The 129,854-nt window shown below is 30.6% G+C and overlaps 12 protein-coding genes and 1 long non-coding RNA gene across 17 annotated transcripts; 6 read left to right on the top strand and 7 right to left on the bottom strand.

Moving 5' to 3' along the window:
• Positions 1 to 2,647: 2,647 nt before the first annotated feature.
• On the bottom strand, positions 2,648 to 6,558 carry LOC112747599 (WAT1-related protein At4g19185-like). Of its 3 annotated transcripts, none has more exons than XM_025795693.3 (8): positions 5,770 to 6,541; positions 5,307 to 5,346; positions 5,087 to 5,149; positions 4,870 to 4,986; positions 4,399 to 4,684; positions 3,641 to 3,796; positions 3,247 to 3,398; positions 2,648 to 3,071 (listed from the first exon to the last, which is right to left on the bottom strand). In XM_025795693.3, exons 4-8 carry the CDS (start codon positions 4,956 to 4,958, stop codon positions 2,870 to 2,872), a joined length of 885 nt encoding a protein of 294 aa, XP_025651478.1. In that variant the 5' UTR covers positions 4,959 to 4,986; positions 5,087 to 5,149; positions 5,307 to 5,346; positions 5,770 to 6,541; the 3' UTR covers positions 2,648 to 2,869. The 3 variants fall into 3 exon arrangements, with proteins under 3 accessions (XP_025651478.1, XP_025651476.1, XP_025651474.1); XM_025795691.3 differs by having other exon boundaries at positions 5,261 to 5,346; positions 5,770 to 6,500; XM_025795689.3 differs by lacking the exon at positions 5,307 to 5,346 and having other exon boundaries at positions 5,770 to 6,558.
• LOC112747600 (uncharacterized) lies at positions 6,514 to 10,889 on the top strand. The gene is made up of 4 exons (XR_003174933.3): positions 6,514 to 7,219; positions 9,010 to 9,114; positions 9,211 to 9,286; positions 9,793 to 10,889. It is a non-coding gene; the product is annotated as an uncharacterized lncRNA (long non-coding RNA).
• A 4,482-nt stretch (positions 10,890 to 15,371) lies between these two features.
• Positions 15,372 to 21,188, bottom strand: LOC112747596 (conserved oligomeric Golgi complex subunit 6-like). The gene is made up of 11 exons (XM_025795687.3): positions 20,861 to 21,188; positions 20,715 to 20,767; positions 19,937 to 20,084; positions 19,718 to 19,825; positions 19,053 to 19,120; positions 18,419 to 18,542; positions 18,003 to 18,149; positions 17,637 to 17,900; positions 17,266 to 17,550; positions 16,566 to 16,712; positions 15,372 to 16,028 (listed from the first exon to the last, which is right to left on the bottom strand). Exons 1-11 carry the CDS (start codon positions 21,173 to 21,175, stop codon positions 15,513 to 15,515), a joined length of 2,175 nt encoding a protein of 724 aa, XP_025651472.2. The 5' UTR covers positions 21,176 to 21,188; the 3' UTR covers positions 15,372 to 15,512.
• A 31,320-nt stretch (positions 21,189 to 52,508) lies between these two features.
• Positions 52,509 to 56,521, top strand: LOC112747595 (ABC transporter G family member 14-like). The gene is made up of 5 exons (XM_025795686.3): positions 52,509 to 53,735; positions 53,833 to 54,628; positions 54,721 to 54,903; positions 55,007 to 55,194; positions 55,671 to 56,521. Exons 1-5 carry the CDS (start codon positions 53,577 to 53,579, stop codon positions 56,313 to 56,315), a joined length of 1,971 nt encoding a protein of 656 aa, XP_025651471.1. The 5' UTR covers positions 52,509 to 53,576; the 3' UTR covers positions 56,316 to 56,521.
• A 7,145-nt stretch (positions 56,522 to 63,666) lies between these two features.
• Positions 63,667 to 67,506, top strand: LOC112747591 (uncharacterized). Its single transcript, XM_025795681.3, has 6 exons — positions 63,667 to 64,110; positions 64,216 to 64,358; positions 64,494 to 64,622; positions 64,962 to 65,163; positions 65,933 to 66,047; positions 66,154 to 67,506. Exons 1-6 carry the CDS (start codon positions 63,823 to 63,825, stop codon positions 67,191 to 67,193), a joined length of 1,917 nt encoding a protein of 638 aa, XP_025651466.1. The 5' UTR covers positions 63,667 to 63,822; the 3' UTR covers positions 67,194 to 67,506.
• A 514-nt stretch (positions 67,507 to 68,020) lies between these two features.
• LOC112747594 (upstream activation factor subunit UAF30-like) lies at positions 68,021 to 69,569 on the bottom strand. The gene is made up of 2 exons (XM_025795685.3): positions 68,957 to 69,569; positions 68,021 to 68,373 (listed from the first exon to the last, which is right to left on the bottom strand). The coding sequence occupies exons 1-2, from the start codon at positions 69,236 to 69,238 to the stop codon at positions 68,248 to 68,250; spliced, it is 408 nt and encodes a 135-aa protein (XP_025651470.1). The 5' UTR covers positions 69,239 to 69,569; the 3' UTR covers positions 68,021 to 68,247.
• Positions 69,570 to 71,362: 1,793 nt separating this feature from the next.
• On the bottom strand, positions 71,363 to 72,925 carry LOC112747593 (uncharacterized). The gene is made up of 2 exons (XM_025795684.2): positions 72,273 to 72,925; positions 71,363 to 71,788 (listed from the first exon to the last, which is right to left on the bottom strand). The coding sequence occupies exons 1-2, from the start codon at positions 72,513 to 72,515 to the stop codon at positions 71,573 to 71,575; spliced, it is 459 nt and encodes a 152-aa protein (XP_025651469.1). The 5' UTR covers positions 72,516 to 72,925; the 3' UTR covers positions 71,363 to 71,572.
• A 127-nt stretch (positions 72,926 to 73,052) lies between these two features.
• On the top strand, positions 73,053 to 75,901 carry LOC112747592 (F-box protein SKIP31-like). Of its 2 annotated transcripts, none has more exons than XM_025795682.2 (9): positions 73,053 to 73,258; positions 73,430 to 73,651; positions 73,787 to 73,860; positions 74,215 to 74,290; positions 74,468 to 74,578; positions 74,938 to 75,112; positions 75,225 to 75,343; positions 75,471 to 75,531; positions 75,642 to 75,901. In XM_025795682.2, exons 1-9 carry the CDS (start codon positions 73,181 to 73,183, stop codon positions 75,710 to 75,712), a joined length of 987 nt encoding a protein of 328 aa, XP_025651467.1. In that variant the 5' UTR covers positions 73,053 to 73,180; the 3' UTR covers positions 75,713 to 75,901. The 2 variants fall into 2 exon arrangements, with proteins under 2 accessions (XP_025651467.1, XP_025651468.1); XM_025795683.2 differs by having other exon boundaries at positions 75,225 to 75,347.
• A 1,573-nt stretch (positions 75,902 to 77,474) lies between these two features.
• Positions 77,475 to 79,695, top strand: LOC112747590 (uncharacterized). The gene is made up of 3 exons (XM_025795679.3): positions 77,475 to 77,785; positions 78,005 to 78,317; positions 79,186 to 79,695. Exons 2-3 carry the CDS (start codon positions 78,056 to 78,058, stop codon positions 79,440 to 79,442), a joined length of 519 nt encoding a protein of 172 aa, XP_025651464.1. The 5' UTR covers positions 77,475 to 77,785; positions 78,005 to 78,055; the 3' UTR covers positions 79,443 to 79,695.
• A 440-nt stretch (positions 79,696 to 80,135) lies between these two features.
• Positions 80,136 to 86,167, top strand: LOC112747589 (ABC transporter E family member 2). Its single transcript, XM_025795678.3, has 12 exons — positions 80,136 to 81,363; positions 81,780 to 81,865; positions 81,950 to 82,047; positions 82,131 to 82,248; positions 82,336 to 82,425; positions 83,280 to 83,584; positions 83,681 to 83,876; positions 84,243 to 84,428; positions 84,518 to 84,790; positions 85,129 to 85,374; positions 85,472 to 85,609; positions 85,689 to 86,167. The coding sequence occupies exons 1-11, from the start codon at positions 81,261 to 81,263 to the stop codon at positions 85,589 to 85,591; spliced, it is 1,821 nt and encodes a 606-aa protein (XP_025651463.1). The 5' UTR covers positions 80,136 to 81,260; the 3' UTR covers positions 85,592 to 85,609; positions 85,689 to 86,167.
• A 2,577-nt stretch (positions 86,168 to 88,744) lies between these two features.
• LOC112747587 (F-box/kelch-repeat protein At3g23880-like) lies at positions 88,745 to 91,638 on the bottom strand. The gene is made up of 2 exons (XM_072217498.1): positions 90,307 to 91,638; positions 88,745 to 89,051 (listed from the first exon to the last, which is right to left on the bottom strand). The coding sequence occupies exon 1, from the start codon at positions 91,115 to 91,117 to the stop codon at positions 90,443 to 90,445; it is 675 nt and encodes a 224-aa protein (XP_072073599.1). The 5' UTR covers positions 91,118 to 91,638; the 3' UTR covers positions 88,745 to 89,051; positions 90,307 to 90,442.
• A 783-nt stretch (positions 91,639 to 92,421) lies between these two features.
• Positions 92,422 to 95,592, bottom strand: LOC112747585 (pentatricopeptide repeat-containing protein At4g19220, mitochondrial-like). The gene has a single exon (XM_025795673.2). It carries the CDS (start codon positions 95,445 to 95,447, stop codon positions 92,580 to 92,582), a length of 2,868 nt encoding a protein of 955 aa, XP_025651458.1. The 5' UTR covers positions 95,448 to 95,592; the 3' UTR covers positions 92,422 to 92,579.
• A 159-nt stretch (positions 95,593 to 95,751) lies between these two features.
• LOC112747586 (arabinosyltransferase XEG113-like) lies at positions 95,752 to 101,214 on the bottom strand. Of its 2 annotated transcripts, none has more exons than XM_072217496.1 (13): positions 100,619 to 101,214; positions 99,893 to 100,198; positions 99,534 to 99,739; positions 99,119 to 99,224; positions 98,437 to 98,693; positions 98,138 to 98,273; positions 97,765 to 97,859; positions 97,618 to 97,671; positions 97,102 to 97,215; positions 96,843 to 96,941; positions 96,629 to 96,745; positions 96,312 to 96,398; positions 95,752 to 96,230 (listed from the first exon to the last, which is right to left on the bottom strand). In XM_072217496.1, exons 1-13 carry the CDS (start codon positions 100,815 to 100,817, stop codon positions 96,156 to 96,158), a joined length of 1,851 nt encoding a protein of 616 aa, XP_072073597.1. In that variant the 5' UTR covers positions 100,818 to 101,214; the 3' UTR covers positions 95,752 to 96,155. The 2 variants fall into 2 exon arrangements, with proteins under 2 accessions (XP_072073597.1, XP_025651459.1); XM_025795674.3 differs by having other exon boundaries at positions 95,752 to 96,198.
• Positions 101,215 to 129,854: the final 28,640 nt, after the last annotated feature.

Below are 129,854 nucleotides of genomic sequence, written 5' to 3'. Positions count from 1 at the left end.
TAAATATGAGATATATATTTTTAAAATTTTGATGGATTAAATTTGGATGTCATTTTTTTTTAACCATACTTAGAAGAATGTGAGATTTCTATTCGTAAAATTAGGTGACATTTATTAAGTAAATCTCTCTACAATTTTATTTTTACATTAATAATTACAAATTTTAAAAAGAAAATGGAAAAAGGATGAATTTTATCCCCATTTTTATACATCTTTACAATAATTATTTAAATATTTCTGTAAGAAATTAAACCAAATACACAAACTACTTGTCAGTACAAAAAATAGTTTGTGTTATTTTTATCAAACTAATAATATTTAAAAAAAATATTATTTACATCTTGAAATTACTTTTTGTGTGCCAAAATTTTATGTATGCAATTTTGGTAATTTGGTTCTTCTTCTAAATATATTATTTGAACAAAGCAATGAATTATTGAATTTTTTTTTTGTCTTGTGAATTATTGATACTTTGAAGTGCCCGTTTGTTAATCGAATTTTTTATTTTTAATATTGGAGTAGTAATAGTATTTTTTTAAAATATGAATTATTGTGGTGTTATTTTTAAATATAAAAGTGTTTAATTAGAAAAGTAAAAATTGGACCGTTCAATTTAGTAAAAGTACAGAAATTAAACCTTCTGATTTTTAAAGATATACAAATTGAATTGTCTGATTTGTAAAACGTACACAAATCGAACCGTCTAATTTGTGTTTAAAAAAATTAAAAAATTTAAAATATATAAATCGAACTTTTTAATTTATATATTTTTTATCATTTTAAAAATACTAAAAATTATGATGTTAAAATATATTACTACTTTGCTGACAAAACAAAATAACCTTGTTAATCCCACAAATCACAAATGTGGTGGAGAAAGGAATCTTATTGGTTTTAGACTTTCTACTTTCTAATTCCTAGGTCAGTTTCAAAAATAATTGATACTGATAAGTGATAAAGACCACAGACACATATTATAATATTTTATTTTCTGAAAATGCAGATTGACCCAGGTAGTTGGTGGTGTTTGTTGAATTTTGTGATGGTCGAAGTTCCACGTGTGTGATATAATAGATATTAGTCATGGGTGAATTCTATGATATTTTTTTATTGTGGTATTTAAATTTTTTAATTTATTTTTAAAAGTAAATAATAAAATATTTAAAATAAAAATAAAATATTTAAAATTTATTATATTATTTATTTGTCTTTTTTTAATAAATTAGGCATAATGTAACATTATAATATTTACTTTAGTTATGAGTCATAACTTAATAAAAATTAATAATTAAATTAATTTTTAAAAGATGATATATTTTTAATTTATTCCTACAAAAATTTTTCAATTAAATTAATCCATTAAAAATTAAAATTTATCTAATTTGTATTTTAAAGATACATATTAAGATGATAAATTAAAATATTTTTTTAAAATACAAAAAATTTAAATTTTCAATGCATTTGTTTTTCATTTATTAAATGAAAATATTTAAAATATTTTATTAATAGTAGTTTTATTAAGGATACATGTTAGCTAAACACTAAAAATTAATTATATTTGTCCTTTAATCACTCTATTCATAATTTTCATCAATAATTAATCTTTGTAAAACATTAATTGACAACATATATGATATGTGACATGTTTAATTAAATATTTACCAAATATATTTGTGAACATCTATTAATTTAGTCATTTTTTCAATTACATAAATTAGTCCAGCTACGTCACCAAAAAAAAAATTAGTCCAGTTACACATCTAAGTATTTTTGGCAACAAAGTCCAACCAAGTTGGTCTAAATTCAACAAAAATTACTTTCTTCATACGCGCGTTTCGATAACGTAAAACATGTCCTTCTTTGTCTTTGTATTCGCGTTCTTCTTTCTTATTCTTCACTTTTCTCCTTCTTCATCTTCGCATTCCTTCTTCTTATAACTTTTTTTTGCGCATATTTTACGATATTCTTGACAGACTAAGAATTAATTTGTCGCGGATCGAATTTCTATTTAAGAGTTAGCTACTGACCAATGAATTATTATTATATATATACATGTTCTGAAAACTGAATCGGACCAGCCAATTCAACCGGATTAATCGGGAATCGGGTCACCATGCCAGTCCGGTTGACACCCAAAACCGCCTTACAAAAAACCAATGAAAAGGTCAAACCGACAGTTAACCAGTGAACCAGTTGAACGGATTCGGTTTTTTTTAGACCCGGTTCACTCCCCTCCCCTCTTCAAAACGGTGCGTTTTGAATTTCGATTTTAAAAGAAAAAAGGAAAAAACAGGCAAAGGGGAAGGGGGTTGTTCACTGTGTTGCCCGTTTTTTCCTTTTTTTTTTTTAATCAAAATTCAAAACGCACCGTTTTGAAGAGGGGGAGGGAAGTGAACCGAGCCTCAAAAAAACCGGTTTGATTAACCGTCAGTTCGACCGGTTTTTTTATCTTTTTTTGCAAGGCAGTTTTGGGTGTCAACCAGGCTGGCGACCAGTTCCTGATTGAACCGGCCAATCCAGTTTTCAGAACATTGATACAAATTCACCCGGCATCAAATTTATGAGGAAATATTTTACTCAAGTGACACAAAAATACATTTCAAAGCCCTGGGGTATTTTGACTTAAGATACAAAATCACATTTCAAATTTGGTCTCCAAATTTAAGCACAAAATTCCATTGCAAAATGTTTAGGCCAATTTTGATATTTTGTCCTAAAACGAGATAAAATGTTCATTCCTACAATGATAGCAGACACCAATTTTCGGATGAAATTTTACATAGACAGGATCAAACATAGAATTCACAACTAAAAAAATGATAGCATAAACCAATTTTTACATGATATATATATTGCATAATTTATTTCCTTAATCCAATGATTTTGGATTAATGGAAATGCTGGATGACCCTGAAATAGCATGACCTTTCTGGTATGCAGTCTTTTCATGAATAAGTGGCTCAGACACCCAAGAAGCAATAGGAATAACTCCAGCATTTGCTTGTTTTTCTTTGTAAGATCCCCATGTAACAATGTATAAGCCAGCAATGATAAAAAGTCCCCCCAAGATACTGTTGAAGTTTTTGCCATGCACCCAAAAGAAAAGAAAAAGGATGAGCAAAGAATATGCAAATTTCAAAAGGCTAAATTGCCAGATGTCTGTGGAAATTGTTTAGAAACAATACCATTTTTGGATGATATAGGAGAAACAAATGCATGAGTAATTGGAAGCAATAGGAACAATACCTGCCCAAGTAAATTGGACTTCCAAGGAAGATTAGGGACAGAAGGGTAGAAAATGCTGGTTGGAGGGGATTGTAAAGGGAAACCAAAGCTGGCCCCAGAATCTTGTTGCTCCATGTAATGATTCCATAATTAAGGGCAGATGCAATAACTCCCTGAAGAAACAGGGAAAATATTTGTCAAAAACTATATATTAGAGTCTCCACCAAACAAGATAATATTTGTATGAAACATAGCTAGCCATCTGTTTGAATGAAACAGCAGAAACAATGAACAGGTGCCAAATTTAGAGAAGACAACTTCAAATGTTAGGAAGAGAATTGGACTGGATGCTCAATAATAAGTGATAACTAACAAGGGCTCATGAGATTGAAGATCGATTTAAAATTAGACTCACAGCATAAATAACAGCAACTACTTCTGACCGCGTCAAAGTCCAGTCAGCCGATGGATCAGTCATGAATATCGATGATATCACCATCAGTACAGCTCCAAAAAAGTACGAATATGCTGTGAGAGATATGTGTGCATGAAACTTATTCAATAATGGTGCCTGAAAACAAGCCATGGCAATAAATCAAACACACCAAGTTGCATATAACATAAGGTCAGAATCAATAGGTTCGCAAAAGTTGATGAGCAAGCACAACTAATCTGATCAATGTAGATATATGCGATGCCTAACATTAGGATTGGAGCTTCCAGAAAAAAATCACTTGGGAAGATCTCTTATCTTCCATCATGTTGTATTATTCTTCTGTTAGTATTAATGATATACTTCAATCCAAAGGGGAAAAAAGAAAGTTATAACTCTGAAAAGCATTCAGAAGCCATCCAAATCATATGCCAAAGAGGATATAATGTGTGTTTTATGAAATGTGGTTCAAGTGAATCCAACAAAGATATTGGTTTAACAAACAATAAAATTTACTAGCATTTTTGGACCAAATAATTTTATCAAGTCAGGTCATAAAACATTTTAGCAACATAGAGACCTATATATTCCAAAGTAAATTATCTCTAAGGAAGTGAAAGAACTGTTTGCAACAGAAGAAACTATAACTACCCAATCTCTATAGTCCACACCCTTTGTCACAAGACATGTGAAAAGGAATCAGAGCCATGAAAAAGAATAGTCAACAAAAAGGTACATACCTGAAGGGCCAAAAAAGCAGCCATGCACATGCAGTTTGCTATCAAACACAAAACCCCAATATGAAATCGATCTAGTCCAAAATCTTGCAAACCATCCATTAACCATCCAGCTGGCTCTGGCTGACCTCTGGCACTAATTTCAGTTAGTGCTACATGGTCTAGATCTGAATATCCTATCAGAGCCGGACCTCGATACAAAACCATCAATACAGCACCAAAAACACAGATGAGAGTTCCTCCAATCTTTGCAATCCCTTCATATCTTAGCAAGTTTACTCTTTCTGTACTGCACGAATAAGTTTAGGTAAGCATTTTACTGAATGTCCTAGGGCAGTGGGATATGCTTATTAACATAAACAATTCTGGTTGACAGTTTAGAATGTGCATTCGCTTCTATAAGCTCTATAGAAAAAGAAAATTTAATATTTGGTTAACACATGAAGTAAGAAATCGCTTAAGAGAGAAACTGACCCCATCATTACAGTAAACAGAAACGTAAAGACTGGAATTGCTGGCTGCGTGGCAGAAGCATATGTTGGATTAGTATAGCTTAAACCCATAAGAAACAAAAGCTGGTTGCCAAATATCCTGATCAAGATTCAAGAAGCAAACGCAGTATACGTGATAATAAGATTATTGTTCCTATATTGCCAAAACAGTAAACAAGTGACTACATCAAGAATCTTACCCAGTTAATCCAAGAAAGAAGAATGACAGCAATAGGCGCTTTGTGATTGGGGGCCGTGTACGCCTACAGGCAACATGGTAGATTAGAAAATCACAAATAATAAATGAAATGAAGACTTGAGAATACCGTCAGTGGAAACAATAAAATTCAGAGCTAAAACTGTTTCTAAATTACTTCGAATCTGTAGAACTGTTAAAGGTGCAAAGCAGGTATGTATAACCTATGCTGTTAGGTGCCAACAATCAAAATTAGCAGTCTTCCTGTATAAGATATAAACATGATTAGCAGCCTCGAACCAGTAGCAACAATCAAGCACAAACATAGTACATTTCTTGAACCAGGTTTTAGATTACTATTGTTCATTGCCTCAAATTAATGTCCAAAAGGAGTAAGCCATTCAATATCAGTGAAATACAGAGCATGCTCTAAATTTGCTGGAAGAAATTTCTAAATAATTAATATTTTCATACAAATAGCATGGCCCTAAACACAGACTCCACGGTGCCAGAATCACCCATCATATACAGTGGAAAGTGTATCAATAAGAAGAAAATGCAAAATAGTAATTATTCCAACAGGTTAAATTTTTCTACAACAAATTGGAAAGTAGTAATTATTTATGGCTAAAACAGAACACAATTAAAAATTTCTTAAAGGAGAAAAGGGAGATAAAAAGAGCATACTTTTCATGGAAATAAGCGACAGGAGCAAGGATAGAAAGGGCAACGAGATCCCTGAACACACAGAAGACTAATTCGTTGACACCAACATTGAGGGCCACTTTTGTGATGACATGGTATCCACCATATAAGAGCTGCACCATGGCCATGGCTAAATGAGCCTTCCATGTATCAGCACTCACTGACGCTGACCCTGACCCTGATCCTGAAGCTGATCCAGCCATCACAAACCCACCTTTTCTTCTCGCTCTCTGTGGAATTCTGACAAACACCTCGCAGACAAAGAAAAGAAGAAGAAGATGGGATGGTGGTTGTTGGCGGTTTTGATTTGGTTTGATTGTAACAGTGGTTAGAGATAGAATGAAACACACGCCAAATCAGATGCTTGGTTTGCAAGGCACATACAAACAAACACGCGGAGAGAATTTAAGGGGTTACTGAAAATGAAAGAAAGTTGAGAGCTTTTAGCTCAGTGGTGGTTGATCTTGGTGTTTTGATCGAGTTTGTGTTTGTGGGTGGAGGAACTCGTCTCCGATGGAAAAATAATAATATCTGCTGTATATGTGGACTGCCTTGTCAGCTCCATGGTTGTCGTAGAAACATTTTGTGATAAGAACAACTTGTTGAACATACGTGGAATATTTTGTTGGTTTTCTAATTTATTGCATGTGCCATCATCATCCCACTTGTTAACGTTGAAGTTTTGGGTCATGAATTGATCATCGAACTGCCACTTCCAATTCATGTTTCCTGTAATATATTTTATACTAGTCACAATTTTTAAACATAGTTGAAAATGAAATTCATATACTGTCATAAAAAGGTGCACACTATGGTACAGAGGCTGTTTTACAGAGATTCCTTTACTATTGAGGATCTAGCGACGCGTGTCCCTTGTGGGATAATCTCCTGGATGCAGGCTGCGGCTTCCGGACAGCGGCGCTTACACCTTCCATTGCAGCTCGGCTTGGCAATTTTTAGGGAAGTAACTCCGTTTATATTTATGGGCTGGCAAGATTTTTTTGAAGGATAGGTCGATTTGATTTTGGGCTGGATGGGTGTTGGGGCTGGGTAGAGTTAAGAAGACTTGGCAGGTCCAAAAAAAAAAAAGGACTTGGAACAACTGCAATTGAGCTACCAGCACCAGATCTCCAACCTACCTGTGAGAGTATGAGTAACGGTGAGAGGATTTTGCACCGCCACGACCAGTTCGACGGATAACCATAGGAGTGTACTCGATGACTGTGGACAGAGGGGGCTTCTCTGAGCGGAACAGATAGAGGTGGGCTGGATTGCGTTGAGACGCGGTGAGCAGAAGCTTCTTTGCCGTAACTGCGTCATCCCAAAGCAGAAGCGAAATCGTAATCGAGCTTTTGGCTTTGGAGGCCTGATCAGAACTCGCAGTCATCATCTCTTTCTGCTTCGATTTCTTATCGGCAGTCCACAATGACTGGTATTCTCCTTATTTCTTATTTGCGTTGCAAATTCACATAAGATAGTGCACTGTTAATTATGTTTTTAGGGTTTGCATTGTAAACTAACAATGCACCATTTTTGCTGAAATAGATTAGGTATTGGTATAGATTTCTTATACAGAAATTCATTAATATTCTTTGGTAGAACGGGCTTGATGTGAAAGGGAAATTATTAGTTATGTGTAGCTGAAGTTTTGTTGATTTTTTTTACTGAACATAGCTGGAACATTTAAAAATATGCTTCTTGATCTTCCGTTGAGTTTTTGAACTTTTGCACTTTCAGTTAGAATTTAAAAAACATGCCATTCGAGCTATACAAATTGATGGATTTCACCTGCCACTCTATATTAGAGCACATTTCAGATTAACTGGACTTTAGAAAGATGCATGTTGCCCCCCTTTGAACTATACGGTTAGAGACTAAAGTTAAATAAGTAGAAATCTAACCGAGTAAAATGTACTTGCTATATATTAAAGTGTTCCCATTTTCATTGCATTTGGCCGCTTTTCCACATTATTAAAAAATTCATATTCTCAAAAATCTTGAGTATCTTGTTGCCACTAATTACTAGCAAACATATAATTTTATAAAAAACAACATTGTTCCTATTACATTTTGCTTGTGTGCTAGTTAATAATTCTTCTTAGAAAAAAAAAACTTTTCCTAACAATATCAACCACCAATTTGATTTCATATTATGATAACATATTTTATGCCCATCTTCTGTTTGTGTTTTGGCTTCATTGAACAAGAAAAGCTCCACCAATTTAAATTTTTGTTATATGCTCACATGCTTTTATAATTCAAAACATACATGTGTTCTTCTTGTCCTTTAAAATCCCATGATTATTAGATGGCATCTCTTGGTAACCCAAGAACTTGGGGTCCTTGTATTTTCATCTCTTCTCCTTTCTTCTTATTGGTGATGTCACATTCATTATTTCTTGCTGTTAACCTCACTTTCTTCTTGTTTCCATAAAGCAAATGCAACCAGACATTCTTCAAAGAGAAGAATGAAGCTTCAGTTTCTATAGTATCCTCTAGTCAACCAGCTATAAAATATAAAAATAAAAAAAGGAGTGTTTTTTTGCCTTATATATGAGGTGGGGTTCTTCTTTTTCTGCTTATAGTTGTAGGAAGGAGAAGGAATACAGTTCTTATAGTTACTTTTTTGCTTGCCTGAAAATGGGTCTATTCTTTTCATGTCTATCATTATACCAAGTAATACAGTTCTTTATTTCTCTGTTTATGAGTGTTGTAGTTATGCTAAAGCTTTTTTGTTAAGTTGACTTGACAGGTTTTGTTATTACCAAATTTATTAAGTGTTTTCACAATTTTCTTGTATGTGTTTCATCATATTTGTTTATTATTCTTTCTCTGAGCCTTGTTTGTTTCCTTGTTTCCTGGTAATGTGCATGTACCTTTCAACTGTAATAGCGAAGCCAAATTGATTTCCACATTTAGAACTCGAGAAATTTAACTAACTTTCTGTGCTTTATTTATTCAAAGAAATCAGAATGGCCAAAAAACAAAAAACAAGCAACTATTTCCATAGATGTCCCAACGAGGCTTTAATTTATTATTATTATTATTTTCTTCTTTCCTTTTATATAAATTCATGCATCTTTACATGCTTATGTTGACAACTCAATAATTTGATGCTGGACTAACACAAAAGTACATGCATAGATTATTTTATTCTGCTTATTGTAAAAGTTTATAACAATAGTCTGTCTAAAACCTCTTCTCTTTCTTTTGTTCAAACAGATATAACTGATTTGGTTGGTTAGCCATGATGAACAACAACAGCACTATTCCTAGTTGCAACTTTGAGAGTGATGCCTGTGTCATCAATCAAAAGAGTCCAATAGGGTGTGTGTTATGTCATCTATGACTCTCTCTCTATATATATAGCTTCACTATGACTTATATCAAGTGTACTCATTTTAACTAAACACTATGAAATAGCAAACGTCATACTGAAAGCAGTTGAAAACTTTTGGAAGCAAAGGTGAAAACATTGCAAACTCGGAAGAAGAATTAGGTATATTCATGTATTTAATTTAGTGATATTCCATAAATTATTAGTGTTTTAATTTAAGCTGTTATGTTAAAAAGTTTAAATATATCTATAAATATATTGATATAATTGTATTCGTGTAAACTGAGAAAAAAAATTGTAAGTTACAATTTTAATCAGACTAAAATTTTATAAGGATGCCACATATGATAACCAACGGTAGATTAATTTTGAGAGATTCAGTTGTGTGAAATTAACTTCGATTGACATGGATATTGATGGCTATGACTCATATTATTAAATTGGTGTTCGTGAAAACCATTTCCGCGTATCGTAGGATTATATTTTTAATCTAGAATTCCTAATCATATGAGCAGAAGACTTTGAGTGGCGTTTGATATCCCATTCATTAGTCAAAATTTAATGTTTTCTCTATGTTTTCACTTTTTCTATGAATGCTAATTTTATTTGTAAGTACGTGATTGCTGCTTAGCTTTGTTTATTTCCTTTTATATATGTTGGTTTTGCAGTTAATACAGGCCAAATGGATTTCGACCTTTACTCAAGCGATAATGATGAAGAGTCATCAGAGATGTCGTTGGGTGTCTGTGGTTCTTCAGGGTCCTTTGATGATGACGACAGTACTAGCTTATTTGGCATAGGAACAAGTCACTCGGAATCGAACAAAGAATCTCATCGCTCACAAGGGGATGTTCACGGCAAGGTGCCTGTGTTACTTACCGCAAAGGACTTCTTGCATACAGTTTTCACTTCTGAGGAGGAGGCCTACAATGCTTACAAGGAGTTTGCCTGGACAAGGGGGTTTGGTGTTCGCAAGGGGGATGTGGGACGGGTTGACGGTGTTTTGGTGAGGTGTGTGTCCAACATTCAAAGTGTTGCTTTAGGGAATCTGGCACTGTCCGAATCCTCCCAAGAGCAAACAGCCAAGCACACCACACCTGCCAAGTAATCTCACAACCAATAAATAAATGAAAAGCAGACACAACAGACTTATAACATAAAATACACAAATTATTATACTGGTCAAGAACCCCTAATCTACACAGTCGATCCTTAGTAGCCGCCCTGTCAACCAACAGAAATCAAGCAAACAGCTCAACTCTTGGTCATTACGAATCCGCTCCAAATAGTACTAGTGAAGCTATAGCTAAGGATTGCCTCCGGGAGAACTTCCGCTTGTAACACCTGCACAAAGGAGTTAGTCGAAAAAACACCTGACCTATCAAATTTTCATACCACTCTATCCTCTCTCTCAGATGTTGGCCTTACTGAATGTAACCTCTCATGAAGTTGGTTTACTAGCTCCAACTCCCATTGGAATAGCTCTCTCCGCCATTGGAAAGTCCAAATTCACTATATCCCATCCCAAAATCCAGAATCCCCTATAACGGATCCTTTAAGGTTTGAGATCGAGAAAAGTCGTGGAAACTGATCCTTCAATGCTCCACTAGGTAACCATCTATCCTCTCAGAACCGGATTGTTCTGCCATCTTCCAGATCCATAGACAAGCTGCTAATCATCTTCTCTCTCACATGTGGCTCCCTCTTTTGTAAAAGACATATGCCCTTCGAATTATTTTTAAATGGAAGTCTTCATCCGGTCTAATGCATCGTCTTTCTCTGTAACGGCCTAATATTTTTAAATTGGATTTAAGCCTTTTTTTACGTTATATTGGTAGTTGATGTTCAAAATGTTACGAAGTATGAAATCTAAATGAGATAACGAAAAGATCTTTGAATGAAATAAGAAAAATAAACAGAATCATAAATCAAAAACAAGAATAAAAGAGGAACAATTATAATCACACTTTTCTTAGAATCTAATTTGCGTGTAGGTGAAGTATCAAATCTGAATCGTCAATTTTGAAGAGTTATACAGTTTTCTACTTTTGGAATTTGGAAAATAATTATTAGATACAAATTTACAGAGAATTTAGTTAGATTTAAAATGAATCATAAACAAAATCAATCTGATAACTACATCTTGTTATACTCTTGAAAAACTGTTAGTACATGAGGCTGATAAGAGCATGAGTTTCTGCTATGAATTTGTAACTGATTTATCTATCTAATTTAATTTGAATTTGATTTTGTAGTGAACTTAAAGAATAAAGTTAATTTTTCTTATCTATTCATGTAACCGAAAATCTTTCGAATCCTATAAATATGGAATTAGTTATCATTATATTTTGAAAGGTAATTTATTCTTGGTTAAGAAAACAACACAACTAGTGTTTTCATATGTTTAAATATTAAATTTGATAGGTTAATTTTTTTTAAATGTATTATTTTTTAATTCTTTATTTTGAATTTAAATTTTAAATCATTACAATTCCAATTAATTAATTTGTTATTAAATAATAAACCTAATTCAAAAAGTTAAAATGTTATATTTTCTGTCGTTAGTTTGATTCATAATTCCAAATTATTTTTTCTTTTTTATTTAGCTAATATGTGTTTTTTTTTCAACAATGAACTGAAGGTTTTGGAATAAATTTTATTCAACGAATGTGGAATATAAATTTTTATTTTTATTTTAAACTAAATAATATTAAAAAATAAATTAATAAACTTATTTAACGTTTATAAATAATTATTTTATGAATATTTTATATTCATTTTCTTATCTATAATAATAACACAATAATTTTTTTACTATCCTACATAGTTTTACGGCTATCAATTTTATAGTTAATAACTTTTAGAATTGGTATATTTATTTTTAAATATTTGTATTCTTAATTTTTTAAATTATTCTATTAAATTTATTATTTTATAAATAAAAACACAAAAGTTAATCTTTTAAAAATAATAAAAAAATGACATGTCTACTGTTAGTAGATAATTACTTTGTAAATATTCATTTTGATTTTTTTTACATTTTTTTTTTGATTTTATCACACATAATAACAATGTATCCATTTTTAAGTATATTGAATTTAATTTAAATTTATTTACTTTATATATTTTTTACATTAAATGACTAAATAATCTTTTATTTATTTTTACTTTTAAATAACTTACTTATTCATTATTAATTATGAACTCACATACTCACAAAAAAAAATTATGAACTCACATTACGATAAAAAAATTCCTACAAAAAGTCAAAAACTGGCTGAACAAACTTGCTACTGTGCCTTAATCTCTTAGGTAACAATTTTTTTTTGGCTGATCTTCTTTTTTTTCTTTTTGGATAGTGCCAGGCCCACAAAGAGTCAAACAACGCTAAAAGACAAAATTCTTCCCTTTTACCGTAACGGATCTTCACTGCATGTAACGGATCTTGGTGCATCAGCTGTGCGGCTCAAGAGCCGAGCCATCTTCTTTGCCATGTTTGATTCCGCTTGCAGCCAGGCCATCTTCTCCTTCTGCCGTATGATTTTACTACGTGTCAACATCTCTCCATCTCTTTAAACTAACATCTGTACCGTATAATTGACCATAAAATAAATGTGATTGAAATATTAAATAATTATGTGAAATATTTTATATAGTATATTAAAATTAAATTTATCTTTATATATCACGTTATATATACACACAAAAAAGTCTATGTATAGATAAAATATATATATAAATTTTTATATTTTTTATCTTTATTTATCAACGAATTTTATATAATATTTAAATAATGTTTTAAGTAATAAATTTAAAAATATGTTGTCAATACTCGATTAGGTTTTATTACCATGCTTTTTCGAGAAAAGGAATTTATTATCTCTAGTTTTGAGTTTTTGTTGAAGCATTCCATCTCTTTTATTGTTGTCAGTCTAAGTGACATTACTGTCATTACATATCAGATTGATTTTTGAAAAAAATATTTTTTTTAAAAAAATTAACAAATAAAAATTATTTTATATTTAAATAAATTTTTTAAAAAAATAAATATTAAAAAAATAAAGATATATTTAAATAAATTTTAAATTAAATAAAATACATTATTTTTTAAAAAAATATTTTTTCACTCAAAAAAGCTAATTTAAACTAGCAGGTAGTTATTCTCTATAACTTATCTCGTAATTATACACGTCGTATTCATTTTTCCTCTTGATGTTTGACTTTCACAATCAACGTGTGTAATTGAGGTGGGAGAGAATCAGTAAGTTCCAATAATTGAGGTGGTGGGAAAAAAAATTATTTACGACACATACGTATTTTATTCTATTTCCTTCTGTATATTTTGCTTGTATCTATATATACGCCTATATATAATGTTCGAGTCATCAACTCCTTTAATACAAGAAATCATATAATATTATAAATAAATATTAGTGATGAAACAAAATACAGAGAGAAAGAAATATTCAAAATATCAAACAACACAGAATAATAACTACAAAGTACAAACAGAATTATCAGGGACTCAAAAGGACACTATGTGATAAAGCCAAATAAGGATTGTGATCCAGAAACAAACATGACACTCCAATAATAAAAGCTGTATATAAATAGCACCATGCCAAAATATCCAAACGCTCGGGAGAACCAGCCAATAAGCTGCATTCTTAGTTTGAGGGTGGTGGGGATAAAGCTGTTGGGATGGTTGGCATAGGGGGTAGTGTCAGTTTAGGTGCAGCTGTTGCCAATGGTGGCAATGTGTTTGGCAACTGTGGTGGAATTTGGGTGCTTGGCAATGGTGGCAATGAGAGTTTTGGCTGAGTTGGTTGTGGCATGTTTGGCAATGGTGGCAGTGTTGTAGGTTTAGGGAAACTTGGTAGAGATGGCAAAGGTGGCAGTGTGGCTTTAGGGAGTGGTGGGAGGGAAGGAAGTTGTGGTGCTGATGGTTGTGTCTGCATGAGGTGGCGAGCTCCTAGGATCATTCTGGGGCTTGACAAGAACAACGCAAGTAGCATGCAAAGGATGAAAGAATGCTTTGTAGCCACCATTTTTGAAAGATTTGTGATATGGCTTATGAGTTCCTTTTCAGCTAATTAAAGTACTTGTTTTTATGTGCAAATATTGTGTTTGAGGTGAGTTGAATCAGAACAAGTTGTAATGGGTATATATATATGTGTGAATTTGAAGCCTTTCCGGGTGTTTGATAAAATGTTGTTGAAGAAGCATTAGTTAGTTTACCTTAACATAGAAGGGAGGCCATCAAATTTCACCTACACCTATTTGTGGTATGGTTGTATCCCCAACCAATCTACACCAATGAACCTCAAAGTCAAAGATGATTAAACTAAGATAGTTGAATATTACTATGGAGCAATTCCGTATATAATAACTCCATATGAACCCAAAATGTAGGTTTGAACCCTAACCGACATTTTTCGAACCATATGCGTGGAGTATTATGGTTATCGTATTGTCTCCGCAACTAAACGTAAGCTTGTAGCGTATTGATGCGGGTGAATGCTATAGCCTAGTCAAGGGGGAGAGGAGAGTTTAAGTACTATTATTTTTAAGCAATAAATATTATTTTCAAATCAAGGTGTTAATTATATTGGCACTCTTTAAACATTATTTTTATTTGTGAGTAAATGTTTTTTGGAAGAAGTGCCTTTTCTTTTACCATAACCAAAAGGACGAAAGGAAAACTGTAATAAAAAATGGAATTCAGTTAACTTATGCCTTAAGAAATAAAGACACACGTTAAGCTTATAAATTAAAAATATTTTCATTAAAAATACAAAAAAAAATTGAAGTTTTCAATATATTAAAAAATAACAAAAATGTTATTTGTACACAAAAATCTGCCACTAAAATTAGCCACCAATGTATTTATGTATAAATACATGTGTGATTTAATTATTTCCAATGTATATTTGTATTCTAACATGTATTTTACACTGGTGGCTGACTTTGGTGGCGAATTTTGGTGTACACGTAGTATAACCCTAAAAAAAATTTAAAACTTCTACTAATAGTAATCTTAAAGACACATACCAGCTAAACTCCAAAAAATAAACAAATAAAACCAAGTGATTGAAAGATTTTCGGCGAAAAAATTCTTCAGCCAAAAACACATCATTTCTTTTGATACAAAATTTCTAAAGCATTTCTCCTAGAATCTGATCATGAAAATATCTGTGTAATTCATTAATAAAATTAATTTCAATTTTAATATTTTGTATCGCAAAAGTTTAAGCACATGACGAAACTTATTTAATGTATAACAATACAATTACAAACGCAGGAGATATAGAGTATAAAAGGAAAGATATTTACGTAATCAACAAATAAAAACATGCATAGGTAAATAGCAAAACATATCAGTAAAGGCCTATATTCCTAAAATGGTTCTTATCTGATTAGGAGGATGCCTGGCCAACGCCCTGGGATCCGGATAGCCATTCTTGGGATCCATAATTGCTTTATAGATAAGCTCATAAGCTTGTGCCAGAGACCTGGCCACCCCTATAGAAGCTTCGGAACGCAACCTTGGAACTTGCATCTGCTCAAATTCAGGCAGAGAATTATCGCTTCCCAAAACAAGACCAAAAAGAGCCTTCAAACACTCGGAAAGGATTGCTGGACTTGTGCCTTCCATCTCCGCCAATGGCGTACCAACTTCATTGTCTCCCTCGTGAACTGAATTGTGGAAATGAGGCATCTTTTCAGATAAATTACACCTTCTTAAGATTGCATCAACTTCTTTTTCCACGAGAACACGCAAGTGATTATCAATCATTGCTCCAAGCCTTTTCACATATTCAGCAGCAACCTCATGCCGAGATAGAGGTTGTTGAATAGCACACAAGCAGTTAATGAGAAAGATCTTGGAGGGGGTCTCACTAGTCTGCCAAAAAAAGAAAAAAACAAAGATGAAGGCATTAGAAGGTGAGGGCAATTATGACTCAACCAAGTGCTAGTTTATTGGATATTAGTTCTGTATGGAACTAATAAAAAAGTCCAGAGGCTGACCACTTTAACTTGCTGCACGTTTAATTTCTTCATCTTTACTTGTCATGTCCAAAATACAAAGATGGTAATATAAAACTTTGCTACATTTGAACATTGGACAATGTAGTAAGGGATTTACTTCAGTCCACATGGTTTTACATTTATGACTTGACAGGGAATCAAATAAAAGCCAAATATTTTATGATTTTAAATTGGATAAAGTATATTTTTTATCCCTAATATTTGTGATTTTCTTTAAAAATACCCCTAACATTTAATCTCATTCGATAAAAAAAAAAAAAAGTGAAGATATTTGGGAATAATAATCAATTAGATTTAGAGCATCGTAACAAAGTTTGTATCATCTACTAACATCAAATATTAGTGAAACCCAAAGAAAAAAATGGATAAAAGATGGAGGAGCATAATAGACCTGTGAGGTTGAAGCAGGATTGCTACTTGACAAGATTGCATCAACTGACGATCTAGTAAGTTGTCCAGAGTCAGAACTCATCCTATTCCTTCTTGATGAGTGACCAACTCCCTTTGATTTGTGTGCCTCTGCTGCTTGTTCACACATCTGTAACAATTGCTCACCAACGAAATCCATGAGTCTATATAAGATTAGGTTTTTTCTCAAAATGAACAGCATGCATTTGGAACTGTCCTTAAATGGGATATTCTACACATCCTTGAGCTTGAAAAAACTAGTTCCAACTGGAATATACAAGTATGGTCTAATAAATCTTCAGGAAGAACCAAAATATGCACCATTCTGTTCGGAATAAGAAATGACAAAAACAAAGGAAGAAACCCATGTAAAGACTTGGTCCGATGCCAAATAATATACGGGTAGATTATGAAACAGACCGCTTTAGCTCATGAGAAGCAGGAAGGAGCTCCCCAAGTTTGAAACAATGCCAGACAATATCTTGGAACCGAAGCAAAGCAGTTTAAAAAAGATTTGGTGGTCAGATTATCACGTTCTCATACAGATAAGGCAAAGATGTTCAAAGATTCCTAAGTTACTATTATGTAAGAAGTGATACAATATTAGAAAGGAAGGTCAAACTTCAGAATATCATTTGGAATATAAAGGTCACAGCATAAAATACAGAAACCAGATAACAAACCTGAATAATTGGGTCCAGTATCGCAGATATAACTGGATCAAAAGCAGGTTTCTGGCCAGAAGCAGGAACCATCATGCTGTTGTAGGTGTCAATAATTTCAAGAAGTATGGATACTCCTTCTCTAACTGCTGGAGGCGGGGAAAGATCAGATGCTACAAGTGGGGGATATCGTAGAAGTTTTTCTCCTCGACCTTTCAGAATATCAAAAAATGTTTTCTGAGCAGCATCTTTCAGCACCCATAGTGTATTACATAGTGCAGTATCTCGTCCAAGTAAATCTGCAATCTACAAGGCCATTACAAGTCATGACGTCATTTGAAAAACATGGGATTATTGCTTTCATGAAAAATCGACTGAAGTGAAAAACTCACGGTGTAGCTGTAAAATTCAAGGGTATTACTCAGTTTGTAAGAGACTATCAAGCTCGGTTGAGATTGCAAAACTTGTTCAACTCTCAGCTTAAATGGCCTGCATACTCCTTCGAAAATTCTATCAAGAACAAACATCAAGTCACTTTCTGTCTTTGCAGAACCATTCACAGGGTTATTGGAGAATTGCTTTGCTGTTGGTCCAATATCCACACTTGCATCTGGATCTAATAAAACAAGTACAAGTTCACGTTCAGATGCCAGGGCCTGCATGCATATAGAAAATATATGAAAAATAAATAAACCATGATCGAGAAACAGCATCCAGAGTGGCTTCAAGGCATTCATCACAATGCTTTCACACAATACCTGATGCAACCAGCCTAGCATATCACCAACATATCTTAATGGGTCATGAGCATGCACTTCGATTGGTCGAGGCATTCCACCAGGTCCTCCACGTGTAAGAGCACTAATAAATCTTCTGAAAAGTGCATTGTGTCTCATATTGGCTACCTGCAGAATTTAGTGACTTAATAATTTATAATGTGCAAGTAGATGATGATAAAGAAAATCCAGGTTTAAATTTGATATTATGTAGATTCTTTAGATTGTATTGTTAACAAATGGTTCACTAGGAATTATATTAGCTGGTGCATTAACATGCTTCACAATACGAAACATATCAATTCTAATATGGAAGATGACTGGTTTCTAATCCAAACAACAATCACTAATAGACTGGCCAATTTTTCAATAGGTTGATTGATCAACATTGAACGTACCTCTTCTGCACAATACTTGAAAAGGATAGATCTTTCCTTGAGGTATCTCACAGCTGTTTTCAGAAGCTCACTAACTTCCGGATTGTCAGTATCACCCAATTTTCTACATTCTGCCTGAACCCACCTAAAAGTGAAGAATTTATATATATAATCAAACAAGCCAGTTTCAATGAGAAACAAGTTGTGAGAGTCTCTAAGAAATCTTACAAGACATGAGATATTCTCTGACATTATAATGTTAAGAGTAAATTAGACAACCACTTCATTGCTCCAGAGTCAAGTGAAGTAGTAGTGCAACCATTATAAGTTAGTGAAACTTGTTATAAATTTTATAATCATGACAGCTGTATTCAATGATTACATATAACATATGTATATATCCTGTTGTATCAGGTAAAAAAATTCAAAACGAATGGTACAGATTATTCGCACATGGTTTTCTTTCTCATGATTCTCTGACATCTCACAAGGATCTGATTCTCTTTCTATTTTGTGCTACTTATCTGATTTCGACATATATCAATGACACATGCAAGGCTCAAACTCAAGCATTAAGCATGTATAAACCGCACATATAAACAACAATTGTGCATCACACGCAAGCCAAATGACCCTGAATTATATGAATGCTCACCTGCATAGGCGTTCATAAGCTCCTTCTTGATACACAGCCATCATATCCATTAGCTCCAAACCAGCACGCTGCAGTGAAAGTATCTCATGTTATTCAATAATATACAATGAGAACTGACATTGCATAATGCACAAAGATAGCTCAACACATAAAGCACAAATTAATAATACAATAACAAGATCACTATTATGATAAACCTTGATCAAACTCCTACCCTCTATTTTATAATATACTTTTCCTCGTCTTGATGAGATTCTTCTTTTATAATAATAATAATAATAATAATAATAATAATAACAATAATAATAATAATAAACCATAATCCAAATTGTATAGGTTTATGATAAATATGAGACTATAGGACTAATGCTTGAAGCTAAGCCATGTAAGATGACATGGATGCATGTCATACTTAAAAGAAAATAGTAAACAAATAAATATTTCCATAATGGGACAAACAGCCGGCTAGCAGTACTCTTACCACATATGTCATGGACAAAGTATCCCCCTTTTTTTTAGCCCCGAGGACAAAGTATTTCTAACTTACTCATAATCTTATATGCATAATTATTCAGACTTTGGCTAACATCTGCAGACTGCAGAATTCCGCAGTAACTCACAAGAGTGAAAATAGGATAAGAAGGATATACATAGAACAAGATTACCTGATGATGTGTCCTAAGCAACACTTTGCAGTTGGCGTGAATCTCTTGGACATGAGAAAGTGCCTTGAAAAAGTTCTCATTCAGCTCTTCATCTCTAAGTGCATTTATCTGCCGATAATCAATAATTATTGATAAGCAAGAACACTGTATGATTATCTTGAAATTAATTCACGAAGCCACAGTCCAACAATAGGAGAGACATCAAGCAGTAACTTAAACCTCTTCAGGGGAGAGCTGATAATTGCGTAGGAAACATGCCACAATCTCTAGTCTTTGGCTAGTAGTTTCAAGCTCTTGTTTGAGCCTCTCTGTGGTGTTGATAATGTCACCAGTGCTATCACTACAACTGTTTAAAGCCTTTGCTATCCTGTAAATTATAAAACCTTAAGATTTTATCAGAAGATCTACACACTAGTAAAAAAAATTATTAAATTTAGAGAACAATATGACCATTTTTAAGATAAATTTGATATTCTCTAAGGTAAAACTCAAAATCTTAATTCATAAACCCTAATGAACAATTTCTGAACAAATCATCAATCTTAATTCATCACCCTAATGTTTCTGGAGCTGGGCCGCTAATGAAAAACTAGGGTTTAGTAGAGTTTCTCAATACGATTCTTGAAATGAAACATATCACACTCAAACAATGAATTGTCCTTGCCATTTCTAAAACCTATAACTTATTACATTGCAAACAACACAAGCATTGTTCTGCCACTTTTCGCACCTCATAATCGTTACATCATTACATTTTATATACACTTCTGATCAATTCAAGTGGTCCAGTATAAAAGGGATTAAGTAGTCATACATTCACACTCCTATCCCAATACACTATTCAGCTCCTACATAAGCATGCAGCTCAGCTAAGCACAAAACTTGAGACCAAAAGTTTCATTGCACAAGTTCAAAATGATAACACCTACTGCCTCTACGATAGGCATGAAATCAACGAAACTACAACTAAAGAATCATTTCAAATTGAAATCCACACCTGTCGCAGCATTCAGTAAGCGCATTGACCTCGTTCTCGACGCTATCCAAAGCCTAACAGACGCATTACAGAGATCGGATCGGATCAGAATCGCAGCAAGTAAAAGCAAGCAGAAGCTTTAAGAATGAGAAGGAGATTGGAATTACCAGCTGCGCGGGGCGGGAAGCTTCGATAAACTCGAGGTTGATTGAGAGAGCGCGCTTCTCGATGGTGGATCGGAGATTGCGGCGCGACTGTGGAGTGTTCTCTTCGTAGAAGGAAGAGAGTGTGTTAAGAGAGGACAACAGATCCGGCGTGTCAGTCCTCGATTCTAGAACCTTCTTCAGCTTCCGTGAAAGCCCCGGCGCAAGTCCCGCCACCGTCGTCCCCATTCTCTTCGTTCTTCTTCTTCTTCTCCGTTCTCTGTTCAGATCTTCTGATCCAACTGAGTTTCTTCTTCTTCGGTTCTTCTGGTTTTGCATCTTTATTTCCTTTAAACTTTGAACCCACACGTTCACCCGGTTCGGATGAACCGGGATTTCCTTTTTTTTTTGGTCTAACGTAGATAGCGGGCTGCATGAGAGAATAACTTAGGTCCTTTGTTTGTTAAATGGGCTTCTATTAGATACTGGACCTCGGCCCAAGCAATGTTTAAATAAGAAGAGGGTTATGTCTTTTTGTTTTAGTATAGAATTCATTTTAAAGATTAAAATTGGAGTCTCAGACCCAAGTCCAAAAAAAAAAAATTGGAGTCTCAGACCAAAACACAATTGAAGTCATGACTGAAAAAACAAAAATTGCCTTACCAAAAAAAATAAAAATAAAAAAAAAAACAAAAATTGAAACTAGGTAAACTGCACTTATCTTCCTCAAGGTTATGTAATATTATACTTGACAGTTCACCGAAAAAAATATTATACGTGACATTTGACAATCTAGTCATCTTGATTTCTTATACCTACACTAGGGTTTTGACTTTTTGAGTTTAAAAGTTTGAGAGGTCAATGTCTTGTTTGGAAAGATAGTTAATATTATATTTTACAAAATTTAAGGATATCAAATGTCACATTTCTTGAATTTCAAGAGAGGGTAGCATGCACACCTATAAATATAAATAGAGAGTATTATGTGTAATATTGCCTCCTATTTCAAAGAAGTGTGTATATTTACCCTTGAACTTATGAATCCCAACTATGTTTCTTTTTGCTCAACACTATTATTATTATTATTATTATTATACAATTAATTATCAAAAATATTATTTATGTACAAATAAATATAAGTACTTTAACACATTTTTAATGTTATTTTATATTTTAATATATATTTTATTCTGATAGTTGATTTTGATATACACTTAATCCTAATATGATTGATTAATTATAGCATGGACAAGTTTCCTTAAAAGTAGAACAGAATAGGTACTATGTATGACTTTATTAATTAGTACAATATTGTACTATTATTCATGATAGTACAAATTATTTATTTCTGGTATCCTATAAGGTATTTTAACATCCTTTAAATATATGAGACATCTTTTTTTGCTCAATCATCTAATGCATGAGGTGTTTCATGCAAGAAAGTAGGAAGAGAGTGGAGCTAACTTTGGCCTGTAAAAATGAATAGGTTATATTTAAATATAAGCTTAATAAAGTGTGGGTACATTTTCTAAGCACATGCATGCATGTTTTTTTTTTTTTGTTTACCCAAACAGTATCCCCCAACCCGACAGGTTAAGAACTAATCCGTCGCGGATCTGAGTTTCATTTAAGGGTCTGCCGCTGGCCAATGGGTTGCTGCATGCACAAGGTAGGATTCAAACTTCCGACACTTGCTTAAGCAGACAAGTGAGCTGACCACTCGACTAGGGCTGTCAAACGGGCTAGCCCGGCCCATTTAGGCCCAGCCCATTAAGCCCATGGGTTAAACGGGCTGGCCCATTTAAGCCCGCTTTATTCGCGGGCCAAAATTTTTTAGCCCGGCCCATTTATAGTCAGCCCGATGGGTTAAACGGGCTAGCCCGTTTATCATTTTATTTTATTTTTTGAAAAATATTTTGACAAAAAATACCACTTTTAGGTCAAAAACCATTTAAAAAAATTTTTTTTTTAGTTGATGGGTCGGATTGGAAAAAATATTAGCTGAAAGTGTTACTTTTTTTTTAAAAAAATGAAAAAAAAATTAAACGGGCCACCCGTTTAGTCCGCGGGCTAGCCCGTTTAACCCGTCATTTTTTTCGGGTTAATCGGGCTCAGCCCGTTTAGCCCGAAATTTAAACGGGCTTAATTTTAGGGGCAAAGCCCGCCCATTTAAACGGGTAAACGGGCTGGCCCGATGGGTTTAGCCCATTTTGACGGCCCTACACTCGACCAACCCAAGTTGGTTACATGCATGCATGTTTAACTCACTAATATATACCAATTTAGGGATTTTGGGCTGACCCAACACTCAAATTACACAAAATAACAACTTCGTTATGTATACATACATATGTCTTTTATGCTTGATAAGTTAGGCTACATATGATAACTTCAATCATGGATCAACAACGAGTAGAATATATTAAATTAAATGAAACTAATACAACCAACTTGGACTATAGTCTAAGAATTAGTTTACTAGTCTACTTAAATAAGTAACAAAAATTTAAATCTTATTTTGTACATATAATAATTCATTGGTGAATGACAAATTGATTCGATCCGGGACGAGTTTTGTCGAATTAAAAAATGTCGAATTAAAAAATGGGTTATGTTACATGTACACCAAAATCAGCCACCGCTATAAAATATATGTTGGAATATAAATACACATTAAAAATAAATTAAACTATATATGTATTTATACACAAATACATTGGTGGCTAATTTTAATGATTGATTTTGATATACAAATAATATTTAGCATGAAAAAAAAATACAACTGATACAGTAAAATGAACTCAATACCTTAATTTTGTTAAAATTATTATTAGATATAACTATTTGATGAACAATATTAGAGGATTTTTTTAAATTATTTTAGTTATTTTAAATTATAGACCCTAAATCATAAATTCTTAATTTTATATTCTAAATTATAAATACTAAATCTTAAAATTGATAAGTATTAGCTAACTAAAAATTGATTCTCTATTTTATGTAAATTATTCTATTTAATTAACTGTTTAAACTTTTATAATAGTTTGATAATAGTGTTAGAGATATAATTATAAATGTTGTTTTCTCTTATCAACTTAATTTTTTGGATAAGTATTTTTATTAGATAGTTTGTGTCCGAAAGATTAAGAATTCGATTTTTAGTGAATTTCAAAAATTAGAAAAAGAAAACATAAGACAAATAAAAAATGCCTGTACAAAAATTAAACATTTAAACTTTTTAGATAAATAATTTTATGATAGATAGATAGAAATAATAACTAGTAAATTATAAAAAAATGACACACAAAATAAATTTTTAAATATTTATAAAATACTAAATAAATATGATTCTAACCAATAAAAGAATAATTATAAATTATTATTCGTTATTAACTTAAATTATTATCTTAGATAATATACTTTTATTAGTTAAAAATATAATGACATGAGTGACATTCTAAAAACACCTAAATAAAGCATATGTTAATAATCACAAAAAGATAATGTGAATAGTATAAGGTATAGAAAATTTTTCAAATGTACTTAAAATGCTGGTCATTTTAACAGTTAATTTTAATTAATATATTATATATATTTTTTATAATTAAAATTAACAATTAAAATTATTAAAATGTTAATATACCTGCTACACTTAAAATTATTTCGTAAGCAATATATAAAGAAAGCAACTGAGACAGATCGTACGGTCATGAATAATAATAATAATAATAATAATAATAATAATAATAATAATAATAATAATAATAATAATAATAATTTGTTATTATTATTATTGGGTGGCCTACCAGGCAAGGGAGCAAGAATTAGTGGTTCTCTAGCTAGTTTGCACAAAATATGGCATCACGTCCTAAACTTCAGGTTTTTTTATTTTATTTTATTTTTTCTTCTTCTATATATCATTCAATCATAAACAATTATATCTTTCTGAGACTTTAGTACGCCAGAAAATGATTGTTTAACCTAGCACTTAGCTTCTCCGTCTTAATTATTATTATTATTTTAATGAGTAAAAGATACAATAAGAATATTCAGTAGATCATATATATGATGATGAATTCAATAAAATAAAAGTCTAGTAGATATGATTATTATTCTGAATACCAAGGAGAGATAAATAATTAAATAATATAGCATTTAGAGAAACGGCGAGAATATAATGTAGGTTAGCATATTGACCAGGTTAAAGGTAATTCCAAACGATATATACGTTTCTCTCTTTAATTATTATATATAGTTTTTTTTATTTATTTAAATAGTGTTGACGCTCATATGATAAGATAAAAAAGGAACCATGAGTATTCCTAAAGTATACACTACTAGTTATTAATGGCAAGTGGGAATTCATTATTTGTGCTTCGAATAGAACTAGTGCTAATTAAGATTAATATCTGATGACATTCCATTGCGCTGTTTAACTAATTTTACTGTATAAAAATCTTCATTACAAAACTATTATTTTTTTATCGGGTGAATCAATAATATTATTTTAAAATCCCAATTGCAATTATGAATATACTGTGAGGAAATGCGTTTGTGATGTTGATTTTTAATTCTTAATTAGTAAAATATTTAAGGGAGTTATTCAGATAAAGAGGTTTAGAACGTTTTTTTTAAATATTTTTAATAATTAAAATTTAATATATATATATATATATAATTAATTAAATTGTATTATTTTTGTTAAAATTAGGTCAGATAAATTAATTTGGTCGAAGAAATGGTAAATCAAATCTTGAACTGATTTAAATTAATATTATTTTTTTATAAAAAAATAACTGCAATACTCTTATTATAAAAAATAACTAAAATTTGATTCACCATCTTTTCGATCAAATTAATTTGTTTGACTTAATGTTGACAAAAATAACACGATTTAATCGATTATATATACTGAATTTTAATTAATAGAAAACATCTTTAAAAAAATACGTTTTAAACGTTTTTATCTGAGTGACTCCTAATATTTAAACCCGCATATTTAATTTAAGTTTATATATCAAGTATATAAGATGTTTTAAATTTATATTTGTATATATTGTTACTTACATGTGTGGTTAATTTGAAGAATTCATAATTGTGTTAAAATTTTTGGATCGAATTTTCTTTAATTTTAGGAGGCCTATCATGTTAAATTATAAAAAAAAATTATAGAATAGAAAAACAATTAGATACGTAAACATCATTGGAGAGATGTATATAAAAGAGATTATATGCAATTTTTTCAGTCGATTTAACAACGATTTAAAACTGCTGCAAAATTAAAAAAAAAAGCCGCTAAATTAAGAATTATTTGTAGTGGTTTTCTTAATTTTGATGTGTTATTTTTTAATTTATCCTAACTTATGGTTCATTAATCTATCTTTCTCAATCAATGTGTTAAATTCTTATTATAGGACTAATAAATAGCAACTATTCTAATGGGTAAAGGTTAGTTGCGCAACTTTGGGATATATTAAATTATTAAGCATCAAAACTTTGAAGGATTATATGTATAGTTGTTTTTATTCTCATTAAAGCCTTAAATATGTAAGTAATTTTAACTCATTTTTTTATTTATAAAATAGTGGTGATGAGAACAAATAATATTTACTTATATACGTGTATATAGCTACAAAATAAATAATGAAAATAATTTTTTCAACAAATTATATATGAATTAAAAATTAAATTTATATTTAAATGTTCTTAGTTCCGTAATATAATATATTATCTAAGTTAAAAAAAAAAGATATATTCTCACTCAATATTATAATGTATTATTCAATTGCTAGAAAAGCTGAACTCTCATTAAGTCATAATAATTGTCTAATTAATTAATATATAGTATACTATTTTCAATAAGAATGACTAAATATAAATAATTGAATGATGATAAAAAAAATTTAAAAAAAATTATGATTTGCCTTTCCATATTATATTTAATATAATAAGCAGATTTATATAATTGATAATAATGCACCAACTGTAAAGTAGTGTTAACTATTAGCTTTGGCCACCATCAGTTGTAATATATATAAGTTTAAAATTTGAATTTTTTTATAATATATATAAAATAAAACATAAAAAATAAAAAAAGGTTTATTAGTGTCATATATAGCAAATTAAAGTAAAGCAAAGCACACAACAAGTTGAAGAAGGTTGTTGAGACTTGTGACTAATGTGATCCCTAGCCGGAGACCTATATAGCCACTCTATAAAGCAAATTAAATAATCGTGAGTTCTCCCGTATTTTTGTTATGATGTCTAAATTGTATAACTTTATTTTTAAAATAAAAAATAAAATATTTAATATAAAAAATAAATTATTAATCATATAAAATTTATTAAATATTATTTATTTATCTTTTTTAATAATTTAAATATAAAGCAATAGACACTATAACATTCACCTCTAATTTAAAAATTATATAGGTGTGAATTTAAAAGTTAAAAACTCATGATAAAAATTGATGTATAATTAATTTTATATAAAATTAATAATTAAAAATTATTAAATAATTTAATAAATTTAATTAAATTATTATTTAATAATTATCATCTATTAATTTTACATAAAATTAACTGTAACTAAACTTTTAACTGATTCTAAATGCAACTCATCATGAATCAGTGCTTACGTGAGTATGATGAATTAGTAGGGTTTGTATATATTATTGTATGTGATGATTCTCTATTCTATAAACACTAAACATATTTTAATTTGTTATAATAATATATGCGCGCATGCCTTCTAAGCGTATCAAGTAGCATAATGCAAAAGAGGGTGTGAAGTGGATTTATTTATACAGATATTCAAGCCACGCAATCATTCCTATTATCATGTGCTTCTCCACTTACAACAAATATAACATCTACATTCAATTAACTTTTTCTTCTTCTTAATTAGCTTTCTTCTTCTTTTCCAATTATCTTACAAAAACTCACTCTCTCACCCATTCACACACACACATGACAACAATATAATTAATCCTAATCCCATCAACTTCAACTACTTGATCTCATATATTTATTTTAGATATCCCTTAATATTAATTAGGATCCTACTAGGGAGACAATGATCTATTTATACAATGTGTATAATGAGCTATTGAGTTATAAAATGAACATCTTTTATACTATCCAAGTATTAGGGATAATAAACATCTTCCCAAAAGTTTAAAATAATTTTGGGGTTTACTAAGAATCGAACTCTTGATCTTTCGAATCTAGCATTATAATATCATATCATGATACCACTCATCCCAAAAGTTTCAGCTGATAGAAAAAGGTAACACTAATGGTTGTATCTCTAATACTTCATAAACTTCTATTGTACACATTGTATAAATATTCTATTGACTCCTGATACTTTTCTTATTAATTAATATAATATGATTATAACACACATATACAATTACATATATGTATATATGTCCTATGTATGTTTTTTTTAACAGTATTCCTAATCCGACAAGTTAAGGACTAATTCGGCGTGAATCGGAATTCTATTTAAGAGGTTGTCATTGATCAATAAATTAATATATACACAAAACAAGATTCAAACTCCTACTACTTATTTAAATAAATTAATAAATTAACCACTAGACTAACCCAACTTAATTTTTCGTCTTAATGTTTGAGTTTTAGGTGGTGGGGGACTAATATTATGAATTCACCACATTCCTACAACTCAACATATACATTAGCAAATAACCAAATGAATGAGTGGGCAAAAAAAGGAAAGGATCATATCATGTAACTTCCAGATTCAAATAAATAATTGTGAATTTGAATAAAATTCTCCTATATTTTTTAAAAAAATTAATGTATTCAAATAAATATTTTATTGTCTTAGTATAATAAGTATTTAATATATTTTTATCTAAATTAATAGTTATATATTTAGGTGAAAATGATAAAAATATTTTAAATTAAAACAAATATAGTATAAATTGAAATTTATCCTAAATAATACAATTTAAATATTCTATTTTTAGAATATGTCCTTCAATTAATAACACTACTATATATAAAATAGTCAACTAGTGCATGCCAAAAAAAAAAGTAAGGAAGCTAAGAAAAAATAATACATCCTACTAATCTCTTCTATTATAAAGTGATTCAATTTGCAAATAAAACTAAGACACCACGGAATGAAAAGAAATTGAAAAATAGAAATTTAAAAAAGTTTAGGAAATTATTTGCACACTTTATTCTAAAGAAAAACTGGCTTGAAAATTTGAAGAAAGGTGAAAGGGAAAGAAGAGAGACAGTAGACAAAGGGGCACACGCGTGTTCCCTATTGGGGTTATGGTGTCTGGAAATGTTGCAGTTGGCACCTGGGATTATTTCTTAGCATCACATCTCATTTTATTATTATCTTACCTTATTTTTTCCACATCATCCCCACCTTAATTTGCTCTCTATTTTCTGGAATTTTGGATTCTCATTTCCACACAAAATTAGATAAAAATTTAAGTGCAGTCAACTTCACGTGAAATTAATAACTGAGAGTTATTAAATGATTTGACTAAATTTTCATCTAACGATTCTCACCTATTAACTTCATGTAAAGTCGATTGCACTTGAGTTTTCACCACATAATTAACATGCCCCATTGCAAATATATGTGCTTACCATGTGTATTTACATCTAACAATAGGACAAACTATAAATTATTAATTTTACTTTAAATTAAATTAAATTAAATGGGATTGGAAATCAATTTTTTTATTCAGTAGTGCTTAATTAGTTTGATTTTTGAATTTTTAAAAATTGATAATTTTAATATTTAAATTTTTTTAGTTATAAATTAAGTTAGTTCATGGTGACTATATATATGTGGATTATTAACTACCAATAATCTTAAAATTAAATCTTAAATCCTAAAGTTAAATTCGAAATAAAACTCCATCTGACTATTAGGGTGCAATATAATCATGTAAAATTGAATATATATATTTCATTAGTAGTTTTAGAAAAAAAAATTATAAAATAAAAAATTAATCATGATTAAATTTATAATTTTTATTATGTATAATATTCACTGTTTTGATTTAAGAAAATTAATTTTTTTATTTTACTATTTTTTTCGCTTTAAAGGAGTATAACTTAACTTGTATTTCGTTTACATTGGATTCAATTGTCCTAATTAAACTCATCAAATTTATGAAGCCTTTAATGATCAACTAACATATTAATTAACTATTTCTCTTGTCCTTTTCTTTTTCCATCTATTAATTAATAATTGCATGTCATGGAAGCGTTGGAAAACAATATATAATAATTCACAAGTATACAATTTGCATTAGTATTATTGCTAGGCTTTAATTTCTTCTCAATAAATGCCTAATAAACAATTAATAAACTTTTTTACACACAAATTAAAGTTGTGCTTTTTCCCACTTCTCTTGTTGAAGATAGTAATAACATGTACATAAATAAGAACATGCAATGTTGCAATTAAGAGAAGAAAAAAAACATTAACTTAGAATGAAGTAGTGAGTTAGTGATCCAATTAATAAATAGCTGGCTAGTCTGAAGAGATCATGATTGTTTAATAATAATTCCCATCATCTTTTTTGAAAACATAGGAGTAATGCAGTTGGAATTAAAAGATAATATAATTAATTTCAGTTATAAAGAGAATAGAAAGTGTAGTGCAGGTGCCGCAATCAGTTTCAGTTGGCCCTTCATCTCCATTATTAAACAAAGTGGTGCTCTTTTAATTAACCACTATATATATATATATATATACACACACCCCGGCCCCATCATCAATCATCATGTATATGTTAATTAACCCCATAACATTAAGAAAAAGTATATCAACCCAATATTAATCCAATCAACCAATTTGAAACACACCTAATAAGTAAAAAAAATAAATATAAAAAATCCAAAATTTAAAACATATAAAACGCAAGTAAAAAAATATTCGAAAGTAAAACATAGTAAATCTAATAATTTAGGATATAAAATTTAATATTTAAAGTTTAAATTTAAGATTTAGAATTGTCTGTGATAGTAGGGAGATTGTCGACGATCGATAATGGTGAGTGACGATCGATAATGGTGAGTGACTGGTGATGAGTAAAATTATGATGTTGATTGAAAAGATAAAAAATAAGAAAGGGCAAAAAGTAAATTTTAAAAAAATAATAATAAATTTGTTTGTTTATTGACAAAATTTGGTGGAAATGAGTGAAATTATAATATTAAGAAGAAAGAGAAGAAGTAAAAAATAAATAAATTATAATTTAAAAAAATTGTGAATAAATTAATTTATTTGTTTATTGATTAAAATTGGTTGATAGAGTATTATTAGCTTTAATTTGGTTGTAAAAATAAATATGAAAATTTAATTTTAACCTATTATTTAATTTAGGTGTGTGAACACTATATCTATATGCGTCTCAAATGTAACCATATGGCTGGTCCTAAAAGCAAACACCAACTTACTCTTGTTTATTTTGTCCCAATAATGAGAGGTACCCATCATTGTTGTGGCATATATTGCTTTGAATTTTCATGTCATATACTATGAGGGCTTTAATTAGGTTATACATATGATAGAGATGTTACTATATGATTCAACTAGCTAGTAGATTCTATTAAAATAGAATCCACATGCATAAGAAAAAGCTAAGGCATGGGAATGAAGAGGACTACTCCAATTGTAAAGATGATGTAGGTTATTATATAATCAATACCCTTTTGAATTGTATTATATCACTACCTCTATAAAATTATTCTCTTGCACTTAAACTAATTTATCAACTACACATTATAAGTGTGAGATATTTTTTATCAACATAAGAATATTTTGAGTCAAATTTAATCTTAATTCTAATATAATATTAAAAATTATATGGCCCAATATTATTGGATCAACTACTATAAATATTTACGTGAGATTAATATATTATAGATTTCATATCTCTTAATAATAAAATATTTATATAATGGTTTAATTACTGTTGGTCTCTATAATTTTGTAAAATTTTCAATTAGGTCTTTATACTTTTTTTCTTTTTAATTGAGTCCTTGTACTAATTTTTTTTTTCAATTAAGTCTCTTTTAGTAGTAATTGGCTTAATTTTATAGGGACCCAATTAAAAAAAAAAAGATTTAGTATAGGAACCTAAATAAAAGGAAAAAAAAATGTAGGGATCCAATTAAAAAAAATTGGTACAATGACTCAATTAAAAGGAGAAAAAGTATAGGAACCTAATTGAAAATTTCGCGAGACTATAGGGACCAACAGAGTAATTAAACATTATATAATTTATAATTACGAAGCATTTTTTATTTTATAAATTAATTTTTGAAGTTGGATTATTTTTATTTATTCTCAATTATTCTAATACTATTTTATAAAATAGTGCATACATAAATTTAGCATTGAATGAATTATATACAAGATTTTGATGGGATATGAATGAATGCCTCACTAATAATATATAATTAGTATGTCAAATAGTTTTTAAATCTTTCTTTTGATTTCTAATGAGTTGTAAAGTCTCACTAAACAAGGAATATATCCCATATGCATAATAATCAACCTCCATTTGTAGACTAAGGAAATAAGGATTATATAGCTTCTATTTTTTTTTTTTTTTTGCTAATAATAATGACTTGATACCATTTAGAGGCATCCTTATAAAGATTCAAATGTAATATATGCTCTTCAAAGGAAATTGTTCTTTTATTCTTCTGTTCATTTAATTTGTATAAAATAATGTATCTCTTATGAAAGAATCTCAGCTGATTTATATGAAAGTCTTTTATTGCTTAATTAATGCAACTTTTTTACACCATAAAGATGAAGCATAAATTGCAACACTTTCGGTTCATGATTTCTCTCGTGATAACTTGTTTGTTGATAATAACTTTATAATTTTATTCTGCTTGGGCCGACTAGCTTTTTCAAATAAAAATTATGGCCAGGGTATACTCTCCAATTATTTATTTTTTATACTAAGATTTAATTTGCTCATATATATTACTTTAACAAAAAAAATATTTATTCATTTTAATTAGGCTACCAAAAATCATAAAGTAAGCATGCATTGTTTACAAATTTATTCATTTTTTTATTTAATATATAATTATTTTTAAACAACCATCAAACTATATATTATTAGTTCATCAAGAAAAATAACTATATTCGGTACTCATTATTAGAATTAGTGTATGTTATGCATTATTATCAAAATAGTGTAAATCTTTTATTTCTCAAATTAATTTAAAATTTATTGACAAAGATGTAATTTCAGTGATAGTGTAAAATATTTTATGTATATGATTGAAATATTTGTGAAAATGGCGAGGGAGAGGTTGCACTCTCATCAAGCTCTATTGTGCAAGTCTGAGATCAGAGAAGAACAAAGAAAAGAAGATGAATCAGACAGAAGAAAAGGGAAAAGGGAGAGAAAGAGAGTGAAAGAGTAAAGTTGTATTCATTGATTCTCAAAAACTGAAAACTGTGATACACTATACAGTTTTTATATGTGTGTGGAGTAGAATGCATAATGATAACTAATTCCCTAATTATCTAACGTCTTTGTCTAACAGTCTAACAATTTCCTAACTGATTACAAGCATGTATAAATATCAACTTGCAGTCACAATGACTCAAGTTACACCCTCCCTCAAACTGGGATCATGAATGTCCAGAAGACCCAGTTTGAAAACGTTCACAGTGAAGGGACCTGGAGCCAAGGCTTTGGTTAAGAAGTCAGCGAGTTGATTGCTAGAGGAGACGACATCAAATGGATAAGGCCTAATAAATGCTGGTTTCGAACGATGTGACAATCCACTTCGATATGCTTTGTGCGCTCATGAAATACGGGGTAAGTAGCAAGGTGAATGGCAGAACGATTATCACAAAAAAGAGTGATGGGTTCAGTTAATGGCACACTGATATCTTTCATCACAAAGGACAGCCATTGAGCTTGGCATATGGCAGCAGCTAAGGCTCTGTATTCTGCTTCCGAAGATGACCTGGCTACAGTACTTTGCTTCTTGCTCTTCCAACTGATCAAAGAATTTCCAAGATAAAAGCAATGTCCTGTGATGGATTGTCGAGTGTCCACACATGTAGCCCAATCAGCATCACAGAATCCTGTTAGCTTCAAATCATTAGCTGATGAAAAGAAAATTTCCAATGAGGGACACCCCTTTAGGTAACGAAGAACTCTATAGGCTGCGTGCATGTGAGCATCAGTTGGACAGTCAAGTAATTGGCTCAATCTCCCAATAGCATAGGAGATGTCATGGCGTGTGTTTGTGAGGTAGAGAAGCCTACCAATTAATTGACGGTAAGGAGTGTGATCCTGCAGTGCAATGCCACTTTCCTTTGATAACTTTGAAGGATACGTGTAATCCATTGGAGTGCTAACCGGTTTACAATTTAAGTAACCAAATTCCTTGATAATGTCCAGTGCATATTTTCGTTGGCAGAGATGAATGCCTTTAGAATTCCTTGCCATTTCCATCCCCAAAAAATATTTTAAATCACCAAGGTCCTTTATTTTGAATTTGTTGTCCAACAATTTCTTGACATGATCAGTTTCTGTCAAGTTATTTCCAGTTAAAACCAGATCATCAACATAAACCATGATGATTGTAATGCTACGAGGAGTGATATTCGAATGCAGGGAGTGATCTGCTTCGAATTTAACAAAACCAGCAATGGTGAGTGTTTCTGTGAGCTTTAAATTCCACTGACGGCTGGCTTGCTTTAATCCGTACAGCGACTTCTGTAGCTTGCAAACAGGGATGAATTCAGATTGGTCCCATCTAATCCTGGAGGCAACTTCATGTACACTTCTTCATGTAAATCTCCGTGGAGGAACGCTGTATCAACGTCCAATTGCTTAACATGCCATTGTTTGGCTGCAGCTAGAGCCAAAACTATGCGCAATGTAGTCATCCTAACAACGGGACTGAAGGTGTCTATGAAATCTACTCCTTCAACTTGAGTAAATCCTTTTGCCACAAGCCTCGCCTTGTAACGTTCAACAGTTCCATCCGGATTGAACTTCACTCGAAAGACCCACTTGCAACCAATTGCCCTCTTGCCAGTTGGGAGTTTTGTTACACACCAAGTTTGATTCTGCCTCAACGCCTCTCAAGTTCACTGTTAATGGCTTCCTTCCAGCAAGGATGAACAGCAGTTTCCTCATAGGTGCGCGGCACAACAGTTTTGACAATGGCTAAAGAAAGGGCCTTGTATTTTGGACTTAGTGCCTCATATGACATGTACTGTGAGATAGGATACCTGCAAACAGTATTAACCGTAGACTTTGCACCAGGAATGTCACAATGATAGTCCTTTAAGTGTGTTGGCATTGTCCTAATTCGGGTTGACTTTCTTGTTTCAATGAAAGGTGGATTATTTTCTAATGTATGCAATGTGGAATTATTTTCTAATGTATGAGATGATGAATGCATGGCAGTATCCTCTTTTAGCTGAGGGGGTGAAAATGATATAGATGATGCAACATGATTGTAAGTGGTGGTGTTGGCATGCTCTTCATTTACGGTAGGCGGACACCAAAAGTGATCTGTGTTATCTAAGGAATCAAGGTGATGTGCATGGTGATGAGTTTTGGGTGTTGAATCTACTTGTTTTAATGCATAATTTTTAATTTTATTGTATGAAAAAAAATCCTCATAGAATATAACATTCCTAGAGGTGAAAATATTCTTGGAGTTCAAATCAAACAGGATATAACCCTTGGTACCCTCCCTGAAACCCAAGAATATGCATCTACGGGCCCGAGGATCCAGCTTGGTTCTGCCATGAACCATAGTAGAGGCATAAGCCAAGCACCCAAAGATCTTTAAATTGGATAAATTTGCCAAAGTTCCAAAGATGATTTCAAAAGGTACTTTATTTTTAAGAAAATGACTAGGTTGAATATTAATCAAGTGGACTACATGTTTAACAGCATATGTCCAAAAGCATTTTGGCAAGGAAGAGTGAAAAATCAAGGCCCGTACAGTTCCTAGTATGTGTTGGTGTTTGCGTTCTACAATGCCATTTTGCTGTGGGCTCTCCACGCAAGATGTGTGGTGCAAAATACCATTGGAGGCATAAAAGGATTTCAAAGCAAATTCAGGGCCATTGTCAGAGCGGAAGCATTTAACAGTTTTACCAAATTGAGTTTGTACATATCTAACAAAATGTATAATATGTTCAAAAGTTTCAAACTTATGATGCATGCAATGAATCCATGTGTATCTACTTTTATCATCAACTATAGTGAGAAAATACTTTTTGCCATTAAAGGAAGGAGTTGAAACGGGTCCCCAAATGTCCACATGAACTAAATCAAAGCAATTAGCAGATTTAATTACACTATAAGAAAAGGGTAATTTCTTTTGTTTAGCTAAATGGCAAGAATTACATGGATGTATGTGTTTAGCACAATCAATCATAGGATATATTTTGTGCATTATTTCTAACATGTGTTGTGGAACATGACCTAACCGTGAATGCCAAAGTGCATCCACTTTATTGACTATAGCAGCAGAGTTTCCCAAAGTGGCAGTAGCTACAACCACAGAATTATGAGACAATTTGCTATCTATAAATGCAGAAGTGCCAACAATTGGTTTGCTATCCATTGTATATAAGCCATCGGTGCATTTAGCTACTCCAATCCTCTTCAAAGTAGCTTGGTCTTGGATCTCACAAAGTGTATCATTAATAAGCATTTGACATTTTAAATTTTTGGTCAGTTTTGACACAGAAATCAGTTTGAAGTCAAAAGTAGGAATAAAAAGTATGTTTGCAATGTGTAATTGATTAGAGAAGCGGATGGTACCAATGATGTTACTAACTGTTTGAGTACCATCCGGCATTCTAACAATTATAGGGGGAATGGGATGGTGTGACTCAAAATCATTAAGATCAAAAGTCACATGATCAGTTGCCCCTGTGTCAATGACCTAAAGGGTGGATTTCACAGCAACAAAGGAAGAAATTATGGTGCTGTATTTTAAAACATTTCTACCTTGACTCATTGGAGAAGTGTGTGGGGGAAGTTGTGCCTGAGGTGCAGTATGAGGTTGTGACTGAGCATCCTGACCCTGAAGGAGCTTGAGTATAGCTTCCTTTTGGAATTGAGTGAGGTCAAGTTTTAATGCTTCACTAGCTTCCTTCTGACAAGTAGTGCTTAGATTGCTTTGGCCGAGTTCATCAGTAACCTTCCCAGCCTGTGAATCAGTTGATATGTAGTTGATACTGCCAATTTGCCTTTAGCGCAAATGAGGTGGATATCCATGCTTCTTGTAACATGTCTCCACAGTATGGCCGGTGCGATCACAAAAGGTGCATTGAGGCCGATTACCCTTACCACGACCTCTGCCTTTCCCTCTACCTTTCCCTTTGCTTTTGTCTTCAAATGATGGATACTCTGTGGCAGCTCTGTTGAAGAACACCTTAGATTCTGGTGCTTCCCCAAATTGCCGCTCTTGTTGACTCAGCATGGAGAAAGCCGTATCCAAATCGGGCATAGGATTCATCAGCATCAATTGCAACCGCACTGAAGAGTATTGGTCATTGAGCCCTCGCAATAGTCGTGTGGTATAATCCTCACGTCTGTACTGGCGTATTACTTCCAATCCACAGGAACATATCAGATCGCAGTCACGGCAATGAGGAATTGGCCTGAAATTTCCAAGATCCTCCCAAATTGACTTCATTTTCGTATAGTAAGAGGTAATGTCTAGGCCTCCTTGCTTCATGGCAAACAAATCTTTTTGCAATTTAGCTATTTTGTATTTGTCACCTTGATAGTATCGATGCTTCAAATCTCTCCACAGATCAGAAGCGACGTTGTTCCAACTTACACTGTTGGAAATGTCAGGGCTCAAAGACAAGTTAATCCAAGAAACTAAGTAAGTATTGCAGCATTTCCAGGCGTCAAACAGAGGATCATTCTCATGTGGTCGAGGCAACGAACCATCAATGAATTTCAATTTGTTCTTTCCTTCTAAAACTCACAACATTGCTCTACTCCATGGACCGTAATTATTAGGAGTAAGAACAATTGGAATAAAAGGCGTACCAGCGTTTTCGCTCGGGTGAATGTAATACTGACTTGTTGGATCTTGCATCGGATTGATGTGAGTTTTCGCCATCTGAGCCTGAAACACTGCAATTTGATTCAAAAAGGTTGCAATAGATTGTGCGTCCATTGTAGGAGTAACCGCTCTCTGATTATCAGCCATCAGAGATTGAGAGAAGAATAACGATTGAGGTCGTTGAAATAGGATTGTTCCAGAGGAATCAAGAAAAAAAAAGAATCAATGAATCTTCTTTGAAGAAAATGATCAGAAAGGATCGACGAATTTCTTCCAGCAGTCAGATCCGGAGGCTTCTGAACTCAGTCTCGTTGATCGGAGATTCACCTCTCCTCCACGCTCACTGCACCATGTGAAAATGGCGAGGGAGAGGTTGCACTCTCATCAAGCTCTATTGTGCAAGTCTGAGATCAGAGAAGAACAAAGAAAAGAAGATGAATCGGACAGAAAAAAAAGAGGAAAGGGGGAGAAAGAAAGTGAAAGAGTAAAGTTGTATTCATTGATTCTCAAACACTGAAAACTGTGATACACTATACAGTTTTTATATGTGTGTGGAGTAGAATGCATAATGATAACTAATTCCCTAATTATCTAACGTCTTTGTCTAACAGTCTAACAATTTCTTAACTGATTACAAGTATGTATAAATATCAACTTACAGTCACAATGATTCAAGTTACAATATTAGAACTAATATTCTTTATTTCTATAAGTTAATTTCCTGTTTTAATATTATTTTTTATGCTATATTGTTATATAATAATAATGATGATGACATGTGATTTTACAAGTATAAAAAAATAATGATAATAGAATATTAAAATTGGTTTTCTATATATGTTCTTAATTTTGCTTCGCAATTTTTTTTCTTTTTCTCATTAATGTTCTTTGGACAAAATTCTCTGTCAGCGATTTAATTAATTGAAATAAAGAAATAAGTAGGTCACCCCAACATCAACTTTAATTTTAGTGTCATTTCCATGCATAAAAGGAAGCTAAGGATTATTATTATTATTATTATTATTCCACATCATTTCAGACTAGGTGAATTAAATAAATAAAGTATATATTATTCTATTCACAAACGCATGCTCAAATCATGACACACACTCATCAGCGGAGTAAGAAATATATCTCAAAAAGTTTGATAGAATTTACGGGACTTATTAGTAAAAACAAAAGGGAAAAGAAGAAGGGTTAAGTTAATTAATTAATTAATCAATACTAGACTTTTTTTTTCTCGATTTGTTTTCAATTAGGTATCAATATATAGACTTTTTGTGAGGATTATTCAATAATATATAATATATGTTTAATTTTACTAATATAGACTAATAATAGCATAAAGAATTCAAATCTAATACCTATTTTTTTTTTCAGTAAGGTTAATGTTCAGTTTAAACCTTAAAAGATTTAATGTCTCAATAATTTGGTCATTCATGAAACATATGAATCAAGTTAAGTCAAATTAGTTTTCTTTAACTTTCAGTTGACGTGTCACGCTAGTAATTAATAATAGAGTTATACTACGTGTACACTAAAATAAATCAGTCATTATAAAATATATATTAGAATATAAATACATATTAAAAATAAATTAAACCATACATGTATTTATATATAAATATATTAGTGACTGATTTTAGTAGTTAATTTTAGTGTATAAATAATATTTTTTTAATAATAATATGATGTGTTGATAAGCTTTATTTCATATACGCCGGTAGAAATTTAATAAAATATCAATTTAATTTACAGTAGTATTTTTTAAACACTAATTAAATTAAGATGTTGATTCTTTTAAAAACCAAATTGGTTAATGTATGTGATTGAAGAAATTTGAGATATTAAAATGAATCTATAAGAGAGTGAATTATAGAATTAAACAATGTGAATAATGGATATGTCGAATGATTAATTTAATAGGTATGTAAATGATTATGTTTATTACTTTTTAATTGGATGGTTATTTCTTTTGATTCGATTTACTCATGTAGAGTTAATAATGGTTGGATGTTCAATTCACTATATGTACAGATAGTTATTCTAATATTAAAATTTATGAAATAATTTGAAGGATGAAATATTTTTTTACTTTATTAAATCAATTATAAAGTCTATTGTTTACAAAAATTATTATCTACTTAACAAAATTCTTATATTACTTATTTTATTTAGGAATGACAAAATTTTTTAAAATACGGAAAGTTTTGCGGGAATTATTATTCTAAATGAAAATTCGTTTAGATGAAGATTTTTTTTTTTCTGTGAATGAGAATGAGAAACAAATTTTTTTTTGAGATAGACACAGAGACACAAGTGGGGATTTTCATCCCATCTCTCTTAATTTCCAAATTTATGTGAAATACTTTTAATTATTTTTATTATAAATTTTTTTAGTCATTTTACATATCGTATATAAATTAAATTCTAACCCTAATTTCATTTGTCTTTCTTCTTTACTTTAGCAGTCAGCAACCATAGTCATTCTGCCAAACAAGAGAGATCATACAAAGAAAAAATAGGTCATTATTGTAAATATCCTTTTGGTATAAAAGATAAATTGAGGATATAATTATTGTTCTTTATTTTGTAACTTTTTTAGCCAAATAATAACCACGAGTAGTAGAAACTAAATAGTAAGTTCTCAATAGGAAAAAAAAAAGAATATAATTATTCTAATTCTAACGCCACATACAAATATTGACATATTGTATTCTAATACGGAATTTCAACAAGAGGCGATTAATAAGCATCTTGCATTATTTTATTATGATTCTTTTTTAGAAAGAAAAAAAAATTAATAATGAGCAGCATTATTATGCATTATATTCAACTTAGCATATCCTCTATGCTTCACTTTTCTTTTCTACTAATATTGTATTAACTTGAAAGAATTTATTTTAATAAAAGATCACAGTTATTATTATTATTATTCATTTTGTTTGACAAAGACAAAAAGCGTAAAACTTAGCAAAAAGGATTTGGTACCCTATAGTTTAAATAAAATTAAATTCTCAGTCATTAAGATATCGGCATATAGTTAAACCACAAATAGAGACATGACAAAGTTAGATCACTTCACTTGTAGCGTCACATCAATTATATGTGGTATTGCAAAGGATAATGTATTATACAAAATTAGTGAATCCGGTTACAAAATTACTTGTTTTAAAAATTTAAATTGAATAAAAAAATATTAAATTATTCCTATGTTTGAGTTTAATTTTGTTTTAGTTTCTAATGTTTAAAATGTTTGATTTGAATCCAAAAAAGTTTCATTTAGTTTAATGTAATCTTACCGTAAAATTAATAGTAAATAATTAATATCACCATTTTACCAAATCTTACTGTTCTTCTCTAGAGAATAAGTACAAATTCGAGAGACACAAAATCAGCAGCGAATACATCATCGTGAGCTACTAGTCTTGGTTCAAGCACTTCGAAAACTTGCTTTTCGCAGAAAAATTCGCCGGAGACAACGAGAACAAGGCTATCGTCACCTCTACCATGGAGAACTTCCCTCAACAACTAAAGAATTTGGTTATATAAAATTTCCATATCTGAAAACTAAATTTCGTTATTTATTTAATATTGACTTCATAGTAAAACTACATTGAAATTAAATAAATATTTTTTAAATTTAAATAGAATACTTTAAAACTTAGAGATCAACATAGGATTAAGTTCAAATATAAGAGACTAATTTAATACTTTATTCTAAAAAAATAATAGATAATTATACTCTAACGAATTTACAAATTTAAACGAGTTGGTTAATTAAAATTAAAGAGATCATTGATTAGTAGTACATATATAACAAAGATACGTGGGTATAAAAAATAGAGATGAAGATATATAGAGGTCATCCACTAATTATTGTGGTTAATGTGTCGTGTTTTCAACTTAGAATATATCAGCAAGTTGTCTTTAGTAAATTTTATTAAAAGGTGATCCCATAAGAGGCCATGATATTAGCATTATCATCATATTATATATATAAATAAATTTGTTAAACCCTAAGAAGATCCTAGCTAGGTCATTTCTTGTTCTTAAACAATGTTGTTTGTATATGTCTTATAGGTTGAAGGGGTCAACCCTAAAAAGCAGCTATTATTGTAATAAAAAGATATGTTAAAGTTCTTAGCTAGCCTCAAGCACACACATCGGATTTGTGATGGCAAAATAAAGAAAAAGACATGAGGGACAATCCACTTTCTGTTTGATTAGTTGTTTTTTATTTTATTTTTTAAATAATTTATAGTAGTACTTTCTTATATAATTATCAATAATGCATGTATAGGTAAAATACTAAAATTATATCTAAAATAGAAAATATAGGATTTGAATACCTCATATATATGATAGAAAAGATAGAAATTACATATTTTCAGATTGTTGGTGGTGGTGTTGTGATAATAAAACTTTCCGGCATAGAAAAAGATTATAGCTGGTATAGATCTATTAGTTGTATCGATATCTTATCGATCTTCAATGTCGATCCAATTGAATTGGTGCCGTGTGCAGTATATTACGGTGAAAATTTAAGTGAAGTCGACTTCATGTGAAGTTGATATTTAAGAATTATTAGATAAAAAGTTAGTCAAATCAATTAAATTATTTAATGGCTCTCAAGTATCAATTTCATGTGAAGTCGATTGAATCTGAATTTTTACCTTATATTATATATATTAACCTGATGTTCATTCACAGAATTGCATGATAAAATGTATGATTTTTAATAATTGGATGGGTTATTAGTATACTAAGATTAATTATTTAAATTAATTATGATTTGTATAAGATTACGTTATGCGTATATTAAAATCAGTTATTAAAATTAATTATGAGTATAAAATATATTAAAATATAAATATATATTAAAAATAAATTTAATTATATATATTTATATACAAATATATTAATAACTGATTTTAATAATTAATTTTAATATATAAATAATATTTTTTATTTGTATATATCGTGTATAATTTAATTTATTTTTAATATATATTTTATATTTTAATGTGTATTATATTTTAATAATTAATTTTGATATACATTTAATATAATATTAAATTAATTAGCAAATGATCATTTGATTGGTTTGGTTCATAATATAAACTAGTTGTGAGCAAATTGATTAAAAAATAGAAAAAAATTGATAATAAATGATCAATTTTATCTGAGTTTTAAATAGTTGATTAATTTAAAATAATAAAATATAAAAAAATAATTTTTGAAGATATATATGTTTAAAATATAAATATATTATTTTATTATATTTAATTATGATTGAATTTTTAAATTTTTATATAATTATAAGATGTATAAATGAATTTTGATATAGTGTGAGTCTAAATAAGTGTAAGACACCTATAATTTAATTTGATTATTATTGTGGAAGGAGTAGGGTAGGGAAGATAATAATGAAGTGAGTGGAGAGACAGGTGGAACCCACGCGCCACCAAATGATTTGCGCGTGAGTATGTCTAGACCTAATCAAACAAAACGACAACTAACCTTTCCTCCACTACAAACTAGGAGTGGATGCCACGTGTCATCTTCCTAACTCCTATTTGCTTACTCACTAAACGACACCCTCTTCCCACGATATTAATAACAGTAGTGCTACGTTACCAATTTTTTATCTGTCAAAATCTGCCAATTTGAGTTGGGTTGGACATAAAGTCCATTTACTAAATAAAGTCACATCTAAATTAATCATGGTTTAATCCTAATTTATCACGTGTTGGTAATAGTTGACAGACTCTCTCTTGATAACGTATACTTTTCCTATTAATAATTACCTTACCCTTACGCCCTTTCAACTTGCTGGATAATCTTACGATATTAACACACCAATTCTCTATTAGCTTACTTTAGCTTCCATTTTCTTTTTAGACCATGCATGCCTAATTAAATTTTCAGTTTAAGCTCTATCTACTTTGGTTTTTCGCGATATTTTTCGATTCCACATACCACAAACCTAATTCGTTGTAGAATTTGAGATTTATTTTAAAATTTATGATTGGAAGTTATTATATGCAAAAGACATGATTTAAATTTTTAATATTTTTTAAATAAATTAATAAATTAATTATTAGAATAATCCAATTTCGTTGTTTAAGGTCTATCTATGATTATCTACTAGTGTATATATGAGAGAAAAAATTGAGTAGTTACGTGGGAATATATGATTTACATTTTTAAAGATATAAAATTAATCATAACTCAAATCCTAAAAGAAAATGAAATAAAATAAAAAAAATTATTATTTTTTAAAACTCTAAAGTACAAAGAAGTACACAAGAATATATAAGAATAAGTCATATTTTTATTAGAGAAATAATGATTTTGTTTTAATTTATAATATAAATTTTTTTTATTAAATATGTCTGTATCTGAAAACGATAATAATAATTGTCATTGCAGTCAACAATATTAAAGAAGTTATGGTTGTTTTCTATGTATTTTTGTATACTCCTATCTGTTATATGTATATGATCATGACTTAAAAATGTGAGTTTAGTGGATTTTGAAAAAAATTGAAATAAAATTTGTTAGAGTGTGGCAAATCCGTCCTAAATAAAAAAAAAAATCATTTTAAAATATTAAAATTGAAAAAAAAAGAAAAAATAATGATTTTTTATTTTATTTTCAAAAATATCCTAAAAAAAAAGTTACATATGTAAATATAAGAGTTAGAAAAACAGCAGAATAAGTTGGAAAACTGAGCCCAGTAAAAAAAATTATCCGCGTAATCTATCATGCTTAATTAACCTACGAGCTTTAGTGGGGAGTGACAGTGGATGTCCGCCAAAATTTTATTTTATATAAAATGCAAAGAGATTAAGTATTTTTTATATTTTTAAATTATTTTTTTAATTTATAAATTTTATCAAGTATTTTTTTATAATGAATTGATTATTAAATTGTAAACTTAGCTTTTTATTTAATTAATTTGATAAATTAATCTTTTAAATTTTTCAAAAGAAAATTATGGTAGATCGATCCTTCAAAAGTTGAGTCAAAATAGTAAAACGAGCAAGAATTTTAGAGTATTTATTATGTTTACAAACAATAATATTAAGGAAACAATCATCTAAAATTATTTTGTTTAATTTAATATTTATAATTTTATGTATTTAATATTTAAAATTATATATTTATTACATTATTATTATATATTTATTTTAATCAATTATATTGTTTACATTATTATTATTGTCATTATTATTATTTCATTGATATTTTAAAATAATCAAATGATATAATATTAAAAATAAATATAAAATCAAGTAAAATAGTATGATAAAACATCATATTATTATTATTATTATTATTATTATTATTATTATTATTATTATTATTATTTAGTAACATATATTTGAATCATGTGATTCAATATTACTTATTCCACTTAATAATTAAATAGAACATCGGGTTCAATACTAATGATGAAACAAAGTTCCATTGTTATATTAGTTTTTTAGTTTTACTAAATTTTTAATTAAATTTTTATATTTTTTATTAAATTTTTATATTATATGAATTTTTGTAATTAAGTCTATTTTATGATAAAAATATTATAATTAATAGAATATTTTATTAGATAAAATAAATATATGTCTAACATTTAATTAAATATTTTTTATAGTTTAACAGAATATTTATTAATTTTAATATTTTTATCATAGTAGAAATTTAATTATAAAATTTGATATAACATATAGACTCAATTAAAAAAATAAAAAAAATATAGAAATTTAATTAAAAATTTGATAAAATTATAAAAATTGATGGAATAATTAAATAAAAAATACTAGCAGTAAATATTTTGGATACTAATAAACGCCTAAATAAACTAAAAAATATGAATATATTGCATTATCTATTTAAATATATTAAATGTTAACTTACGAAAAATAGATACTAATACGAATACGAAACACGATATGACACAACATGAAATACATAGACGTGCGAATTTTAATTTTCTATAAGACACAGAAATATGATATATATATATATATATATTTTAACTATTTTTAATATTTTTTTAATTATATATAATATTTAAAATAATTTTTTGCGTTAATAAATGATAATATATATTATTTTTAATCTCATTTTAAGAATATATATAAGTTAAGAATAAAGTTGGACATAAATGATATATAATAGTATTTAAGTGTGTCCAATCGTATCTAAAAAAGTATTTTATATTTTTTATTAAGACACAGTTAAATACGAAAGACATGTGTGTCAATTGTCATATGAGTGTCATATTTAAAATATATTTGACACTCAAATACGACAACTCAAAAAAATGTCTATATATACTCCATAGAATATTAACAAATTTAGCTCATTTAATTTATGTAAAAAAAAATAATTCACTTCATCAAATATATAATTATATTTACCACAAACCAAACGAGTTGAAATATTTCTTTAATCAATAAATCTTATCTCTTTTTCTTTTTTCTGCTCATATCAACTTAAATTATTAGCAAGTAGCAAACAATTTCATTAGCATCCTCAACTCGTTATAATAATTAGCAGCCCTAACAATGCAAGATTCAAGCTAGGGCTATACACTACTTCAATACTTTTTTTGAAACATTATTATAAGCAGGGGCGGAGCTAGGTACAAGCAAAGGGGGGCAATGGCCCCCTCTAATTTTAATTTTTTACATGTAAATTATATATAAATTTCAGTTTAGTCCCCCTTAAAATTTTATTTTAGTCTTATTTTATTGTGTAAATATTTTTTGCCCCACTCCAATATTTTTTTTAGCTCCGCCCCTGATTATAAGTATAATATAGATAGATTGGAGTATACCATTGAAAAATTTATGCCTTTTGTCTTTCACTATTACAAATTTTGGGAGTGGGTTGGTGGTGTGATTTGAGGGGAAAACAATGGATTTGGTTAGTTGAACTTAAGCTACCTCGGTAATAATAAGCTAAGACAATCTCACAATCATTATCATTTAAAAATTTGTATGTACAATCAATCAATCATCGATCCACATACATTACATGTATATTATATAATGCTATCATTATGATTTATTCATGCATATCTACTATTTATATGATTTAATGACTTAGATTTAGACGGCTTAATTATAATTATTTGACTCTAGTAGTATTCCCATCACACTATATATGAGTGTGAATATCTTCTCTATATATATTGTAGTACTTTTGGCCCCTACAAGATCAGCATATATAATTTCCCACTTTTGACGACTCCACTCTATCTATATTCTATTGTCTCTATTAATTAATTAATTAATTAATTAATTAATTAAGGAGATCATCATTTGCTTTAATGGTATTTGATAAAATTGTAAAAGAATAAAAAAAAAGAAAGAATATTATATTTTATATTTTTTTATTAATTGAATTGAATTATGAAAATAAAATTAAATATGTATAGAGCATTGTTTAGTAAAAATAAGATAAGATAAGAGGATAACATAAAGATAAAAAAATAAAATAATAAAAATTAAAATTATAACTCAATTTATGTATTCTGTTAGACTAAATTTGTAAATCACGAGATTTTTTTATTATTGTCATGAGTTAAGATGAAAAAATAGTTTAACAGTATTTATTCTCTCTATATATAAAACTAGAAATAGAGGTTAATAATATTATTCCAGGATTTTATATTATATATAATAAGGATGAAACATTTATCTTTCTAATTAGATATTTATAAACATCTAATTACTAACAGAAAGATGGAATTAGATACTTTAAAAAATCGAGACATTACAAATATTTATCTATTTTTTATTATATATAGTATTCAAAAAAATGTTTAAGAAGATTTTTATATAAATATATAAAATACTCTTTTAATTAATAATTTATTATGTCTTGAATAATGAAAAAGTGTATTTAATTTAACAACATAACACAGGTTGATCAAAGATTACATTAGGGAATTTTTATTCTATCTTATTGTTATAAATTATTGTCGTAAAATAAAAATATTCTATCTTATTGTTATAAATTATTGTCGTAAAAAAATTAAAATTTTAATATATACTTATGGTTTTTTGGATCATCCATAAACATTTCTTAATAAATAAAAATTAATATTCTGCACTTCCTTCTTTTATCTGAAGTGTATTAGAATTCGTGTACATTTTTAACAACATAATTTATTCACAAAAATATATAGTCTTAATTTTTTTACATAAATTTATTTTCAAACGATATATATATATATATATATATATATATATATATATATATATGATTTTCTTTAAAAAAGAAACCTCTCCTTGGAAATAAAAATAAATTAACATAAAACAGTTAACTGTAATACATTGAACTTGATCATCCAATTCATGGAATCGTGGTCCTTTAGTTGATTTTTATTTTTAACTACTAAAGCTAATGCACTGGTAAGAATAATGGAATCAAAATTGAAATTTCACACATTTACATTATTCAACTTGACAAATCAAAAGTTTATTTGTGCTAACTTTAGAAAGTTCTTGTACAAAAACATTTTTCAATTTCTTATCTTGTCATGTCCATCATATTGCGTTCCACTAATATTTTTTAAATGTATAAGAAAATATATGTGTTTTTATTCTAAAATTGTATTTGTATGTTCTTATATTAAAATAAAAATTATTTTATTTATGTCAAAAATTTATTAAATGAATTTAATTATTTTGTATTTTAAAGACGTATTTTAAGAGCATAATAATATAATTTTTTAATTAATTTAATTTTTTTATAATATTATTAAAATTACTATTAAAACACATGCTAGCAAGATCCTATATATTAAATCAACTTAATACCATTCAATTAATGAACTTATTTAGTAAAAATTTTTATTTTTAAATTTTTTACTCGATTCTAATATTTACTATAAATTACATATGTACTTTTCTCAAACATAAATTGAATAAAATCATTTAAAAATAGTTGAAGACTTGAATAAAAATTTGGATCCCGTTAGAAAAACAATGACTTATTTGTGTTCGGGTTTACAAAAGATCGAACTCTTGACCTTTTAAATTTAGAGCTCAAATACTATACCATAATATCACTTATTCCTAAAGCTTCAATCGATGAAAAAAAGTAATACTAATAATTATATTTTTAATATTCTCTAATCCTCTATGGTACATATTATACAAATATTTTATTGACTCCTCATATTTTTCTTAAAAATTTTATTGATTAAAAGATAATTAATAATAAAATATTGTTGAGTATTTAATATTTAATATTATTTAATTTTATACATTTTAACATATTTATATAAATTTTTTATTATTTTTATATATTAAATGTTTAATCTCACGACTTAAAATTTTTAGATCCGCTGTTTATCGTATATAAAAATCTTCTCCAAATTGTAAATTATTTTGCAAGCAAGTCCCTCGACACAGTTAATTTACTATTGCGCATGTCTTACATGATGGGGAAATAGAAATATAAGTATTGCGTTGAGTTTAATCTCAAAATAATTAATAATATAATTAAATAGTATATGATATCTTAAATTAAATCTCAAAACTCTTATTAATAAACCAAATATAATCTGAGAGGTCGCGAATTTGAATTATTCTATCTTAAAAAAAATATATAATCATATATTGATGCGCTAAAATGAACATGAATGTATATAGAACAAAGCATGTTATTTGTTTTTTTTTTTTTTATTATCTTAGAAGCATCTAAGACTATTTTTAATCGGTGAAAACTTAGGTGCAGTCGACTTCACGTGAAGTTGATACCTGAGAGCCGTTAGATGATTTGACTGATTTAACTAAATTTTCATCTAACCGATCTCAAATATCAACTTTACGTAAAATCGACTTCATCTGAGTTTTCACATTTTTAATCACCGATCTTTCTTTCGTAAATCCCCACGTACCCCTTAGCTTTTTTTTTTTTTTCACTTTTTCATCCTTTGAATTTATTCTTGCCTCTTATACTTCATTTAATGTAAAGTTTTCACTGTGCGGCACAAACTTTGTGTGTACTTCAAACTGCAAAGAAATTCAAAGACGTGTTCCATTATTGAATTCGAAAACATATATCATATTTTTCTTAAATCTCGTTCATTCATTTTATTTATTTATTATTTATTTATATGGAGGGTAACTAACATAAATGGTTATCACATGCAGAGGAAGGAGTAGGAAGAGAATAATAGAATATATATATATATATATATATATATATATATATATATATATATATATATAACCTTTTTTTTTTCATGTTAGATGGTTCCTTTACTCAAATGCTTGACCTATAAACTAACACCAAAGCACATGGGGGAGACAAAATCATTTTCGAAAAATAATACTAGAAAGTAAATATTTTTACCCTGTTTTTGGAACGGAAATTGAGACTGAGAGATTGAAATTGAGATTGAGAGATAGAGATATATTATATTTGGTATAAAATGTACTCAATTAAATTATGTTTAAGTATTATCAGAGGCGGAGTTAGATGAAATATTAGAGGAAGTAAAAAATATTTATACAATAAAATAAGACTAAAATAAAATTTTAAGAAGGGCTAAACTGAAATTTATATCTAATTTACATGTAAAAAATTAAAATTAGGAGACCGTTACCCTCCTTTTCTTATACCTGGCTCTGCCCCTGAGTATCATATTTGGTTTAAGATAAATATAAAGATTAAAAAATAAATTTAAAATTTAAAAAATTATATGAAATTATTTTTGAAAAAAAAAATATTATTAAGATTTCAGTATTCAATTTCAAAAAATTTAATTTCCTCTGATAACTAAATACAATTCTAAATTCTAATTTACAGTCTTGGTTTTAATCTTTAGAAACAAACACTATCTTAGTAAAAAAAATTAGTTAATATTTTTTTAAATGTAAAATAAATATAAAAAGTCATTATTTAAAATTCTTTTAATAATGATAACAACAATTATAATATAAATTTAATTTTAATATACTGACTCACAAATAATGTAAAACTTTTATTTTATCGTTTAGTTATTATTTAATATTTGTTGAATACTATTTTAACCAGCATGTATTATTAAAAATAGTTATTTTTATCAACATAATATGTAATTATTTATACAAAAATATTATAATAATAATAATATTTAACTGGATTTTTTAATGAAAATTCAAAAAATAACTATTTTTTTATTAAAATGACAATATATAATTGTATACTTCCTTTAATTTTGTGTCTATGAATAACGAAGAATTGGTTAAAATAACAAATATTTGGACTGTTAACTAAATGTTTTAGACTGGATCATTAGAATGAAAAATCTAAAGTTTCTTTTAAAATCTCTATAATTCAAACCAAATTAGTGGAGTTTTTGATAAATAATGCCACCGGAGATTGCAGATTTTGTTTTTGATATTGGAGTAGTAATGATGTTTTTTCAAAATGTGGGTTGATGGGGTGTTATTCTCAAATGTGGAACCGTTTAATTAGATAAACAAAAATCGGACCGTCCGATTTGTGAGAAATATAAAAATTAGACCGAAGAATTTGTGACAGTACAGGAATCGGATCGAGGGATTTCTGTTAAAAAAAAAATTTAAAGTATAGAAATCGGACTTTTCGATTTGTGTATCTTCCACACTTTTAAAAAATACTAAAAATTACAATATTATACAAAAAAACCCCGGATATTGTACCTTTTAATGAAAATAAAGATTATTCTTTTTATAATAGAAAAAATTCACTAAAAAAAAATCATGAACAATACTCATATTTTCTACAAATTTAGTGAAAATATTCGTTCATAAAAAAAAAAAAATCCAAATCTAAATTATATACTAATAAACAAGTTTCTGAATTCTCATCCATCCATTCATTCAAATATATGAAAAAGGTGTTGATGAGTTCCATTACTATTTATAGATAAATTTGCATTTTCCTGTTATGAACAATGACAAATGAACCATACAGATGTCAGGATCCTCAAAGATATTCTCTCTCTCTCCACTTCAATCAGTGTGTCTTTAACAAACATAGAATTCTTTTGAAGGGTAAGAAACAACCTGAACAAGAAAGTGAAAAATGCATGCAGAGACATGTCATTAACCACTAGCACTAATGTACCATTTTCTGCTCTCATAGTACATCTATATTTATATATGAATGAAGGTGAAATCAAATGATAAAAATCTCAGAACACCTATAGTTTAGTGCCTATATATATAAAGATTTCCTTTTCAAGTTTGAGGGTATATTGGTAATCAGATTCTCATCATAACAGCTATGAAGATGCTTAAACCAAAAACACCTTTTTCCTTTATAGACATTGGATATTGTTATTAGGTCTGGTTTTTCACATTAATCTTAATTATACCTTAAGATCAATTATTCCAAAAAATGAGAATTATTATTGGACAGAGAGAATATAACAGCTTCCAAAAGAAAATGGAAAGATAACCTCCAGAAATGGTTAAACTAAGAACTAAGAAGGTTTAACAATGATAGATATGTAGAAAGATATATGTTTATATATATATATATATATATATATACACTCTGCATGTTTTGTATTCTTGTTAACATGGTCTTAAATAAGAAAGGCATTATGGTGAGTGACCCTGCAGTTTTACATTATTCAAATAGTGCTTTCTGTTTTTTCACATGCCTACAACATAGTATGAACAATGCATTAATAATAAAACCTCAAAAATTAAAGTAGAAGAAATCTAACATCAGAAAGCTCAAAATCTCTCTCTCTCTCTCTCAGGTGTATATCACTAGCTAGGCATGTTAATAAAGAGGCCACTTTCTTATATCAATTATGGTAATGTGGGCATAGACATTAATAGGTGCATTGCTGCTACCACTAATATTTATTGTCAGATCAGGTGGTACTAGCATTCTCTTTTTATAGGTTTCAAATCAAATCTTACATGCCATATTAAATCTATCTATCTATCTATCTGTATTGCATAAAATACAAAACAAAAATCATATGATGCTGTTTTACCATTTCCTTTCTTCTTGTCTACTTGTGCCATTTCTAGTCTTTGTTTTCTTTGTACCTTGAATTTTGAACCTACCCTTTTGGATTTTAACATATAAATGAAAGTGGAGTTTGGTTTTAATTTGCATCAAATTACTGTTTATATTATTTGGTCTGCATGTAATAACATTATTGCTATTCCAATTTTAATGTCTATGAGTTGCATATGTCAATTTTAAACAGTCTTACTAAAAAAGTAGCAGATGATTAAGAGAAAACAGTGATGTCACCATTAAAGTTAAGATCTCACAAACCTAAATGTAGTGTTAATAATAAAAAAAAAGCAATGGCTCAGAATTTCTAGAGGTTTTGGGGTGAGAGCTTGGTCATGATAAAGAATAATGTGAGGTAAATAAATAAATAAAGGTGGGATTCCACAATGCAAAGGAAGGCCTAAAATACTGTATTTGAACACAGTGAAGATCCTAAGCCTGTGCTATATATTTATGTGCTTTCTTTCTCCTCACATAACACATTGACAAGAAGTTAAAAGGAACTTCTTAACTTCTCTCAAAACCCCTCCATTATATTTCATCATTCACCACCATAAATCTCTATCATATCATCACTTTCTTTTATATTCTTTAACCATCATTAGCCATGCCACAAAACTGCATAGCACCAAAACCAGAATACAACACTAGTAGTAGTAGTAGTAGTAGTACTCATCATCACTCTATGGAAGCAGCCTTAGAGAATAATAATACCAATGAACAACAATCCATACAGAAACTCACTATGTTCCCCATAACTTTGAAGGTAACACACTAATATAAATACTAGTTATAGTTACTCATTCATGGCATGTATATCAGTGTTGCAAAGTTACTTTGCGTTTTTTTGGTTGAATTTTCAGTTTGAGGAATTGGTGTACAAAGTGAAACTAGAACAGAAAGGAGGATGTTGGGGAAGCAACAAATGGAGCTGCAAAGAGAAAACAATTCTGAATGGAATCAGTGGTTGTGTTTGCCCTGGTGAGATTCTTGCCATGCTTGGCCCTTCAGGGAGTGGCAAAACCACACTCCTTACAGCTCTCGGAGGCCGTCTCACCGGAAAACTCTCCGGCAAGATAACATACAACAACAATCCATTCTCAGGTTCAATCAAGAGAAGAACAGGTTTTGTAGCACAAGATGATGTTCTATATCCTCACCTAACTGTAACTGAAACACTATTCTTCACTGCACTTCTGAGGCTTCCAAAGACTTTAACAAGAGATGAGAAGGTTCATCATGTTGAGAGAGTGATCAGTGAATTGGGATTAACAAGGTGTAGGAGCAGCATGATTGGAGGACCTTTGTTCAGAGGAATTTCTGGTGGAGAAAAGAAGAGAGTTAGTATTGGACAAGAAATGCTTATTAATCCTAGCTTGTTGCTTCTTGATGAGCCTACTTCTGGTTTGGATTCCACAACTGCTCAGAGGATCTTGAACACTATTAAGAGACTCGCCGGCGGCGGAAGAACCGTTATAACCACCATTCACCAGCCATCTAGCAGGCTATACTACATGTTTGACAAGGTTGTGTTGCTCTCTGAAGGCTCTCCTATTTACTATGGTCCTGCTTCAACTGCTTTGGACTATTTCTCTTCACTTGGATTCTCTAGTTCTGTCACTGTTAATCCTTCTGATCTCTTGCTTGATCTTGCCAATGGTAATTAATCAATATTTTGATATATATATATATATATATAAAGTTTAAGAATAACAATAATGTGATGATAACAATGGAAAACTTTGATTCAGGGATTGCTCCAGACTCAAAGCATGCAAGTGAACAAAGTGAGGGATTAGAACAAGAAAGGAAGCAAGTTAGAGAAGCTCTAATATCAGCTTATGATAAGAACATAGCAACAAATCTGAAAGCTGAGCTGTGCAGTGTTGAGGTGAACAACTACAACAACATGATGATCAAAGATGCTTGTGCAAGTAGGTCTTTCTTTTCCAACTACCCTTTTTGAGTTTTCAGTGAAAAAGATATTGCTCATCAATGGTCTTAATCCTTCTTTCTGTTGATGAAAATTTGATGCAGGGAATCAGATCAATCAGGAGCAATGGTGCACAAGTTGGTGGCATCAGTTTAAAGTACTATTGCAGAGGGGAGTGAGGGAGAGAAGGTTTGAAGCATTCAATAGGCTGAGAATATTCCAAGTCATAAGTGTTGCTTTTCTTGGTGGACTCTTGTGGTGGCATACCCCAGAATCACACATTGAAGATCGGGTAAGAAAATTTTTGCATTCAGTTATCAAGTTTATCTTCTTTTTCTACTTTTGTTATAACTCATAATAACATCATTTAACCTTGAACAGAAAAAGAGGTTATGGAATGTAATTGACCTTTAACATATGAATGAAATTTACTTTATTTTCCTTTTCAATTTCCCTTGTCAAACATCACATCTTGAAATATCTAAAATTCTGAAACTAATCAAGATTAGTATTGATTGATTGAACCACATTTACTTTAATAATCTAGTTTTATAGTTTTCAAAAGGTATCAACTTTGTAAATCAAAGTTATAACTAAAAGTAAGTTATTAGGTGTAGACAACCATAGTAAAAAGTACTTAAATTTCTATGCAGTTCTGTGATATGGATTAGAAACAGTCCAAGAAATCTAAAGTTTGAAACTTTGAGTATGTTGTTTTAAAGCCCTTAAGAGGGGCTAACATGGGGTTATTGTGTGGTGAAAATGCAGGTAGCATTGCTGTTTTTCTTCTCAGTTTTCTGGGGATTCTACCCTCTATACAATGCAGTATTCACATTCCCACAAGAGAGGAGAATGCTGATAAAGGAAAGATCTTCAGGAATGTACAGGCTGTCTTCCTACTTCTTAGCAAGAACAATAGGAGACTTGCCATTGGAGCTTGCACTTCCAACTGCATTTGTGTTCATAATCTATTGGATGGGAGGACTCAAACCTGATCCTGTTACATTCATCCTTTCTCTTCTTGTTGTTCTCTACAGTGTCCTTGTTTCTCAAAGCTTAGGCTTAGCATTTGGTGCTATATTAATGGAGATCAAACAAGCAACCACTCTAGCTTCTGTCACAACCCTTGTGTTCCTCATTGCTGGTGGATACTATGTTCAACAGATTCCACCTTTTATAGTGTGGCTAAAGTACTTGAGCTATAGCTACTACTGTTACAAGCTTCTTCTTGGTGTTCAATACACTCAAGATGATTACTATGAATGCTCAAAGGGTGTGATGTGCAAGGTTGCTGATTTTCCACCAATCAAATCAATGGGATTGAATCATCTTTGGGTTGATGTTTGCATTATGGCACTTATGTTGGTTGGTTATAGACTAATTGCTTATTTAGCACTCAATAGAGTAAGGTAGATTCATACACATAGCAAGGAGAAGAAGAATTTCAAGAAAGGTTTTTGTACTAATTCAAACTGAGCAATAATATTACTACTAATAATAACTAGAATTATATTAGGCTTTTCATGTTACTTCATGTAATCAAATCAAATATAAATATATATATGTATCAAAATCTCCCTCAAGGATTGAGAGATAAGTAGCAAGATTTTTCTATAATACTACCAAGGTGTTGTTACTTTAGAATAAGTTTCATTCATGTGCCTAAACATAAGGGATATGCCACTTGATAAGAAGTAATGATAATAATATCACACACAAAATCTAATATGTAAGAGAAAAAGAAAAAAGGTCAAATATATCAGCAAGATGTTAAGTCTCTCAAGAGTGTCTTCCTCTGAAAAAATAACTCTTCTGTGGACTATTTTTGAGGCCTTAAAAGCCATAATTTACTCGTTTCATGTTTTCCTGCATAATTTGTGACTAGGGAGATTACATTTGTGGCTCGGTAAGAAGACGTTTAGTTGGGAGGACAGGAACTTTGATTTTGGTGTTAACATGTTTCGGAAAAACACAAATTCTTGACCTGACTATGTCTTTAAGGAGACTTTTTCTACTGCTGCATTTCGTTTTAGGAGGGGCATTTCGCACATGAATAGCTGTCCATGATGTTTTTTATGTCAGGAATCGATTTTACAATGTATTTGGGATTGTCCAAAATTCCAGTTAGTTTGGCAAGCTTTGGAGATCTCCGGTCAACAACTGAATTTGATGAGTTGGTTCTTACATAATAACAAACAACCTCCTTTTAGATTCTTTTCTGGTCTCTAATGAATTTGGCATTCGAGGAATAATGAGATTTTTCATCCCCACAAGCCTTGGACCGCTAGGTTCTATAAGTGAGTCAAGCCAGCTCGAGCTCGACTCGTTAATAGCTCAATAAGCTAAACTCGTGAGCTGGTGAGCTAAGCTTGAGCTTAGAATTGAACTCATAAATTAAATGAGTCGAGCTTGAACTTGAATAAGCGTAGCTCATTAGCTCGTAAGGTGGCTTGATTATATATATATATACATTTAATCTATACTTTTAATATTATATATATGCATATGAAATAGTAATATATAATTATATATATTAATGATCTTAATTATTTAAAATTTTATATTTATTTTTAATGTATAATTTTGATGTAAGACATAAATAAAAAAATTATAATTTATTAATAGATAAACAATATATAAAATTGATCTTTTTAAATATTTTAAAAATATATAAGTTATAATTTATTGATACAGAATTATCGATTATGTTCCTATTATTTGAGCCAACTCGTGAGCTCGAGCCAGTTCGTGAGCTTTCGATGAGTCGAGCTTGAGCTTAAGAAATAGGCTCGATTGTTAATGAGTCGAGCCGTGAGGCAAGCTCAATTTTTGTGAGTCGAGCTTGAGCTTGGTCTAGCTCGGCTCAACTCGGCTTACTTCCAACCCTATGGACCACGGACAAGGTGACTGGTATGGCTTTGTCCTTGGAAAAGGAGCTCTAGAATATTTTTGAGTTGCAACGAGTGTCTATCCCCTCCACCATTAGGAGCTCTTGGATTCCTCTCTCGGTGGGTACCTTTAAGATTAATTGTGATGCTAACTATCCTGGCAATGGTGCTTGGGTTGGTTTTGGCTGTGTTAGCAGAGATTGAAAAGAAAAGTGGCAATGAGGCTGTCTGAGAACAATTGAGAGTCATAGTATTCTGCAATGATAGTTGTTTGCTATTTAGAGAGACTTTCTTTTAGTTTGGGACTCGGGACAAAGAGATATTATATGTGAAACAGACTGTGTAGATGTCTTTATTATTGTCAATAATTTATAGGATTGATATGGTTTTATTGATCATTTGGTGTTAAAAATCCGAGATATCATGTCTTGGAAATGGCATGCTGATCTTCAATTGATCTTAAAAGATGCAAATACAATAGCAGACATTATGACAAAAACAACAATAAAGACCCTTTCTCTTCAAGTGGAGCTTCTATTGCCTTGAAAACAGTTTTTTTTAGTTGTTGTTTGTTTAATTGTTTTTTTTCCAATCACAAAAAAAAAATTGAATTCTCCAAAAGGCACGAGTAATGTTATAACAAGAAGTTTTTAATATTAGCAAAGTTCTAAATATCAGTCCGATCAATGAATCAGTAAAATTATACGTTCAAAGTTTAACAAAAATTCAACCAAAATTAAATTAAATATAATAAAATAATATATTTATGTATAAAGTATATATTTTTTTAAAAAAAATTAATGTCTCTTGTAATTTACTATTTTAAATCGGTTTGACTGATTAATTCATTTTTTGACTATTTTTTTTATTTTTTAATTAATTTGTTGCCAAGAGGTTTTTATCTTGAACCAAATCGATTAGTGACCAATTTCTAGTTGACTGGGTCAAACCAGTAAATTGATATGGTTCTCAAAACCATGGTATTTGGTTATCCGATTGACTGAAGAATATCATCACAAACTTTGGTTGAATTTTCACTTATGATATTTTAATTAGAATGGCCATTATTAACACTTGAAACAACCAAGTCACATTCATCATCAAGTAATGCTAAGATGATGGCAGTTGGAATAAGCTAAGCTTAATTAACCCAAAAATAATGAAGAAATAGCACTAAAATAATTGGTGATAGAAAGTGGTGGGTGGATATAGCAATGTGTTTTGTGTGTACCCTTTAAGACCAATGAAATCATAATGTTGATAATTGATGTAAAATAAGAAATGACATATAAAAGATCCGTGTCACACTCTACTTCAGCATAGTGCTTTATCCACTCTAAATCACTTTGAATTTGAGAGAAAAAGGACTATAACCACAGTAACATTTCAAACAGGGAACACTATCAATATCAGAGTAAAATAAAGATGAAAACTTCAAACAAATAGTATAGGAAATATTTCAAGTGCTTCGGAGAGCACTGATGCACCAATTATTTTAACCGTTGATTTTAATTAATATATATTATATATATTTTTATAATTCAGATCAACGGTTAAAATAATTAGTGCACCGATATTCCTGGTGCACTTAAAATGTTTCCAGTAGTATATGGTTTACCCTTATGAGATCAATAAAGAAGCAGTAAAGAATCATTACTACAGAAAAGTAGTTAAAAAGAAGAGTGACTTCATAAATTAAACATGATTATGAACTTGACATTGCTCATTTTTCTACTATCTTTATGCAAACTTATTATCAAACTATTACTCTTTTCAAATTATTTACCTATGTGTCAATGGTGGCATTCTTTTTAAAAAAAACTGCATCACACAAGTGTCATTAGATGAAAAAAGCGCATTTAATTTAGAAGGTACTGAAGCATTTGGCAATTTCAGTATAACAATGCTAAAATAAAATAAAAAAATACTAGATGGTTAAGCACCTTCCGAGTCAAATGTATTTTTTCATTTAACAACTCCTGCGTAACAAGAAAAAAAATGTGCATTACTCTTGGCATGCTCCTTTGCATCACGGAAATGATTGTATAATTAATTAATTAAAAATGACATTTGTTTTTTAGATGTTAAAGATATAATCATTTATATGTCTCATTTTATTCGTTTAAATTTTATAGAGAAGTAATTCTGTGATATTAGAATTATTATGTATTATAGTTACTATTCATAAACTCAAATATTAGAAGTGTAAAACCGTTAAAATTATCTCAAAAAGTGATAATTTTTTATAGATAAATTGGTAAAAATGTCTTTTAGCTACAAAAATGCTCTAAATATTAAGAAAACGATTAGTTCAAATCGAACGCTTTTTAATTTTCATATTGAAAAAACAGTGGTGTTATCTATTGTTATTGGAATTTTGTGTGTTATTCAAGAATGTAGAAGATGGCTATCAATAAATCGAAAGGTTCGATTTAGGGTTTTTAACCACAAGATCAACCCACCGATTTGCTCCAAACTTAAAAAAAAAAAAAAAGAAGCTGGTCACACAATACCAAAGATCCAATTTATTCATCACCCGAATTTGAATTTAAAAACTTCAAATCGAACCCTAAACTTTCTCTCCTCCACAATTCTGACCCTCCGATTTGTAGATTGTTATTAAAAAAAAAATGTCTCTATATCCATTAAAATCATGACAACAATTCTGAAAAACACGTAATGGGAATCCATTACTAAAAAAAATAGCCTCAAATCGATGTTTCATAACAGAAAAGGAACATTCCCTTGTTTTGAATATCATCCATTAGAGGCCTAAAGTTTATTGTACAAACCCCACGTTGAGATGTCCAAACAACCAAAGGAATCTTATACTCTTAGGAAGATTAGGTCCTAGAACAATGCATGCCACTGACCTTAGCATACATATTTGACCAAAAATATGAAAAATAAAAAGAAAAAGGGTCATGATGGCAGTAAAATATGCTGTATGTTTCCCAACATTATAACTAAAAAGAATAAACTAATTTGAGGAATCTTAACTTATGAAAGAAAGAAATGAATCATATCCTTAACAGATGTTGTTTATTAGCATTTAGTTAACCATGAATCCATGATATAGTTCATTGATACTAACACAAGAAATTTTTGTCAAAGTTGATAACAAAAGGATTCCAAAATTTTTTTGTCATAGGAACTAGATACCACTAGAAGAGTTCAACATTTGTAGGCTTTTCTAGATTGATGAAATAAAATCCAGTGGGAAACCATGGAATTGAAATTTGAAACATTGTAACATGTGAGTGGAATTTTGAGTGGTATGGACTTGTCCATGGCAGTGATGCTATATTCCCAGCACATTGCAAATGTCCAAAGTGCTGCTAGCATAGCATCATTGAATTTCATTCATTCAAAATAAAAGGCCAACATAAAAGTCTTGCTTGCTTCTCCATGAAGAATAAAAGAGAAAAAAAAAATCAAGAAATTCAAATGACATGTACCTAATTTCTACACACCAAACTAACAATATTCTGAATTGTAACTAAACTAACAATATTGACATTCTCTGCTGCTTGTGATAGTTGCCTACTTGGTTTATGAGCTTTGACAATAATTGAAGTTCATAATGAAAGTTTTATTATGTAACAATTGATCTTTGTTTTCCTCTAAATGAAATAATACCCTATTTCCATACTAAGTATGCTCAAGTAAATTGTTAGTTGTGATTAAATGAGACACCAGGTCTATAATAAAAATAAGAATAAAATTTCATAGCAGTTCACAGTAAGAGTGAAATTTACTTGAGGTATAGTTCAAAGTTAAATCAAGAATTTGATATCTAAATTTGAGAACTTTTTTTTTTTTTTTTTTACGAATATTGTTTTACTTTTGATAAATTAGATAAACACTTTTAGGCACCATAACATTAACATTCACCTAATATTATATACCTCTATAATTATATTTCTTCATCCTTTTTGAACTGCATTGAGATTCTCCAGTGTGCTGCTTGTAACTCTTCTTCTAGGGCCTCAAAATCCTCCCGGCCATTAGTCCTTAGAGCAAGAAGTATGTTTTTTAATAGGAGTCAATCTTATTCAAACTACGAAGACTTATTTTTTTTTTTGGTGTCTAAAAAGAAATAGTTATAGTTGTCATCATTGTAGTTAATCATATACAGTTATTTTTTTTGGTGACTTAATCATATACAGTTTGCTTAGGGAACAAATTTTTTATTTTGATCAATAATCAGTAAATAGACAATGATTAAGATTTTTTTTTTAATTAAGCTTGAGACTCAAACTCAAAATTTTTAAATAAAAATAAAAAAATTATACTATTTAAGTTATAGTTCGTTGGATTAAGATTTAAGAAAAAAAATTAAAATTGATTAATTATTAGTTGAAAAACAGTTTGTTTTATATTTTTTTTTACCACTTATTAATTCAAGTTAAATTGAAAAAGAATTAAACAATAAATATTTATTATTTTTTAATGCAGAAACTCACCTGCAGTCGACTGCAGGTGAAGTTGCTTCTGAATAGCTGACACGTGTTACTATATGGTTTAAAAAAAATCGGTTTATTTTATATAAATGGTTTATTTTAAAAAACCGGTTTGAATTGGACCAAGTAGTTACTTTTATTCCCTTCTTCTTCGTTTCGTGCGTAAAATTCGTTCTCTTTCAATCCCTTTTTCAGAACTAATATGAAACTTTCAATTAGATATGTTCCTTTTATTTATATTTCTTAATCAAATTTATTATTTCAAATGTATTTCTTAATTTATGTTTTTATTCATTCCTCTGTGAATGATGAAAATTATTTAATAAATACGTATATATTTATGTCATCACACCATTTTGATGTTCAAGATCATAAATGCCAAGATGGAAGACAAAAATGTAATTATGGTATAACGTAGATTAGTTGATAGCATGAGCATTGTTGAAATTTTGGCATGATCTCTTTCATATTTGTTATATGTCTCTTTAGTTGGTGATGTTATAGTTTATTGTGATGATATGATAGTAGTTTAATTGTATTAGTTAGGTCCTTTTTATTTGGTTGAATTTTTTCTATGGCTATCCTATTCTTGATGGCAATGTCAAAATAAATATTTTCATTAGTTGTTTTTTTTTCTCTATTTTTGAATCAATTTTATTTTGAAAAAATTTATTAAAAATTTTTGTTGTAAACAAAATTAATAATATTATGTTTAATTATTTAAGGAGACTAAATTAATATTTTGATTAGATACTTTTGTTTTATTGAAAATAAATTCTAGTTGATAAGTAAAAACACAAAAACGTGCATGACAGTGAAATCATAATTTCTAGACAAGTAAATTATAGTCTTATTATCTTAAAAAAATAATTTATTTATAGAATAATATTAAAAAATCAACAATAATTTGCATGAAAATAGTTTATTAGTAAAATAAAAGTTAATTGATTGATTACCATAAAATTTAATTTAACGATAAATTTGCAATTGAACATATTTTTACAGCTTAATTTAAAATCTGTTTACAACTTAATTTAAAAGCAACTGAAAATACACAAAAAAAAGGAGATAATATTATTTATGCCATTCCTATAAAAAAAACCGTAAATTTTGTTTCTTTTTCAGAATACTAAATTTTACTTTTTCAAACAATTTGTATACATATATTTAACAAAAATTAAATAAAAAAATTTTAGATAAATTTAAATTCAAATCGGTTAATATAAATAAAGAAAAAGAACATATCAAATTCATCTGTTAGGAATTTAGAAATAACACGCAGAAAGAATTTAAATTATTTTAAAAGTAGTTATTTGATCTATTCAAACCGATTTTTTTAAATAAACCATTTGTATAAAATAAATCGATTTTTTTTAAACCATACAATAACACGTGTCAACGATCTAGAAGCAAGGTGAGTTTCCACCATTTTTTAATTTGTTTTAAACTTAATTATCCATTATTATTCAACAAAAATAATAGAAACAATCAGAAGAAAGAAACGACGCCCGTTCCGCCGAATCATCTCGTTATTCAATAATCTTGCTCGGAGAGAGAGAGAGAGAGAAGATGGATGGAGAAGAAGGAGGAGGCATAAGGCTGAGCAAGAGGTTCAACGACAACGGCGGCGGCGGCGAGGTCGACTACAAGACGAAATCTGGAACCGCGTGGAGCCACTCTTACCTGAACCAGAAGCCATGGCACCCTCTCTCTTACCCGAACCAGCGCCGCAAGTGGATCGCCGAGCAGACCCACGCCCACCGCCAGCGACGTTCCGAAGAGGTGGCGCGTGAGTACGCTCAGGAGCAAGAGTTCTTCCGCCAGACCAATCTCATCTCCAAGAAAGACAAGGAAAAGGTATAAAGCTCCCTCTTTTATACCTACCCTCTTCCTTTTTCCCTATTTCCTTGATTGGATCGCAATTTTCTCTTCAATTTTGCTAATGGGGTCAATTGGGTTTAGGTGGAGTTGATGCAAGCTGTTAGCTTTATGTATGTTCGTCCTCCTGGTTACAACGCTGAGGCTGCCAAAGCTGCCGAGTTAGCTGATGAGAAGAGAAAAGAGGAATTGAGTAATGGTGCTGGAGGACCCTCATCCTCTTCAGTGTAATTCTATTTGTCTACTACTTCTGAATTATTGTTGTTTTTTTTAGTGAATGAGAGGTTAAAAGTTGGATTTTTTTTTCAGTTATTTGGTGGCTTGATTTGTTTGTTAATTCGTTCCATTGATTTGCTATGCAGGCCGCCGAGTTCCTTGCCTGACAAGGATCATTTAGGTGAAGAGAAGAAGAAGAAACCAAGGCCTAAAGATGTTTTTGGTCGCCCTCTGCCAACCGAAGAAGAATTTGAGATTCTGAAAAATGCACCAAAGTATGTATATCCATTAGGTTTATTTATTTTCTGTGTTGTTTTGTCTTTAATTATGATTTAGAGAGCTGTGCTATTTTCTTTTGTTAAATCATGGAAATGGGAGCTGTGTTAAGTCAACATTCAGATGTTGAAAGTGCTTGAAATCTGTAGTAACAAGTGCTGCCGAGATTAGATCACTTTGTTAGGTGATTGTAAATTTCTGTGTCATTTCCATACATTGCCTTTTAACACAATTCAGTGTGTTTCATGGTTAAATTGTTTTGCTTCCATGAGTACTGGTACAACATGAATTGTTATTGATTTATTTAGTTGTAATCTTAGTAACTGAATGTTTTTTAGGCTGGAAACAGGAGTTGCTGGTAGGGTGAAACCTTTTGGAGTTGAGGTTCGCAATGTAAAATGTTTAAGATGTGGGAACTACGGCCATCAAAGTGGTGATCGTGAATGTCCCTTGAAGGATGTTATAATGCCTAATGAAGAGAGCAGATTGAAAAGAGATGACCCCTTGAATGCTATCCTCGCGCACACAGACCCTACTGAGGTCAGTTACTCACGTTTAGTATACTATTGTTTTGAGAATTTCACAATTTAGTCTTGACAATGTCAACTGTTTCACTTATGCATCATTTGAGTTTGGCTTATTTAAAATGTTATAAGTTAATTCTTTGACAAATTTGAAATTTGTTTGCATATGAATGTTACTTGCTTTTCTTTTACTTTTTTTTCATCCTTCCATTAAGTAATACATTGTTCAACTCAATCACACCATGATACCACTAAACTGCAATATGTTTGTTACAGCCTTACCAAAAAATAAAAAATAAAAAATAAAGGAAGAAAGAAAGAAAGAAAAAGAAAACAAGCTTATATTGCATTGTGTAGGTGTATATCTGATTGCAAATTGATATTCACATTTGCTGAGAATTGCATTAAGAAAAATGTCAATTGTGCCTGTCCTCCTAAATCTCTAACCCAATTTCTATTTTCTCTGATATCTAAGGAGCCTAAATTGCATGTATATGGACTTTGCATATTTTTTTTTCTACATGCGCTGATTCAGACGAAAGTCTTAGAAAAGAAAGATCCTTCCCATGTGGATTAGGAATCTTTAAGTCAGGCTCCCACCAAATTCCATAATAGTTACACTGGTTTACTGTTGGTTATTGCATTCTTATGTACTTGTAATGCAAATTATTGTCTAGATGCAGTTAAGATGAATATCACCCCCCCCCCCCCCCCCCCAAAAAAAAAACATTTAAACATATGAATATATATCTTAATCTTAATTCTGCTGTTTGGCAATGATTCAGCCTCTAAAATGGGAGCTCAAGCAGAAGCCAGGAATCAGTCCTCCTCGAGGAGGGTTCAAACCGGATGATCCCAACCAGCAGATTGTTGCTGAGGAAATATTTGACGAGTATGGAGGTAACTGCTTGCTGCCCTTATTTAATAAAATATTTGGTACACCTTGGAGTCTTGGATGGATAGTATCCCTGATTTTTCCAAGTCCACCATGACCACCATTTTACAGGTTTTCTTGGTATGGATAGTATCCCTGATTTGTTGACCAACTTCTCTAAGAAACCAAAGAAGTCCAAAAAGAGCAAGTGCAAGAATCAGCAACTAAATTCTGGAAGTGAGGAATCTCTAGATGATGGAGAGAAGAGATCAAAGAAGGTGAAGCTAAACAAAAAGAAGAAAAATCATGTGTCGAGTTCGGCAGACACTTCAGATTATGAAAAGGATCGAAGAAAGAGCAGACGCAAGAGTTCTTATTCTTTAGAAGATTCTGACAGGGACAAGTTTGACCATAGCAAAAGGACTAAACATGAGATGCCCAAAGGTTCTTCTCGTCATAGTTGTAAGAGTAAACATGACAGACAAAGGCATTCTTATTCAAGTGAAGATTCTGACAGTGACAGGGATGACCACAGTAGAAAGGATATACAAAATCATAAGAGGAAACATGGTAGAAAAAGACATTATTATTCATCCGAGGATTCGAAAAACAGTGAGAAGCATTGTTCATCTGATGATTCGGACAGCGACAGAGATGATAAAAGGAGAAAGATTATACAAAAGCACAAGAGAAAACATAGCAGAAAAAGGCATTCTAATTCATCGGAGGACTCTGGTCCTGACGATCATCATGGAAATGACAAGAGTAGGGACAAGAATTCAAACTCCTCGGATGATTCTAATCATAGAAGGTGCAACCATAGGAAGTCTTCAGCAGCTCATCGAGATTCCCAAAAGCATAACAGAAATGATGATTTTGATCCCTACCACGGAAAACAGAAGAACATGTCTAAGAATTCATATTCATCTGAAGATTCAGATGTTGACACAGTTGATCGGAGTAGAAAGATCGAACAAAAGGATCGCTATATACCCGAGGGTTCTGAACATCCTAGGCGCGATGTGAGTAGGGAGAGAAGAAAAAAGGATTACTATTCATCTAAGGATTCTGGTGCTGACAGATATCACAGATATGAACATTCTTATTCATCTGAATCTGATAGTTATCATCATCAGAGGCATTTGAGAAGGCAAGGTCACAAGCACCGGTAAGATCATTCTGATTCTCAGAAGCATCACAGAAATGGTTAAAGTAGATCAGGGATTGGGATGCCAAAATAGTGAAGACCTCTTTATCATCATTATGATGAACGTATTCATTTGTTTGATCCATGTTTAGATGTTCCTTTCCTTTGTTCTCCGATCCTCTTATAACATTTGTGATTTGTGTGCTAGGCCAATGTATATTGTTACTTATAGTTGCCTGCTTTAGTTACGCACGTGGAGGCTGAATTCAAGCTTGTTTAACATTTAATCACCTCTTTTTACTCGTAAAGCATTCAATATTTCAATGTGGTTCTCCAAATGGTGCTGTGTTTATTGTCCAATGTCCACAGTGCCTCAGTCACATATACACATAGTTTCTTATTTTCCAATGCCTTAGAGTAACTCATAATTTACAAATAACTGGTCACTAGATTTCTTAGAAATCATTATGCATGACGAAGTGTGACACTATGAGGAGGGGTGAATCAACACCGATCCCACACTGGGAAGCTGAAAAATAAGTCTTAGGAAATTGTGATCTTGCAACTAAACATAATATGAAACATAGGTTACTCAATTTGACGTACTACCACCATTTTGATGCCATGGAGGACGTTCTAGGTAACCCAAAGTTAAAAAAGGAAGAAATATTATTTCTTGCACAAAGAACCAAAATCATAGTTCTGTAACCCGAATTGTCCGAACCTATTGCATGCATACCTTAATTGATATTGAAATGAATTTGAGATAAAAGGGATATTAGAATAGAAACCTGAGTGAACAACCATCCTTAAAATAGCATCACGGACCAAAAGGTGATTAAAACACATGGCTTAGAAAATAAAAAGCACATATATGCATAATCTTAAACAATGAGATAGCAAACGTGAAACAAAAGAACATCACGTCGGAACCCAATTGTCTGAAATTACAAAATCCAAGTTTCTTTAGTGGTTGGTCACAAACCATGCACAAAAAAAGACCTACTTAATGTACTAAAAATCAAGTTACCATCATCATCATCATCATCTCAACAACAGTCCAACAAAGGTGAATATCACTAGCTTGATTTTACAAAATGGGTAGCTAGCAATCTTGCAATCTCTGTGAACCCGACCTTGTCTTTCCCATCAAAAATAGTCTTCAACTTGTCATCACAAAAGATCTCCTTCTTATTACTAGGATTCTGCAAAAGAACACAGCCCTGTTATGCCATTGCAGAGACCAGCCAGCAGCAAAAAAGACAGAAAAATGTCACACAACAAGAGAATAGGCTTCCAATCTAAGACTTCTTAAAACAGAAGTTTCCACCAAATCCGTCAGGCCAGCATAAACAGAATAAACAAAATCCGAACAATTATTTCAAGCTTGCAACACTAACACCACAACCGAACCAAAGAATAAACCGTCTCAAAGCTAAGGATCAAACATCAAAACCAAAATCTTAGCACAAAGAAGGCAATCACTATTTGCCTAAGAAGCTAAAGTTTTCAATACTGAAGAATCACATTGCAAAAAACATCATAGCTAAGCCTAAGAGTTATTATGCATTTACACAAACCCTAAAATCAAAGCAGAACTAACACAAATAAACGTAATTACAACAAAAATGGTAATAAAATCAAACAAAAGCCGTAACTTTAAGCGAGGAAATGAAAGAATCAGTGAATAAAATGGCTGAAAAGCACGAAAAACACAAAGATCACAAATGAAAACACCCTTATTGAACCACAAAATAAAAGGAGAAAGAAGAAAAAAAACGAAGATACCTGAAGATTCTGCAGCTTGATGTACTCCCACACTCTCTTCACAGCGTGAGTTCGGGACACCTCCGAAGCACCGAGGAAGCTTCCGAGCTCGGAAGACACCGGCACTACCTTCTGTATCCCCACGTTGTTGCGCGGTCTGCTCGGCGCCTTCTTCGCCGCCTTAGTCGCGGTGGCAGCTCCACCGGACGCCGCCTTCTTGGCCGTGGCGGATGCTCCGGCCTTGGCCGCAGCAGCCATGAGCGCTCTTCCGGCGAAAGCGCCAAAAACCCTAGCTGGTGCCATGATCGCAGTGCAAAAAACCCTTGGTTTTGTTGGAATATTTTTGAAAAGTGAAAAACCCTAACAGGGAGTAATGGTAGAACTAGTGTAGAGTGAACACAATAAACGAGACTACGAGAGTGTGGGTTTTGGGTTCTCTTTCGCTCTTCCTCTTCCAGCTTGCTAGATACACGGTCGGAACTTTTCAATGCTTCGTACAAGTGACTCAAATTAGGGATGACGTGGCATGTTTTCATTGGAAGCTGGCCGTGCGGGCCTTGGGTAGACGCTGATGGGCTCACAAGTTTCTCTGTTTCCCGCTTTCTTTTTATTGTGTGAATATGAATATTTTTCTTCACATTATATGGGAATTTTTTCGGTGGAGAGTGAAGATGGTAGTTTTTACGTTATGTCTATATTTTTTTTTATTCTTTTTTCTTTTTTCTATTGTAAAAACTATAATCTTCACTCTTCACCATAACATTACCCCCTCCCCCCATATACACGTGTGTGTTAACAACGGGTTAAGCTTGTGCGGAGTTAGCTAGAGAAGGATTCAGGGAACCTTTTATAGATTTCGACGTTTAAGTCAATGGTAGTCTAAACAGTATGAAAATGTTGGAATGACATCCTCTAAAATCAATGTTGTACGAATGAATATTTTTATTGAGATAAAAGATGGAAAAAATCTCAGAAACTGTGAGTGCAATTTGGCAAATGAATAGTTTAGTTCAAAAGATAATTGCTAGAGAGCATTATCATTTTGTTTGATCTATGCTATTTATTTTTAAAAACCGTTATTGCTAACTCTTCTTTTTTCTTCATAAAATCTCAAGTGATAGTATTTTCAAACTTCACTCCTCACACATTTTTACCACATTTTTCTTCAATTGCAATCTCTAGATTTGAACCCTAGACCTTTGAGGTGGAAAGGAAGAAATATGCCATGTGAGCTAAGACTCATTGGCTTTTTTGGTTGTATTGAAGAAGCTAGAAGTCGAGACCTCTCTAGGGGCGGGGGACAATAATGCCACTTCAAGGGAAAACTCATTGACTTATTACATTCAAACTTGCAATGATGGACTATTGCATGAAAGATCAAGACCATCAAACTTAATTTTGTGGTGCAACAGCGCTATCAGCCCAGCAAAAAAAGAAAGAAAGAATAGGGACTCTTGGGGTAGGAAGTAGGAACTAGGAACGAAATCAGAAACTAGCGCAATTTCGATGAAACCAAGAAATTTTTATCCATGATACATAAGACTTGAAGTTTATAATTGCGTTCTCTCACAACCCCAAACCAAATCAGTCAACAAATCAGTAGAGTGGATTCAATAATCTAACTGAAGTTGAACTGAATCGATTTAACTAAATATAAAATAAAATTATTAAAAATTAAAATTTTACAATTTTACATAATAACTTATCTATAATTTATTATTAAAAATTTACAAACAAGTTCAAACATCACAGTTTTTAACTAAAAAAATCAGAGAATACAAAAATGATAAACACATGTTCCATCACAAAAAAAAAAAAGTTTTAACTAAACAAAACATACTACTCATCACAATTTATAATCATCATTAAGTGTTCCAAATTACATATAGCCAATAACAACACAAATTACATTTTAATTAGATTTTGGATATACTTTGGTTGCATCAACAAATTTGCAGGATGAGGATTAGCAACATCAGTTAGCATGCAGCTGATTTTTTTTCTCTTAATAATAACTAACTCACATAAATTTAGAGTTATTGGGTTGTTAAAAGAGAGAAAAACTCCGTTCTTTAAAAAAAAATAAAACGGTGTCGTCTTAAACAGATTAACACCAAACCAAAATCCCTAAAAAAAACTGAACCGGTTCACATGATTTACCAGTTAACCGTCAGTTCAACTATAGTTCTTTCACTGATTTTTTGCTTTTTCATGTCAACCGAATTGGCCAGAAGACCGATTCCCGGTTAATCAAGTGAAATTGGCCGGTCCAGTGTGATTTTCAGAACCATGCTCACAACTATAGGATCGTAATCAAATATTTGTGTCGCTATCATACTAGAATATAAATATATCCAATGTATGAATTATGTCTAAGCAAGAGACCATCTCTTTCAGGCTTAAGACTAATGAACGTACCAAAAGAGCAGCAGGAAAGACACAATATTATTTCGAAGGACAAGACACTTAATAGGAAAACTAGTTTTCTCATATAGAACAACCAAACTAGTTTCAATAGTTAAAACTCTAGTTTTGTCATTGGATTTTTCTACTTATGATAGTGATGCAAACTAAGAAACCACAACTCTTAATATCTAACTTGGGGTCTAAGAGGACAGAAAAACGATATGCGAAAACCTACTTCTTTGATGATTTCCCTTTCTTTTTTGAACCCTTCCCCTTTGTGTTGTCCGTGTGAGAATCCATGCTACTGTCCTTGGTGCTGATTCCACCCTGCTGGCCAAATTCTGGAGACAGAATTCTAGCAACCTCAGGAAAACCAATACTAGTTTTGCCACGTAACAAAGTATTCAAATTCTTCTCCCAGATATCATCTTTCTTAATACCAGGACTCTGCAGTGCAACCCATATCATTATAAAGTCAATGGCATAACAACAATAAAATCCAAATGAAGATATAAATGATGGAAAAGAAACAACTGTAAGTCACTACAGAAATCACAAGGATATGCAAACTGCAATCCATTATCTAAGTTCTCCCTCCGAAAGACCACCTCAAAAGTAGTATCAACAGCTCAAACCGACCAAGAACCAGGCTTCAATAGCATATAAAAACACCATACAGAATCTCATAATCATCATAGACTAAATCATGGCTGACCAAATTAAAGGTTGCAGTATTGCATAATCTAGATCGAGTTAAAAAGTTCAAGATCACAATTAACAAAGTAAATAGCAATGTGTAATAAATTAAGGTATCTTTGAGTGAGAACATTTATCAAACAGTTGGTATGCAGGTCCCAAATAACGAAACAGAGAGCCAAAACGCTGCAATGATAACACGATAATAAATATGAATAGGGTTGAAGATGGAAACCCTGGCATTGTAGAGCTTCATGAACTTAGAGAGGGTCAACGCCATCTCTGAACGAGACTGATGAGGGATGCCGAGGTAGTTGCAGAGTTCGCTCGTAGCTTTGCGATTTTTGCCCTTCTTCCCTTCAATTATTTCTTTCGCCTTTGACACCGTCGACATGCTCCTCCGCCATACTCCTCCCTTTTCCGCCGCCGCAGCCACGGCGGCAGAGGAGATACGGAACCCCACGCGCATCCGATTCATCTTGCAACTTCTACTGCGATTACACCATAGGCCATACTCCCCTAAATTACTGAATTGGGTTTGGATTTAAAAATGGCCCAATTTAAATTGGGCTTAGTTGGATCAGAGGCCCATCAACACCCCAAACTTTCTCTAGATTGTACCTGATGTAGTTGCATATTTTGTTTTGGTGTACTAAACGGGGCAAGAGCCCAATGTAATTGCATGTTTTTTGGTGTAGTGTAGTTGCATATTTTGTGGCATTTCATATTGTTGTTGTGGGTGGGGTTTCCCGGCCCATGAAACTGTCCAAAAAAAACTTTAAAGAAAGATCTAAATCAGATAAGATTTAGATCTAATATAGATCTTATCTGACCAAAAAAAAAATATATATATATGTATATATATGTCTATATCCGAATATGCTAGAGAACCGGACAAAACCCGATTGCTTTCAAACCGGTAGGGTTGACCCGAAACGCATCCAACCGTTCATTCCGTTTCTCATCTTTCTCCATCTTCATCAAATCCTTCATCTCTTTATTTCACCTAACCCCCATACAATTCCGGCCACCGGAGCTAATTTCTCCCGGTTTTCCGACCGGTGACCCGTCTTTCATTCATCTTCTCTCCGGTTTCCGTTCCATCTCTCATCGATTCCCTTTTACTTGTGTTTCCGTGACGCCATGACTATTTCCGAAGACGAGGACGAAACCCTAGCTCACTTTCTCGAATCGGAGGTTCTCTCCGAAACCTCTGACCAGGTATTCACTATGTTTGTAAAATTGTTCCCTTTTTGTGTGGTAATTTGTGATATTATCATGTCAGATGATCGATTAGGGTTTTGAATTGGGATTTAGGTGAAAGCTTGGGTATTTAGCAGATTTTGTTCGAATTCTAAGGTGTGAAGGATTAATTGAGTTGCTTTGTTGCAGGAGGAGGAGAATCCGGAGGAGCCTGAACCAAAGAGAAAGAGGGTAGAGGAGGCGGAGAGTTCTAAGGAAGGTGCCAAACAAAGTTTAAGTTCAAATTCATTGTTGGAGCCGAAGAATTACAGTGTGAATAACGTAGTGGTGCCGAAGAGGATTGAGACCGGTTCTTTCAGCAAAGTCCCACCTGAGCTCTTTCACCATATCCTTAAATTCCTGTCCTCAGAGGTTGCCTCTTTATATATTTTTGTGAAAAAATAATAATAAGATGAAGGAGAAAAAACCCTTGAATTTTAGGGTCTCTACGTATATAGATTGTTTAGGGTTTATTGGCTAACTACTGTTGTTTTTTGATGGGTGCAGGACCTTATTTCTTGTTCCTTGGTCTGTAGGTTTCTAAATTATGCAGCATCTGATGAAGCATTGTGGCGTCGATTGTAAGTAAATGACATCATCTCAAAGTTTGCAGCCTTGCGTTGTTGATAGTTGTTAAATATTTAGCATCTGACGACATGAGCTGACTTATTTGGATTACATGCTCTTAATCCATGATATCTCCTCATTTTGCATCGTCCTTGTAGTTGATGCTGAAGTGATATGAGACCATGAACTGCCATTTGAAGTGGTGGCTCTCACCTCCTATCTCAACTCCTATCAGATTGGGTTTTAGGAGTGGGTTCTCCTTTACTTCAATAGTTCATGTTGATTATGATTCCTTGTTTCATATGATTTGTGATATTAGGTTTTCATGAACCATGTTTATGTCCATTGTCATGATAAAAATTATTCAGGTACTGTATGCGATGGGGTCTTCTTCCCCCTACAAGAAAGTTAAGGGAATGTCCATGGAAAAATTTATATATTCAGGTAATTGCTCATTTCGCCCATTTTGTTTGATATCTATTTTTTCAACATTTGTTTTTTATGTATTTATAATAATCATATTTCATCATTTCTCTCATGGAAGCTTGAGTTGAGTTATTCATACATTTTATTTGTGCATGCGTGTTTGTGGATCCTTTCATTTGTCTCATCATTGTGCAGCGTGATGGAGAGGATATGGTTGAACTTGTCAGAAGCTGCCAAAATGAGTTTAAGGAGTATTACATTCAAATGCAAGCAGCTAAGCGGAGTCAAGCCCCTCATCCTTCGCAGGTAATGGGAGCCTCCATTAGTGTGGAATATCTACTGATATATTGAGAATGATCTTAGGGAGATAAATAGTTATGGTACTTGTACCATTGTTCGTGCTCCCCTGCTGTCCAAGCTATTTGATGAAGGGGAAAGCTGAACTTTATATTGTAATGCCTGTTTGATTTTGCTCTGTATGTATATAAAACTTAACAGGGATTTGGGATTTCATAACATTATGCAAATGCTAGGCTGGAAAGTAATTTTGTTGTTAATTCTTAATACTATAATGTGTTTTGATGTGAATGCTTCTTGCCTCCATAAAAGATGTGCCTCTTAACTGTTTGTGACCTCCCCTAATTGTATTCGTTTAACATGTGAAGGTGAAGGACGACAGAATAATCCTTGACAAAACATTAGCTGATCAAGTGTCATCATGGAAAAGCAGCAAGGGACTCAGCGATGCAGTGGTAACTGATCATGCTTGTTCTGGGGAAACATGCTCTTACTATGAAATCGGAGATGTATTTATTTGTGAGAAGACCGGGCAAGTTCATGGTATGAAACATGTTTTATGGACAATGCTACAGTGTATTTTTACATTGCATAAGTTTAAATCCTTTAGTTTAGACTAAATCTAACAATTCAATGTTTCTTTTTCTTTTTCTAGTTTGTGATGAGACTTGTAGAGAAGTAATCATGGATCCCACCAATGAGCTTTTGGTCTGTACAATATCAGGGCACTGTTTCGATAGATTTCTGTCACCGTCCGAGATGGAGCCGGATACTGTAGGTCTAAGTCTACTTAATATAGCATAAAATTAATTATCAATAGCATCTATTATAATACTGATACATAACCATGTACACAGTATAGCTTGTCCTCGTAACGCTTTCTGTTCTTTCGAAACTTCAGGAACTGCAGCAAGGTGGTGCAACTGATGAGGCAGAACCATTTATGGGGTCGGGCCGTTTTGGTAAACTCATCTCTCCCTGTCTCTGGCTTCTGTTCTTTGTTCAGTTTTATGATCAAATCAAATCTTGCACATCCATCTCATTATGTTGCTTCTCTGTAATCTTTAAACAGCAAGAGCTTATTCGCTGGGATACAATTGTGCTGATGAGAAGGAGCTGAAAGCAACTTTAAGGTTTTGCTGATTCCTCACTGTGTTCTCTTCTCGGTTGTAGATCCTATTAAGAATATTTCAGTAGTGGTAGATTATAAAACTCCCATTTTAAATTTCGTGTAATAGTCTTATCAATTATCATATGCCTTAACTATTTGTATTTCGTGTGACAGTCCTATGCGGTAGTGTATAGTTGAATATCATTTGAGGCATTTTTTCATTCTCTCTCTCGTTATTGCAATAATTGTTCATTTATGTTTTCGAAAATTTCTTGGTACTTTTGGAAGAAATAATAAAGGAATTAGATATAAGTAACGTACGAAGAAAGAGAAATGATAGAATAATGATTAGTTTCAATTTTTAGTTTAGCATTAACCAAATGCAATTTGTCAAGCACGTGTTACCTCATCCAGTCCATCAAAATCAAACATGTCTTTTAAACCATACACGGATGGTGGTTGAGTTAGGTGTTGGATCGAAGAAACTGAAGCAATCACTATTTTAATCTTCTTGATTGGTGTTCTAAAACTTTTTTTTGTTAAAAAGAATGTAAAAGAAAAAACGTAATATCTAACAATGCTCACAACGGGGAATTTGTTTTTGTTAATCATATTAACAACAAAGTAGCTTTAGTTGTTAATGATAGATGGTTAGTAGTTATGTAAAACATAATAATGTCACTTTTTCACCGATATTGGTCCATTTATTTTTGTTAATCATATTACATCGTGTCTATCAAGTTGCCAATACTTGCCATACTTATTCTCCCTCTTAATAATATTCCAGCTTAGAATCAGATTCACCACAACACAAGTTGGGGACCAAAGAAAAAGTGCTCCAGATTCTTTGATCGCAATCATTGTTTTAGCTTTGAAAGAAGTTCCTTCTTTAGATGCAATTCCAATTAACTAAGAATTCCTCTTAGAATAATTCAATGAAATCTAATCTCCCCATCCACATAAAATAAATAAATCTGAACACGTTTTAGTTTTTAGTTTGTTTAAGAAATATTACTCCAGCATAAATTAAATTAAACTAGTTTAAATTATATAATTAGTATATTTTTGGTTACTAAAAGAAGAATTTAATTCTCATATACTATATCAATAAATTTTATATACATCTAATCACATATTATCATATTAAAAAATAACTTCTTTTCAATTATTGCATTAATAGTCATTAAAAAAATATTTTATATCCTTGATACATCAAAATTACACTCTCAGAAAAACAAAGTTATGTAATTTTTCATTTGACATGTCTCCTTCTAAAAAAATGTTAAGAGTGAAAAAGATAAATAAATCATTGATTTCTTAACTCACAAATAAATAAAATGTTAATTAATTAAAATATAAAAATATTTCTTACTTCTTAAGTATGAAAATAAATAAAAGAGTCCTGCTAGGAAGCTAATGGAATATTTGTACAATGTATACAATGGGTTATATAAGTTAAAAAATGAACATCACTCATACTATCAAGAATAATCATCCGAGTAGTAGGAATAATAAACATCTCATATCATAAAACCACTCATCCCAAAAGTTTAAGCTGATGGGAAAAGGTAACACTAACTGAATCCGACATTCCTAAACCTCTATTGTATACATTATATAAATATTTCATTGACTCTCTATACTTTCTTTAAATAAAATCTTTAAAAAAAAATTAAAAGTCTTGTTTTTAAAAATAAAAAATATATTTTACATTTTTAATTAATTAAAATTTTATGTATTTTTAAGTTGAAAAGTCAGAAAAATATAAATATATATATTTTGTACTACAAGGATGAAAATCCACAAGAAAGTTGCTTAGATTATAAGTTAGTAGTTAGTGAGGAAGCCAATAAGATCCTGTGCCTAAAATCGAGGAGGGGCAACAATTTCGGAATATCCACGTGTCAACGTGTGAGAGCAGCATGCAATGCTTTGACGCGTATATGACAACAAACGCGTACGGCGTGCATATCTTATTTCGCGCTCATAACAAATCTAATCAAATCAAATTCATTCAATATATGCCATCCTCATCATCATCTTCTTCCTCTATTTCTAAAGATCCTCCAATTTCTTCACCCACTTCTTTCAAAATCCCTAATTCGGTAAGCTCCTTTATCCGCTTTTTATTTCATTTCGTAAAATTTTCATCCTTGTTTTGGAACTTCTTGTTCACAAATTAAAAATTTGATATTGCTATTGGCTTTTGCATGCAACACTAACATTCACAAATTTTCAATTAGGTTTTAGTTTTAGGTGAATTTTACCTTTTATTTATTTAAATCTGATTGTGTGTTTTAACCAAATTACGAATGTTTGTGCAGATTCAATTTTGGAATCACTGAATCAGCCTTGATTATTATCTGATCTTGATCATGGGAGGTGGAAAGGAGCATGATGAGAAAGGGTTGTTTTCACACCTTGCTCAAGGGGCAGCATCAAGTTATGCTCACTCACATGGACATCATGGAGCATACCCTCCTCAAGGGTACCCTCCCCCTGCTGGATATGGTGCCTACCCTCCAGGACAACACGGTTACCCTCCCGCCCACGGGTACCCCCCTGCCGGTTACCCTCCTCCCGGTGGCTATCCTCCTCCTGGTGGTTATCCACCAGCTGGTTATCCTAATCCACATGGTATGCATATATGATCCCTCTTTCTTAGTTTTGTGAAGCTACTTTAGTCTGTAGGTTATGTAATTTCACTTATATTATCATGGCTATATAATTGATATATAGTGTTTTTTAATTTTTTTAAAAGAATTTCATTTTGATTCATTGTGAATGTAAAACAGTTTTATAAGTGCATCGAATCGCGTAATGTCTTGTTAGTAAAAATAACTGTTTTACATTGACAATATGAATTGTCATATAAGAAAACGGATGTGAGACTATTATCTTAATTTATATTGTGAATCTTATACAACATAGTGATTTTTTAATTTTTATAGTAATTTTTTAAGTTTTAGTTTAAATTAGTTGTGACTTTGTGTTGACTGCTAATCAAATTGAGCAATGTTATATGCAGTCCCAAAGATATAATCATAATCTTTGATAGAAATTGTGATTAGTCTTTTGATAAAATGAGTCAACACAATCTATTTATTAATTCAATAGTCAATAGTTTTGACCATGCTTTGAGATTATTCTAACAATTTTCATTTAGGTTTATTTTGGCTGTTCTTTACTGCATTTGGAACTTGCTAATGTTTGCTGTTGAATGTGTTGTCATGATGTTAAACCCTATCCAATGATGCATTTGCTAGATGAAAAAGCTTTTCATGAGAATGAATTCTCGTGTTGTGAGTTGTTATTGTGTGATTTTTTACCACTCATTTGAAATGTGAGACCTGCACAATACATGTGACTTTAGATGATGAATGGTGAGAGATCAAACATGTTAAAGTAATGTGAAAAAAATAAATATAAGAAGACTCATTTTCTCTTTTATGCTGTCTAATAATGTCTACATTGCCGAAAACTAACTTCTCTGCCTTGTCACCAGGGCATAGTCACCACAGCGGCAGCGGGATGGGAGGATTGCTTGCTGGAGGTGCTGCCGCTGCGGCTGCCGCATATGGCGCCCACCATCTTTCTCACGGCCACCATAGCGGACACATGGGCTACATGGGCCACATGGGACATATGGGACACATGGGACATGGGAAATTCAAGCATGGCAAGTTCAAGCATGGAAAGTTCGGCAAGCATGGGAAATATAAGCGTGGCAAGTTTGGTAAAATGTTCAAGAAGTGGAAGTAGTTCTATCTTCTATGTAGAATAATACCCTATTTACTACTATGCTTTATATTTATAGCTTCTATCAAAATTAAATAAACGACAACTTGTGTCGAGCTCTTGAATGGTTTGCAAGAGTTTGGTTTACGCCAAGATCAATTATATTAGTTTATATTGTAGAAATTAAATAGAATTTAAAGATGAACATGAATTTGATATCAAACCATGTCAATCACGTTAAATTGAAGGTGAAAATGCAGTGTAGTTTTTGTGTGAAGTTACTAATTAAAAATTATTAGATAATTTAATATATTTGACTAAATTGTTATTTAACTGTTTTTAGCTATTAATTTCAGACAAAGATAGTGCATATGAGAGTTTTCACCTACAATTGGATTATGCTGAATCAAACTAAATTACACTGAATTATACACACTATATCAAACCAAATTCAACTCGATTGAAATGTGAACTTTTTAGAACCTAATAACAAAGCAGTACTCTGTTTATAGAAGGCAACAAAGCTGAAAGAAAATAGATAATATCCATTTTAAGCTTATTGACTTAACTAACATAAGCTCTCTGATTTTTCATGTCTAATAGAAATAGAAATCAGTAACTTACAATTTATAAAGCTCTTAACTCTCTAACTACCTTAACAATCCCTAAACTCAGATGAGTTAGGATTTAAACGTACGGAGCAAAAGATGCTAATTATGGGTGTTCAAAATCGATCCGGATCGAACTAAACCGATCAATCGAATCAAAAAAACCGAAAACCGAACAAACCGATCACAGTGGAAGGCTTTAGTGACTTCCCTCAAAAACATGCGAGTTTTTTTGGATAAAGGTAATTAAGGAGGACAAGTAAATTTAGATAGTATTTAAATTTGTGAAAATATTTTTTTATTTTTATTTATATACAAAATAATTGTTTAGATAGTTTTTTAAAGGCCAACAAGATGGTTTTTGGATTGCTTAACAACTCAATACTCTCAGTATAATTTTTTTTTCTTATCTATCTATTAAATATTTACAACACAAGCTAATGAAAATACGAATTTTAGAATTTGAATTACAACAGCAATTAAATTTCGGTTTATTTATAAGAATTTTTATCTTATATTTAAAAAAAGGTAACATTATCTTTTATTTAAGAAAAAGATATTCCTATTTCTTAGTAGTAAATATAAAAATAACTAAAATAACAAAAAATATTATATGTATTATTGATAACGATTGCAATATACTTTATTACTAATATATTTGAAAATTAAATAGTATTAGTAACAAATTAAAAAATATTAATCATTATTAAATTTATAAATTCTATCATATATAAATTTTATTATCTTAATTTAAAAATAAAAATTTAATTTTAATACACAATATAAAATATTTTATACCGTTTGTAATTATAACTATTTTTTTAGATTATGCAGTTAATATAAAAAATTATTTTTATTAATATAAAATTATATTATTAGATATATGTATAAAATAATTTTACACTTATAACAGATCAAATTAAATCAAAATTAAATTCTAAAATTAGATATTCATCTTTTCCTTGTTTGAACCCGAATTGAAACCGACCCAGAAACCCGATTGGAGTGGTAAGAAGGTGAAGCAAGTAAGTAACCCTAGCTTTTGCTTTAGGCCTTTAGCCATATGCTATGTGCTTTTCTTCTGCATAAGAACGTTCCCACCACGCGTCCCTCTCCCTCTCTCTCTCTCTGATCGGTGTTCGGAACCGATCAATTCCTTCCATTCATTCTTCAATCGCCGCCATAACCACAACATCAAAGAAGGCTTTTTTAATCGTTTCTCTTAGGCGGCGAGATGGCGGATCGGTTGACGCGTATTGCTATTGTTAGCAACGACAGGTGCAAGCCCAAAAAGTGCCGCCAGGAGTGTAAGAAGAGTTGCCCTGTCGTCAGAACCGGTAATTCAATCGATTTAGATCTCTTCATTCTCTGTTACGATTTTGTTTTGTGAATTGTGATGGATTTCAAATTCTTTTCTTGTTTTGTTTATATACCTTGATGCCCCCAGCAAGTTTCAATTTTTTGGTACTTCAGCTCAATAATAGATTTAGGGTTTTTTATTTTTTATTTTTTTTGTTTAAAGGTCGTTTCCCCAGAAATTGATGTTATCAGGTTTTTAGTGTGTGAAAAGTTACGTGCGTACACGTGGATTGTGTATTTAAGTTCAAATTTCATACTTTAGCTCAATCATAGATTTGGTTTTATCCCCTTTCTTTTGGGTTTGATATTTAGGGAAATTGCTGTCTTCGTAGTTTTGTGTTTCTTAATTCTTATGGGGTTTATGGTGACTGAAGAATTGTGTACGTGAGTGCAGGTAGATTGTGTATTGAAGTTACTTCTGCTTCAAAGATTGCTTTCATATCTGAGGAGTTGTGTATTGGGTGCGGTATTTGTGTTAAGGTATTTGTTGTCATTGTTAAGTTTTGTTTGGTTCTAGTTTGATGCGTTTGTGTTCTGAGACGGTTTTGATATTCGGTGGTGTAGAAATGCCCTTTTGAAGCCATCCAGATTATCAATTTGCCTAAGGACTTGGACAAGGACACTACACACAGATATGGTCCCAATACTTTTAAGCTGCACAGGCGAGTCATTTAGCTGCAGTTATCTAGAAAAATGGTGGCCATATGTTTGCTTTTGGTTGTGATGAATGGAATTAAAATCGCAGGTTGCCTGTGCCAAGGCCAGGTCAAGTGCTTGGATTGGTTGGTACTAATGGTATTGGGAAGTCCACTGCCCTTAAAGTTTTGGCCGGAAAGCTGAAGCCAAACCTTGGTCGTTTCACCGTAATAACTAAACTGGCCTTTCGATTTTTTTGTCCAAAATGTTCAAGGTTTTATTTTGTTCATTTGATTTTACTCTTGCTTCTGCAGAATCCCCCTGATTGGCAGGAGATTCTGACCTATTTTCGAGGATCGGAATTGCAGAATTATTTTACTCGAATTCTTGAGGATGATCTTAAGGTGATGTCTGTGTCCTTATTCTGTATGTATGCAGTGATGTTTTTACTGATTTTCTTATTGTCACAATGAAAATAGTAATCACATATTATTTTCTTTTGCATACCTGTGCATATTGTCAATTCCTTTCTCATTCAAGTCTTCATACTTGATCATTGTTTAATTATGTCCTGGTAGAGGCTTAGTGTCCATTAAGTTAGTTTGTAAAACTGCTTCAAAAGAGAAGCAAATGCAATGATTTTGCAAGTAGGTTCATGGAACTTTATTACTTATTATGTTGTTTCCCTCACAGGTGATTTACAGCATATGTTGTTGTTAAGTTAATGTACCTGAATATATGTTAAGCCAGTTTGTTTTTGTAAATAAGTATCAAGTCACAAAATTAGTTTGTAGGAGACTGCATCAAACTTTGGTATTTGGTACATTAAAATGCCTTATTCTCATAAATATACTATATTAACATTATCACACATGAAATGTTACGTTGAAGTTGAGCACCCATTTTACACTACCACTACCGATATCAACAAAGTAGGTAATACAGAATTGAAAAGCTTTTGAATGTGTTGATGCAAGTTTGAAGGCGTTGTAGATTTAGATTCTCATCATGCACCTAAAATTAAATGCTTTACTTTGGAACAATCACTGTAGGATTCTTTGTCCTAGTGTTCAGAAAAACCGTTTAATTCTGTACTTGGTAATGTGGGTTTTGGTATACTGACAAAATTTTGAGCATTCATTATTCAACTTTAAGCTGATGCTTGAATTTATTTCAAAGGTATCATACTTCTTGTGATAAAAAAAATTGTATACATCTTGGTAGTTGTGCTTATTTTGATTATTTGTGAATTATATAGGCTATCATCAAGCCTCAGTATGTTGACCACATTCCAAAAGCAGTGCAAGGGAATGTGGGGCAGGTGCTTGATCAGAAAGATGAGAGAGATAAGAAGGCAGAGCTTTGTGCTGATCTGGAGCTTAACCAGGTTATAGATCGTAATGTTGGTGATCTTTCTGGTGGAGAGCTCCAAAGGTTCGCCATTGCAGTTGTTGCCATCCAGAATGCAGAGATATACATGTTTGATGAACCCTCTAGCTATCTTGATGTGAAGCAGAGACTGAAAGCCGCTCAAGTTATTCGGTCATTGCTTAGGCCTAATAGGTTTGTGTCTTTTCTTCTGTGTTTTATCTGCTTGAAATCTTGTTCGTGTCACTTTTGATGATGTATGTTGATTTTTTTGCAATTGTCGTTTTCCAGCTATGTAATTGTTGTGGAGCATGATCTGAGTGTCTTGGACTACTTGTCTGATTTCATTTGCTGTTTGTATGGCAAACCTGGTGCATATGGAGTTGTGACATTACCTTTCTCAGTCAGAGAAGGAATTAATATCTTCTTGGCTGGTTTTGTTCCAACAGAAAATCTTAGGTTCCGTGATGACTCTCTTACCTTCAAGGTATGTATAATACTTTTAGACATCTCCCTCTCATATGTACTGGATATAAATACAATTTGGCTGGTGAAACCGGAATGCATAATAAATCATATGGGTTTGCTTTGTTTAAAGATTCCAAAGAAAAATTCAGTGAAATGTTGGAGATATTCAGCTCGTGAAAGAACACCGAATATATTCAGCAGCAGTTCCTTCCTAATTAAAGTTATTATAGAACAAATAATTCCCATCAGTGTTGCCTGATTTACATTAGTGTATTTGAAACATAATAGCTCAACAATGAAAATGTCCTAAAATATTAGAGATGAATTCCTAGGTTTGTGTTTTTATTCCAACAAATCTCACATACCTCACTCTTGCATTGTTTAGGTTGCTGAGACTCCACAGGAAACTGCTGAGGAGGCTCAGTCATATGCCCGATACAAATATCCAACCATGACCAAAACTCAGGGCAATTTCAAGCTTCGTGTTGTTGAGGGAGAGTTCACGGATTCTCAGATTGTTGTGATGCTGGGAGAGAATGGAACTGGAAAGACAACATTTATTCGAATGCTGGTATTCTTTTATACTGTCATATTTGGTATTTTATGGAAATCTGTAATTATTCCACACGTGTAATTACCATACTACTTTGAATTATTCAGGCTGGTTTGTTAAAACCTGACACAATAGAAGGTGGATCTGACGCAGAGATGCCTGAGTTTAATGTTTCTTACAAGCCTCAGAAGATTAGCCCAAAGTTCCAGTCAACTGTTAGAAACTTGCTGCATCAAAAAATACGTGATGCATACACTCATCCCCAGTTTATATCAGATGTGATGAAGCCACTTCTTATTGAACAATTGATGGACCAAGAGGTTGTGAATCTTTCTGGTGGAGAGCTGCAAAGAGTTGCATTATGTCTCTGTCTTGGAAAGGTATTATAAACTTCTTTTTAGAACTGCTCAAGACTGGTTGTGTGCCCTTTAATCGCAGTGTGCATTTTGCCTGCCTGAATTTGGCTTTACCCTGTACATTCTTGAGTAGCTGCATATTTTCCTATCCACAGTTAGTATCTTTATTTCCATATCATGAAAATTAGATTAATAGCTTAATTTTGTTGTGTGAAGCCTATACTATTGGCTCTAGTTGAACTAAATATATTTTTGGAATCACATCACTTGTTTTTGTTGTTAGTTTTCTGTCTCTCTAGATGTCTCTGTTATAAACAAAATAGCATGTGAAGATTTCTGACTGTTGCTATTTTACATGACAGCCTGCAGACATTTATTTGATAGATGAGCCAAGTGCATATCTTGACTCTGAACAGCGAATTCATGCTGCCAAAGTCATCAAGAGGTTTATCCTTCATGCGAAGAAAACAGCTTTTGTGGTTGAGCACGATTTCATTATGGCAACTTATCTTGCTGATAGAGTTATTGTTTATGAGGGTAAACCATCACTTGATTGTACTGCCAATTCTCCGCAATCATTGTTGACTGGCATGAACCTTTTCTTGTCGGTAAGTGTCATTATATTCAAGTATTCCATTTTTCCCCGCTTTTGATTTCTGCGCTAGTCTTTCATAATTGATATAATGTATGCCATTGCTGTTGCAGCATCTCGATATCACATTTAGAAGGGACCCAACTAATTATCGTCCTAGGATTAACAAACTTGATTCAACCAAGGACAGAGAACAAAAGAATGCTGGGTCTTACTATTACCTTGACGACTGAGTTTACACTTGCGGACAGGTTTGTCCTTAATGCATGTCTAAAATCAGAATGCTTTTCAATGCCTGCTGGGAACTGAATCTATTCTCTCTTCTTGTAGTTTCTCTAGGCCAACTCAACATTGCTTCAGTTTGAGCTTTTCATGGAATATCAACTTTAGTTCATTTGATGCCTTGGCATATAAGGAGATGATCATTTTGGCCTTGAGGGCATCTTTGGCAATGAATTGAGGAGCCTGTATGCATGCATGCAGGCGGCAGGCCATTATGTTGGTTGGTGCATTTTGTATATTTTATTCCCTAAATATTTAGTGCAGTTGCTTATCACCAGTTTTGGTATGACTTAGGTGGGTGGATATGAATGTTTTACATTAGTTTATATTGGTCTTGTTTTACATATGTTGCCCCAAATTTAGAGGGACAACCATTTGAGTTTAATCTTCTCTTGGGAGCTTATAATTTATTAATTTATGAGTTGGATATGTAACGTGGAGTATTATGTTTCACTCCCTTGTGACTTGATTTTGATAGATGCCTATACTTTGGAATATATTGCCACCGGAGTGGTTTTTACTTTTTATTTACTTTGGTCTGAGCAGCTTATTTTTCTTGAATGCTTAAGAAGTTAAGATTCGAACCCAAGATTTGTGGTGACTTGCTAATAATCATTTCATGAAATTTTAGCCATCAAATGAGCCGATTATAAAAGATAAACTATATTCCTTTAATTTTTAATTAGAGTGAACTATCAATCCGGTTCCTGCTTATTTTTCGGTTTATTTTTCAGAATAACAACACCTGCTTATTTTTCGGAATGATAACATGATTTCTCAATTATTTCTCAAAATAAAAATGTTCCACTTTGGCCACCATCTCTGATTTCCATGAACAACGCATAAGGGTTTATGTGTTACGTTACATGACTGAGCTATCACGTTATACTTGTTGAGGTGATTCTTATGTGCCAATGTATAAGGGTTTAATTGTCTCTAAATTTAAATTTGTTAAGGAATTATTTGTTCTTATCTTTTAAATTAATTTTTTCAAATGATTTTTTATTTATTATATTAATATATTTTTTAATAAATTATTGAATATATGATATAATAAGTACAATTTAATTAATAAATTATTCAAATTTAAAAATAATATTTATTATAAAATTAAATAAATAATTTTTAAATATATAAATAATAAATATTAAAATACGATTAATAATAATAATCTTATGATATGTTATTAGTATTATAATTTTGATAATTTTCGCAATAAAGTAGAAACTAATGAACACATTATTTGATATATATTAAAATTCCTTTGAGTAATATTAAACTTAATTTTTTATCTTTTAAAACTAAATTAATAATTTTATTTGATATCTTTGTACTAAAATACACTATCAGCAGGTTATTAATACTAAATGAAATAAAACATAATGTATATTATGAAGACCATTTATAAATTCAACAAACTCAAAGTATCAATAATATTATTAATCTATTAATAATACATATTGTCATAAGATTATAGATCGATGAAGATTTATCAATATAAGAATAATGTAGATTAATTAAAATTTTATGTATGTTAAAATTCAATTATTTACATAGTATAACTAAGAATTAAATTTACATATATTTTACTCAAAATCATTATATATGACTATATATTACAAGCAATTGAGCAAAAGGGAAGTTTTTTGACATTTCTCAAAAAAAGGAGTGTCATTTTCTCTTAAAAATACAAAGCACATGCTCTTTTAATTTGTTGAAATTAATATCTTTTTGTATTTTCAATACTTAGAATTATGCATCAATTAATTTTGATAATAATAATATTAGTACAGATTAGTTTATTGATTTTTTTTGTTAAGGTTAACATTGACTTTGACTTTTAAGTTACTTCTCATCAAAGAAGAAATTCATCAAAGAAGAAGCAGCTGGATCTTGAGAGAAGCTCTGCTGCTAATTCTGACTAAATTAAGCTCTCTCTCTTTCTCTCTTCTTTTAGTGAGGTCCAAAATTAGAAGGAGAGACTGTAATAACATCTGCTGATAAAATCAATAAACCAAAATTTGGTCCTCATGGCTCTCTATTTTATCCTATTCTTTTGTTCTAACCTGTTACTAATTACTTAAGAATAATCATCATTAACCGATTAAAGTATAATTGTTAATCCATCAAATACTAAGAAATTTGTTTGTGAAAAATTTGTGTGCTATTAATCCTTACTTACACACTACTTCTCTAGTAAACTAATACTGTAATTTACTGGTAACTGTAAGGTCTTATTTAAACCAAAAAAAATATGGCTGCTGCTATTGTGGGAGGGGCATTACTCTCTGCTTCTGTTCAGGTGCTGTTGGATAAAATCATTTCCACTAGTGTATATAAAAAGTTTTACCCATAATTAAAGTGATCTGCGTGCAAATTAATAAATAAGATTACTTCAAACATTACAGAACAAAATGAGGAAACACCCAAAATTGAAGTAATCTGTGATCCAACAATAATAAGGAAACACCCAAAATAATCACAATGACCTGAACTTTTTCCTACGCCTACATGAAATGGCAAGCATTTAAAATAAGCATAACTCTGAAGAGGAATTGAATTTTAACAGGGTTGAAATTTTAAAAAGTTAAATGATACTCTACTATCTACCACAATAATGCAATAAACCCTAAACAGATAAACATATTGGGTGTTAATATTGCAATTCACATCAAAAACAGATTCAGTGTCAATATCCTAACTTACAACTAACTTCATTATATTATAATTTGCAAATACTAGCTCACTTTTTCATGACATTATCTTGAATAAATTCAAAATAAATTCACCAAACAACATATTTAGAACCAAAATTAGCATGATGAATAAACAGGAACAACAGTTAGTCAAACTAAGGGAACACCAAAAGTATTTACGGCACCCTGATCTTCTGTATCCATAAATGAAATGCAGGGGTTTAAAACCACTTGCATGATTTCAGAAGAATTCATAGAAGTCAACCGTTGACAAGCAACTTAATTGAAACATCATTACTAAGATTGAAAATATTGCTCTTGGTCTTCAATATAACAAGATATTGTCATAAAATGTCTAGTTGACCATAAGATATGATAGCACCCATGGAAATCATGAAAACAAGTAAATATTTTAAAGGAACTAATAACATTGGCAAAGGAATCACCACACATATATATCACCTAATAACTGCTTCTAGTTCTATAAAATTTTGGTTCTTAATCTTCACTGCTTACATTCCTATGCTTGCAATAACATGCTACACATGTTGTATCATCTAAAGTTCTCAACATTACGGTTGCAACATGCTAAGATCTAATCACTATAACTACTACTAGTAGGAAGTACCATTCTTGTACCCAAGCCATATGATTCAAGCTCTATTGCACTCTTCTGGTCTATCTTTGTAATCATTGGTGTCACATTTTCCAGACCCTGCAGATAGAAATTGTTGTTTATATTTCCATTGACAACTAAGTCTGTAATTTAGTAACTTGCATATACGCACTTATTTTTCCATTCACTTCTTCCACAATGAAAGTTTTGCAAGCTATTAATAAATAAATATTGATCGAAATTTGTTGGAATAAAGTTTAAACAAAGAGAGAGAAAGAAGGATTTTAAAAAAAGACATAATGTCAATTGACTTTTAGCATTGAAACTTATTGTGACATAATGCATCAAACTTATCATTTTACAGTTCAATGTCAGTTGTGACTTTTAGCAGTATATTTTCTAGTGCATTGAAACAAATTTTCAGCTGCTAATGTGATATGTAATTCTTGGACTTGATAATTTTGTTGACAAAACAGCAATAGAACACTAAAAGCAGCTCCCTCATTAAGTTTTTGTTATGATACCCCTCCCCTCCCAACCATCCCTCTACAACATCATTTTAAGATCTTAAGTACATCTAACTTTTCTAGTGGCAAAAAAATTCTCTCATTAGTCAATACTTCATCATCTTTTCTTCGTATTAAGTATTTCACAGCAACAAAATTCAGAATACACATAGTTACCATCCTATTAGACATGTATGTAACAATCTAACAAAGCAATCTTATTTTAGTTGCTATCCTATTAGACATGTATCTAAAGATTCAAGAAATCATATGCTGCATGACAAATTTACTCCGAAGAAAAAAAGAACTAAAAACAATCCTCTGACACGTAAGTTTTTTGGTTCCAACACTATTGGAAATGGAGATACACAGGATCAAAACCACCTTCACATAGCCACATAATTTCCACGGAAAAAAACTAATGAAGGTATATACATCATAAATAGAGCATCTACATCATAGATAGGGCATACTTAGGGTACTTTTGGCAGGGTAATAGGATGTCATAATTTATTTCCATCCTTATATTATTCATTCCTATTAGTACAATCCAATCCCATGACTACTATAAATAAGATTTCAGCTTGCCATCAAGCTAGTTCACCATACAAAACATACCTCATGAAAAGATAAAGTAACCAATAACTAAATAAAGTGAAAATTTCATTACTTTTACAATGGGATAGTCGCGAAAATCATTCTTCACTCCAGAAAATCATGTTCTAGATTCTTACTAATGAAAAAATCAACGCAACTTCATTTGTCTTTAAACTTCATCTAACAACTAGCAAAAATTAATAAACTTATGCAACAAGTAGTCATGATAAGGATGTTAGAATTTTATGCACCTGTATATATAAAGTTTTTGGATCCAACAACAAGAAGTAGCCAAAGTAAGGAAACACCCAAAATAATCACAATGACCTGAACTTTGCTGACAGAACAAAAAGCTGCAGAAGCAAAACTTTGAATAGGAACCAAATTTTAACAAAGCTGAACCAAGCTCTCAACATAATCAAATGCATCGATGTAATGAGTGTTGGAGGAGATATTAACGCGTTTAACACTATTATCTCTTCGGTCATAAAAAACTGCCTCAGAATCATGCCTGCCTCTCAACATGAAGACATTTCCATTCACAAGTACAAATCCTGGAAATAGGCATTCAACACCGAGATGGTGAAAACTAATCTTTAGCAATTGAGTCCAAGAATTTTCATCTCCAAACTCCTTCATTTGCCATGCAATAAAATGAGTGCTGTTGTAATCATGAAGAAGATACAGGCTATTTCCCCAAACTCCCAGAGTTGGCTCTTGACCGGGGATCTCATCGATACCCTTTGGAAGCGGAATCTGTTTACTTGTATCGGATTTCAGGTCAAAAGAAACAAGCATTAACATATCAAGTGTAACAGCATACCAATCATAATCAGCTCCATGCGGGTTACGGAGAGCTATCCAATTAAGAGTGCCACCGATGAAGTAGCCATTATCTTGACAAGAAAACGGAAAAGCAGGAAAACTCTTGATCCTCTTCCATGAACTGCCACCAAAGCTATAAACTTGCGTAATCAGTGTTCCAGAAGAATCCCAAATGATAGCCAGTACCTTGTAACTGCCACTTGACTCATCGTACCCAAATCCAAGAGCATTGAGCATATTGACACGTAAGCACGGCGAGTTCTCTGAAATATACCCTGTGAGAGGGTTCAATAAACGCACCCAGATATCCCAAATATCCGTTGCATGAACCCACAACCCAGTCGTTTACGTGTAGAGAGTAGCGATTCTCTTGAGCATCAAGAGTAGATGATGGATTCTGGATGAAAGACTCAACGCTACTAAACACTAAGCCCCATTTATTTTCTTCGTCGAGGGGCGTAAAGAGGAGGATGGCATTTTTGGGTGAATGGTGAAGCTGAAGTTTGACGAAGTGAGGGTCGGAGATGATGGAGTTCCATGACTTGCACACAAGCTTCAGCCGCGTCAGCCAAGAGAGGATCTCCATCACCACCACTTCACACAAGAGGACCGCCGCTGTTGGGTCTTCAGCCTCCATCTGCATTCCCGTCTTCTGAAAACGAAAAATTTGTGATCGCGCACAATGTTTTTTAAATTTGAATAATTGAAATAGTGTTTTACAGTATTCTTTCAATTTATTTAGTAGTGGAATTTTATTTTTTATTTACCTTTCTTCTGTACAGTGGTACTAATTTTTTTATTTAAAATTTAATTTGAAAGATAATTATTATAAATTTCCTTAAATAGCAGTTACATACAAAGCATCTCACTTTTTCTTTTTCGTGTGGAAGAGAGAAGAGTGTAGCCTCTTCTCACATCATCCTGAAATACACTCTTCTCTCTCTCACAAAAAAGAAAAAGAGTCTAAGGGGGTTACTTTGTCTCCTAAATACAAATTAAAATTGTCCACAAATCTAATATTCAAGACAAATAGTAAAATAGTTAATAACTCGTGGGAATCTTTCTTAACTATATAACATAGATTTGATTTTATGTCTTTACCATGTAATTTCAAGTCTCAACATAAACATAAATAGAAAATAGTTGTAGCTAAACGCAACTTACAGATAATTTAACCAAATATTAATTTCTAAAATATTTTCTAGAATTGCATCATACACATTGTGAAGGAGGATGCTCTCGTTAATTTAATTAAAGAAACCATGGAGTTTACATTACACTCCTGATGGCATTGTCGAATAGAGAGGTTAGTATAACTATTCAGTCATATAGTAGTTACTAAAGGATGAATGAAATTGAGAAGATATAGTAGAAAAAACTTCAGCAAAGATATTAAAATTTTATTGAATAGAAGTGTTGCTTATTTTAATTATGTGGTGTATATCTGTTGTAATCATGTTTCAAATTTGTTTCTAGCCAATTCTCAGTTTGAACATGATACTTTGCTTAAGGGGTAAAAAAAGCTTTAAGAGAGTGTCTAATCAAATCTACTCTGCATCTTGGTAGATATTTTCATTAAGAAGGGGTGGATCAAATGATAGATATGAGACTGCTCACTATAAAACTAGATTTACATATCTACAATTTAAAAGCATTTCTATTAGTAATTAACTTTATCCCTTGAAATTTGATTAATTTTTTAAGCACTCTCCTGTCCCAAGCCAACATCAATAAGGCTATAGCCTGCAGCCTTTTTTAATCCTTGGTCCTGTACATACTCTCTCAATTCAGTGGCATCTTTCCAGCTTCCTGCAGCAACATACATATTTGACAATGATATGTAATATCCAACATTCTGAGGATCCACTTCAAAGAGATGTTGAGCTACTTGTTTCCCCAACTTGATTGCTCCATGATAGTTGCATGCACTTAGAAGTGTTCCCCATACACCTGAAGTGGCCTTTGATTCCAAGCCTTTTGTATACTCATAAGCCTCATCAAGCCTACCTGATTTACCTAGCATGTCGACCACATAAACTTGATGCTCAATCTCTGGTTCCACGCTGTATTCCTCTAACATTCGGTTGTAGAACCAAAGACCTTGGTTAACTAGTCCTGAATGGCTGCAAGCAGATAATAGGCTAACAAAAGTGCTCTTTGTCACCCTTGTTCCTGATTTGCACATTTCATGGAAGAGTTCAATTGCTTGCTCTCCTTTTCCATGATATCCATATGCAGCAATGGTGGAGTTCCAAGCTGATTCTGACTTCTCTGAGTGTCTAAACACTTTGAGAGCAATGTCCAGTCTTCCACAGTTGCTGTACAAGTCTACAAGAGCTGTTGCTATGAAAGAATTACATTGAATTCTGGACCTGAACACATGACCATGAACTTGTTTTCCATGTCTTAGGATGCCAAGTTGAGAACAAACTGACAGAATACTCACAATGGTGAATTCATTTGGTTTGAACCGAAGATCACGAAAGAATTCCAATGCTTCTCTACTTTCTTTATTATGAGATAGAGCTGAGATCATGCAGTTCCATGAGCATAGGTTGGGAACAGAGCAGAATTTGAAGACTACTCTGGCACTGTCGATGTCCTCGCATCTGCCATACATGGTAATTAGCGAGTTTTGAACACGTGTATCTGACTGCAAAGGAGATTTGTGGGTAAGACCATGGAGAGTTTTTCCTTGGCTGAGTAGTCCTAGGTTTGCACAAGCTGACAAGACGCCCACAATGGTTATGGAGTCATGGTTGAAAGCAGCTAATTGCCTCATCAAACTGAAAGTTTCTAAAGCCTCTTGAAAATGGTCACCTCTTACACAACCTACAATAAGAGTGTTCCATGAACCGATATCTGCAACTGCAGAGTTCTCTTGCAAAATTGAGAAACCAGCTTTCAGGTCACCACAATTGATATACATGTGCATGAGAGAATTTACAAGAAGAATGTTGTTCAAAAATCCAGATTTTAACTTCCAGCAGTGAATTGATCTTCCAAAGTGGAGACTATCAAGGGAATCACAGGAAGAAAGAATAGCAAAAACAGTTGAAGGACTGCAATTTGGAACCCGGTTTAGCAACTCCCTGAACAAGTCTCGAGCTTCCTCAGAATAACTGTTTTGGGAATAGCCAGATATCATTACATTCCATGATACCAAATCTCTCTGTGAGGCAGAATTGAACAAGATCCTGGCTTTCTCCACAAGGTTGAACTTTGAGTACATGTCTATCAGGCTGTTCAGCATAGGAAGATGATCAGGTACCATCTGTCGTCGAATTGCGAATGCATGGATAGTTCTTCCTTCTTTGGAGAGCAGAAGCTCTGCACATAGTGGAAGTATGGTGGTAAATGTTACAACATCAGGTTGGAAAGATCCTGTTCTTTGCATTTCAAGCAGAAGATCAAATACTTCATTAACTTTTTCATTTGAAGCAAATCCTTCCATCATTGCATTCCAGGAAACGACATCTTTCTGTGCTATTTCCCTGAATACTGTCTCAGCGTCGCTGATGTCGCCACTTTGTGAATACAACGAAATGAGAGAGTTGGAAAATGAAACATGTGATCTGTCCCTGTAACCTAGTTTGATTCCCTGCCCATGAATGGACTGGCCAAAAGCCAACTTTCCCAACCTTGAAGAAGCCGAAATAGCACAAGATAGACCAATGCAATCGGCTGTTTCTCCAGCACAAGTCATCCTTTTGAAGTAATATAGTGATTTCTCTGGATCACTATTGTAAAGGCTCCCTCTCATTATTGAATTCCATGAAACAACATCTTTATATTCCATCTCTTCAAATAGACTCTCAGCGGAGCTTAGATCGCCGCACTTTGCATGCATATCAGTTAAAGCATTACCTAGACTGATATCCACAAGCATCCCAGATTTTACACTCAAACAATGAATTGCCTGTCCATGTTCAAAATTTTTCATGTGGAGTGAAACTGATACCATAAGCAATAGAGTGGTGGAATCAAACCCAATTTGAGCCTTACTCATTTCATCTAAGAATCCCAATGCTCTACTATAGCAGTTATTTTCAAGACATGCTGCAACAATGGCATTCCAAGCTATGATATCTCTGTTGTTAATCTCACCAAACAAATCTCTTGAAGATTTGAAATCTCCAGCCTTGGAATAAACAGTGAGTAGAGATGTTGAAATAGGTAGGTGACCTAGAGCACCTATTTTTAAGGAAGCACAGTGAGCAACATAGGCAGTCACAGTTCTTGGTCTTTTGAGGGACAATCTAATGTAATCAAGAACTAATCCAAAATCAACATTATTGACATGAAAGATCCTTTGTGGCATTTCCTCGAACAGTTGAATGGCAGTAGAAAAACAATGACCAAAAAATGACAACAGAGGACGAGAATTTGATAGAATAAGATCTCTTTGCCCCTTAAAATTTCTGAACCTTCCCTTATGGTAGTTCTGTGAAGAAAATGAATTGGATGATGGTGATCTTCTTGGTGGAAGAAAGGCTAAATTTTGAGAAGCCCATCTTGTTATATGCTTTATGAGCAATTGAAAAGGAAAAGCTACCCATGTTCTCATTTTCACATCACTGCAGAATACGAAAAATCTTGCAATGAAAGGCTTGCATTTGCAAAAGAGAAATTTCCCTATTTGATGTGTAGGGTCTAGGATTTCTGGAGCAACTGCCAACTCAGGTGTTGATGTGGATTATCTTGTTCTATAACTTTTTTTTTCTCTCTTTTATTTTTAACACGAATTTGTTTGCAAAAGAATTTATTGAACTATTGTGTTAGGCATTAGGTGTTATATTTCCATAATCTAATGTGATTAGTATTAAGTTTATTATAAAACATGCAATTCAATATCAACCAAGATATCAACGTGCAAAAACTGCAACCTCATGTTAAGACATTGTAGGCTTCACTTTCTTTTTTCTTGCAATGTTGAAAACTTGGTACAAGGCAATTTTACTTACAAATGTTACACAAGAACCAGTCTCATCTCAGTGGTAACTTACATCTTCAAAGTGGATACAGGATTCTTTAGACTCTTTAGCTTCTGTAAGTATGGAAACCTTGGTCTTGACGACGAATCAGAAACCAAACCATCTTTTAAACTCTTGCGTGTATTACTATTAACAAACATAATCCTGAATTTGACCTCACCAAGGTGGATGATCATCTGCAGAAGTTTGAGGAGGGAGCGGCGTCCATCCAGGTTTCTCGTCCCAGTACATGTCATAATAAATGTGACCCGGGGTGTGATCCAACACACAGCACCATATGCCTAAATACCGTTTGACGCGTTTTCGGAATTTTTCTTCCCTTTCCTGATTAAAACCAGAAAGGATGGTAACCAGGACTGGATGAATCAACACAAGTTTCTTTTCATTATGCAACATACTAATAGAAAAATTCCAAACAGCAGACAAAATGGCCGTACCTTGTCGGTGAATCCTGCAAAAGCATCTTGCATCGAACTGAACTGAATGACTTTTACATCCTTGAATGACAGGAACACTTTCTGGTACTGTGAATTCAAGCAAAACTACGAATTTCAAATGCAAGTAAAATGAAAATATTGTAGAGTCTATTTGTAGTTCTTTCTTTGTATCAGCTCCTTAATGCAAGTTAAGGAGTTCCCTTGGTAGAACCAAAAAAGTTCTAGCATTCTAATATGATCATATCAGTGTACTTTATAAGGTTGTTTCGAAGAATTTGAACTGAATTCAATACTTAGCGGATCAAAATTTCAAATACCATCTCTTCATTGCTATGCTTTGGAAATTTAAGTACTCCCCCAATGGTATTATCTGATGCATTGCAGTCTTGACTGCCTTCTTTACAGAGCTGAACATCAAGCCATGATCTTTTAACCTGATCAAGAATCCAACCATGATTTTCACTCAGTAAACTACAACAATATAGCAGAACTCATGATCTAAAATTTGATGGAACTTGGAATAATATTCACCTCAGGCGGCAGAGAGGGATTATCAAATAATGAGTACTCTCTAATATCTATTCGAGGGCCAAACTCTTCCTCGGGGAGTTCTTTCAACATGACATTCACCTACAATGGGGCCAATAATATATGGTCATGGGAAAGAGGGTGGTGAAGTAGATAAGGTTTTGAGATCTTTTCTTTTCCCCCTTTATGTAGCATTGCCTTGCAACTAAAGCATAAATGAACAATAATAACAATAAAGGTCACCAAATCAAAAGGGAAATACCTCAAATACATGATCCAAAGGACAGAGAAAAGGTTGTCTGGTCATAGACCCCTCTAAAACGCCAGGATGGGGGAACCATAGCCTATCAAGCCTGCACCATATTGGAGGCATGACCTAAAACACATATATTAGAACCGATTTTAAGATCATTAAATATAATCTATGAAGACAGAATAAACTGAAAAAACAAAAAAGAATATTATCATAGCCGATTACTAAGAACCACTTGAACACTCAAATCGATTACCTTAATCAGATATCATGGGCAACATGTTAGGCAAAGATATTTTGAAAGGTAGAACTCCTTGCAAATTTATTAACTTGGAAGTAATTCGATAATTGATACTTACTTTGTTTTGTCCACATCCATAATCTTATAAGAAAAGCATATAAATCATGGGGACATAATTCCAGGTCCTCCTCAGAGTGTTACTTGTTCAAGATGAGTGCTGCTACCTATCACTAAAAAACATGCATTTAATATGCAATTTTTAGATTCCAGAAAACAATTCTCACCAGTGTTCTGTTCAGAATGGAAGCAATAGCAAGAGCTGTCCTAATCTGTTTTATCTGCACAAATTCATTTTATGTATCACAAACTACAACATAAAAATTTCTGTTCAAAATTTATAAGCGAAAAGGATCAGGTATATACATGCATACTTGGTAATTAACAAGAGTAAAATGTGATCCAACAGTATGATTCCCACTTAACAACAAGCTTTTTGGAATAGATGGCTTAAATGACAAGAATCCTCCTGGAAAAGTTCATCCAAGAGTTAGGCTGCTGTAATTTAATGAAAAGGAGTCAAAACGTCCAAAAGCAGACCCGTTTAGGTGACAGTTAACTATAAAAGTATGAATGTGAAAGCCCGCTTGAAAGATGGACAGCATGGAAATTTCTCAAATGCATGAAGTACTAAGTAACAAGCATAGACAAATGCAAATAGTAATTCTCAGTTCTGCAATGAAAAATAAAATTAAGTGAATGATCTCCTCAACAGAATAGCAGGAGGCAGGAGCATTAACTAATTACCAGGAGGATTATAGTATTCTGGTGGATCACGGAAGAACATGGCTTCTCTCAGTCGGTGGCGCTTTCCTTCAGTCCCTGCAAATTGAAATGTTGTGTGCACTGCATATGGTTCCAGCCTGAGTTGCTGATACATAGCCTATACAATGATAGCATCAAGAATATTAATAGTAATGAGATCACAGGGTCCAACAAAAACTCCTTTAGATAACTTGCGTAAAACAGAACCCATCATATGTAAAATCAAGCCAAAAAAGAAAAGAAAGAACTCAAATGGTTGAAATTGTTTAACTAGATCCAACCTGGATAAAATATGTGTGGCCACTACAGAAGATACTAGCCGGTAAAATTCCCAGCTTTAGATTTCCATCATAAGCATAAACAAGCCCACTGTCTTCATCTACAGAAGGTCCTAACTGCCTGTGAACAATATCATTAAAGCCAGTCTGATCCCATATCTTTTCATCAGCTAGAACCAATTCTTTCCATTCCAAAGCCAATGTTTTCGCAGACTTTGTTGGTCTCCAATGAAAGATTCCAATGTTGTAGGCAGCACCGACTATTTAAGATGATAGACAGTAAAATTAGTATATGGTCAGAAAGAGTGAGCCACAGGATGTATATCTCAGTAAGATTAAATTTTGTTTCTGAAACCAGAGAATACCAATAATACATTAATACTACAATAGAAAACTTCATCCTGAAAATAAATTTTGCTGGTTTCATATCTTAAGTCATTCCAAAAGCATGATGAGGAAATCTAAAATGATGCCTGAAAAACTAAGTGTGTACAAGATGACATAAAAGGTGACTATCATTATAAGGAGCATTCTCATGTAAATAGGTTTCACTTGATTATCACTTGCAAATGATATGTTAAGAGTTCAACATGACTCATAATTATGCAGTTGCAATAAATAAGCCCCACTAGAAAAGAACACTAAAATCTAAATCATTAAGCTCTGTTCATTATCAGATATTCACCTTCTTGCCAAACTTCCAGACTATCATCAACAACTGTTGGTATAACTTGATCGCTAGACGTCAATACATCTGCTTCAGGATAACGAGCAAGATATGGAAGGGGGTTCTGCTCCAAAATCACCAAATTGAATATATATTTGAAAAACAACATATATAAGAAGTTGAGAACAATCACATACTAGTGTTGGAGACATCCTTAACTACGAGGATAAAAGGTTGATATAATGTGATAATGGAACATAAAACATGTAGCAAAAGGATAAAATGAAACCATACTAAATAAGATTAGTGAAAAAGAAATATAACAAGGTCAAAAAGAAACTTGTTCAATTTGGATGATGCACAAAAGAACTTCGCAAGCTTATCAGTCACCATTATAAGCAAACAAAAATATTGAGAAAATGGAGGAAAGTACCTTCAACCAAACCATGTCAGTGTCACACATCAATAGTTCATAACCAAAAGGAAGTATTGAGTTTATCAGAATAACTTTCTCTCTCCCCATCTTATGAAATGTTGGAGAACCCCAGCCAACATCCACTGTGCTCATATGGCTATCCATGTCAAATACTGGAACCCCTTTCCAAAACAGTGCCTCCAACACTTTGGTGTCCATTGCACCTAAAAGTTAGATTTCAAGCTCATTTAACAAAATCTTAACTAGTCAACTGTAAAGAATACCTAACATGCTTAGGAAAATGTCATGGCCAACTAAACAAAAACAATATATAAGAAAAAAGAAAAAATAATGAAGGCTTAAACGGCGATGCTCACCGACAAGATAATTAGAGACTCCAAGATCATCCAGGTGTCTAACCCAAGTCATAATAAAGTCCATGAATGCATAATTCCCAAAAGTCACTATTACGATGTTATCTTTCACTCTTTGCTGAACCAGTTCTTTGGTCAGTCGGAAATCCTCCAAAGGTGGCATCTTTTTAGGGTGAGGCGGTGGTGGAACATCCAAAACAGGTCTTTTCCATAATACTTTTTGTGTTTCTGGGGTTGAAGGGTGCACATCATGCACAGTTTCTGACTTAGAAAAGTTGAGTGTCTGATCTGTAGGACCACGACCCTCATCTGGAAAAGAAAAATCCAAAACCATTTTCAATTAAAAGTTTAAAATCCCACCAACACATGACAGGCTGAAAAGTATGTTACACAAGCCAATAACAAAATCCGGTGAAGGTGACAAACTAACAAATAAAAAAGGTCTATATTGAAAGATGCCAACAATCCATTCATTCAAACAAACCCACTAATATAGCATCAAAGGCAGGTAAAACTAATATCACTGCATGTTACCAGACTCTTAATACCAAAGGGTGCTCCACATTCAAGCCAAAACTGCCAAGTAACAAGAAAAGGCATGATTTTGATGCTAAAAAAGAACATGCAACCAATACATCAGAAGTTTATCAATAATTGATGTCATAGTCAGCTATATGACTTTTATCAAACAGCTTCAATGCATTAAGAATAGTTAGAGTGAGTGAGTACCTGAAACGGGAGAGGAAGGTTGAGAAGACAAAGAGAACCATGTGGAGGAAGAGGAATCAGGTGAAGAAGGGTTGGCAGCGTAAATAGCGGAGAAGACGTAGCATGTGGAAACGACGAGGCCAACGATGACAACTGTGTAGATCGTCAAGAACAGAGGCCGAGAATGTGTGACTTCTTCGCAGGTTTTAACCAACCCCATCTGATTCTGGTTCCTCTGTCTCGCATTCACAAATCATCACCCTTTGAATCCATCTTCGTCCTTGAAATTGAAAGACGGTAAAAGTTAGATTTTGGTGCAGATTGCTGTTTCCCAAATTTGACTCTCTTCTGTTTGTTCTGTTCTGATTTCTCAGTGTTGTTGTGTTCTACTCCTTGCTGCTTCTGTTTAGCGTTCAAAGACATGAATTTTTTTTTTTTCTAAATTAATATTACTATAAATCAAATCATTTTAAAACCTTTTAGTATAACCAAAATTTATTGGAAAAGAACGTATGTGATAAGAATCTTTTGGGATTAATTTAAGTATCTATTTATTAAAGATTTACAAATAAATTCTAATTATGGGGTTGTTTATTAGCGACTTTAGTTGTCGGTTCTTTTATCATCAGGTTACCAAACTCCTTTTATGATAGACACTCTTTTTTCTAAAGTTATTAAAATATTTTGTCGAGTTTTTTTAGAGAGAATTGTCTCGTATTCCTAGGTATTCTACCTATTCAACGGTGTTGGTTTCGGATACAAATACCCTTTTATTGAAGGTCGTTCGAGTTTTTTTTTAGAATAAGGCATAGGTTACTTTAGCGCTATAGCATCTGGCACTCGAACATTAACTCGAGATATTTTCTCTACCCTTTTCTTGTCCTAAAAAAGCAAGGGAACCTTGCGTCTTTGAATCGATATGGTTAACCTAACCGCTTTCGTCTTTTGGGACCAACAATGAATAGTATAAAAATATTCACATGTTATCCATAGATTATGCTTTTCGTCTTGATCTTAGGCCGTAACTCACCCTTCGTAGATGAGGAAGAATCCTTAAATTTTTAAGGCATTGGATTCTCACCAACGTTTGTGTTACTCAAGCTGATATTTTTACTTTTGCTTCGTCTACCATTGCTCGCGCAGGTCCTTTTTTGTAAGGCGTAACATTTCTCTGCTAATTCATTTTTACATCCCACAACTTCAACAGATTTCTTATCTATTTATCTTCAACGTAAGAGCGTTCAATTAGTGGACTAGTTTATTACACACTTTTTTAAAAGTGGTTGTTTCTAAACAAACTTTCTGATTATCTTGACATTCCCGCCTTTTTTATCACTCAGCAATCATTTAAAGACTTTAATTTTTTGTCTTATATATTTTAATTAATAATTTTTAAAAATGTTATAATTTTTACATGATATATTTATAAGATATTTTTTATTTCATTAACTTATTTTATTGACTCAAATAATTAGAATTAATTCATTATATCAATTATTTAATTTATTTAATTCAAATATGCATTATTTTATTTAGTTTATTGTCACCTTATTGTTTAAATGGTTGTTTATCAATTTTTTTATTTTTTATTTATTTTAAATTTCAAAAAATTATTCATTATTTATATTTTTTATTTTAATATAAAATCTAATATTTTTATTAACATTTTCTTATAATTTATTAGTTAATAGTTATATGCCTATCATCATAGTGATTAAGTTTTATAATCAAAAGTCAAAACATTAGAAATGAAACCTTTTTTTTTTGGTCTTAATGAAGCCTTGATCTCAATCAAATAAACTCACTTTTGACCAAAACATTCAATCAAGGCAACTCTCCTTTATCAAAAGAGACTCATTTTTTTTTATGGATTGGACAACCCCCAATCTTAGGCATTACATCCATACACCCATGTATTATACATTCACACACACTACATGGAAGTACACATAAATAGTTCTATATTCCTTCGGGAGGACTTGAACCCGGTGCAGCTCTATAGGAGGCACACAAAGTGATCATCTAACCCAGGCCTCGGCTGCAAAAAAAAAAAGAGACTCATTGAAAAATGTCGAAAGAATCCACCTATGTGGGCCAATATTCAAGGCTACCTTCATGGTCCATGGGCCACTCTGTGAGGCATTGTCTTGAAAATTCCCATAGGCCCATATTCAATATCTATTTATAGTGATTAGGGTTCATGATACCCTTTATTGAAAATTCATGTGCAATTAATTTTCACAATAGTTAAACCCAAAAAAAAAATAAAAAAAATCCAATCACTTACATAGAATTTTGTGAATAGATCATCTCAAATGAATTTTATCCACGTCCAAAAAAAAAAAATGAATTTTATCTAATTGTCAAATGTATAATTTTGTTATTGGTTGACAATTGACAGTATAGACCCTATTAGTACAGGTCCCACAAAAAGTATCCAATCAAGAAAATATATCATTGACCTTACTTAAATAAATATTCTATAAAAAAAAATGTTTTGTATGTTAGGTGACAGGTGTTGATGATCACCGAAGTCAAAGCAAACTAGCAAGTAGACCCAATTGTCAATTAAGGTGAGTAAACTCCAATGGATTAATCACTAATGTTATAAATACAAATAAATTATTCAAAGTTTAATTTAATTTCTTCTCACGTGGTGGCTGTCAAAGCAACCAGTTTTTCAATTCAAATAAGAGATCAGAGGCAAATTCAATAATAAGGGGACTAAGTCTTCACATAAATAATTAAGAAAAAATACTGAGAATAATGTTGCATGCATGTCTTGTGTGTAAATAGAATAAGAAGACTTTTATGACAGATAATAATGTATTATGTTAAGGAGTGTAAAGTTCTTTAGAAAATAATTTGTTATTAGAGATAATTAAAATAATAAATTAGTATATTTTAGGTTTTTAACTTTTTATAATGTTATTCAAGATATGGCTAACCTGATTAACAAGGTTAATTACCTTTTAAAATCTAAAATTAATATAAAATATAATAAACAAAAGTTTAATATTTCTTTAATTAACAAAAATTATATAATTCTTTACTTAGTAAGAAGTCAAACATTTAAAATAAACTGACTTTGGTTTATATTTGTTTTTTTGTGACTGAACATAATATAAAGAAAAAGAATCTAAGAGAAAGAGTAGCACTCCTCTCTAATAATAATGTATAAATTATTAGAGGACAGTAACCACTCTAGGTATACCTGCTTGTTTAAAAGCAGCAGTCTTAGCCATTAAATTAGCCGCTCTGTTTGTTGTGCGCTGGATGAGCACTAAAGTAGCTGTCTAATTGCGCTGAAGCATCTCTTTGATTTTGTCAAACAGATCAGAATCATTTCTAATCATGCTGGTTGTACCTCGCGAAACAAGAAGAAACGCATCAAGATTATCAGTTTAACATATGACCTCTTTGCACTCGCAATCCCAAGCCATAACAAGCCCTCTCCAAATAGCATAAAACTCACAACAGAGAACACTAAAAAGAGGTATACTGGCAGAACAACATTTCATCCAAATTCCCATGCTATCTCTAATAATACATCCAAAACCAGCTAATTGCTCATTTTAAAAAACGCTTGCATCGCAGTTCACTTTACAGACATTCATTGGAGGTGGTTCCCAATTATAATGCAAAGAAGAAGGAATAATATGTTTTGGTTGGTAACAACCTTAGAGAAATCTCGAGTAGCATGTTGAACTAAGTGAACAATTTTCTCCTTACTCCATGGATCATCTTGATGGAAGATGTCATTGTTTCTATCCCTCCAAATCTACCAAAAAGCCGCTGCAAAGAGAAACTCTTTTTTAGAACGAATCCAAGACACAAAATCCAAACTAGAGTCATCAGCGGTCATTCCCAAATTTAAGCTAATCCAAATTTGACGAGCTTTTTGGCAAGTCCTAAAGCAATGGTTAATATCCTCTAGAGCAAGATAACATCTCTGACAAAAATCAGAAATAGCAAGACCTCTTTGAAACCGGTAACTAGCTGTGGAAACTCCGTTGTTGAGACAAAGCCAGAGCAGATACTTTATCTTCTGTCTTCTCCCGTATTCTCAAGCGCCAAAGTCAAAGCCAATTTTCATTATCATCCAACCAAATTTCTTTTTCAATAGCCATTTATACTCGCTTTTAATCGAGTGGGTGAGAGTATTTGAGTTTGTCCAAAACCAACCTGTTTTATCTGCCGCCTACTTAATAGGATCAAAGAGCATCAAATCAAGTTTAACTTCTTCCGGAATCATTGTGCAAAGAATATTCCACCGTCAATGTCCATGGTATTAGATATCTTCTAGCTTCAAGTGAGAATCAGAGATGTACACAAAAAAATCAAAGAAGCTAGCATTCCACATAGTTACCAAATATGATACCAAAAAGACTGAGACATCCTACCTGTATATTGATTGATATTTATTTTAGTGAGATATTTTACATTTTTACTCGATAACCAAATTATAACCAACCAATCAAAAAGTATTAAGTATTAACTATTTAAACTTTACTACATTATAATTAAACTGAATTTATTTTGTGATTATCTTCACAATAATATTATCAGAAATACTAGATAATAATTTTTTTTAAATCTAATTCAATTAAGTCAAATTTACCTATTTTTCTTTCATATGTTCTTCTTTTTCCATCTCTTCTTTCTCCTATTTTTTTTTAATTTTTCCTTTATTATCATCATCATTATGATCATCATCATTATTATTATTTCCTCTCTTTTCACTTCCTTTTTTCTTTTCTTTTTCTTTTTTCTTTCTTTTCTATCATTATCATCATCTTCTTCATTCTGTATAATTATTTTTTAATGTTATCGTCGTCTTCTTCTTCCAAAAAAATAAAAAAATTGTAGCATTTTATTTTATATGTTACATTTAAGACATTTCAATATCAGAAATAAAAAATTTATTTGTTACGATTAAAAAATTTTGGTGTTATTTTTTAATTTTATATTTTTTTCAAACAACTCCACCACCTTCTTTTTGTTTTCATAATTTTTTTATTCCACACTCTTATAATTTTTATTATTTTATCTTTTGAGAAGAATAAAGACAAAAATTATAAAAAAAAGTATTTAAAAAAATGATGCAACTTTTTTTAATTTTTTATTTATTTTTTTTACAATAAACACTAAATTTTTTTGAAAAAATATAACTTTATAAATAAAAATATAAAAATATTGTACGAACAAAAAAAAAGAAAAAAAACTGCAGCATTAAATTCATAATTTTAAAATATTTTAGTGTCAAAATTAAAAAATATTAATGTTATGAATAAGAAATTTTAATATTATTTTTTACATGAAAAAAAGAAGTGATTGATTTCACTCGCATATTTGTGAATAATTTTGTTGAATTTGATTCAATTTAATTAAATTTAACTTAAATGTTTAAAGATATTTTAACATGATGAATACATTTTTTCTCTTAATAATTAATAAATTAACATACACACACATAAATAAAAATGCACATGATCCTAGGCTATATTCTAGAGCTGGCTAGCATGAGTAGCATCCTTAATTAGTGACGTAACTACAAATTTCACTGTAAAAAATATAATGTAGCTATACTAATTAGCTGCAGGTTTTAACAAGCAATATTTTAAGAATATTGATTAAGGTTTCAACGTAGTTTTAGAAATTGTTTATTAAAAAACTATTTAATAAGTTAACAATGCATCGAATCCGAAATGTAGGTTAACTAGTACTCTAAAATAAAATATTGCTTAGCAAAACTCATTAATTAATCCTTCATAAAATAATTAAGAAATAAATCCCCCTATCATGCGTTCTTAGTTTACTAATTATGTAGCGTGATGTACGTGGAAGAATCTATGCGTATAAAAAAGTTTGTGCATATTTTTATTTTTATTTTTAAAAATACTATTTTAATCGGTTTTAAGAATGTACAGCACCTGAGAAAAAGTGAGAATATATAATAAAAATATTTTAATTTAATAATATGAACCTTAATTATTTATCTATTTTATATGCTCTATCTTTTTAGTTTTTACCATTAATATTGTAAAAAATATTTGAATTTAAATTGCAAATTCTTTAAACTTAAGTGAGTAAGTTCAATTCTAATTTATACTCTATTTGAAAGGTTTAAATTAAATAGTAACCCAAAAAATAAAATATATAACATAAAATTAATATTTTTTTCTTTCTCCTCTTGAAACTGCATTTTTCTTATATATTCTTCTAATTTGTACTCTATTTTTTTCTTTTTTTTTTTTCTTCTAATCCTCTTCTTTTCTCAATATATACGTTTTTTTTATTTTATGTGTGGGTATTTATAAAAATTTATATATATATTAATTTCATAAAATCTATATATCTCTGTCATCATTTAAAAAAAAGACAACTTTTTAAAAATTTAACTTAGATTTATTTTTTTAAAAAATTATTACCCCACATTTTTTCTATTACAATCTATTTGTTGAGCAATCTAGTGGTTTATTCTAAAACCCTATCCTAGTCAGCATCTAAATAATTAATCCATAAGTCGTTGATTGTGTTTTAGTGGTTGACAACTCTTAACAAACAAGTGCGACACATATATTTAAATTTTAATATATTATAATACTATATAGTATGTAGAAATTTCAGGTTAAGTGTAGTGTATGTGCATGCAAGATTAATAAAAGACAAATAATAATCGTTCTTGTTAATTGATTGGTTGACGTTCTCAATTAATAATTGGTGTCAAAGCATTAAATGCAAGTGGCTTTGACTAATTAAATGCTTCATATTCTTAACTAATTTGAATAAAGAATTGGTATATAGCAAACCCTTCATTCCATATCAGTAATAACGTGGATGCTTCCCTTAATTAAGTGGCATGAGACTATGATCTAACAATTCAGTGTTGTCATAATAATTAACATTATTTTGTTATATGTATGTTTATACCTGCATTGTACAAATAATGTACTAATTTGTACTCGAATTAAATGGAAGCACGTGGCTCTATCACTTTAATTTGCGTATTAATAAATAATTCAAACTTATATATATTAATAGAATTATAGAATGCATGTCATATTGGGAATATAATTGTCATCCCCAGTTATTAGAAACAAAAAGTCAAAGTAAATAATAACAGGATAATATTAGAGACTATTTATAATTATATGTGTATTATATTTAAAATTATACATTAAAATAAAAAGACAAATTATAACTCTCCATAATTTTCAAACTATAATTCCTAAATGTCATACTAGCTAATAATAATATCGGTAATATTAGAAAAAAAAAACAGCTAAAATAATTTAGTTTATTTAATAATTATTAATTATTATAATACTAAATAAAATAAATTCAAATTATTTTTTATTAATTTTTTTTGTTACTAAATATTTTTTAAAATATATAAACTATTTTTTTTCATTATTCAATCATATCCCACTTTATTAAAACGTTAACCGCAAGGTAATCCTAGAACAGCTAGCTGTGATTGAAGACTAATTAGAAAGCATTCCCAATGAGTGATCAAGTTAATGTGTTTTTGGCTCTAGCTTATTAAGATTTAAGAAAAACTTTTAATTATTTGTTTTATCCTCTTTATTGGGTTTTAGTGAAATCTGGTGGAATTAGTCACATAATTAAAAGTAAATTCAATACTATATAACCAATTTAGATTGATCGAGTTGTCAAATAAACAAGTGTCGGAAGTTTGAATTTCGCCTTATACATGCAGCAATTCATTGGCTAATGACAGACTCTCAAATGAAATTTAGATCCGCAACAAATCAGTCTTTGATCTATCGGATTGGAGGATACCGTAAAAAAAAAAAATCAATACTATATATTTTGCAATCTGCTATAACTTAGGGGCAAGGAGAAATAAATTGATTTTAAAGTTACTTCATTATCAATTACTCGAAATATATAAAATTCAATTTTAATGTATTATCATATATAAAATAATTTTATATAAAAATTCAATTTATAATATTATATTAATAAAAATAATTATTTTTATATTAATTATTGTTGGGAATAAGACACAATTCCCCCTTGAGAAAACACCTTTGACAGAGAAATAAAATAGACACAATCACAACACAAGAATTTAACGTGGAAACTCCAATTACCGGAGAAAAAACCACGGCCGTTGTCAAATGACAACCAGAGAATATCACTATGTGAAAATTGTTACAACACATAGACTTCTTTCTCTCACCGGCACCCCAGTACACCCACACTCTTTCAAAGCAAATATCTAACTACACCTCACAACACTCTCTAATCAAAGAGTACAGAGGAAAAGAAAAATCAGATACAAGCTTAAAGTGTTTCTGACTGGTGCAAAAACAAATGGAGAACTTAGCCTCATATTTATAGCCTAGGCCACCCACTCCATTTGCTATCCTAAGCAATGTGGGACTAATTCAACCAAATCCTAACAATCTCCACCTTGATTGAAATAGTCACACATCTTCAGCTTCCATTGTCAACACCGACAATTCTTTGCTGCCATTGTCTATACCGACAATCATAGTTCAGAGAACTATCATACTCCACCATGAAAGTATACTCACTTGGAATTAGACCACTCCAAGCATTTCGCCTTGGTACAGATCGAAACCTTGCTGAAAATTCATGGTGCAACTTCCAAATTGGCTTTTCCTGGAAGTTCTTCAGCCATCGACCTAACTCCGCCACACACCTTGCATCTCAACGCCAACCAATGCCCGTGTGCAATTGTGGACCTGATTGCCACAACTCATCCTTATCCATGGCAGTGCGGTAATACCATGAGGATACTTCTTGTCTTCTAGAGAACATCATCTTCTCTCATAGAGAGAGCAACCAGAGATCTTCTCCTTCAACGCCTTGTGCAAACCTGATTGTATCAACACATCCTTGACTTGTATTTGCCACAAGCCAAAATTGATTCTTCCATCAAAATTTTCTATTTCAAGCTTCACAGCACTTGAATATCCTGACATTGTTGCAACCGTATACTGGAATAGTATAACTCAACTGTAGACCGTGCACTAGGAAGGGTCCCCAGGAAAGAGAGGTGGGTCACAATGGACACACTTAAATACCAAGTCTTTCCTTAGCCAGAACCTTTTCCAAACTGCACTCTCACAGAGTCACACTGCCTTCCAGCAACAACAACAGCAACCAAAGATCAACCTCAAGCCACAGGACAAAATTCTTTTCTGATGTGGAAGGTCAGACTAGGCTGCAACCACAGAGCATACTAAGAATAAATCCCACCGAACCGAAGCTCTGATACCACTTGTTGGGAATAAGACACAATTCCCCCTTGAGAAAACACCTTTGACAGAGAAATAAAATAAACACAATCACAACACAAGAATTTAACGTGGAAACTCCAATTACCGGAGAAAAAACCACGGCCGTTGTCAAATGACAACCAGAGAATATCACTATGTGAAAATTGTTACAACACATAGACTTCTTTCTCTCACCGGCACCCCAGTACACCCACACTCTTTCAAAGCAAATATCTAACTACACCTCACAACACTCTCTAATCAAAGAGTACAGAGGAAAAGAAAAATCAGATACAAGCTTAAAGTGTTTCTGACTGGTGCAAAAACAAATGGAGAACTTAGCCTCATATTTATAGCCTAGGCCACCCACTCCATTTGCTATCCTAAGCAATGTGGGACTAATTCAACCAAATCCTAACAATTATATAAATGATCATCTAAAAAAATATAATTAAATAATTATATAAAATATTTTATAATATTGTATATAAAAATTAAACTCATATATAATGTCAAAATAAAGCTTTGACCACATTCCATTATGAAATTCCAAATATTTATAGAAATAATTACGTGTGTCTGTATTGGAGTCCAATTTGGTAAGATGAGGAAATTAGTGAGGATCTAAATAAGAGAAAAACACTCAGTTCTACTTTTTATTATTATAGGTTTAGCTAAATTGTGCCTTAAAAATATAAGTAGTTACGATTGTTAGTAATAGAAAATTATAAATATTTTATTTTAATAAATATATAATAAATATATTAAGAATTTAAATTTTATATTATTTTTTATAATTTATAACTTTATTATTTGTCCTTAGCTAAACCCTTTTATTATTTGGGAAAATGCCAAATTTTTAATAAAAGAGGAAAGTTTGAAGTTTGAATTTATCTGATTGGAAACATAACAATAGCTACAAATAGCTAGCAATCCATGGTTTTAGTTCTGGTTTTGTTTTAGCCCATTGGAAAAATAAAAATATAAATATATTCATCACAGATTTGCATTGGCGTTGGTTACAGCTCAATAATTCGACATACACAATTCGACAATAGCATTAATGAGAGTTAATAATCATTAATATGACCAAACTCCAACTCTTAGTTATGTAGCACTCATTTTATACTATAGTCTTTAGGATTTAACTATTATAAATATGTCAAGATTATTATTAATAAAAATTTTTAAATTTTTTATTTTAATACATACACAATAAATATATCAAAAAATTAAATTTACATCCCTTTTATAATTAAAAAATAATTAATAATTTTATCTTATTTTTTAAAAATACATATTAATTAAATTTTATTTTTTTTAGTTGTTCCTGATATTTCTTAATTCGATAGGTCAAGAATTAATTCATTGTAAATTTTTTGACATTTATTTAAACAGACGAATGAGTTGACCACTCAACTAACTCGACTTGATTAATTAAATCCTATTTTTTATTAGGAATATTAGCACAATATGATATATATATATATATATATATATATATATATATATATATATATATATATATATATATATATATATATATATATATAGACTTATTTAATATAGAAACATTAAATGTTGAACCAATCATATATAGATTGATGAGTTGAAGATTAGTAGTGAATGAAGAATTGAAAATTTAGTCAAACCTGGTTGAATATTTTAGTCAATTTTAGTTTCAGTCAAATTCGGTTGATTTTAATGATTGTATATCAGTAGCTGGATCTGGACTAGTTAAAGTAGTACCATGATAGTACTATAGCTCAGCTTGCTAGATTACGAAATAAAATATTATTTATTCGTGTCAAACTTTAACTTCAATTGGTTGTTTGCCTTCATTTTGTTTTATCTTGATGCAAACTGTCCATCAATTCTGTATCAAGAATTTTATTACAACTTAAAAGAAAATTCCATTTGAGACTTATCGATTAAGTGTTGAAAATAATTTCGGACACAATAAAAAGAATATAAATATTGTATTATTAATGAAAAAAATAGTACAAATAAACAAGTAATGATAAAAATTAAACATAGAAATAAGATCAAACAAACTTGAAGTAAAATTGAGAATTGAAAAGCAGAAAACTTAAATACCGGAGAACAAAATGAAGAAATAAATAGTAGAGTTTGAAATTGAAACGAAAATATAAAGAACTAAACTAAAACTAGAAATGAAATAATGTATAAATAAAATAAATTAATTTTTAGCAATGTACCTATAAGTTATTTTGTATTGTTAGGTCACTGTGGGAGTTTTCAACCACCGTATAAGATGAGAAGATACCACATCCAACTCAAAAATTTTAAAGGATATGAGACATGCTTCACCTTGAACATAAGATGAGAAGACAACATATCTAACTCTAAAATCATAAACCATAAATCCTAAATTCTAAATCCTAAAACCATAAGGTAGTAAATGTATAAGTCTTTCATCTTATAAACTCATCACTCTTCCTTGCTTTTTTCTATGTGGGACCAATTTCATATATTACTCCTAGAGCTGGAAGTGAGTCGAGCTAGATCAAACTCAAGCTCGACTCACAAAAATTAAGCTTGGCTCACGGCTTTACTCGTTAATAATCGAGCCTATTTCGTAAACTCAAACTCGGCTCAGCGAAAGCTCACGAGCTGGCTCAAATAATAAGAATATAATCTATAATTCTATATCAAAAAATTATAACTTTTATATATATTAAAAAAATATTTAAAAAATCAATTTTATATAGTGTCTATCTATCAATTATAATTTTTTTATTTATGTCCTACATCAAAATTATATATAAAAAAAGACTATAAAATTTTAAATAATTAAAAACATTAATATATATGTAAAATTGTATATTTCCATTATATATATATATATTAAATTATTAATACATATATTCTATATATATAATTGTGCTAACTCACGAGCTAATGAGATGAGCTTATTCAAGTTTAAACTCAACTCATTTAATTTATAAGCTAAATTCCAAGCTCGAACTCGACTCACCAACTCACGAGTTCAGCTTATCGAGCTATTAATGAGTCGAGCTCGAATTGGCTTATGAATTGACTTGACTCACTTCCAGCCCTAGTTACTCCTCACATTTATAATATTAACACGTGTTTGATTTTTTTTTTGTCTTAAAAGTACTTATTTTAAAAGAAAAATAATCAAAAAAATAAGAGAATTTTTTTATTTTCTATAAATACTTAAATAATTTTTTTAAAAATTACAATTTAATTTTTAAAATTACACCAAACATTAATATGCTATAATTTTTTATAAACTAAACATTAAAAAAATTACTTATAAATTTATCCAAGCTTATGTTCTTTTATAGAGTTACTATGTCAATATAATTGAAAATTTGCAGAATTTTTAGTGTGATTTAGGATCAGATTTAAATTTTTACCACATATTAATTGTGAGTTGTGACCCTTTATTCTCATCTTCGACTGTCATGGTGATATATTCAATATTTTCACTAAGTGCTTCTTGTCTAAATCTCTACTACTTAATTAACATTCTTTGCTAACCTCATTCTTTTCACCATTACACAAGTGATTTGATGTATTTTTGTTTTTTTAAATACCCCGACCAACCTTTATATTTCTATTAATTTATTTAATATTTTAATATACCACTCATAAATTTGTCATTTTTTTTCAAAATCTAATACAAAATACCAATGATCAATTTGTCAATATTCATTATAAAGTTTTTTCTTAATTTAAGATTTCAATACTCACAATAATATGAGTTATAATATAAGTTTTAAACAAAGTTGTGAAAGCTAAAATTTAACTGAAGTTTAATCGGATTTAGACTGGATATAATGAAATAATATGTTTATAAATAAGATATATGCATGTATTTATGTTTTATTATTTCAAACTAGTTAACATTTAAAAAAAATGGATCATCAATTTGATAGAATTATCAATTTGTTATCTATTATTCGAAAAAATTTATATATATCAAATCATTTTTATTTGAATATATTGATAAAAATAGTCCTCACTTTTGATAACAAAAAAATATTTTTAAATTATTATAAAATGTTCAAAAATAATAAAAAAATATTTTTTTTATAAATGACAAACAATTTAATATTTAACAAATTATTTATATGCATTTGATACAAAAAATTATTAAAATATTTGAATAATTATTTAGAATAATGTATATAAAATAATCAGTAAAAATTATATCTCTAAAATTTTGTTCTTTTTTAAGTGTCCCATTCTTTAATTTTAATCATGCTTGTAAATTTTTTTATGAAGATTCGATCTTTGGGTAATTTTATTATATTTTTATATATTTTAAATTAAATATATTTTTATTGTTGATAAAAATAAAAGATATCTTTGTTATAGTTTTTAAAAATTTGAGCGATTTTGATAGTTTACCTTTTGTTTAATTAGGACTTATATATACATGTTATATATTGATTTTACTACATACGAAATTTAAAAGGTGATTAGAATAGGCTAATTTTTTTATATTGATTAAATATATGTGTAATATATTGTTATTGAAAAATTAGGTTTTTTTCTATATGGTATTTTATTCAAATCGGACGGTTTGATTTGTTTGATGAAAAAAATAAATTACAAATCGGAAGTTCTAATTTGTTTGAAGAAAAAAATAAATTCCAAATCGAAGGGTTCGATTTGTATTTTTTATTTTTTTATTTGTTAAAATAAAAATTGGACGGTCCAATTTCAACATTAAAAATTTTTTTATTTTCGAAATCATAAATCGGACCGTCCGATTTGTGATTATTTGTTTAAAAAACAAAACAATGCAAATAAATCGGTGCCTCCGATTTATGTTATTCTATGGCCAAATAAAACACTTCTCTCTCTCCTCACACTATATTGTCATACACGTTTCTCTCTTTCACACGAAAAGTCAAAAGCGTAATAATATATATATATATATATATATAATTGTTCATTCCAGTGGATTGAGAATCTGGCGCTAGTGATCATCATGGATGATCTATAGCTGTATATATACATAATGCGCGGTTTATTAATAAAATTATTAATTATTAAAAGGCCAAATCCAACAAAAGTATGAGGGGATTGGGGTTAATTAATTACATCATCATGGGCATCATATAGTTGTAGTGAATATTTATGACAAATTTGATTTTGATATCATCAAGTGTTGTCACAATAATATAAAGTGGCGAGTATGGTAGTGGGAAGTCTCATATCTCTCTATTTTACTTTATATGAAAGATACAAAATCATAGCTGGAGCCAAGTTAGTATCCCAGGAAAAGAAACTACAAGAGACTAACGTTACGAGTAAACACTCACTCAAAAGAAAAATTAAATAAATAAATTTTTTAAAATTTATATTTCGAATGGACTAATTTAAAAAAATATATTAATAAAATTTTTAAAATAGTAAATATTGACATATTATCTTTAAATTAGTCTCTATATAATTAAGATAAAAGGTTTTCATTTGAATTAATTTGTCCATGTTTATTATTCTTTAGAATTTTATTAGTATTTTATTTTAAAGACTAATAAGTCTGAAATATAAATTTTTAAGGATTTATTTATCACTTTATTTTTAAATTTATTATAGATTTTTGTTATACCATAAAATTGTCTGAAATAATATATATAGAGTATATATTCAAATTGGTCATTGAGAAATTTTATGTTGGATGTTTTCATTTCTAAATTTTTTTTATTATTTTGAGATTTTTGAATTTTATAAAAATAAGATATATAAATTTTTATTTTAGTCAAACATATTATTTTTATTTTGACAAATAAATTATAAAAAATACTTATGTCTTACTTTTATAAAATTTTATGTAAAATTTTTTAAAAAACATATTTGAGTATATATATACTATTCTTGATATTGGATATGAAGTAATCGATTGCGGTAGATGTAATGTTGTTAGGTTTAGTAAAGGTTAAAAAAACAAGAAATATAATATCTTGACAAAATTCTGAAAAAATATTCCATATTCTTGGGGATGAACAAAAAAAAATTTCTTACATGCATATTTATACTTTAAAAATTATTCATCACAAAAATTAAAATAGAAACTCATTAAGATTGTACATATTAGCAGAAACGAAAATACTTTGTCAACTAATGTTATTTTCTTTTTAAATATAAATTAATAAAAAAATTATATTTCTAACAAAATACTTTATAAAAACAATAGAAGGAAAAAAAAGGAAACATTCCACTGAGATTGAATTTGTGAAATGAATAAGTCAAAAATGAAAGCTTGTAGTTATCGTCGCATATTACATACTCCACTAATTTGTGACTAATAAAGTGACGAATTAAAGAAAAAAACAAAGTGAGGAGTGTATATATATGGTTAGTGCTGAAACTTGATTGTTGAGGTTACAAGTGTCGTTCATATCTTTTCCACATTCAATTTAAATAATGGGATTAATTCTACGAAGTGGATAATTTTGGAAAAAGTAAGATATTGCATGTTTATCTTTTCCAGCAATAGTAAATACACGATTTAGATACGATAATCTTTCTTTACTTCATTGTCAATTTGTCATGCATGCCATGATCATCACTCCTGACAGCTATTAATTTCTTTGTCTTATTATTACAATATTAAATCAAATTTCTTCTTTAATTCTTGGTTCGTTTATGGTGGGATATATATAAATATCGATCCTAATTATTATTACTTAAAGTGGCATATATGAAGCTTCTATTATTTTGCGACATAACGATAAAAATGGGAGATAGATAAGGATTTTTTTTTGGTTTATTAAGAAAGTGTTTTTTAGAAAAAAAAATTTGACAACATTGAAAGTAATAAGAGTTTTTATATTTTCTAAATATATATTGTTTTTATAAATTAAAGTCGAGATAATACTCAATTTAGTCCCTGAAGTTACGTTCGAACTTCAATTGAGTCTTTGAAATTTTAATTGCCTCAATTTAGTCTCTAAATTTTTCAATTGATTATGTGACGAAAACTACGGTGTAGAAACTAACGTGATTAAAATTTGAAAAGTTCATGAACTAAATTAAAATTTGAAATTTTAAGGACTAAATTGAAGCTCGAGTGTAACTTCAGAATCAAATTGAATATTTTCTCATATAATTAGGAGGCAGGGATGAAGTAGTTTACATAATTTATTAGCAAATAATATTATTTTCCTAATTAATTATCTGACATGTTTTTTTATAAACCTCCACTAAACAAAATTAATATCATTTTATTCAAACTATATATAATAATTTATAAAAGTTGGAAGAACACATGTGGATATGTAGATGAATGCTTATTAACTGTATTCCATATAGCTACTTGCATATATATAAAATATGACACATGTTTATATAATTAAGAAAATAAGAGACCATCCAATGATATCAAAAAGAATATAAAAATGAGAAGACCTAATAAATACTGAACAACAAATTAAAGAAAGATTACGTTTTTGGATTGTTAAAATTGTAAAAAAAATAAAAATAAAAATGAACAATGCATTGTTGGGTATATATTTATGATTATGTAATACTCACGCAATATTAGAAAATTATTTTTAATAATTATTTATTTTATTTTTAGTAATAATAAAAATAGCTATTAATATAAAAATACTAATAAAAGTAGTCTCTTATAAAACACTAATGGCCTCTTTATGGTCAAACTCTTAGTCAAACATTAATTTCTGAGTCTCTCTTAAAAAAATGTAATTTTTGAGTCTCTCTTTTTTATCATCAGTTTGTCAAACTAAAACATAATTGTAGGTGCTGAATAATTTCATTCATGAATTTACTTATAGTTTTAATTGATTTTGTATAAATTTATTTGTATTTTAGTGAGGTTTTTATTATTTTATTTATTCATTAACCTAGTTTATAATGTTAATCTAGATTTTTATTAATTTCTTACAAAATTGAAAATGATAACAATTATGTAATTATAGTGTTAATCTAGGTTTTGTTCTTCAACAACATAATTTTCTATTTTCCAAAACATCAATTTTTTATTATCAAATAGTTATGTTAGCCTCAAATTATTTGTTATGCACTTATACTAATTTTTTGTGTCAAATTTTTATATTGGTCTCAAATAGTCATTTTTTTGTGTTATTTAACTGAATTCGGTGAATTTTGGTTAAAAGAAATAAAAAATAATTATATACTAAGATCATAAGTATCAAATTAAAATAATAATTAAGAATTGAATCTAAATCAAAATTTAAAGTATATTAATTATACTTATTTTTTATTAGTAAGACTATCCTCCTACAATACTATATATGTAATTTAAAGTCAAAACATCAATTCTAAGATGGATAAAAATTTGTTCTGTTTAAAATGCATCTAATTAGCTGCAAGTCAATTTTAAAGTTCTTATATACTATAAATATTTATTAAAAAATAATATTAATAGATATATATAATTTAAAAAAATAAATGAATTTATTTTTATTATTAAATAAAAATATAATTAATTTAAAAATAAATAAATTTATAATTAAAATTAAAATAAATTAAATAAAAATAAATTTTTTTATAAAAAATATTTATATATATTATAATTTACATATATAATATTAAGAAATACAATAATTCAGTGACAAAGATATATATATATAAACCTTTTACATTAAGTCTCTAAAAGAGATAGAGTTTCATGTGATTATGCTTGTAGTTATTTTCGTTACGTAAATACTCCAAGAACTATTTTCAGTTATTCCTGATTTTTTAATCCACCATAGCATAGACAATTTGAAAAATCTAGTTATTTATATCTTGATCTATTGCAGATGAACTTAATCAAATGGTGTTGTTAAATTTTTTTGAGGTCTTTCACCCTATTTACTATTATAATCATCTTCACAATCGAATTATCATCTTACTTCATCTTAAGATTTCTGTTAATTGTTTCAGTATATCACCTTAAATCAAAATTGACACGTAGTATGTGATCAACTGTATCACATGCATATGTCATGTGCAACATTAATGGCAGAATTTCATTAAGACAATGAGATGTCATGGCCCCCAAATATTTTATAAAATTAAAATTTTGACCATTTATTTTGTTTGGTACAAGTTGTTCAATTAATTATTATTTTTGTTATAAATTTTTCACAAACTCTTAGTTTTGGGTTCAAAACTTACTACAAGCACATTCTCCTTTTTGTGTATATATATATATATATATATATATATATATATATATATATATATATATATTTTAATTTTAAGGTCAACAAATTTTTATTTTTTTATTTTTATTTTTTATGTTTATAATAAAAAGATAACCTTATTATTTTAAAGTATAATGAACTAAATAAAATTCAAGTATCAAATAATAAATAATACAAATAAATAATTTCATATTATTTTATTAATTTTAATGTATTATAAAACAAAATTATGTTTCAACTAAATGATAAAATAGATAAACTATATATATAAGTATTTATTAAAATAAGTCTAATATTTTAATTTTTTTATATCACTACTATCTTTAATATGTTGTACAATATAGTAATTAGTATCATAATATAAAATAAAAAAAGTTTTATTATATTTTAAGTTTGTCATTTTATATTTTTTTTTATTGATTTCAATATTTTTTGAAAACAATTGATTTGAACAAAAAAATTATATATTTAGTGTAGTTTTAGATGCTATTATTTTAATTATAGTTTTTTAATAATTTATTTCTATAATTATAAATTTATAATAATTTAAAAATAAAAATTAATATATATATATATATATAAATTTTTTTTAAGATTCGCCACTGTGCAGCATATAAATGTGTCAAATATCAAAGTGTAATATATAAATTTTCAAAATCCATATGGAGATAAATATGACGATAATATAATTAAATTGACAGGATAACATTATATATATATATATATATATATACTGTCTTCAAATGTTTATATATAAATATAACTGATAAAAAAAGATAGTATGGACTATGTTTAATTACTGTTTCTGACTCTTTATAGTAATCAATACATATAAATTCTTTACATTAAGTCTCTAAAAGAGATGGAGCTTCAGCCTTCATGTGATCATGTTTAAAATGTCTGTCAGAATTTTTTTGTTGGAATGTATTATATATATATATCAATGGATTAGTAAAAGTTTGTTTGTTTTTTTTTAATATTAAAGACTTAAAAAAACCATTTAATTTAATTCTGTAAAATATATAAGATAATTGGATAACAAAATGTCAAGTTAAATATTCGTTACTCAAAAGTTTGTAAATATTTGCAAAACCTTTTTATTAAGTAAACAATACTTTGTAATCTTTTATTTTGTATAAATTATTGAGATTTTAAAAAATAATTTACCAATTAAGTTAATCCTATTTAACAAAATCAATAAGCCACATCTATTTTTTTTATAAAAAAAATAAAACACATTACTTATAATTTTATTTATTATTTCTAATACCGATTAGAGATATAATTATTTATCTTAATTTTTTTAACAATTTTAAATTTTTGAAATAAATAATTCTATGACCAAAATTAAAACAACACTAAAAAGTTGTTCTTTCAAGTTTATTTTTTGGTTTTGTCTTTTGTTTTTACCTTTTGTCTTGTTTAAAAGTCGCTTCAAGCGTCAAAATTTTCTCTTTCTTCTATCTGTTTATTCTTTTCTTATATAGGTTATTTTATATACAATTAATAACAAAAAATTTATTTATATATTTCTTATATATATTTTATAATTATATCTAGAACATAAGATGATATTTTACAAAAAAAAATTTAAATTGGTTCTCAATTAAATTTTAAGTCGAATGCCAATGTATTATTCAATAAATTTTTATTATATAGAAGTATTTTTTTTAATTATGACTTTAATTTTTATATTATTTTAAAAGAGACTAATTTATCTTGTAATAATATATTTAGAATTTAATCATCTTATAATAATATTTATTAAAATTTTATTTTATTTTTTTAACCCAGTACTTGCATTATGTAACATCCTAATATTCAAATTCTTATACTCGAGTCATAAGTCAATGATATTACAGTGGTACGACTCTCAGGTGGATTTTTAATATATAAATATAGGTAAATTCGAAAGGAGTATTAATCGAGAAGCCTGAAAAGAGTAGAAATAAAATCGCGAAGACGTATCACTCACGTTTCAACAACAAAAAGATAAAACGTGAAGTCGAAAGCGATATACAGACAAGACATAAAGGAGATTAAGAGATAGATAACAGATAGATATATATAACATAAGTAAATAGCCACTAGTCGCGACCCGCGAAGTTTAGGCCGGCTAGGGTACAGTATGAAAGTAGTTGACAACATCATATCCTAACCTCTCCTAAAGGAAACATAAGAGCCTCTGTAGGCAAGTTCCAAAAGAGTTCAATACATAATATAATCTTTTCAAAACAAAGGTGGAGAGATTCTAAACAAAACACAAAGTAGAGAAAATAAATATCTTCGCCGTCTCTCAGACGAACCACAGCTCACTTCTGAGCACCTGGACCTGTATCTGAAAAACAAGAGATATATACGGAATGAGAATCCCGGGCCCATGGGTTCCCAGTACGGTAAAAATTTCAAATAAATACAATGCACTGCAATAAAAACTCACTAAGCAATCCTAAACTTTTTCACCAAATATCCAGCCTAGATTCTCACTAATCCATAAATAGGCTACTGTTGTAAGGGGATACTAAATCTAGTTCATGTTACACATGTTTCCCAACTCGCTGACTCTTCCACGAATCAGACTCAGAATCATAAGCAAAACCATCACCAGTTGTTCTACCTCAACAATTTTGTATCAATACATCATACCCTCACCTGGAGCTAGTAAAACCACATCACTGCGTCTTCCCAAGGAGCTCAAATTATCTCATCAAGAACAGCCCCAACATCCACCGACACCAGCATGAGGGGACTCTCAGTTGTACAAACACAAGCAATACAGGCAAGTAATACACAAATAAAGTACAAGTAGAACAAGTAGCACATAATCAAGTAACATAGCATATATGATGTAGAAATCCAAAACAAATAGGCAAACCCAGACAATTCAAACATATGCAAATGATGTATGCCTGCCCTATGGCTGATGATATCATCTGTCGGTTATCAAGCCAACCCGACGTGTCCAGTAGCTAACCCGGGCACAGTCTATTTGTTGCGTATTAATATCATTAGAGGGAATATGTGCCCTGTCACCATTAGAAGGTATCTGCACCCTGTCGCCATTAGAGGGTATCTGCGCCCTGTCCCGTTAGAGGGTATCGGTGCCCTGTCACCCTTGCAACCAGAGAGAAAACACAAGCATGCTTACATTCAATATTTTCCATCATTATTCATTTATCATATTCGTTCATTTATCATATATGCCTTTATACTCAACCATAATCTATAATGGCTTTGCCGTAACTCGGCAATAACTCAGTCATCTGGCTCACAGTTCAATCCAGAACTAGCCAATTTATCAACATGGCTCCTCCGTATCCGGCAATAACTCAGCCATCCGGCTCATGGTTCAATCAAGAACCAACTATTTATCAATAAATATAGCCCTTCGGCTCATGGCATACACGGTACTTCCACCGTCATCCTCCGTATCTCATATAATCATCTTTGATCATCATTGATCATAACTTTTCCCCTTACTTCATTCACAAGTTACCACATCCCCTAGCTCATTTCTCATTGCTAGGCATATCATAATGATTTAATACATAAGGGTGAGATCGGAGGCTTAGAAGTATGAGATTTAGCTTTTAAAACTCACAAATCAACTTTGGGATGAAAACAAGGCTACGCGCACGCGTGGATGGCCACAAAGCTCATCGACGCGTATGCGTCACACACGCGGACGCGCGGATTGAAACACAGCCAGACGACGCGTACGTGTCAGCCATGCGTACGCGTGGGTGCATTTGCGCCCCAGGCACAAAACTAGCACAACTCTGGCACAACTCTCGGAAAAATGGCTGGGCATTGGGTGCAGCGCATCGACGCGCACGCGCACACCATGCGCACGTGTGGATGATGCCTTCTTGAAGAATGACGCGTACGCGCCAAGTGCGCCTACGCGTGGAAGGTCATTCTGCTAAAAATTTTCTAAGTTAAAAGCTGCAGAATTCACAGATTCAACCCCAATCTTCTGACGGACATAACTTTCTCATTATAAATCGTTTTTCGCCCGTTCTTCGAACGGCATGGACATCTCGGATCCAATTTCACTTCTAAACAAATTTGGTACAAAACGGAGATCCAGAGTCCAAGTTATGTCCCATCAAAGTATGCTCAAAACCCATATTTTCATACAAAACCACAATGTGCCCTTTTCAAAACAAGCAATTTTCAACCCTTTTTAAAATCAACCAAAACATGCCAATTTCATCACTTTTCTTTGAAATCAATCAAACTATATCACAATCGACATTAAGTCTCCTCAACTCACACGCTAACACATTACCACAATTCACAAAACCGCCATATAACCATTTTTACCCATTTCAAACAAATGACTAAATTACAAACACATTAACATGTCATACATCCTTCTTCATCCCAATTTCCAACAATACTATTTCCAATCAATCATCATTATACATAATCAATATCATACTCACTATCACATGGTTTCACCCACAAATCAACCTTAATCATTTCTCAAGCATATATCACAACATACATATCTCTCATGCATCATCATACCATCAAGGCATCAATAATCATGATTACATATATGACCACATAACATACCTCAACCAAAACTAAACATACCTCATTTATACAATTTCACCCAAAATTACCAATTTCCACACTTCAACTCCTCAAACCTTATTATTCAATAACCAGCCCAATCATTCATATATTCATTATCTGAAATTCATCCAATCGCTTGTGTCATCATACAATGCACACATCAACTTACCTTCCTTACCTCTTTCCGGCCTCTGGCCTAATCTCACAATTTAAATGCATAAACCACAAATCAATACTCATTATCCAATACATCAAATTTTCAATACACCAAGCATACAAGGCCACACAATTTTCAACCCAATCATTAATTCACATTACATACCAACTATGCATATTAGTACCAACTATTTACACAACCCAAACTTAATTCTAGGGGCATCTAGCCTAGGAATTCTCATCACACCACACGATACTTAAATGAAACTTAAACCGTACCTCTTGTAGCCAAGCCAATTGAGCCTTTTCTATGGAAGCCTCCACCAACCCTTAGCTCCAAATCTCACCAAAGCTCCTCAAGCAATACCAATCTCCCAATTGTGCACCAACGTTACCAAATACACTAACATAACCAATATCACATACATACATCAACCTAGGGCTCATAAAAATGACAAATCACAAGGGTTTGAGCACTTCTTACCTCAGCCCATATAAAGTAGGGATAGAACCCACTTGAAATCCATGTTGGAGTATCCCTAAACACTCAAAATCACAAGATTTCAACACTAACTACCCAAAAACGTGTAACAGTGGGGAATTTCAAAAACTGGACAGAGATGAATAGAATAATCACCACAAAACTTAGGTAGAATTGTAGAGGATGAGAAGAGCGACGCGTGGCCACAAACGGCTCGTCAATCGGAGCTCCGTAGCTCAAGTTATGGTGGTTTGAAGATCAAAGAGAGTTAGGTTTTCTCTCTTATCTTCTCTCTTCCCAATTTCAGCGCCCAACACCCCTTCTTTAGGGCAAAATGAGCTGAAATGCTCGTAACTAATGTTTATATATGTTGGGTCTTGGGCCCACTTAGGCCCGGTTCACTTATTTTTGTCCGTTGACCCAATTTTAGACCAAAACCTTTAAGATTAGCGCTCTAAATCGCACTTCAAATATTTCTACCTCCCCTAATTATAATTCATCATTTCTTAATCATATTTACTCATAATCAATTTTCTCAGCTGCAGTACCAGACAGGTCTTAGCCGGTACTGCCGGTCAAAATTCCACTGCGCGCTTTTACGCAGAAAACTATGTCTTCCGACTCGAAAAAATTCACTGAATCCAAATATCATATTTAAATCATCAAATTTCAATTGCCAAATCTTTCAATCATATTCGCTCCTACTTAACTTATTATTTAATTAATTTCAGTTAAAGCGTGTATTACACATTAATTTCGAGAATACTAACAAATTAAATCTACTTGTTATGAAAACTCTTTATCATATAGTTGCATCTACGCCCTTGATACCACGATACAATTATGGATGATTTTTGATTAAGGAATTTAAGAATTTCAATAATATATATGTAGCTAGTTATTAACATATTGTCATGATAATTAATATATAATTTTGAAATCCAACTAATTATTAAATACTATTGGGGGAGACAAAATTCACGCCCACTAAAATATTATTTATCGTAGTAAGTACGTACCAAAAGGGAATCTAAACAGTACGTAAGGTTTAGTTTAATGACATTTAATTTGCTTATTATGTACAATAATATTATAATAATAACAATAATCCTTCCGTGTTTATGCGTGTTACGTAAAAAATTAAAAATCAAATAACACCATCATGGCACATTTGGCAACGCCACATGCTCCTTCATCACTAGTGAAAAAAAAAATCTACATGAAAATGACATTAATAATGAGCTAATGCACAATTACTGGTAAAGTATATAATCATTTAGTTATGCATATATCTATCTGTTTTGATTTTATGATGATATATTATCAAAAATTTTATAACTAAAAAAAAAATCTAAAATTCAATTTTCATTATATATAAAATTCAACATAAAATAAACAAAAAAATATAAAATTTAATATTATAAATCTTACATATATTAAAAATACTATTTCTATAATATTTATAAATATAACGTGAAATATATTTCATTTCTTAAACTAGGTTTTAAAATTAAATTAGATGTATTCAATTTTAAAATGATATCAAAATTTATCTAAGTCAATATTATTGAATGGAGAAATTATCAAAAAATTTATTTCTCTCAAATAATTAAACTAATAAAAAAACATACATAAATAATTATATTTTTAATTTATTCTCTCACAAAATAATGTTTTTTAATTTTTTTTAATTTTTATATAATTTTTTTGTGCCAATATTTTTAAAAAAAAATTGACAAATATCAAATTTTGGATATTCTATCATAAAATCACTGTTCTAGATACACCCCAATTCTGTGTGTGAGGCATCCCCTATTATAGCTTGATTATTGTTCAAATAATTTTTTAACATGTAGAAATTTGTTAATCATATATATCTGCTGGTTCCGTGATGACAACTAATAAATGGAAATTAAATATATAAGTAGGAATATATATCACATAGCCGTTGGTTAACTAGGCTGGTATATATAGTGTAGTCAGCATGTATCGATCAATCGCACTTGGACGTTTTGACTCTCCTAATATAAAGTCAAACATTTCTTAGATCTATATGCATGCCAAGGCATCTTTGCATGCTGGTTAGTTATATTAGAGTTCTTAATTATAATTAAGTACAAACAATAATTTGATACCGTGTCTGTTTAATGTGTTAGCTAGGTTATTATATAGTATAGTATAGGAAAAATTTTAAATATACCGAAAACACCGGTATTCTATTTATTTTAACTGTTGACTTTAATTAATATATATTATATATATTTTTTATAATTTAAATTAACGGTTAAAATAATTAAAACACTAATATTTTTGGTACACTTAAAACTCTTTCTATAGAAATATAGGATCATCAGCAGCTTAGGAGGCTGTTTCACTATCTAAAATAATTAACTAGGCCAATTTTATGATATTTTTTATTTGATGTTTATCTTTTGACTAATTTACATTTTATAAATAAATCTATAAAACTTTTGAAGTAATATTTTGTTTGCAAAGATAATACTTATTAAATTCAGAGAATATCTGATAATTTTAATAATAATAAATATTTAATTAAAATATAATTAATTGAATATATTAATTATATATTTTAAGTATCGAAATGATTTGATAAATTATAATTTTTAGCAAATAAATATCAAAACAAATAAATATTTATTGTGATATATTTTTATTAAATAAAAAAATAACAAAATTTTTTATGAGATTAGATTTGATATTAGAGAAGGGATATTCACTCTTAAATATTAATTTTTATTATATAATTGGCAATTTTTTAAGAATGAATCAAAGAAAGAGAAGCATTCAATTAACAGTCTATAATAATAATTGATTGAAAGATTTTTTCAAGAATCATGTCATATATATGTAATTGCACAACTAACTAAGGGTTAGTTAAGTGGTTAGTTCACTCGTCTGTTTAAATAAGTGTCGGAGTTTGAATTTCATTATGTACATGTAATAATTTATTGGCTAATGACAAACTTTTAAAAAAAATTATATTTTTTAATTATATAAAATTAAGTTTATATTAAAAAATAGAAAAGACAAAAAAAATTGTTCACACAAAAGTTATTTAATTTTTTGTTTAGTGTTTGATTTTTAAAAGTATACTGAGTTTATAGTGCACTTGGTATTCTTTAATAATTAGGTTGGGTTAGCACATAAATAAATTACTAATAAGTCTAAAATAATTTAAATGTATTATAAGAGAGTCTCTTGGTATTTATAATAAATATTTATTATAGTAAAAATTTTATCGTTATTGAAGTAGAGAGTGAACATAAATTGTCATATTACGCTTTATAGCCGAATCAATATATATCTTGATGTTACTCTTCTTTAATCCTATTTTTTATAATTTTAATTTTAGGTATGATAATATGTGTATGTGAGAAGAGATAAAAGATAAAATAATCTCTTAATTTATCAGTTTCATTACATAATTTATAAAAGTGATTTATTGATTCAACCTGCTTCTTAATTTCCTTAAAAAATTTTAACACTTTTAAAAAATACTTTAAAAAAAAGACTTGAATAAACTTGGTTTATTTTTATAAAATATCCAACATTTAAGTTTCCGTGAGAAAATTAATATCTTTTAATTTTAATTCTATAAAATTTAAAAGTTAAGTTGTTTATTTTAGTCTATGTCATTGATATTGTTAGTTTATTTTGTTAAATAGTAACGTAAAGAACTTAAATGTTGATAAAAACAAGGCGTTTCACACTTTTGCATCAGTATTTTACAATTTTAAAATCGAAAAATTATGGGAGACCAACTTTTTATTAGCCAACTTTTAAACAACTTAATCAAAATTAAGGATTTTAATTTAAAAATAGGATTTTTAATTTCAAAAAATAGAAATTTGAATAACTAGTAAATCCTAACTTATTTTCATTTTTCATTCTTTTTCCTTCTCTCCCACTTCCATAACCGCGCCGTCCACACTCTGTTGCAAAAAAACATCCATACAGTTCAAAAAAATATCCACCCAAAATAAAAAAATATCCATATAACTCAAAAAAATATCCACCCAAAATAAAAATTATAACTAAATTTTACTAGATTATAACTAAAAACTCGATATTTTGTTTTTTGAGTATACATTTTGTTTTCTTTATATTTAGCTTAGTTTATATATATTTTAAATGCTCTTCTCACGTGCAACTCTTCAATTTATAATTAGGTTTGCTGATTTAATTAGTTTAACTTTTGTTTTTCTTAGGCGAGTTCTTAGATTTTAGTCAAATGAACGGAAAGATCAGAATTTTGTTAGGAAAACTTTACTGATCTCATAGTAAGTTACAAGAAATTAGTGAACTTAAATTAACTGAACTAACATAAGAGATAAAAGATTGTGTCATATTATAGAAATTATCAGATTTTTAAATTTAGATAATGTAAAAATTAATACAAATTAATTTAATTTGAGGCCTATTAATTGAAATCTAATGAATTTTAATTAAACAAAGTAACTTAAACATGTGGAAGTTTAAAATGGTTATTGATTATTGATTATTTAAACCAAAGTTTTGTCAATAGATATATAATTTTTGTTGTCTCCAATCATTATTGAAAGCATCTAAACTACTCTCCATAAGGAGAGTAGCATATTATATTAAATCCTTGGGTTAAATTTAATTAAACTTTTTCGTAATTAATTAAAGACCAAAGAGGAGTTGTAACTGAAAACATGTACAAAGTTGTAATTTACTAGCTAGTCTGGCCCATACATCTAATAAAAAAAAAGTTTTAACTAACATGTCAAAGTTATAAATTAAGAAATTTTTTTATAACAAATAATAAAATTTAAGTTTTTAATATATTTATTGTGTATATATTTATAGATATAAAAATTAAAAAATTTCTACTAATAATGATGTTGAGAATACAAAATTAGGATAAAAACTTAGGTGAAGTCGATTTCACGTGAAGTTAATATCTGAGATCCGTTAGATAAAAATTTAGTCAAATCAATTAAATCATCTAACGACTCTTAAATATCAACTTTACGTAACGTCGACTGCACCTGAATTTCGACCTACAAATTAGTTAAATCCTAAAAAAAAACCGGGCGTATATGTTCGAATTGAATTAACTTAAAATGTTTGTTTTCAAGATACATACCACAATCACCTAACAAGAGTTTAAGAATATCTTATATTTTTGTCTCTATCATCTAAATGATTGATTACCTCCAACAACAACATGCGGCGTTTAATTAATTAGACAAATATTGGCTTCACATTATTTTTGGTTCCGTACAAATTCTCCCAAGTTCATGCACTTGGTAGCTTTGAGGGCCAACTCAATTCTCTACAATGTTTCATTTTATACCTTTTCCTATTTATTTATGGGGCCAAAAAAAAAAAGATGACAGATGAGCAAGTTGTTGACGTTGGTTCTCATCACAGGTTTGTTGCATTTGCATAGTCATTGTCCATTGTTCTTTGCTCTATGCAATATGCATTAATTTAAATAATTCAATTCTCAAAAAAATTTTGTCGTCAATGAGTTATAACTCGAATGATATAGTCTCTTCATACTCACTTAAGAGATCGCAGATTCAAATTTTTTATTT

The sequence above is a fragment of the Arachis hypogaea genome, chromosome 15 (assembly GCF_003086295.3).
Source record: "Arachis hypogaea cultivar Tifrunner chromosome 15, arahy.Tifrunner.gnm2.J5K5, whole genome shotgun sequence".
Taxonomy (NCBI): domain Eukaryota; kingdom Viridiplantae; phylum Streptophyta; class Magnoliopsida; order Fabales; family Fabaceae; genus Arachis; species Arachis hypogaea.
This window is presented reverse-complemented; position numbering and strand designations above follow the sequence as displayed.

Bases quoted from the DNA above. Each gene is read 5' to 3' on its own strand.
- LOC112747593 (XM_025795684.2), bottom strand. From the start codon at position 72,515: ATGAATCGGATGCGCGTGGGGTTCCGTATCTCCTCTGCCGCCGTGGCT. The intron at 71,789-72,272 runs GTTTCCATCTTC...GTTGCACTGCAG, and splicing joins TGAAGCTCTACAATGCCAGG to AGTCCTGGTATTAAGAAAGA.
- LOC112747589 (XM_025795678.3), top strand. From the start codon at position 81,261: ATGGCGGATCGGTTGACGCGTATTGCTATTGTTAGCAACGACAGGTGC. The intron at 81,866-81,949 runs GTATTTGTTGTC...TCGGTGGTGTAG, and splicing joins GGTGCGGTATTTGTGTTAAG to AAATGCCCTTTTGAAGCCAT. The intron at 83,585-83,680 runs GTTTGTGTCTTT...GTCGTTTTCCAG, and splicing joins TCATTGCTTAGGCCTAATAG to CTATGTAATTGTTGTGGAGC.
- LOC112747591 (XM_025795681.3), top strand. From the start codon at position 63,823: ATGGATGGAGAAGAAGGAGGAGGCATAAGGCTGAGCAAGAGGTTCAAC. The intron at 64,111-64,215 runs GTATAAAGCTCC...AATTGGGTTTAG, and splicing joins CCAAGAAAGACAAGGAAAAG to GTGGAGTTGATGCAAGCTGT. The intron at 64,359-64,493 runs GTAATTCTATTT...TTTGCTATGCAG, and splicing joins GGACCCTCATCCTCTTCAGT to GCCGCCGAGTTCCTTGCCTG.
- LOC112747594 (XM_025795685.3), bottom strand. From the start codon at position 69,238: ATGGCACCAGCTAGGGTTTTTGGCGCTTTCGCCGGAAGAGCGCTCATG. The intron at 68,374-68,956 runs GTATCTTCGTTT...GTTCTTTTGCAG, and splicing joins TCAAGCTGCAGAATCTTCAG to AATCCTAGTAATAAGAAGGA.
- LOC112747592 (XM_025795682.2), top strand. From the start codon at position 73,181: ATGACTATTTCCGAAGACGAGGACGAAACCCTAGCTCACTTTCTCGAA. The intron at 73,652-73,786 runs GTTGCCTCTTTA...TGATGGGTGCAG, and splicing joins TTAAATTCCTGTCCTCAGAG to GACCTTATTTCTTGTTCCTT. The intron at 75,113-75,224 runs GTATGAAACATG...TTCTTTTTCTAG, and splicing joins GAAGACCGGGCAAGTTCATG to TTTGTGATGAGACTTGTAGA.
- LOC112747586 (XM_025795674.3), bottom strand. From the start codon at position 100,817: ATGGGGTTGGTTAAAACCTGCGAAGAAGTCACACATTCTCGGCCTCTG. The intron at 100,199-100,618 runs GTACTCACTCAC...TTTCTTTTCCAG, and splicing joins ACCTTCCTCTCCCGTTTCAG to ATGAGGGTCGTGGTCCTACA. The intron at 96,942-97,101 runs GTATTTCCCTTT...GCCCCATTGTAG, and splicing joins CTTTGGATCATGTATTTGAG to GTGAATGTCATGTTGAAAGA.
- LOC112747587 (XM_072217498.1), bottom strand. From the start codon at position 91,117: ATGCTCAATGCTCTTGGATTTGGGTACGATGAGTCAAGTGGCAGTTAC.
- LOC112747585 (XM_025795673.2), bottom strand. From the start codon at position 95,447: ATGAGAACATGGGTAGCTTTTCCTTTTCAATTGCTCATAAAGCATATA.
- LOC112747596 (XM_025795687.3), bottom strand. From the start codon at position 21,175: ATGCAAAACCAGAAGAACCGAAGAAGAAGAAACTCAGTTGGATCAGAA. The intron at 18,543-19,052 runs GTGAGCATTCAT...CTTCACTTTTAG, and splicing joins GCTTATGAACGCCTATGCAG to GTGGGTTCAGGCAGAATGTA. The intron at 16,713-17,265 runs GTTTGTTATCTG...CAATTGTTACAG, and splicing joins TACTGGACCCAATTATTCAG to ATGTGTGAACAAGCAGCAGA.
- LOC112747590 (XM_025795679.3), top strand. From the start codon at position 78,056: ATGGGAGGTGGAAAGGAGCATGATGAGAAAGGGTTGTTTTCACACCTT. The intron at 78,318-79,185 runs GTATGCATATAT...CCTTGTCACCAG, and splicing joins TGGTTATCCTAATCCACATG to GGCATAGTCACCACAGCGGC.
- LOC112747599 (XM_025795689.3), bottom strand. From the start codon at position 5,990: ATGGCTGGATCAGCTTCAGGATCAGGGTCAGGGTCAGCGTCAGTGAGT. The intron at 5,150-5,769 runs GTATGCTCTTTT...TGTTGCCTGTAG, and splicing joins GTCGCTTATTTCCATGAAAA to GCGTACACGGCCCCCAATCA. The intron at 3,797-4,398 runs GTATGTACCTTT...GCTTGTTTTCAG, and splicing joins CTGCTTTTTTGGCCCTTCAG to GCACCATTATTGAATAAGTT.
- LOC112747595 (XM_025795686.3), top strand. From the start codon at position 53,577: ATGCCACAAAACTGCATAGCACCAAAACCAGAATACAACACTAGTAGT. The intron at 53,736-53,832 runs GTAACACACTAA...TTGAATTTTCAG, and splicing joins TGTTCCCCATAACTTTGAAG to TTTGAGGAATTGGTGTACAA. The intron at 54,629-54,720 runs GTAATTAATCAA...ACTTTGATTCAG, and splicing joins CTTGCTTGATCTTGCCAATG to GGATTGCTCCAGACTCAAAG.